The sequence below is a fragment of a genome, unplaced genomic scaffold (assembly GCF_019419815.1).
Source record: "Pyrus x bretschneideri cultivar Hongxiangsu unplaced genomic scaffold, Pyrus_bretschneideri_v1 Contig44, whole genome shotgun sequence".
NCBI classification, from domain to species: Eukaryota; Viridiplantae; Streptophyta; class Magnoliopsida; order Rosales; family Rosaceae; genus Pyrus; species Pyrus x bretschneideri.
The window spans coordinates 1,446,990-1,569,538 of record NW_025999768.1 but is presented as its reverse complement, the minus strand read 5'-3'; the positions used below and the strand labels follow the sequence as shown (position 1 = coordinate 1,569,538).

At 37.2% G+C, this 122,549-nt stretch overlaps 14 protein-coding genes, 2 long non-coding RNA genes, 1 other non-coding gene and 2 pseudogenes across 18 annotated transcripts; 11 read left to right on the top strand and 8 right to left on the bottom strand.

Moving 5' to 3' along the window:
- Nucleotides 1–5,893: 5,893 nt before the first annotated feature.
- On the bottom strand, nt 5,894–9,483 carry LOC103960710 (indole-3-pyruvate monooxygenase YUCCA2-like). Its single transcript, XM_009373192.3, has 4 exons — nt 8,496–9,483; nt 7,216–7,464; nt 6,963–7,085; nt 5,894–6,716 (listed from the first exon to the last, which is right to left on the bottom strand). The coding sequence occupies exons 1-4, from the start codon at nt 9,186–9,188 to the stop codon at nt 6,471–6,473; spliced, it is 1,311 nt and encodes a 436-aa protein (XP_009371467.2). The 5' UTR covers nt 9,189–9,483; the 3' UTR covers nt 5,894–6,470.
- A 4,448-nt stretch (nt 9,484–13,931) lies between these two features.
- Nucleotides 13,932–15,840, top strand: LOC125469708. Its single transcript, XR_007251916.1, has 2 exons — nt 13,932–15,087; nt 15,463–15,840. It is a non-coding gene; the product is annotated as an uncharacterized LOC125469708 (long non-coding RNA).
- Nucleotides 15,841–22,845: 7,005 nt separating this feature from the next.
- Nucleotides 22,846–24,151, bottom strand: LOC103960711 (heat stress transcription factor C-1-like). The gene is made up of 2 exons (XM_009373193.3): nt 23,868–24,151; nt 22,846–23,768 (listed from the first exon to the last, which is right to left on the bottom strand). Exons 1-2 carry the CDS (start codon nt 24,078–24,080, stop codon nt 22,968–22,970), a joined length of 1,014 nt encoding a protein of 337 aa, XP_009371468.3. The 5' UTR covers nt 24,081–24,151; the 3' UTR covers nt 22,846–22,967.
- Nucleotides 24,152–35,476: 11,325 nt separating this feature from the next.
- LOC103960713 (kinesin-like protein KIN-13B) lies at nt 35,477–39,747 on the bottom strand. Its single transcript, XM_048567369.1, has 12 exons — nt 39,404–39,747; nt 39,104–39,307; nt 38,618–38,722; nt 38,414–38,521; nt 38,030–38,107; nt 37,868–37,949; nt 37,611–37,770; nt 37,179–37,481; nt 36,879–37,097; nt 36,293–36,794; nt 36,143–36,208; nt 35,477–36,054 (listed from the first exon to the last, which is right to left on the bottom strand). Exons 1-12 carry the CDS (start codon nt 39,524–39,526, stop codon nt 35,866–35,868), a joined length of 2,139 nt encoding a protein of 712 aa, XP_048423326.1. The 5' UTR covers nt 39,527–39,747; the 3' UTR covers nt 35,477–35,865.
- A 1,957-nt stretch (nt 39,748–41,704) lies between these two features.
- TRNAL-AAG lies at nt 41,705–41,785 on the top strand. Its single transcript has one exon. It is a non-coding gene; the product is annotated as a tRNA-Leu (tRNA).
- Nucleotides 41,786–42,666: 881 nt separating this feature from the next.
- Nucleotides 42,667–43,556, top strand: LOC103960715 (coiled-coil domain-containing protein 9-like). Its single transcript, XM_009373196.3, has 2 exons — nt 42,667–43,119; nt 43,231–43,556. The coding sequence occupies exons 1-2, from the start codon at nt 42,898–42,900 to the stop codon at nt 43,432–43,434; spliced, it is 426 nt and encodes a 141-aa protein (XP_009371471.2). The 5' UTR covers nt 42,667–42,897; the 3' UTR covers nt 43,435–43,556.
- Nucleotides 43,557–43,574: 18 nt separating this feature from the next.
- LOC103960730 (G-type lectin S-receptor-like serine/threonine-protein kinase CES101) lies at nt 43,575–52,281 on the bottom strand. The gene is given in 15 exon segments (XM_048566958.1): nt 43,575–44,097; nt 44,188–44,335; nt 44,445–44,682; nt 44,777–44,987; nt 45,056–45,258; nt 45,350–45,493; nt 45,704–46,919; nt 49,194–49,499; nt 49,590–49,737; nt 49,818–50,055; nt 50,158–50,368; nt 50,440–50,627; nt 50,730–50,894; nt 51,020–51,643; nt 51,646–52,281. Coding segments are annotated over 15 exon segments (4,959 nt in total). The 5' UTR covers nt 52,259–52,281; the 3' UTR covers nt 43,575–43,791.
- Nucleotides 52,282–54,961: 2,680 nt separating this feature from the next.
- On the bottom strand, nt 54,962–58,393 carry LOC108868197 (G-type lectin S-receptor-like serine/threonine-protein kinase At1g67520). The gene is made up of 7 exons (XM_048567368.1): nt 57,110–58,393; nt 56,819–56,983; nt 56,528–56,715; nt 56,246–56,456; nt 55,905–56,142; nt 55,677–55,824; nt 54,962–55,586 (listed from the first exon to the last, which is right to left on the bottom strand). The coding sequence occupies exons 1-7, from the start codon at nt 58,338–58,340 to the stop codon at nt 55,278–55,280; spliced, it is 2,490 nt and encodes an 829-aa protein (XP_048423325.1). The 5' UTR covers nt 58,341–58,393; the 3' UTR covers nt 54,962–55,277.
- A 1,027-nt stretch (nt 58,394–59,420) lies between these two features.
- LOC103960717 lies at nt 59,421–60,050 on the top strand. The gene is made up of 2 exons (XR_669317.2): nt 59,421–59,570; nt 59,662–60,050. It is a non-coding gene; the product is annotated as an uncharacterized LOC103960717 (long non-coding RNA).
- A 3,518-nt stretch (nt 60,051–63,568) lies between these two features.
- LOC125469697 lies at nt 63,569–67,422 on the top strand. Its single transcript, XM_048567392.1, is given in 7 exon segments — nt 63,569–63,819; nt 63,945–64,077; nt 64,400–64,503; nt 65,136–65,280; nt 65,364–65,507; nt 65,583–66,056; nt 66,058–67,422. Coding segments are annotated over 7 exon segments (2,097 nt in total). The 5' UTR covers nt 63,569–63,778; the 3' UTR covers nt 67,114–67,422.
- A 675-nt stretch (nt 67,423–68,097) lies between these two features.
- On the top strand, nt 68,098–69,095 carry LOC125469647 (endochitinase A1-like). The gene has a single exon (XM_048567264.1). The coding sequence runs from the start codon at nt 68,143–68,145 to the stop codon at nt 69,070–69,072; it is 930 nt and encodes a 309-aa protein (XP_048423221.1). The 5' UTR covers nt 68,098–68,142; the 3' UTR covers nt 69,073–69,095.
- A 2,572-nt stretch (nt 69,096–71,667) lies between these two features.
- On the bottom strand, nt 71,668–74,390 carry LOC125469648 (ras-related protein Rab5-like). Of its 2 annotated transcripts, none has more exons than XM_048567266.1 (8): nt 74,019–74,390; nt 73,340–73,417; nt 73,069–73,236; nt 72,764–72,812; nt 72,572–72,645; nt 72,377–72,470; nt 72,045–72,157; nt 71,668–71,935 (listed from the first exon to the last, which is right to left on the bottom strand). In XM_048567266.1, the coding sequence occupies exons 2-7, from the start codon at nt 73,400–73,402 to the stop codon at nt 72,060–72,062; spliced, it is 546 nt and encodes a 181-aa protein (XP_048423223.1). In that variant the 5' UTR covers nt 73,403–73,417; nt 74,019–74,390; the 3' UTR covers nt 71,668–71,935; nt 72,045–72,059. The 2 variants fall into 2 exon arrangements, with proteins under 2 accessions (XP_048423223.1, XP_048423222.1); XM_048567265.1 differs by having other exon boundaries at nt 74,023–74,387.
- A 2,855-nt stretch (nt 74,391–77,245) lies between these two features.
- LOC103929458 (probable serine/threonine-protein kinase At1g54610) lies at nt 77,246–81,175 on the bottom strand. Its single transcript, XM_009338664.3, has one exon. It carries the CDS (start codon nt 80,300–80,302, stop codon nt 78,962–78,964), a length of 1,341 nt encoding a protein of 446 aa, XP_009336939.2. The 5' UTR covers nt 80,303–81,175; the 3' UTR covers nt 77,246–78,961.
- A 135-nt stretch (nt 81,176–81,310) lies between these two features.
- On the bottom strand, nt 81,311–83,964 carry LOC103929448 (transcription factor IIIA). Its single transcript, XM_009338656.3, has 6 exons — nt 83,703–83,964; nt 83,366–83,503; nt 82,354–82,639; nt 82,028–82,266; nt 81,762–81,905; nt 81,311–81,641 (listed from the first exon to the last, which is right to left on the bottom strand). Exons 1-6 carry the CDS (start codon nt 83,880–83,882, stop codon nt 81,450–81,452), a joined length of 1,179 nt encoding a protein of 392 aa, XP_009336931.2. The 5' UTR covers nt 83,883–83,964; the 3' UTR covers nt 81,311–81,449.
- A 584-nt stretch (nt 83,965–84,548) lies between these two features.
- Nucleotides 84,549–86,864, top strand: LOC103929447. Its single transcript, XM_048567463.1, has 3 exons — nt 84,549–85,183; nt 86,195–86,266; nt 86,603–86,864. Exons 1-3 carry the CDS (start codon nt 84,605–84,607, stop codon nt 86,603–86,605), a joined length of 654 nt encoding a protein of 217 aa, XP_048423420.1. The 5' UTR covers nt 84,549–84,604; the 3' UTR covers nt 86,606–86,864.
- A 4,828-nt stretch (nt 86,865–91,692) lies between these two features.
- Nucleotides 91,693–93,403, top strand: LOC125469556 (annotated as a pseudogene).
- An 8,232-nt stretch (nt 93,404–101,635) lies between these two features.
- On the top strand, nt 101,636–107,414 carry LOC103929445 (casein kinase 1-like protein HD16). Its single transcript, XM_009338653.3, has 19 exons — nt 101,636–101,827; nt 102,654–102,835; nt 102,913–103,130; nt 103,230–103,355; nt 103,446–103,519; nt 103,594–103,663; nt 103,772–103,827; nt 103,963–104,034; nt 104,127–104,221; nt 104,354–104,420; nt 104,748–104,877; nt 104,970–105,188; nt 105,271–105,401; nt 105,618–105,792; nt 105,882–105,972; nt 106,176–106,333; nt 106,422–106,610; nt 106,739–106,841; nt 107,001–107,414. Exons 2-18 carry the CDS (start codon nt 102,733–102,735, stop codon nt 106,796–106,798), a joined length of 2,034 nt encoding a protein of 677 aa, XP_009336928.2. The 5' UTR covers nt 101,636–101,827; nt 102,654–102,732; the 3' UTR covers nt 106,799–106,841; nt 107,001–107,414.
- A 2,029-nt stretch (nt 107,415–109,443) lies between these two features.
- Nucleotides 109,444–112,568, top strand: LOC103929444 (FRIGIDA-like protein 4a). The gene is made up of 3 exons (XM_009338652.3): nt 109,444–110,480; nt 111,489–111,664; nt 111,783–112,568. Exons 1-3 carry the CDS (start codon nt 109,592–109,594, stop codon nt 112,380–112,382), a joined length of 1,665 nt encoding a protein of 554 aa, XP_009336927.2. The 5' UTR covers nt 109,444–109,591; the 3' UTR covers nt 112,383–112,568.
- Nucleotides 112,569–112,862: 294 nt separating this feature from the next.
- On the top strand, nt 112,863–118,343 carry LOC103929443 (annotated as a pseudogene).
- Nucleotides 118,344–122,549: the final 4,206 nt, after the last annotated feature.

Sequence of the window (122,549 nt, the reverse complement as noted above, 5' to 3'; positions counted from 1 at the left end):
TGATTATACACATAAACGTCATTTTACATAAATAAGATTCCTAAATTTAGACTAACAAAACATTTTCTTCCACAGTTAACATCTTTCCACATGAAATGTTACTTTTGTACAAAGAAAATTTTCCATATGAAAAAGAAGTGTGAAAATGATTTTGTATTGGAAAGTTTTAAAAATAAAATGACCTTTATGATTTCCCCTTTCCCCAATACCTCACTATGTGTAGGAGCCAAAAAAATAAATTATTATTCATTCCACGTTTGCAGGTGTTTTGTTCCTTTTGGTGACCTTTATAACTAGACATATCTTGTACTAGAAGAATGTGAGTCCAGCACCATGTAATCATGTTGTAGTGGCTTGTAGCAAGTGATTTGATGTCTAGGGTTTTGCATTGTTTCTAATGAAGAAAGGGAAATCTCTATGAACTCTCAATCACTTCATATTTTAACGTCAATTATCGTGTAAACATTATGAAACATTGTGCAAAAACATGATATGAAAAAGAGTCTATGATGAGTCCTACTTAAAGAGAGTCTCTGCCTTAACATTTCTAACGAAGAAAAAAAAAAGTGCTGCAAGTAAAATAAGATGGAAATGGTGCGAACTGATTCAAGAATCTTGGATCTCTCCACTAAAACTTTGGTGGCACCCAACAAATATCACATCAACTATCTCATGAGGCATGAGTACATATAAGTTGGAACCCTAGCAACATGGAATCAAATATGCACGAGAGTTTTGTTCTTTCTTGGTTGAAAAGCAAAGGAAGATTCGCTTGGATCCACTTTAGATTCCAAGAAGATTGAGGGAAAACTATGTGTCACTCGAGTACTAGACTAGAAAAAGTAACCAAGTGGGTTAAAGTACGACTCTCTCCTTTGAGTAAGTGTGCAGCTCTCTTTAATCATCTGCATGCTCTTTTGAAACAAAAAACGCACAGTAATAATAATAAAAAAAGAACCATCTTTTTACTGCTCTCTCTCAAAACCCTAGAGCTAGGGGTCATGAGGAATACAGAATTCAACCTGCAGGCTTGCTGTGATCATCATTTTTAAATTGACCAGTATTTGAGCAATTGGTCGGGGTATCACAAACACGATCTTATTCCACTCAAAATATAACAATGTGTCTTTTCTTTATTTATATCTCCTGAAAGTAAAATATATCGAACATTTTGTCTACTGTTATAGCACGTATATCATATCACAATGCCTATAAAAATTTCTCCCAGTAAACAACTTCATGACACGATTAAAGTGCTATGTCACTTTAACATAGATATTGGGAGGCATTTTAAGTGGGATTATATAGCTTTCATGAGTTGAAAACTTTCACACCCTTCCAGACCTTGATATGGTGTACGTATATAGTGACAAAATTTGAGAGAAATTGACAATGACAATATTGGTTTTACACAAGGCCCGCGGCTATGAAATTAAATGTTATACATTGAAAAAACGTGTTGCTAACTCAAACCAATTTTAGCTAATTGGTGGGGAATGATCTTGTAGTACTGTTATAACACATATATAATTGTGACGGGTGGGCAAACCGTCATTCTCATAGGACTACTAACCCTAATCAATGTATATTGGTCATCTTACTAAATAAGAAGCCTTTGACTCGGTTGCATGCATGTTCATGATGTTATTAATTAGTCAGCTATGATCGTATGAGCTATTACATACTACTCAAAAAACACTGTATTATCTGTTGTATGTAAGAATTTATCGAGAACTAACTCCAATTGTATGATTATCGAGAACTAACTCCAATTGTATGAGAAAATATATGTTGCATGTAGGAATTTTTTAACGGACATTATAAGAGAAGTGTGGAGAGAGATTTCATCAATGGTGAAAGTGGAGGGTCAGTATGGGGATCGATGGATGGGGCGCGATGGAATGATTGAAGAAGACAAGTTGCAAGTGGTGGTCAATAATCGATGCATGTAGCTAGGTAGGTAGTTCAATAGAATAGCTTTAGCTAGCAAAATTTAAGTTGGGTATGTAGAGATGGAAATATTATGCAAACATATATGTAGGATTGGAAACATATATTTGGACATACGTTTTTGTAGCTTTCATTGTATAATGTTTTCACAGATTTGAACTGTTTTATTTCATGTTCACCTAGATCATTCTTATAAAAAATTATACAAATCCATTACCATTAAGAGATTTATTTGTAATTAAGAAAATACATAAATACAGTTCTACAAAGAAAAACTAAATTTAATCTAATGATAATATATCTTCAAATATGGGTAAATTTTGGTAGAGTTATTATTTGAAAAAAGATATAAACATAAACAGTTTAATCGTTGAAATACTATACAAAATGAATTATAAAAAATATTTGTCGCGACCCCAAATTCTAACCTCTGTATATAGTGAACATGTGGTCTGCGAAATTATAAAAGTGACGGTCGATCGAGTACGTGGTAGCAGTCATGTCCATCTCGAAATTCCAACTGCCTCTGACAATTCGTCCTGCTCCTACGCACGCCCTTGCGCCTGCATGTCTTGCCTTTTTCATCTGCTTTATAAAGTGACTCTATTGTATCAAATTTAGATCCGTTTTCATGCCATCTGGTTGCTTGACCAGATTTGCTCGTCGCATCTTTTTTAGGGTTTACTAAGCTTGGTAATATAAGACTTATTCATTCATTTAATCCAACGACTTTGAGAAAAATGGTCCTGCAGAATTTTTTAGGGTTTACTCAATTATCAGAGAGTTACTTGCCCTAACCAATAAATATTTAAGGACCACAAACAATAAAGGCAGTAAATCTATCAAAATTCGACGGTCTAAATCGACCAGCATGTGTTCATACACTGAGGGAAAGCTGTGCCGGGGGTGCCTCACAAGGCTCACATATTATAGGCCTGGCTATCACGTGTAATCTGGACCATTTACGTCGTAATTTGCAAGGCAACTAAAAGGTGGTTGAGGGCCGGTCAGGCAATGTTTAACGCACAGCAACAGATACCCAGAACTTGAAAACCCTAGTTTGCATATAATTAAAACGGATGGAATCTCTGTTTTAGGTAAAACTATGTATTGTATTTGAAAAAATAAGAATTACACAAGAAGAAAACTTAGCTCATACTTTAAAGGGAGCAGACGAGTCAAACTAGATGTAAAATTTCGGATTGTAGCAACTATGGAACTATTCTCAAGGAAAGCAAGTAGAAGAAATTTTAGATGTTTCTTGAACCAGACTTTTTGTAACAAGAAACGTTTGGAATTGAGCCAAACAGTGAGAAACTTCGTTAGCTTGTCGGTTGGATGAAATTAATGTTGTGATTAAATTAAAATTCCAACCAAATTAACGAAGAATATAAAATTGCTATCTATAAAGAAGAGGGATTCACTGGGGACTTATTCAGAAAAAAAGACGAAAGAAACAAAAAAAAGATTCTATATATTGGCATGTCGGTGGGAATTCAAGCATGCATTGCTTGGGATGGATCCAGCTCATGCAAAGAGAGAGAATTGTCACATTATCTCATCATTGAAACTTTCCTTCTCGACTATATGTTGTATAGTATAATTAAGAGGACTTTAATCAAATTAATATTTACAGTTATGGGATCTCATGGGCTTTAGGGCCACCGGGCAATTATTAGTAGGGCACACTTGCTGGTCCTGATTAGGGTTTTAGAAGTTGAAATCCCTCAGTCTCACAGATGTTGATACTCTCTCTCTCTCTCTCTCTCTCTCTCTCTCTCTCTCTCTCTCTCTCTCTCTCTCAATTTACTCTAGTATTGTCTTCATGCTGAACTTGAAGATTCGTTTTGTATCATGCTTCATCAATTCCAATCGGTCGGAATAAAACCCGCCAACGACAAATCTTTAAAACCCTAACACACACCCTCAATTGTAGCAAGTGTATTTGTCAATGTCCGTATCACTGCTTCTATCCCGTTTTTCTGTTTTCATTTTCAATTATATATCTTAGACTAGTTGCACCATTTTTATCACATCACATGGCTATCCTCTCATGTTTACTCAGTAATCATCATATTCAAGTATTTACCATATATATAATTTAATTACTAAAACTTACTATGTTATAATATTTTATTGATCACTACCAAAGTTCAAGGTGTGAATGGTGTTTTTTGAGTTTTTCGTGTTTGTTTTTGGCCGAATATACCTTATGAAAATGGGAACGACGAAACAATTCTAATTGCCACGACTAAAGATGGATTTTGGTGTTTCAATGACGTTTTAGTAGGTCAAAAATAGTGTTTATGTTGTATGGTCTTTTTGGATTTTTTTTAGTTTCCCGTTTTATTGTCCTTCCGTAACTATGATTGTATTTCAATCAAATTATCTATTATTATTATTTTTTTGAGTCAAGTAATAGCGTCAATAAGTTCTATCATTATGGTAAATAGCCACTTGCAAATTATCTATCAATTGAAAATCAAGAGTTTTTCTCAAACGTCCAAAGTTTCAGAGTCCTATCTAAGGATGACTGCTTGTGACTCATTTACCCTATAACTTCCGCTCTGTCATAAATTGATATACTTTTCCTTTGTCTCAATCAAACAAAAAGTAAGAAGTTTGATGTCAACTATCAGAATAATAATTCAGAAGTTAGTCATGATCACCAGCTAAGAAATGATACTGATCCATCCAGCCCCGTTGATTGGTTCACATATATAATTTTCAACATTCAGGCATGAATGTGACTTCATTTATATTCACAGTATATATGTAATTGGCATAAATGTTAGACGATACATAAGTATTGACAAGGTCAAGCAGTTGTGGTGGATATATATTCTAGGAATGCTCATGAGTCTGGAAGCCGCTGGTAATTGTGGTCCGAGAAACTGATAGGATATAAAGACTGACTGAGATAAGGGCCATAAGGCAATAAGGATAACAGTTAATGCAATTCATCATCAAATATTTGCAAAGATTATTATCTGTACAATACAGATTTGAGATGCGGATGATGATCATGATTCATGAGGGCCACTATCATCTTCATGGACACGGCGGGGACCTTTTTATTAATTTGGCGCAAGGAACTTTTCTTTTTTCTCTTTTCAAATCCTTTTTTAATTTTTACCTTCTCATTAGATACTTTATATATATATATATATATATATATATATATATATATATATAGGGATTCCCATTTTTCTAAAGAAATGGGGACACCCTCTTAACCATTGAATTTGACTTTAATGAAATTATATAGGTCTGTGATTTAATCTCAACCACACAATTTCATTAAAACCAATCTAAATGTCAAGAGGGTGTCCCTATTTTTTTAGAAAAATGAGGATCCTTTTGTTATATATATATATATATATGTATGTATGTATGTATGTATGTATGTATACGGGTCCTTAGGTTTAGTTCGTTTGAATGTTCTCTAGGTATTATATACAATTATCAACATATAATGAACAGAAGACCAATAAAAACACAAATTAACCCCTCAAAACTCAATTTCATAGTTCAAACTGCTTTAAGGCTCATTTGGAAGTATTTTTAAAATGAACGGTTTTGAGTTCCAAAAGCACTTCTTCAAGTGTTTTTCTAAGATTCACTTGCATTTTTACTAAAGATTAATTATAAAAATATTTTCACAAAAAACTCTTTCAGTCATTTAAAAGCAATTTCAAACCCCGTCTAATGTTATTTGCACATTTGGTAAGTGAGAATTTGTTTTTTTATCGTTTCATTGTGGAAGTGGTTCTCGGTCACTAAAGTTTGTTAACAGTTTTCAGGATACCTCGATCACACCGCAAATTCTAGTGCCACATTTAAGAACAGTATTAATCTTGAGCTTGAAAGCGTTACATCAAAGAACTACGATAATTATGTACATGAGAAAGTACATACAAAAAATTATAGATAGAATCATATCTTGATGAAATATCATATTTTATATGCACCAATCACAAATACAAACAACAAAATGCACCTTATACTTCACATTTCACACCACCATATCATAAATTCAGTTACTAAAAGATATAAACCCTAGAAAACCAAACCTGAGAAACCCCAACCCTTTCCTGATTAATTAAACATTAATCCTCCTAATATAATCCTATCTCTAGCAAACTAAAGTTAAAAAGTAGTAATTTACAAGATGTGAAGGTACACATTTGATGATGAGAACCACCACATCCATGACAGCTAAAGTTTCTCCTCCCCAATGGCCAAAAGAAACATTAAGCTTTTGTTGCACCGGACAACCTTTAGGGTTTTATTATAATAACTGAATGATTGGAAAATCTCACAAAACCAATTTCTATTTTGTACCCACGCTTCACAACCCTTTTTCTCTTCACTTTTTTCCTCCTCCAAAAGCAGCTGCATGAAGTGATCATTAACTTGTTTTATTTTATTTTTTATTTTAATGATCTGATATTCTTCATCATCATCAGTTGCATAAATTATGCACGCAGGTTGTTTTACTTAGTTAATTGACTAATTAATTAATTGAAAGTTGCAGGTTGTGGTGGCGGTGGCGGTGGCGGTGCACAAGTAGTGAAGGTCATAAAATGCGTGGCCTTAGCTTTCCAGCTATGCTCAATATCCTCTGCAATCCTCGTTGCATCAAGAGATGCACCCAGCAGGCCACGTTGTGTAAACCCCACTGAGTACAACCCACATTCCCCTTTCCACCCGTTTGGGAATGGCTTCCGAGGCAACCCATCTTTTTCAGAAAACATGCTCGTTTCCTGATCACAACACAACAAAATTTCATCAATTATATATTCCATATAGCTACTTTCATGAATAAAATAATATTATTTATTTATTCAGACAAAGTTGTCTCGACATAAGAAAATTGGCGAAATTGATCAATTTTCGAATTCGACTTGGTAAAATGGTTAATATCTTAGAATGTCGTCGATATTTAATTTTAATCTTTTCAACAATTAAAATTTGATTTCTAATCATTTAATCCTCAGAATGGTACGTACCTTCAACCAAGACATTACATTGCTTCTGTACCCCGTTGCATATATGATGGCGTCGAAATTCTCTACTCTTCCATCTATAAACTCCACAGCTTGATGTTTTAGTTGCTTTACTGCCTTGCAAACCTACAGGGTTTTTTTTTTTTAATTTTTTTTTATATATAATAATTAGTCATATTTAGTTTGAATTTATGCATAATGGAGAGCGACGTGATAAGACGGCGTGATTCACTTAACTAACTGTATTATCAAGTACCTTGATGTGGCCAGTTTTGATCTTAGCAAGGGTGCCAATGTCCAAAACAGGAGTCTTGCCAGTCATGCTCTTGAGCTCAAGAGGGCCACGCTCCGGACGGTGGATTCCAAACCGAGCAGTGTCGCCGAGCATGAAGCGTGAGACAAGAAGCAAAAGATGATCCACAAGGCGCATGGGGAACCACTTGAGCAACCACATGGACAATCCAAAAGTTGATATTCCAAGTATCTCTTGCGGCAAGATGTGCACCTGCAAAACAAAACAAATTTAGAATTATATGCAGAAAGAAAATTAATAAATTAAAGGTTTTTTTCTTATACATCCCATAAATAAATTTAGAATGATATGCAAAAAGAATATATTAATAAATTACAGAAACAAGAATTCAAACTTATTGCAAATAAAAAAAAATACACTATGCACTCTAACTAACTTGGTTAATCTCAATACGCAACAAAAGAATTTTCTAAAAGCATTAAAGAAACAAAGGACTGGAAGATGATAGCTTGTGTGTGGGGGGTTTCTTCTTCAATGTATATTCTAGTTGAGAAATGCTAAGGAAACTCGACTCTCTCTATGAACTTTTTACCATCTCATTATTTAACGTTAATTCTCGTACTAATATTATAAAACATTGTGCCATGTGTATACGACTGACTGATTCTCTGTAAAAGAACAGTTCTATATATGGGAAAGCTAGCTAAGCACATAAATTTTTTCATACATATATGGTATTATGGCATAAGATTTTGTGTTTCTGACCAATGTTTGCGCATGCAAACAAATTCCAAGAAAGTAAAGAGAAGAATGAAGGACGTTTTGCTTAGAGTCTTCGTTTACTATAGTGGTTCTAGATCGAGTGCATGGCAAGCTATAGCTAGCCTGGTCAACAGCATCCACCACTAATCTTCCCAGAATTATGCATGTGTGTTTAAAGAAGAAACTTTTAAAGTACTTCCATGTATAGACTGTTTAAAGTAATTCACAACTTATTCTTTTCATCAAAAACATAAGTTCTCAAATTAATTACTTAGTCTAAAAGACAGAGGTACTATGAAATGGACTCTTAACATTACTTCTTAAAGTAATTAGGCAAAAAGTAGAAGCACTGAGATGAAACCATATCAAGCATGGAGGAGAGTTCGAATTAGATTCTCGTAACTTTTGTGTGGGGTAACTGCTCTACCACTAAAGCTGTATTCCTCCACAAATAATGAAATAAATCGATTTATATTCAAGAAAAAGAAACAAAAATTGGGTTATAAGTTGAGTATGCTCACCGAATCCTTTACCACTAGGGAAGGGCGTGCATTGTAGTTGCAAAGATCCAAACAAACCTCCATGCCTGAATTACCACATCCAACTACCAAAACCTTCTTTCCGCGAAACAACTCACCACTCTTGTAAGATCCAGTGTGGACAATAGGCCCACCAAACTCACTCACTCCTTCAAAATTTGGCACAACTTCCTCAGCATTTTCACCAGTGGCAACAATCAGCCATTGACAAACATACTCAGTCTCCTCATTTTTCAATCCCATAGTCTTAACAAACCAAAGCCCATATCTATTATCATACCTTGCACTCACCACCGTCGTGTTGAAAGCCGGCTTCAAATCAAAATTTTCAGCATAAGCATTCAGGTACCCCACGAACTGCTGCTTTGTTGGGTAAGTAGGAAAATCTGAAGGAAATGGCATGAGTATGAGCTCACAGAATTGCTTGGGGAGATGAAGCCGGAGACGGTCGTAGGTCTTGAGCTGCCATAACGAAGCTATGCAGTTAGCTCTTTCAAGTATCAAGCTTGGAATGCCTTTTTCTTTGAGACAAGCAGCAACTGCTAAGCCGGAAGGACCAGCTCCGACGATGACCGGCCCTGGAACCCATATGCACTTTGCTGTAGGTTTAGTTTCCATGTTCGCTTCAAAAGGATCATGAACTCGCTTTCCTTCCAATTCTTTCAAAAAGTCCATATACGATCAGTGATTAGATATAAGCTTCAAGTAATACTACTTCTACTAGTAAAGAAAGAAAACCTAATTAGGGTTACCCATGAATGAATGAGATTAGGATGAGAATTGAGAGGGACAATATTGGGACATAGAGAGAGAGAGAGAGAGAGGGTGTACTTTTCCAATGTGGGAAATGAGGGTTTGGTGGTTTTGTTTTGTGCAAATGGAGGGAGAGGCACAGAGTTGGTGAATTGAGGATTTAAAGAGAACACTTTAGCAAACAAAAGTAGAGAGTGAGTGGGAGGAAGGAAATATGGGATCGAGGGTGTTCACAATGACATTGAATTGGGTTTCAATATATATACACATGGTAGGCATGGCACGGTGGTAAAAGTTGTAATTTGAGTGCGATATCTTTATATGTTAGTAAAACTACCATTAACCAACAACAACCTCCTCATCACCCACCTTATCACAGAGAGAGAGAGAGAGAGAGAGAGAGAGAGAGAGAGAGAGAGAGAGAGAGAACGTTCTAGTTACAAGGACTAGCAAGCTAGTTAGGATATATACCCTACTGATGAGAGTACTTACTAAATCAAACACATAGTAGATAGTGGTGACGACACGATGAATAAGAAAAATTTGTATGAGTATACTGCTAATGTGACATCTTGTATTAATAATAAAATGTCATTTTGTGTAAAATTTATTTAAAACACAGTATTATATAATGGGTAATACTAGGAGATAAAATTTTTAAATCAAATTATGTAAACCAAATGATATAGTTGTTGATTATTGGATTATTAGTTAAGTGTTAATTAACGTGCTTATTTTCTATTGGTTACACATTATTTGATTTGCAAATTTGGTTTAAAATTTGTGTAATGCTAGGAAGACTGAATTTGTAGACCAAAACTTGTAAATTAAATGATATGAAAGTTGGATTATTACTTGAGCCTTGATAAACATGCTCATTTTTCTTTATGACACATTATTTAGTTTGCAAATTTTGTCTACAAATTTAATCTCTCTAGCATTATCCTTAAAATTTTAATCTAACTATCATTATCCTTATACAATTAACATAAAATGCTATAATAATTGTATACTATACCGTGTAAGTTGCTTTCGATGATAAGCATCAATCCCATGGTCAACCAATATATATGTAGGACGGAATGGATATTTTGGAAGGGTTAAGCAAGAATTTGATGGACCCCGACAGTGGAGAATCTCTTTGAGCAAATTAACATTGACGCTACTGATATTTCCATGGAGACTTCCTAGCCGTCTGATATTTCCATTGACGCTACTTAGTTAATGCTTCTTCTTCGGGCAGCTGGGAGGCTTTCCCCATTCTATCTAAAGCTCTGCGTCTAAGGGGTTCCTTTCAGGATTGTCGCTAGTCTTGGGTTCCGAGATCGGCCAACGCGGCGGCGCATCGGTTGGCGTCGAGAAGTAATCCGGAGATGTGCGGTTTAACTTGGGTTAATCACCCTCCATTTTCGCTGGTCCATGTTTTGAACAAGCATAAGTTACCCTGCCCCATTAATTTTTGGTTTGGTAGGGGAGGGGGTGACGTCTTTGCACTTGGTGCTGTGTCGTTTGCTTATTTACCCTCCTCCTCTGCTTGCTGCTTGTTGTTTTCTTTGTTGCTTGCCTTTTGTGGGCTTCTGTGTTCGCATGGCTTCGGCCCTGGTTCAATGATATCCAGTTCTTCCAAAAAAAAAAAAAAAAAAAAAGAAAAAAGAAAAGAGCTCAAAGATTGGGATGGATGGTCATAGAGAATTACAGGATGCCAATCTATGTCGAAAAATATCGGTCGAGAAATTAACCAGCCCCACCTCCTGGAGCACTTAATACATCATAGCATCATCATGATGATCACAAAAATGATTACGTTGGATTCACAGATATATAAATGTGCCATGTACGTTCAATGTATTTTTTTTGTGTGATCCAAAGAAATAAACTTGAAGATTGACACTTTAAATGGTAGATGTGGTTCAGGGTGTGTATCCTCCCTTAGCCACGTGTCAACTTTCTGTGATATGAGGATGTGATTGGAATATTTGTTATTGGACATGCACACGTGGCACTGTGCTGCCTTAACTTAACCGACATATTTTTGCTCATAAATGATGATAATGCTTATTATTCTATTGACTACCGTTGGATAAGTTTGATTTAATTTATTAAATGCACAAATCTCAAAAATTCAAAATTGTAGTCCAACGATATGATGATGCCACCACTTTTGGGTGGTGGGCAAAACTGCACTAAACTTGATCTTAATTCTCCTTCCAAAAATGGGACATCTTCACTTTTACGTATTGGAATATCATTATGTAGTTTGAAGAAAATACCTCTATACTATAGATTGAATATAATTTACAATTTATATTCACTTAAAATCGAGGTCGGAGGGTAAAAGTGGAGTGCTAAAATCACGACTCAATAAGTTTTATGAAGTTAATCAATCCCAACTTAAAATATGAGTCTCATATTTTTGGCACTCCTCTCCTATATAATCATGGATGAACTCGAGCCAGCTAAGTGATTACGTAAAAAGAAACTCGATCTTTCACTAAGAATAACCAAAATATTAATCTAAACAAAGGTGGAAAGATAGATACCAAAACATATTCAATATTTATTTATTTTTATGTAGAATTACCTATTTTATTAGAAGTTGAAATTGTATGATTCTTCACCTTACACGTACAACCGGTCCCCATCGATCACTTACAGTTTCCCCAAGCTTTTGGTTGGAGAATGTCTGGGATGCTAAGTGAGAATCAAAGTAGCCTATTTGAAGTTAAAAACCCGATTGCCTTGTCACAATTTGCAATGGCCACTATGTAGCCCTAATTTGGAGGCAGAAAGCCAAAAATGCCATCTAGGTTCCAAATTCGAATACCCCATCATTTTGGAGAATCTCTTTCCTATTTCTTGTTTGTTTTCTTTGAACAAACCTAAAACCAAACATGTCACCAACAATACTCTCTCTCTCTCTCCTCCAAGATTCTTTCCTTCATTAATCAAACGCTAAGTTATGTTTGCTGCATGCCTTACGTGCACAAAAGCACATTTACAAATCCCACTTCTGAATTCCTCTCTTTTCTTTTGATTGTACTTTCCGCGTTTTCTTTCCATCAAAATATAAGCATCTTAGTGCCATACGTGTGTGCTTTCGGCAGCTCAATCTACTAAAACCAGTAACAATTTACAAGTGAAGATCACCATCACAAGTTACATATTTGAACAGAAATAATAGCAGAATTTTATTGGTGACAGAACAGTTGCAAGGGTGTCAATTTGGGTACATTTACTTTAGTGTTCATCTAAGGTAAGTTCACACACACGAAATAACGAATAATACTTTAGTAATTGAAAAGAAAAGGAACACTACAAATTCGATGACGTACTTATTTCTAATTCAGTTACAAAGCACTATTTTTGAAGAGAATTAACACTAAACCTAATAAGCAATGTATTTAAAACTTAGCGAGCAAGAAATCCTAATATTTGGCCCACAAGAAAAACAAATCTTCATTTTCAACACAAAGATAAAAACTTCTACACGACCATCATAAAAAACAAATGATAATAAACAGATCTATAACTACATTAATATACGCAACAAACTTATATCAAGGCACACAAAATTTGTCCCTAAACAACAAGGGTGTGTAGAGGTTAAGGTCATTGTGGCCTTTTTCTTCTTTTTCTTTTTTTCCAAAGGAAATCTCACTCTTCATATTTGTTGCCAGCAACCTGGCCTTTAAGGACGTCACTGATGAGTCACTTCTTGACCTAATGATTAAATTAATTAATGTCATTGTATATGCGATTGGATGGCTCGACGAGGGAATGTTACTGGGTCAACTATACCAAAGTACATTTGAATTGTCTATTTTTCATTGATAAAAACCACTCATGCAGCAAGTCTATATCACTATGTACCATCTACAAATATTTCTGTCCATCGTTTGTGGCCATCATCATGATTGAATCTGATAGATTTTCGGAGAAGAATCCATGCCTGGAGAATCAATGATGCCATTTTACGCCAGAATTTCGTACTTCTGTCGGATCCTCCCTATCTCATGATCGTGCTTTTGTAGGTAGATGTTGTACACAGTGTAACTGGAATAAGGGCCCTTCTCAATAAACCATATGGATACAGCTGTATAGGCGTGTTCGTATGTATGAAGTTGTCGAGGAGTCCAAACAATGGAAACTAGCTCCGCCATTGTTAATATGATGCTAAGCACTTGCAGGTACACGTTAGATAAGTAATATGAAAAATAACTCAAGTCATTCTATATAAGGTTTTTTCCTTTATCGATGTGAGATTTTTTTTTTTTTTTTTACCTTCACATCCTTACACACCCTCTCACATGTGACGAATTTTCAAGCCAAACACATGGACAACAGGAATTTGGTGACGTAGTCCACGTATGACCATTGGGCTTCACACGTAGGCCAACCTGACTCTGGTACCATGAAAAAGATTGTTCAACCATAAAATTAATTAGCAATATGGGGAATAACCCAACCTCGTACAAGCTCTTGCAAAGCTTTTTTTTCACCGATGTGAAACTCTTTTATCTTTACATCTTCATAAATTAAGGGTGTATAACATGAATTAGGTTAAGTCTGAAAAGCGAGTACAGAGTGATGGATACGATTAGGTAAGGTGTAGGGTTGGAAACCCTCCATACAGCTTGAGCTGACAGTGTCGTAAAGCGAGATAGTGGTATTAGTATATTGACTAATTAAGTTGTACACTGATAATCCCTTTGCAACTGCATGCCTACGAAAATTATACATACTAAAACTAAAACTGGGGTGGGTACTGTGGATGATCAGTGGGCGGACCATTTTGCCCCTCGCTTTTTCCTCCTTTTCCCCTTTGTGTCCTGCTTGGTGCGGTGGAAAGAACGGGTCGTCTGGCATCCTGGGTCTGTATGCTTCCACATTTTTCCTTTTTGTTTAGCCCCTTCTCTGTTTTGCATTTTGTCTAAACTGTGCTTTATCCTCGGTCTTCCTCTCCGGTTCTTCTTCTTCGATATCTCTGGGTTGGAACATATTGGGGCAAAAGTTTGTGACTTTTGTGCTTTAGGGGATCGTATTTGTGGTCTCTGATTTGAGGGGGGTTTCCCATCTTTTTAAACCTGGGGGTCTGGGTGTTTTTTCCACCCTGGTAAAATTGCTTTGCAAAATTTCTGGGGTTGCGATCGACGGTGAATATTTTGCGGTCTTTGCGTTTGTTTCCGTCTGTTGTTGACGGATTTTGGCCGGATCTGTTTCGAGTTTTGTTTTTCGTTTGACAACCGGTCTTTTTGCATGGCTGGGAAACTAATTTTATGCGACTGAGGTATGTTCTCTAAGTGGTGTTTTGGGTTTTGGTTAATTTGGATGAAATTGTAACCATTTTGTTTTGGGTCAGTTCTGATCATGTGCTGCGACTTTCCTGGCTAAGAGGATATTTTGCATTTTGGTTCCTTGATTGATCAATCGCAAATTTGGCAGTGCCTCCATTGAAAGGTGTTAGATTAGAATGTGTTTGTAACTTTTTGGAAGAAATGAGGGGAATGATTGGAGTTTGGGTAAATTTGGTGTTAGGTTAAAATTCGTTTATAATTTTGGTGCACTGTGCATTGCCAATTCGTAAAAAATTTTACATTGCTGTTGATGTCTTGCATGTCCACCTTGCAAAGATTACAAGGTATGTTGCCACTCCTCATGATCTCCATATCTATTGCCTAAATAATTCTTACAAATATTATATAACCCGTGTCAACTAGCAAAGAGCTGGATCATGTATGGGGTCCAGACATTTCAATCTGGAATTATCTTATATATATTTGTATGATGAAAAAAAAAGATACCGCCTCGCGCAACTTACAAGGTATGCTTTGACCTATGCCTTCGTAAATTTCGTTCGAATCAATGCTGGTTGTTGTTGTAAATGCATTTCAACGTATTTAATTTTACACCCGTAGCATCGTGCGAACACAATTGCTAGTTGTATCTAAATTCTAAATTCCTAGTGACCTTTAATACTAGGCATACTCACTTACAATGTCAACAATAAAAATTCCTTAATTACTTTGTATAAAGGCACCATACGCTAAATCTGACTAATCTCATATACGTACCTCTTATCCCCATTAAAATTTAGTGCAGAAACAGAATGTGACCTTCTGGAATAAAAGCAACATCAAGAGGTTTGTTTGTTTTTTTAATTTTATTTTAAGGGGACCTGCTGGTGGCTTCATTACAGGAATTCATTTTTTAAGAAGCCGGAAAAACTCACAGAGGCATTTCAACCTTCCCTTAGCCACCTTCTTATGATTCACCAGCGTCAGGAATCGAACTCGGGACGTGCCGTGTAGAATTCTCAAATGAAAGACTGAAGAGTGAAAAGCATAATCCAATGATCTAAACAAAGAGTAGCACTCCAAGGTTCCAGGAGATAACGTAAGGAAATTAGTAATTATTTTCTTGTACAGTAAATGATTTCCTCATGTGGTAGATAAACTATAACAGACATTCATTAACTGTCGTTAAGCTCATAATTAAAGATTAATTAGTAGGATAAAGTGTGATCTTAGTCGCTACTTTAATTATATTGGTAAATTAGGTTAAAGAGAGTTCGCAATTTGGAAGGGTCAGTTGTGCTTGTATATATGTTCTTTGCTTCTTCAAGAATGAATGTCAACGTGAACTGCCAATTGTATCAATTTTCTGGGAAAAGGAAAGGATCAATACCATTCTCTTTCTTTTCCCTAAAATTGTTTCCAGGAGCTTATCTCTTCATATACAACTCGATCGTTAGAATATATGTTGAAAAAGATACCGTCATGAGAAAATAAAGCATGACTTGACACAAAATAATAAGATGACACCTTTCCCGGCGGTGCTGATCACCAGAAACTATATATAATATTATTTCAAAATGAGATTAGGGACATTAGACAGATAAATTACAAATATATTAGTGAAAAAATATCTTAGTGGACATCAATGATATTGGTGTATGAGGAGACCTAAACCCTTACCCTTGTTGCCGACTTGGAGTTCTCATTGGCTGGAAAAACAACCACCTGTAGTAAAACCAAAGGTGATCTCGACACAAGAGAATCACCTTGAACCTAATCCTAGGAACCTAACCCAGATCCACACCACCGTTTCTTTTTTCAATGGCTGAAAGTCATGCAATATTGGGTTCAACCCTTGGGCTTGCTATGCTAACATCCACAGTAGGTGTTTTTGGGCTTGCTGTGCTAACATCCACAGTGGGTGTTACTTGAGATTACCCATGCCATTTTTATTGGTAGCTATGCACCCAAGACATACTGGGCGGGTGTAGTCACCTATCCAATTTATCTCATGAATTGAATGTCATTGCGTGTTCTCTCTTTTAGAACACCTTTGGGCGTACTTGCCGACCATGTTTTGCTTCCCTCCACCCTTCATCTCAAACCTCAAGTTTTTGGTTGTGTGGCATATATCCATCTTCACAAAAATCAACAAAGCAATCTTGATTCATGTGCAGTGCGGTGTGTGTTCCTTGGCTTTAGTCCTCAACAGAAAGGCTATAGATGTTATCATCCATCACTTAACATACGTACGTCACTATGGATGTAACCTTTTCTAAAGACGAATTATTTTTTCCTCCCAGCCATACTCCTCGGGGGGGAGACAACCTATTGACTTTGCACACAACCCAAGTGTTACGGACCATGCTAACCATACTGCCCGTGATGACCATGATGACCGTCCTCACTGTGAAGACCGTGCTGCTCCAGGTGATGCCCATTTTGGGTTGTGCCCAGAATGTCAACCCAAGTAATGAACCTATCAGTCCAATTGGGCGTAGTGAATGTGACAGCCCATGTAGGCTTAACAAATCCACCGATACTAATTTTAGGATAATTGATGTTGGCCCGAGTGGGCCTACATTAGAGATAATGGTTGCACTGAGTGATGAGATAATTAATGGTGGCCCAAATGTGCCTGGTTTGGTGATTGCAGCTCTAGGATTAAAGGAATAAAATGAGCAACAATAGTGAAGTAGAACATGTCAGCCCATCTCATACTCCTCAAGTACACGTCTATGGTCCAACGGGTATCTCCGAGGTAAGCTCTCGCTCAAATGTTGTTCAATCATCTTATGTGTTACCTCATTGAAAAAATCATGGAATACTACTAGACAGGTACTCTCCATAAGGAAATGTGCAACCAAAATACTGTGCACTTATTCAGCAGATAGAAACTATCAAAATACCCACCAGATTGGAAGAAGCCTTAAAAGATCCGAAATGGACAGAGGCAATGCAAGTTGAAATGGACGCATTACAAAAGAATAATACATGGAATGTGGTTGCACTTTCTAAGGGAAATAAATCAGTGGGATCTAAGTGAGTGTTCAATATCAAACATAAGGCAGATGGAACAATTGATAGGTACAAGGCAAGGTTAGTGGCCAATGGGTTTACCTAGACATTTGGAGTCAATTATCAAGAGAAGTTTGCTCCCGTTGCAAAAATGAATACCATTAGAGTTTTATTGTCTCTTGCAGCTAACCTTGATTGGCCTATAAGACAGTTTGATGTAAAAAATACTTTTCTACATGGAAAGTTAGAGGAAGAGGTGTACATGGATATTCCACTAGGGTATGGCGTTGTGAACTCCAGCGGGAAAGTATGTAGATTTCAAAAAGCAATGTGTGGTCTTAAACAGTCATTCAGAGCATGGTTTGGACAGTTCACCCAGACAATGAAGAAATATGGGTATCGACATGATACTTTTGACCATACTTCGTTCATCAAAGGCAATGATGGTAAGGTAGCCTTGTTTATCATATATGTAGATGATATTGTCACAGGTGATGATACATTAGAAATCGAATGGTTGCAGGCGTATTTGTCTTCTGAGTTTGAGATGAAGGATCTTGGGGGACTTAAATACTTCTGGGGATTGAAGTGTCTAGATCTCAGGAATAAATATACTTATCTCGGCGAAAGTATGTGTTAGACCTTCTGTTTGATACTGTTATGCTAGGGTGTAAACCAGTAGATACACCTATGGTGTAAAATCATCATCTAGAGATCTATTAAGATCAAGTCCCGGCGAATAAGGAAAGGTATCAAAGATTGGTTAGGCTATTGATTTATTTGTCACTTACAAGGCCAGATATTGCTTACGTTGTAAGTGTGGTGAGTCAATCTATGCATGCTCCTGGTGAGGATCACATGGCAGTAATAATGTGGATTCTAAGTTACTTGAAAGGAGCTCCAGGAAGAAGGTTAATGTACAGAAAACATGGACATATCAAGATGAAATGGTATACAGAAGAAGATTAGGCTGGAAATATTATTGATCGACGATCTACATCGGGGTACTTTACGTTTGTAGCTGGTAATCTTGTGACTTGAAGTAAGAAGCAAAATGTAGTGGCAAGATCTTCGGCCAAAGTTGAGTACAGAGGAATGATGCATGGTATTTGTGAGTTTATATGGCTTCGGATTCTACTCACTGAGATAAGGTTTAAACCAAAAGGGTTTATACTGTTGTACTGTGATAATTAGGCAGCGCATGAGATAGCTAACAATCTGATGCATCATGATAGGACCAAGCATGTTGAGGTGGATAGACATTAATAAAAGAAAAGTTGGATGTTAATTTGGTTGACATTCCGTTCGTAAAGATAGAATAACAGTTGGCAGATATTTTAACTCATGCAGTTTCTACTAAAAGATTTCAGGACTCACTCGACAAGTTGGACCTAGGGACTATCTATGATCCAACTTGAGGGGGGGGGGTGGCGTGGGTCAAAGTTCTAGGTGAAACAGGAATGTATTTGTATTTTCTAGTTTGTTTCTAATTCTCTTTAATGTTCCTTATGTCATAATGTGTGTGCGTGTGTATTGCCTCCTAATTTAAGTAGAATACCAAGAAAGATTGAAACCTTAAATTATAATTTTAATTGTTCATACGTATTACGATTTTACGTCTAGTGGATCACATAAGGTGAACCTCTAAGCACAAATCCCTCTTCAGCAGCGAGAGATTTTTCAACGTGCCCGAGCACACTTGTATATATACAAGTGGAGGGACACTTAAAAGAAAAATTCTCTACTGGAATAATAACACATGGCATACTTGTACATATACAAGTGTGAAATTGGTACCAAGTGGATTACCCTACAATAAAACTTAAAAATCAACTATACTGACTAGTCAAACATACTAGTCAACTGAGTACAGATTGTTAGACCCCCACGCATATAAACCAAACAAACTTAAAAGTTTAACACTTATCAATGTGAACTTCAGTTAAGTTTTAGTCTTAGTAATTGAGTTAAGTTCACTTGATTAATTTAAGTGTCAATACTAGCAAGCCCTACAATGTTTAACTTTTTAATAATGGTTATGAATAAAGCTTTGTAAAGTATTGAACACAAGGAAGTTTTTGGCCACCCACCTCTGGGTTAAAAAACCAGGGAGACTCTACTGAGTAAAATCTACTAGTGTAAACAAAGTTCATACAAAGACCACACAAGCTCAATTCCTATATCCCTATCTATGGAATAGCTTTACCTTTGTATAACCTTGTCTTACACGAGATGAACTCTTTTGGTCTTCACGAAGTGGTAGCTCCTCTTGAGCTTTTCACCTTGTGGCACCGAAATCAACACAAACAATGATATGATTTTATGACATGTTTATGAAATTTGGATTCAAATAACTAGTCAAATTCTCCAGTCAAACAGTTGAAAGAAGAATCTAACTTGAATCCAAACGCTTGGTCTATGAAGGATATGAAACTTAAATTTAGACCAAAGCTTAATGCACAACCATTAAAACAATGCAACTCTAATATGCAGTGATTGAGTGTTTGTGCATGAGATGGTTTTGTGGCTAAGGTTTTGGTTTGGAAGCTTCATAGGTAGCTCTAAGCTAAGTGTACTCCTCTTTTTTTTTAAATGTAAAAAAACCTAACCAAGGAACAATTGAATCCTTGAAAACCCTTTTAATGGTAGAGATTAATGTTTTAGACAAGGGGAACAAGGAGACACGTGTCACAAGCCAAAGAGACCTTTGCAGATCAAGGGTGAGAGATCCACTCGTGGGAAAAGGTGTCAGATGGCCCATGTGGGTTGTCTTAATTTACGTGCCTCGACAGCTGGACAACAGACGAAATTTTAGACTAAATAACAACACTAAACAAAAGGAATTTGGAAAAATAAGCTTGACATGCACATGCAAATGTATGATTCAAACCTTTTGTAGTGAAGATGTCAAGTGCTTTGACAAGTTCAATCCCAATAGAAATTCTAGATCAGCATTGTACCCTAACTCTAAAGTATGAGCATGTGTGGTAGCATTTACAAATTTTGACAAGGGAAGCCAAACAAAAACCTAGTACTTAATAAAGTGGAGGGACACTTAAAAGAAAATTTTCTCTACTAGTAAAATAACACATGGCGTATCACCTCGTGTTCCGACCACGTAGAAAAATCTCTCGTCAACATAGCGTAATTAAGCACGAGTCTTTGACTTTGACCTGTATCTTTGGCTCATCATTGACTTTGTTGCTTGACTTTAGACTAATGTTAATCACTTGATTATGTTTATAAAAATTATGATTACATTTTAATAGTCCACTCACGTGCACTGACTACATTGAAAAATCTCTCATCAACATCTGCCCACCCAACATGATGGAAGCGTAATCAAGCACGAGTCTCTAACTTTGATGTGGATCTTTGGCTTTATTGCTCGACTTTAGACTAATCTTAATTACTTGATTATGTTTATAAAAATTATGACTACATTTTAATAGTCCTTTAACTCACGTGCGCTGTGCCCTTAGCATGCCTATGTCAGGTGCCTGGAGTGAAGGAACAAATCCGGTATTGTGTGTTATGTGCAGGATTGTAACTGTATGACATGGGCACTAAAGCGTGCAAGAGTGGCACGTAAGGCAGGGCATGTTTAGAGGTGACGGCCTACCTTACAAATGATGGGAACCCCTTGTGCCTCTTGTAAATTTGCAGTGTCCCTCAGGGGTTCGAAAGGTCGAGAGAAAATCCCAGGTAGAGTTGTCTTATGTGCCAATTTACTTGTAGGAGTACAGATTTTGATGGGACCATTTACGAGTGTGATGCCTTGTGAATCAGCAACACTCTGGATTTTTTTTCCTTAAATTGGATACGCTTTTGGATGTGGACACTTCCTAATAGTAAATAGTGTTGTAGTTTGCCAAACGCGGTAGGGTTTGCCACAGTGTATATTAGTAATTGCGATTAAGACAAGCCAATGTGGCCATTCGTGATTGGTCGAGAGTATAGTTAAAATGTGTTACTTCTTATAAATAGAAAGAGATCATCTTCAAATATCTTCCTTTAAAATTCTGAAATCAAGTGATCTCGACCTTTGAAATTTGATCTAACAGTAAAAAATTATTCTAACTTTTGTAAGTTTTTACTAACTTCTCTATTTTTAACCATTGAATCAAACTTTAAAAATCATAATTACTTGATCCCTGGATTTGAGAGATCTCTCTCCCTCATGAATCATGTGAACTTGGTCACTAAGTAGTGCCTCGGTGAATAGAAATAATAATATATTTGGTTATACTTTTCTTCCTCGTTCCTAAAGCACTTTTTATGGACAAATTGATAAAATTATTCATATTCTTCATGAGGACGTGTAAATTTTTAATATTTTATTTATTTCTTACCAACCTTATTACCTAAAACTAAAAGATGTTTACCATCTGTGTAAATATAAGTGAAACTCATACACAAAAAGCATAATTTTGCAGTTGACAAGTTAGTTAAATTTAGTTTAAATAACACGATGAATTTTCAAGAGTTTACGGAGTCTCTTTGTTTAATTCGAACTCTTTTCGATGACTGCTATAGGGTCGCTAGAACTAGACTAGTCGTTCATTAGTGTTTCTTTTCTCTCTTCCTTCCATGTTATTTAAAATTAAAAAAATAAAAAAGAAAACCTAAGAAAACAACTAATTATTAATAAAACGGGTTTGAGGAAATCCAATAACATCCTCAAAGATCAACACATCCACAAGAGGAGAAGGCTCGTAAAAAAATGAAGACTAATGTCAAACTCATGGCCTAATTCTGTCATACTATCAGCCATTCTATTCTTCTTACAATAAACTAATAAACATGATAAAGCGAGCCAATACTGAGTCGGCTGCATTTTCAATGATATATGATTTAAAATTACAACCTTTCCTCGTGAATGATATAAAATTACAACCTATCCTCGTGAACTTAATAAGTCAAATGTGCAAGAACGTAGTTATGAAGCTATATCAAGCCAGACGAAGAAAAAAAACTTAGCTCATATTCATCTAGTAACAGAATCTTTTGAAACGTAGTCTAGAAAGTTATAAATTTTTTGTTGGTAAAAAAAAAGTTATAATTTTTAAACTGGCGATAATGACGGAGCAATACCATTTCTAACCATTTAATAATGGGATGTGATATTCACACATCCCATTTTACTTCTCACACATTTTTTTAATTTTCGACCGTTAGATCAAATGAATTGAAAATCAACGGACATAAATTATCAAGAGTGTGTGAGAAGTAAAATGAGATGTGTGGATAATAACATAATTAAAGAAAAAAGAAGGCAAAATGTGGAATCCAAGTAAGGTCTTGTTAAATTCGAAAAAAATTAAACATAAATATTGTTTTTTTTTTTTTGGTTAACAAAACATAAATATTGTTAAAGCACTAAAAAAAACTAAAAGCCTCCCTCCAATAGCGAAAATGGATAAGGCGGTGGAGGACTAGCTTCCACCTCCGTAAAGAATCCCACTTCCCCGCCAGGGCCGCCGCCCCTCCCATTCCCATACCCATACGCGGAATTACCACTATTCCAGGTATTCTCCGCCCCATGACCCGACGCCGTCGTATTCATGTTATACGGGTTTTGTACAGCGTGAACCCGATCCACAACCCGCCTCTGCCTTAACCAATCCGACGCCGTCTGGGCCTCCAGTGGCGTGGGATACCGATTAAAACTCTCCATCTCAAAACCAGCTTCGGGAGATGAGGAAATTACCCCAACGGTTCCGTCATCTTCGTCCTCAGTTTTGACGGAAGTAGTGGCCCCCATTGTCGATGACGACGACGACGTCGATGCCATCATCATAACCCGCCGTTTCTTCTCCCCCAACTGGGCCGCCGTCGCGCGGTTCTTCTCGAGCATCATACGTGGCAGAATCTCCGGGTCCTCCGCCACTTTGTTCAGAAACGCCATCATTTGCTGCGGCCGTCGCTCCGTCGCATCCAGCCGCCGGTTCATATCCCTGATTTCTTGCTCCAGCGCCTTCTGCTCCTGCTTCAACCCCGAAATCTCCCTAATTATATCTTCGCCGTCGAACTCCTCGTGCTTCGCCTGTAAGAAGTTTGAATTTGAATTCGAACTCGAACTCTTGCCCATGTGTTTTCTCCTCGCCACGTTTCTCAGCAAATGCGTCTGCCCTCGCAGAAACCACTCGCTCGCGAACTCCCACTTATCTGGATCGACCTTTCGAAATCCCTGCAAAAGTAATCAATATTACGAACTGGGTCTTTCAACTCCCTACTTAATTAACAAAACCCATTAATTAATTAAAAATTTTCACTACTGATTGCTCACATAGGTGTTGAGCTGGCGTACGAAGCTGGAGAAATTGTTGTGCTTGAAGTAAGCGGGTAACAGTCTCTGAGAGAAGACCACAGGGTCGACGACGACGAAGCTGTTGTTGGCTCTTCCCCACGTGATTAAATTGTCCGTCGTCGGATCGTTGACCATCTGGTAAGTCTTCATAACGAACGGTGCGATGACGTTGTTGCCCTCCTCCATCGTCATCCCATATAACTCTCCTTCACAACTCTCTGTTTTCTGTCTGCGTTTTCAGAGCCTAATCTCTCGCTGCTTTTTATCCCGAATAGGTGAAGGAGCACCGTAAATAAATTACAGACGCGTGCACTGTAACACCGAACGTGGCACCTGGCAATAGGCATCTGATATTTCATTGGCGGGAGCGATGTGGGACCCGCCTTCTGGCCTTTTTAGTACACGTCATCGTGAGATATTTTCCAGGAGACAGATGGTTCCACGCGCAATTTAGGAGCGTGGGACTGGGTGCAGGTTTTTTGCTATTTTGTGACGTGGTCCCCGGCGGTGCTTGCAACTGTAGTTAGACTAGACGACAGGGCGGGCACTAATCGAGATTGGATTGGATTAGCACTTTCTCGCAAGATAACTGGAGGAATTAATTAATAATTTCAGGGTGTTAAGGCTAATTACCATAGGCTCAAAGGGCACGATAGATCTTAGCCGTATTAGGCTATGATGGTTTGTGATAAGTTAACTAATGGCCAACAAGAGAAAATTTTAATTGTGACGGGAACATTAATGATACATTACGTGTTTTTATGTAAATGGTGAAAAATTTTAATTTTTAAGTTATTAACCTTTTAATACATATATATCCCACCATTTATATAAAAACACGTGATATACCACCTCATATGATGGTCATATCGAAAAATCTCTCTAGCCGAGAATTCGTTGTCCACATTTATTTGTTTGCGAAATCAGTGAACTGAGGCAGCCGTGGGAGGATTTGAAAGTTGATAATCAGTTGAGAAGATAAGGTGGCATATGGCTTATTTCTTGGACTTAACTCAAAAAGGCAAGGTGGTTATGATTCGTCCATTTCATTTCATGGTGGAGAAACAGATATTTGTCTCGAATTAATAACTCACGATGTTAATTGTTTTAATTTTTACATAATAATTTGTTGTTAGACCAATTTTAACTTTTGGATTCAAATCCGAATAATTAGGTCCACTAAAATATAGAATTTAGAACTGTAGATAGTGAACGTCACCGAATCCTAAAGACCTAAATTTCAAAATCTAAAATGTAATAGTTGTTGTGGAATGGGTTTAACCCTAATTTTTTTTATTTTTGACAGGATAGTGTCATCTACACGCTTATTTTTACTTCTCATACATCACTTTCAATTTTCGACTTAAATGAATTGAAGAAGATCAATTGACAAAAATTAACAAGGGTGTGTAGGAGTTAAAAAATGGTGTATGAGTAGCATTACTCTTTTTGTTAAGGATTTTTTTAAAATGGTATGTGTATAGCATTGCCGTTTTCGGTAAGGATTTTTATTATTATTATTATTATTTTTTTTTTTTTGTAACTTTGAGTTTTTTTTAATTAATAAACGATATTATCTACACTGATGATGAGGGAATGAGTTTAGCCTCACAATGTACTAGCAATAATGTGGTTCAAATTCACCTTTGGCGATAATCAAACTTAAGACATCTCACTTACAAGTGAAGAGGAATACCCTTAGACTGTAGTACTAAGTGGCTGTAACTTTGAGTTATGTTATCTTAGTTTAACTTTACGAATGTTTTGACCATAAAAGAAAATTTTTAATTCCACTAAAATTTTCAAAACTGAACAAATCACACTAACCAACCACTCAACCGACCAAACTTTGATACACACAAAACAAATATGAACTTTTTGATCGAAACCAAAAGATTGCAAAAGAAAAATCGAATTTTAATCTAGACCACTAATCACCAACGGTCTAGAAATTGAACTACCCATAATTGTCCAAATATTATTGTTAGACACTTAGAGTCCCTTCCACTTGGGGCCAAACTGTTGGCCACTCCCCATTTCCATTGCCCGTTTGCTTTTTAAAGAAAGTTGGGGGTCCCAAATTTGGGTTTTAGATCATCTCCAATCGATCCGGATAGAGGACCATAGGGTCGAGAATAGTCCGAAGTGACAAAAATACGTCCCCAACTGAAGATTAGGCCAAAGGGCTCGTGGACCCCACTAGGCCATAATTGCATAATCCGGCCAACCGGTTGGCCCAAACTTGGGCCGGTCCATAAATTTGAAGCCCAACGGCTACTAGTTGACATCATGCTGGCGCTAGCTAGCCGTTGGATTTGAATTTTTTTTTTTTTTTTTTTTTACAAAATTTTTATTAAAAAAAAAATTAAAAAATTCTAATTTTTTTCTTGTAACTACCTAAGCTATTAAACAACATTAAACAACATTAAACAACATTAAACAATATTAAACAACATTAAATAACATTAAACTTAAACAATGTTAAAACTTAAACAACATTAAAAAAAACATGTAACAACATAAAACTTAAATGCCTACTCTAACAAAATCTGCAAATAAGGGTGGGTTTGAAAAACCGAAAATCGAAAAAAAAGGACAAAAAACCGAACCAAAACCCCAAAAAACCGAATTGAAAAAAAAAAACCAAACCAAAGCTGTCAAACTGAACTGAACCGAATTTGGTTGGTTCGGTTTTGGTTTTTAAGGTTTAGAAATCAAACCAAACCGATATATGAAAATCATATATAAATACTCAAAGCATGGTGGCATGAGGATTCGAGCCCCTTCCTTCCAGGTTGGGGATAGTTGTTTCAAGCCATCTTGACTGTGGGCTTTGTCTTGCTATAATTGTACCAGTAAGTTATTTATAGTTATTCTAATCTTTAAGGTTTATAAAATTTCTAAAGTTTACAAACCCTAGCCGTCACTCCCATTTCAATTTCACCTCTTGGTTTTCTCAAACACTCTATCTCTCCCCCTCTGTTGCTTTCTTCCTCTTAGCTTCCTCAATTTCTCTCTCTCATTCATCTTTTCCTCCAAATCACTATCTCTCCAGTCTTCTCATGTCCTCCTTGCAGATTCTTTCTTCCAAACCATGATTTTCCCTCGCTTATTTCGAATCGGAACCACCTCCAAATTGGAAGATTCTCATCCAGGTTTTCTGATCTCTCATAGGTAATTTTTGAATCAAAATGAATATGATTTATATTGTGATTCTGCTTAATTAAAATGGGTTTTTCTTTTAATTATTTCGTTGGGGTTTTGCATATTATAATCTTCCAATTTGGCAGCAAGGAGAGGAAGTTGCCCCCAATCCACCATCTTTATTCGATGCAACTATGGCAGCAAGGAAAGGAAGCTGAGCCAAGTCGTGACTAGTGAATGAGCAGATGCATAGGTGTTGCCATGGCTGACGAGGGGTTTGGGTATGAGTGGGCAGGTTTGGGTTCGATGGAGAAGAGAAATTAATAGAGAAATTTATGTTGGATTTGAGATCTGTGTCATGGTTGGGGATGAGAGGGGAATTTAGGGGAGATTGGTTGTTTGGTTACAAGTTTAAAGGTATTCTCCTTACTAAATGAACTAACAAAAGATTTAAAAAAAAAAAAAAATCGAACCAAATCCGAGACATAAAATTATTGAGATTCCATATCGACAAGAAATCTGCAAAGTTACTCACCTATTGACACATGTCACTCGAAATCCTATCTGAAAAATTATTGAGGTAGTTTAATTTAAGTAACCATATTAATTCAATTAAAATAATAAATTATGTTTGGCATATGGCCCTTTGGCCTCTTTGGTTGGATATGATTTTTTGTCATAGGCTATGATTGGCCTATGGCCTTTTGGCACCTCAGTTGGAGATGGTAAGAAATATGGCCTGACACTATTCATTAAAATATTAATTTCTTAGAGGGCTATATGGCTAAAACGAGCCCTCTGGCCCTCCTTCGGTTGGAGATGGCCTTAGTTTTGGGTTCAAAGTCAAATTTTGTAGGTTTAGGTCTCACTGTTAGATTGCATTTGGACACGCATTAACCCAATGGCATAGCTAGCTGGGAATTATTTGGTGGGTGGGGCTAAGCTAAAATTATTACTACAAAATCAAATTTTTAATCTTATGTTGCCTACTTTAAGTTATGTAATAGTAAGCCTGAAGCAATAATTTGAAGTAAGAAATTTATATTATGTTTTCTAGGATTCTAGCCTTCAAAACTTTCAAGTGAATAAAATAAGAAACTATTTGTCGTATGAAAGTTTTAATTTGTTACCATTGAATTATAATATTGGTTAGAGTGATGAGTTGATTTAACATTTCTTAGCTTTTATTTTCCTCAAAAGCAGCTTATAATGTAAAATTTTCATTTGTTAAGTGTAATATGACAATTAAAAACATAAAATAGCCAAAAAGATTAATACATTTTAAGCTTAAAGAACAACAACTCTTCCCTTGCTATAACCCAAGAGAGCCTTGTACTTGACGTGCCCGACCCTGATATCCAAATAGGCATCAAGATTGGATCTTGCTGGCCAACATCTGTGAAGTGATGCAAGCCAAACATGCAATGATAATATAAAACTTAATTTACAATTAGGATTTACCGAAATTCGTAGAAATATACTCATTTCTCTCTCTATCTCTCTTCCTCTCTCCCACGAGAAGTGAAGTAACTGGTTCTTCTTTATTTTATTTCCTTTAAACTGCCACCTAGCAGCCTAAATAACAAGAGTGCGAATGGTGGTTTATGTTGTTCCTTTTTCCCAATTATCATATTGCCCTGTCGTTAATAAAAAAGTGAACAAGACTTGGCTGCTGCAAGTTTAGCAACAGCAGCTGCTTACATCCAATTCTGACTAGACACGTGTCTAAATTTTATTTAAAATATTCCAAATTTAGACACATGTCCAGCCAAAATTGGATGTAAGCAGCTGTTGTTGAATTGTTCATCATCGAAGTTCAAGTAACTATCACGTTTAAACTTCAAATTCCAATTCACTTCTATGCGTTCGTAATGACAAATACTATCTTAATAAAATAAAATATTGGTCAACACATATCACAACCTCAAAGGTCCAATAAAAGATGAAATCTACCCTTCTATGGACATTTTGGTCGTTTCACATTTCTAAAGGCTATTTTACCATGAAAATTAGGAACGGGTTATAATACAATTTTGGGTTTAAACACATATATTTGAGTTTGAGTCTTGCCCTTGGAGTTGGAAAAAGTTTGAGTTTTACCCTTTTTTTTTTTTTTTTTTTCAAATAAACTATATTATGTACATGGGGTGAGAATGTGTTAAGCCTTAAAATGGGTTAGCAATAATGTAGTTCAAATTTGTCTTTGGCGAGAATCAAACCTAAGACCCCGCATTTACAAGTAAAAATAAATATCAATAAATTGTAATACTAAGTTGCAGTTTGAGTTTTATTTTAAAGAGTAATTTATGTTAAGTAAGAATCCTCAAATTTGTAATGCAAAATTGAACGAAGTCAAATGGCATAAAAACAAGGGTTAATATTAGTTTACTACCCTCAAGTTTCGTGATTTTTAACATTTGGTACATGAAGTTTTTTTCGTCCCAGAACCATACCTAAAGTGTTAATTTTGAAACAATCTCATACATCTGTTAGTCTGGTCGTTAAGTCTTCCGTTAACTGGTGGCGTGGCACCCACATGGATAATGATTGGACGCTAAGTGTCAATATGGGTCCCACATGGATATTTAAAAAATTGAAAAAAAAAAGGGCGTCTTCTTCCTCAACACCCCCCGGACCCTCCCTCTCTTCTTCGTTCATTCTCTTATCTGCACCCACCTAACCTCTGCACATCCATCCTTCCCTTACCCCCACCCCCTGACCCGACTTCGCTTCCAACTTGAGCGTGAACCTGGTCGGCATTACCCCGGCTTCGACCGTCGTCAACCCCGACTGTAAAGGATCAAGTATCCCAAACCCATTACAACAACACTCACAGACCATCTCGTAACGCCAACGATTGCCAAATATCAAAGACGAGGAGAGGAGAGAGGTAAGAGAGAGGCCTCAACTCAGAAGCCAAAGTGCACACACAAAGATCACATTCAAAATCAAACCCTAAAAATTCGAGAAATTCGTAGATGGAGATACAAAATTGCCCTAATTTTTCTCTCAGATTCGTTCCCTTAATTTTTCTGATTCCAATAAAGATTGAGTTGAGGTTAGGGTTCGCTCAGTTTTCAAGCCACGGCGTGCGTAAAGAGAGCCATGACCCTCCATCCATTCTCCCTCCCTTCTCTCCTCTGCACCTATCCAACCTCTGCACATCCAGGTCACCCACCCAAAATGATGGCGTAACAATTCCGTCCCAGCAAACCTGCCCTTTGATATTGATGCTAAAGATGATGCAGTCAACGACGATTAGAGCCGGGGTAATGCCGGTCGAGTTCATGCTCGAGTTGGAAGTGGAGTCGGGTCGTGGGTGGGGTGAGGGAAGGATGAATGTGCAGAGCTTGGGTGGGTGCAGATGAGAGAAGGTTAGGAGAAAGGAGGGAGGGTCCGCGGGTGTTGAGGAAGAAGACGCCTTTTCTTTTTTTTTTTCATTTTTCATTTTTTTAATATCCATGTGAGACCTATATTGACACGTGGCATCCAATCATTGTCCACATGGACTCCACGTCACCAGTTAACGGGAGACTTAATAATCATACTAACCAATGTATGAGACTGTCCCAAAATTAACACTTTAGGTATAACTCTGAGACGAAAAAAATTTTATGTACCAAATGTTGAAAATCACGAAACTTAAAAGTAGTAAACTAAGATTAACCATAAAAACAATTAAAAGAAAAAAAAAATAACGACGGGCCAGCATAAAATCCGGTTTATTTCTCTTATAATCTTGGTGGGCATGTTGTGTTGGCAAAAGTAAACTCCACATGCGAAGTACATCATCATATTTGAATTGAAAATACAAATATGGTATTAGCTTAGCTTTGATAGGAACAAGTGCTCCAATGAAAAAGCATGCTTCACCCAAAAGGGCAAGTTTTGTGTGGTGCTTATTTGTTGTCCATATAACTTAATTTTGACAATGATCCAGATGAGGAGAAAGTCAAAGTGAACTTAAGAATACTCAGACAAAGATTGTTAAAAAACATAAAAATATAAGCACTCGTTTGGTCTAAATCATAGAATATGAGTCATGACTGTAATTTTTTATATTATACGGCTAAAAGTGAACGCTTTTGTAACGTATGAGTACTATTCGTGCTTTTTCACATCTAAACCAAGCTTACCAATTTCAAATCGAATAATAAAGTACATGTATAATACTAATGAGTTGTATCCAATTTCTTATCAAATAATAAAGTATATGTATAATACTATTGAGTTGGATCTTCATGTAAAATAATTTATCATGCAAGCACTAAATCATGTGCACCTTATCACTTATACTTTTACAAGTGATAAGTATATGATGACTTCTTTTGAATGCAACGGCGAAGCTAGGATTTGTCATGGGGAGAGTCGAAATTCAAGAGTGCAAGGTTAATAACTAATTAAAAAGGTTTTAGATTTTTAATCTTGAGGACTCTAAGGATCATGTGATCATGATCGTTTATCGTACATCGTGTGGTCAATTTTTGTTAGACACTATTTATATTTAATTTTAAATTATAAATTTTAAAATGACTTATGATAAAACGATGTACGATGAACAATTACTATCACGGGATCTCTAAGATCCCCAAGAAAATGAGCCGGTGAGGATCCTTTTCCCATAGGGAGCACATTAAATTTACTCCAAATCTGTGCTTGTCTCCATCTTATTGCCACATTGTCGGTTCATTTTAGGGTTTATCAAATGTTAATTTACATGCTTAGCGGTTGGTAAATTACACGATAGTAGTAGGCGAAAGGCTAAAATGTATATTTAAATCTTCTTGACCCCGGAATGACATACTGTTGTGGTACCAGCAGATCCTTTTTTAAGAAAGAATAAAATTTAGTCACGAAGTATAGGGAAAGGAGTTTATATGAGACTTTCTTCATTAATCTGATTGTTAATTGTTTAAGTATTAGATTATTGAATAATAAATTATCAACTGAGAATTATAAAATACATATATTAAAGAAACTTATAAAAAAAAACAACATAAAGTATATGTATAATTGTGGATGTATTAAATTATGATTTGTTTGTAAGGAGCCACGTTTTTGTTTTATTAAAAGTACAAAATACTTATTGTGGATGTATTAAATTATGATTTGTTTGTAAAGAGCCACGTATTTGTTTGATTAAAAGTACAAAATACTTATTTGTTTAATAGAGTAATTTTAAGTTATTGGAAAACATGTCCTCTAATTTCTCCATGATATTGGGAATTATTTTGGAAAAAAAGAAAAATTTGTCGAGCATGCAAGTTGGTGAGTCGGTTAAAATATTTGGTGCCTTATCTTATTAAAGAATGATTGTGAGTTAATAGCTTTCCCTTCCATCATTGGTGGAATACAAAAGGTTTGTTAAATGAGTACATTATTGCACTTACCAAAATATTAAAATAAATAGATTTTTATTTTTATTTTTTATAACAAATAGTTTTTAAACTTGACATACCCTATTTAGATGGTTTTTAAATTTATAATCGATCAGTAGTCCTTAAAATGTTGTCGCAAATAATGTGATTATTTCGTCATAATTCAGTTAAAAGGTTCTTTTATGTGATAATATGGCACATAACAAGATTCTACAATTCTAATCAAATATTGTCACATGGAATAAATATTTAATTAGACTCGTGGAACCTAGTTATATGCCACATTAGCACATAATAAAATTGTGGTTAAAATACCACATTAATTTATGACACCCATTTTAAAGAACTACAATGATCGATTTTTAAATTCAATAATCATCTTAATAGGACAGATCAATTTCTGGTCCATTTGTGATATAAACTCAAATAAATATAAAATCCATTATGGCCTCTATTATGTTGTCCTTATGAAAAATAAAAGATAAAAGTAAAAAACCAATATGCCTGAGATGGGTGCTACACCCTAGGTTTATATCATTTGTCTTTAATTTGATTGATTAAATATGTCCTTAACTAAGAGTGTTGCAATAAGAATCATTGATTCTATTACTTAGTATTACGATTTAGTGATATTTTTCTTTACTTGTAAGTTATTGTTAGACTCAACTCACTCTCTCACTTTTTAGTGTAAAAAATATCATATGTATTAGAAAAAAGCCTAAACCCCATGACAACGTTATGACGTTATCAAAGTAATATGTGTGTGTTTACTTAAGCTTGTGAGCTAATCACATGACTTATTGAAACCTATATAAGAAGTGTTTGGAATAGTCGCCCACTTGTACGATGATGAATTTGAAGTCGTACAAGACTAACACTTGTATTAACTTCTGGAATTCATCTTTACGTGAATGAGCGATTATTTCTAACAAAATTTAAAATTTTAAACCTTTAATTTCATAAAGTGGGTAATGTTTTTTACACTTTGTGAAGAAAATGAAAGCGTAAATACGATTGCATATTAGATTTGAGTAGGGTACATTTTCTGAGGTCTAGAAGTTTGATTAGCAACCCAAAACAACCAAAGAAACTGTTAAAGGAAAAAACAAAAACAGAAAAAACCCTAGAAAGCACTCCAATAATTTCATTTTTGCATGTAATCAATTTGTCTTCCGACCGAGACTCCTTTATTGTGAAAACGGTCGCCTTTTAAAAAAACAGTTTTATGGATGTGATTGATTTTTTCACTGAAAACAACCATCGCCATGGAAATAATTTCATTAAACTATTTTTAGATTAACTAACAACCGACTCGCAAGTCACCTATCATAGAGCGTTAGTCTTACAATCTTGGATTTAAACTCTCTGCCATCTCTTTTGTTTTTTAATAACATAAAAAGGTGGATCCCTATAAAACTAATTCAAAGAGTTATTATAGATAATTCAAGTTTTAAAGACTCTCATCATGTCATGAAATAATCGAATTCCAATTCAAATTGATTCTTAAAATAATTGCATCCAATATATATGTTATAACTCCAAATGATCATATCATCTGCAACTATGTTCTTCTTTCATAACATTCAATAACTCACATTCAGCCATAATAACATTGTTATATAAAACGAACCGACTCGACAATTGCTGTTTTTAACCACTACAATCGGATAAAAGCGATGAAGGAAAGGAAGGTGTCACAGAAGTCTGAAAGAGAAGATTAAGGAAAGGGAAGGAAAAGGGTATAAAAGGTCAAAGACTGACGAAAAATAGATGATAGTGACTAGAGGTAAGACAAGATTTTATCACAAAAGATTGTAATCTCAAGTCAAGCAAATGAAATGAATATGCTGTCCTTTCTGTCTTAAGCCGACTTAGCAGAAGATGCGAGATGTAATATGAAAAGATTTGAATTCGAAATCTCTGATCGATGGCTGTAATTTCGTTAGCCCTACTTTGTTACATGAAACATCGGCTAATTTACAATCTGTAATATTCTAGAAACTTAGCGATGGAAAGGGCGAAGTGAGTTTGAGTTTGTCCTCTCCATCTCGGCCCTCACTCCACAAAAAATATTGATCCACACCACATGCACTGAACAAAATTAGAATTTCACTATAAAATTAATTGACAATACGAAAGAATAGCCCAACTTCTTAGAAACCTTTGCATGGTTTGGTCTCTTACCAATGTGGGACGTTGTCCTCACATTCTCACTCCTCACATTCTCACATGACTCTTTACGTGTGACGAATTTTCAAGCCTAACACATGGGCAACACAAATGTAGTGACATGGAGCATGTGTGACTGCTAGGCTTCACACATGGGCCAACGTGTCCCAATACCATGAAGAACGTTAGAGTTTCACCATAAAACTAATTGGCAATATAAGAAAAGGAGCTGTTATTAGCACTTCAAAAATCTCATTTTACACTCCTCACAAGTGTATTTTTCTTTCTAATTATGGAAACATTAGAGTGCCAAATAAGATTTTTGGAGTGCTACTAACAAAACCCTATAAGAAATAGCACAACCTCTTATAAGCCCTTGTATGGTTTGGTCCCTCACTGATATAAGACCTTGTCATCACATTCTCACATGCACATACCCTCCAGAAGTGATGGATAATAGGTTGGCACAGATATTCAACCATCACCGTCACCACTACAACTAACACTAGCACACATCATCCCAATTAACACATAGCTACCACCTAATCATACCCACTGGTAAACATACTCCCCACAAGTGATCGGGCTCTCTATATGATCGAAATATATCCGGTAGAAAAGACGTTTGAGTTTGGTATAATGTGAGTTGATTTCATATGAATAATAAAAAAAAGGACAAGGAGAAATGTTTATCGTACATAGCCTTATCCTTACTTGACAAAGAGTCTGTTTCTACAACTCAAACCCGTGACCTTTCAAGTCACAAATAAGCAACCTTTCATTGGCGCCAAAGGCTCGATCTTGCACATGAAAAAGGGAATGTAATGAAAATGTCCATGAAGCAGCAACCAAAAGGACCTAAGTCATGGAAATTTGCAGCTTTAAAAGTATAATATATAGAGCAACTCAGAATTCAGGGTTTTCATAATTTAGTTTGATAAATTACACTGCCATAAATCTTTACAAAACATGCATATGATTTCATGTATCTCTCTCATTCCTCAATGATCACAATTTCAAACGATTTTAAATACTGTTAAGACGAAAAGAACCAAGAACCAACCACCTACCCGAAACAAGCTGTTTTCGGGTATCTGGTTTTCATATATTTAGAGAAATTTAAGCAACTCAAGCAAAAGCTTTTTCTGTAATCACACACTGCCGCGGAACTGTTATGAAGAGCCAACAACGCTAGATAGTCGGAACAAATAAATAAATAAACAAGGGCCGAAACCAAACCTCGCACAAGAAGAGAAAGAATCATCATACCCAACTCCCAAATTGTATTAGTTACTTGACGAAGAAGAAGAAGATACTAAAACGCTGTGATCATTCAGATGCCGCTGGAATTGAGCCAACTGAGCCTGCAGTTGAAGAATTCCTGCAGCCTTCTGAGAAAGTATGGCATTCAATTTGCATATATAATCATCAATCGGGTTGCCTGGTTGATCAGCTTGAACCAGCAGATTCATCTCCTGCATCAGTAACCACGGTTAAGCCATGTCCAATAATACACAGCGTAAATAGAACTGTGGTCAAAGTAGATTATACGTTTACACTGACCTCCCTAACAATGTCTATCGTATGCTCTACTTGTCTTCGGTGAGCAGTTACAAGGTCTTCTTCCTCCTAAAAACAAGCATACGAGAGTATGTATGATAACTGAATGATGATAAGAAATATGACAAATAGAAAACCTAAAATGCCTTGTACCTGTAAAACAGCATTAAGATCATCTTCAGAATGAGAGTTCATAGCCTCAATATCAGGTATATCTGTCCATTTCATCTGACTACCAATCTTTCGCTTTTCTTCGAGAGCTGATTGTTGGTAGGTTTCTACCTTCTTACTATTTCCCCGTGATGGTTTTGCTTGTTCATAGGTCTGCTCGGGGTAGTCAAAATCATCTTTGCCTATGCCATTTCTACCACCTATTGGAGCCTTGTAATAATTTGATACAGATGTAGAAAAATTTCCTTCCGCCCTCCCGCTAGGTATACGATCTGCGTTCATTTTTGCAGAGGGTTCTCTCTCAGTAATCTGTTTGGACCAACCAAAGCTGCTCTGTTCAGTAGGGACATAAGTCATGTCATCTTCAAAGGTTGTGTCATTTGGCAAAGACGAAGACAAGGGCATTGTGGTTGAGTCTCTAAGGTTTGACAACGAAGTCAATTGATGCCTTTTGGAGCCGCCCCCTTTTGATAAACTCTTCACCCTGGAAAGTATAAATTTGATGAGAAATGCAAAATCAATAATAATATCCACTTCCCCGCTTTTGTTTTGTATGGAACCAATTTACCTGTCAGCATATCTTAGTGTGTTGAGAGTGTGCTCACATGATCCCGAGCTTGGTGAAATGCATGATATCATAACGGTGCGTGAATCACCGACAAATGAATCTCTAAGAACTTCAGTCAACTTACTCCCTCTGAAAGGAATGTGGCCTTGGTCACTGTCGAGAGCTCTGATGCATTCTTTTAAGGCAAGTAAGCTTTTATTAATTTCAGCACCTTCCATTCTGCAAGAAGAAAGTCAATATGAATCCGAAAGGAATAAGGTTATGCTAATTGCTCATAATCCCATACAACAAAACCCCCACCTTGTCTGTTTATCATTATCTGTAGTATCTGCACCGCGTTCACTTCCAGCCAGGTCTATGAAAGATAGCTTGCCTACAAGCCGGGCGGGCTTTGTTTCAGTTCCATCAGCTGATCTCTTTACACAAAGCTGAAGTATAGCATGTGATCGGGAAGACTCCTCATTCGCACCGGTAGTACCAGTACTTCTTGTGGAATTTCCTTTCTCAATAAACTCCCTGACCGTCTCCACATTTGACACCCTGTACTCTTGCAAACCGACGATGCACACTTGCTGCTTACCATCTTCCCTCATGCAAAGCTTTCTGCAAAAGTGGAATACTTTCAGGAGAATGAGCCTGAATGGAAATCTTTTCTTTCCTAAAGGGTTTAAATAACTTGAGAATGAGCCTGAATGGAAATCTTATCTTTTCTAAAGGGTTTAAATAACTTACTTTCGATCATTTAGGAGATCAAAAAGTTTCCCACCATATATCTCGAAGAAACTAACGAATAACTGAAAACCTTGGTTTCGGTATGTATCAAGCGTTAATCTTAGAATATCTTGGGATGCTTTAAGGGGCAGTGGTTGCATAGTATAAGTCTTCCCACTGCCTGAAACATCCAAGCAAGAACAAATATATGAGAAACGGAACATAAATTCTTACAGATAATGCAGAAGCTAAGTTGTTATTGAGGGTATAATACTTGCCTGTTTGCCCATATGCAAAGCAAGTCGCTTTTGTTCGCTGGAAAATCAATGGAACTATTGGCTCCACCGTTTCAAAGTATACCTAAAACAACAAAATGAAAGATATTCTAACATCAATTGATTGAAAGTGGCAAAGCGAACCAGTTTCAGATAAACTCACACCTCATCATTTGAAACATCTTCGTTCAACACAGCATCAAAAACAAATTCGTGTTTCTCAACATATCCTGTTAAGTCAACCTGCAGCGGACCGAGAATAAGAACATAGTAGATACACAGCTCAATACATAGAAAAGAGAAAACTTTCTAAGAATATCACAAAGTAACCGTGTCATATAATGGTCTACTAATAGTGCACAGCCAAACCAGTCATTTTATACAACCTATGAATTCAGAAACTACATCAGTTTCCAGTTCCTCTTCCTAAAGACAAGTTCAGCTAGAATTATCCATCTCACCCCTTACATGCCTTCACTTCGAAGTGAAGGCATCAGGCATGTGGGAGGTGTCGAGCGCAATGCCATCGGACTCTTGACAATTGCTCACCTTAAGCTTGGTTTCATGAACCGTGAGAGCGTTAGAATGAGGTTCGATTGTGATAATGTCTTCCTCTTTCTTCGCAAATTCCTTTTTATTTAGTGGTCTCTTGCGTACCTGCAGAATCATTTTTCGAAAAACCAAGTTCAACCATTTGCTGCAATGTAAAGAAAAGGGAGAAGAACTTTTAAATGGCTCTCAAATGAGACATACCACAACTTTGATTTTAGCAACATTACTAGTATTGCCCCTTTCTTTATCTGCTGAGAAACTCTTGAGAAGACTATTCTCAGGCAAAATTCGTGATCTGCTCGTAGCCTGCTTGACGGAAATGAAAAATATTATGTAATCAAAAAGTTATTATTTGTCAGTACTACTCGAGCGCTAACCAGTTAAAAAGTTAATACGGTGCTACACACTAGTTTGTGCCGACTCCACAATTTAATCTCATGATCCGAACTATTCCTCCTCTTTTTCTAGTGAATCACTTGTTAATCTCGCAATCTGAACTATTCATTTCTTTAAGCAAACCACTGGTTAATCTCACAATCCGTACTTTACATTTTCTTTAGTAACCAAACTTTTTTAGCGCCGTATTAACTTACTATCTAAATCTTACTGAAGGAATGCAGAGATATGTAAGGTTTAACCAAAGCAAAAGTAAATTTTCTGATCAGTAAAAAAACAAATTCGACAAACCTCAGGTAATAGCTCAGTGTCAAATGAATTAATATCAAGCAAGCCAGGGCTGAGCTCACTCGGCGAAACTCGATCGTCGCCGTTCCTTCTCATGCTCGACGAGCGCAACGGAATCGGCGGCGGCGTCGAAGCGTCCGGTGGCGATCGCTCATTGCCGTTTCTATAACTCTGCCTGCTCATTCTCGTCCCGTACAGCTCGAAGTCCTGCAAAAAAATTCAAAACAGAGATGCTTCGCATTATCAGGGACCGGCATGCAATTTCGAGGTGAATTTGAAAAGATAATCAAGGTAATATAGGACCTGTGAGAGACTGGTGGACTGCAGCCACTTGGACGGCGCGTCCGTGAAATGGTCTGAGTACTGACGACGGTGGTGGTGCATTGACGAACTAGATCGCGACATCTGTCTCCCCACCGCATTCATCTTCGTCGACTCGAGCGCTGCAAATGTATCGACTCCAATGTCCGCACGAAACAGCAATACAGTTATATATTATGAGACAGAAAGCGTCTGAGAGAAGCTGGCTGTTGCAGTCGTGGTGGTTGTTGGAAGATTTTCTTGTCCAACTTTTTTCTCTTCGGTTTTCTCGGGAAACAAACAAGCGTGAGAGAGTGAGAGAGAGGAGAGAGGGAGAGTTTGAAACTTTTTAAAAAGAGAGGGCGGGGGTGGGGCAGCTATCGAAGAGAGGGGGAGGAAGGACGGAAGAAGATGATGAGTAGCGGGGACCACGTGGTCGGTTGTTTCGGGCGGGGATTGGTGGTCTTCACGTCGTTGAGTGCATGGTCTGATCCATTACATCGCGAATCTATGCTTTATGGAGCAGGTAGGACCGTAGGATTAGCTTGATTCAACCCTAGTTTTGGTATTAAAAAATGAATTCACATTGCTTACTTGCATTCCTGATCAAATTTTATTATGTTCTGATGTATTTTATAGATAAAAAAATGGTTAAATATTGTTCATTGAATCCTTTGACAAAAAAAATCTAACGACCCGTGAATTAAACCATAAATACTTAACGTTAGCCCCTTAAATCAAATCATACATCTTAATCTGAAACTAATCCAATCATGATCACCCAATATAACTTGTAGGTTATACTTATACACCATCAATCAAAAATTGGTCTTTCATTTGAAATTTAGGGACATATGAAAGTGGAAACGTACACAGATGTCGGGACGGTGTACTTTTTTTATGAAAAACTCAAATTTCCTTAAGGTAGGGCATGCTTTTGAAATTTAAAGAGTAAGACCATAAGTCACGGTTCATTATTAAACTGATTTTGGGAGGTCCACAAATGGAATAAGGCAAAAATGATGAATCGCATGGAATGTCACCCACCCTTGCGACTAAGGTTATCATAATTGGTTGTCAAAAAAGTTTAAGAGGAGGGAAAAGTTGAATTTGAATTGGTATTTATTTTGTCGGTAAGATGTTTTATATTGATCTAAACATTCCACTTGGAATATCTTGTAATATTAGGGGTCCACGAAGTACATGTTGGCCCAATTCATAAATTCAAAAAATGCAATAAAAAAAGTTAGATATTAGCTTGTAAATATTGGCATAAGGATATTTGATATAACATTAAAGAAAAGAAAGATATGTGATGACTAGTGTTTAAAATATTTGATATCGGTAGAAATATTGATATCTAAATATGTGAAATATATCGATGTTGGTTGCTTTTCGATGAAAATTGTGAAAATTTAAAATAAAACTTTAGAGAATGTAAAAAACTGGTTTAGATGAAATATAAGATTTTCTACGATATTTAATTGATATGTTAAAAATATCGACGAAATCTTTCATATCTTTCTTTGGTTTTTTGAATATTTCCACGAAAATACCGACTGTATTGAAGAAATTTCAACCAATGGTGATGACTCATGATTGTAATTAGGGGAAGATATATTTATTATGTTTAAATTATTGTGTGGGAGGAAAAATTCAAACACGTTAATCTTGGATTTCAATCTTGAATTGTTCAAAACTTAGACAATGTGTTTCCATGTTCATTAGGTTGCAAAAGTGTAGCTCTTTATTGAAACTAAGTGCTAGTCACATAAGTTTTGTGAGACCGATAAATATCAACTCCATACACTCAATTCAAATAGAACTAATCAAAACACAAGTTTCGTAACATTGGATTTGAGTTTGGATGCTATCACACTCAAATTCATGGCCAATATTATACTGAAATATGACACATGTATTTGTACTGTGAGTTCAAAAACACCCGAAATAATTTTCTTGAAATACCTCAGAGTAAAACATTTATTTAATAAGAGAGCACAATTGAATTTTGAATAAATATTATATCGCTGAAATGAAATGAACAAGAAAATAAAAAGGAAGTACAATTTATTTAACAAGAACGGAAAAAACGTTAAATATTTACTTTATTTGATAGTTTTTCCCATCCTCTTGAATCAACTCGTTAACTAAAAAAAAAAAGTGTGACACCATGAATTACACAAACCTATTAAGTACAACAAAACCAGCATTATACAACTACGCGTTAAGGAAAGGTCATAATGTTTGAGACCAATGGTCGAATATCTACAAGTTAAATTTTTTAAAAATTTCTAGCATCAAGTTGAGATGGCCGAGTTGGTCTAAGGCGCCAGATTAAGGTTCTGGTCCGAAAGGGCGTGGGTTCAAATCCCACTCTCAACACTCCTTTCCTTTTTGTTTTTTAACTTCCCTCCTCAGGTGCCGGTACCAGAAAAAGATTTCGTTGGGATGCAGAGGCTCGTCAGAGGCACATGGAAAGGCTAACAAGGAGAATGTGGCGCCAAAGTCGACTGAGTATCTCTTTATATCCATCCAAGGCCCTTCCAAAGCAACAACAGAATCCGAGGTGGGAGGAGAAGCGACAATGCGATCAAGATTACAATTGTGTTTTTTAACTTCCCTCCTCAGGTGCCGGTACCAGAAAGTGGGATGCAGAGGCTCGTCAGAGGCACATGGAAAGGCTAACAAGGAGAATGTAGCGCCAAAGTCGACTGAGTATCTCTTTATATCCATCCAAGGCCCTTCCAAAGCAACAACAGAATCCGAGGTGGGATGAGAAGCAACAATGCGATCAAGATTACAATTGTGGGATTGCTGCAGGGAATAACAAGCAAAAGGAAGCGAAAAAATGGGCAATGTCCGACGCTGAAGCTACTGATGAGGAAGCGGTCATCGAGAGAGAGAGAATTAGACCGGACGTCAATTGACGGCTTAGGTCATGTGAGCGAACTTCTCTCCTGCAACTAGGCTTCTATCAAAAACAAAATAAAGAAAACCCAACCGTAATGGCCCAATAGGTTCTTGGGCCTTGTGTATGAAGCTATTGGGCTGTGGAATTTGTGCTATTCGGCCTAATGAAAAATAGATTTTTTAGTGTGACCGGTACATAGAATGTTACATCACGTGTCATTATATAAATAGTAGGATATATGTACTAAAAAGTTAATAACTTAAAAATCACAATGAAAAAATTTTCATAAAGAAGAACCACAAATAATTGGATAATAAATTGATTAAAAAACGTGAGAAAATCGATGAAAAGCTGTGGGTGGAGGAGTCTTTTACTTGTTACGGAGAATTAAAAGACAGATAGAGGAAGAGGTAGCGGCTGAGATCTGTGGGTAAGGCGGTTGCGCCTCGGCCTGTCCTGTGGTCCGATACTACTGAAATTACTGTTATAGCCTTGTAGCCTGCTGCAACTTGGAAAGTCAGAAGTCCAATCGCAAAGACCGGACGAAGAAGCAGCGGTTGAAAGCAGAAGAGAAGTGATTGCTATGGCTATGGCGTCGAGCTGCCTCTCAGCGCTGAGCTGCGTATCTCCTAGTTGCAGCTGGTCGAATTGGAGACGAAGGCAATCTTCTTTATCCCCAGCAAGGTCGTCGTCTCCTTCCTCCGCCCTGTGGTTCGATTCTCGACGCCATCGGAGGAGTCAGGTGGTGCGTATGGCACCGGATGAGGAGAAGCTCACCCGCCGCAACCCTCTCGATTTCCCGATTGTAAGCGTGCTCCTCAGCCACTCTCGATTTCTGCTGTGTTTTTTTTTTTTTGAATTGCGTTTGGAATTTTGGTTGCTAATTAGATTTTGGTGTTGCGGAATTGTGTTGCAGGAGTGGGAGAGGCCGAAGCCGGGGCGGAGGCCTGACATTTTCCCGCAGTTTAGTCCTATGAAGACGCCTCTGCCGCCTCCTATGCCGTATGACCCGCCGGAAGAAGACGAAGACGAGGAGGAGAAGAAGGAGGAGGAGGAAGAGGAGCAAGAGCAGGAGGAGGAATCTCCGGAGAAGATTGACCCAGATAAGAACAATAATTAATCGGTGCCTATGCATTTCAATTTATGGTCTTTCTGCTTGTAGTGTTGCTTTAGGTTTAAATGCTCTCTCACCCTACTGTATGAGTTTAACGGCTTATGCTTAATCTTTTTTGAGTTGTTTGATATCGAGTTTTGAATGAATTTCGATGAAATGTGTACCCTTTATTTTACTCCAAAGCTCACATCATGTTTCACGAATTTACAAATATTCATTAAGAAGTAACGAAACAGCCTTTTGTGGCAAGAATGAATCCGAAAACTTCCTACACATGACGGGATTTTCCCTGTGTCGCATTACATTTGTAAAATTCATATTTGAATAATGAATACTATCGGATGGAACGTCAAGTTAGTGTCTTTATCTAGGTTCCATGACAGTTATAGATAGACCATTTGATGAACCCATATCCAACCTTCTTTCAGCTTGTGATGATCCGGATTCACTATTTGAGACACAGAATGCGGGTTGTTTTGGATCGGGTAAAAAGATGATATCACTTGTGAGCATGGATAGGACTTCTGACATGGTAGGTCTATCTGCTGCGTATTCTTGTACACATAGCAGACCAACATGAACATATTTTGTAACTTCATCTTCTGGGCACGAGTCCATTGACGGGTCCCTTATCTCTAGACAGTCACCTTGTTTCCATAAACTCCAAGCCTGCAGTCATTAAATTTTGATGCACCGTGTGAGTGTTTCTGCTCTAATTGAAATTGAGGGCTAATTTTTTTCAATCTTTATAACACTTACAAGTTCAATAAGGCTGAGATTAGTAGATGAAACGAAAACAGTGTTCTTTCTGCCACTCACGATCTCCAGCAGTAAAACTCCAAAGCTGTATACATCAGACTTTTCAGAGAAAATGCCATTCATGGCATATTCCGGAGACATATAGCCGCTGCATAAAATCATCATACAAAAGTTAAGAAACCTTTCATATTTCATATAAGCAATTATATAAATTTTAGGTGCCATTACTATGAAATATTAATGCTTTTTAAACTCACTATGTTCCTACAACTCTATTCGTATTTGCTCTGGACTCATTCTGTCCGAAGATTCTGGCCATTCCAAAGTCTGATATCTTGGGTTTCATGCTTTCGTCAAGTAAAATGTTGCTAGCTTTCAGATCTCTGTGTATGACTCTTACTCGAGAGTGCTTATGAAGATAAAGAAGTCCTTGTGCAACCCCTTCAATGATGTTGATGCGCCTCTGCCAATCTAAGAGATACACTCTAGTGGAATCTGCAGTTAATGTGAAATTCATAGTATGCTTAGTAGAGTTACAGATTTCATGGAAGAGGGGAGTCTTTGAATTTGAAGGGAATTATGGACAAACCAAAGAGGAAGGCATCCAAGCTTGTATTTGTCAGGTATTCGTAGATCAGAATTTTCTCTTCTCCTTGAATGCAACAACCCAAAAGCCGAACAAGATTACTATGTTGAAGTTCAGCTATAAGTGTTATTTCATTCATGAATTCTTCCAATCCTTGTCCTGAATGTCTTGCAAGTCTCTTTACTGCTACCTGTTGCCCGTCTGGTAATACACCCTACAAAAACTTTGAATGTCAGGTATCAACTTCCCAGATAGCCATTAGTCGATAAATTTATATTTTACCTTGTAAACTGGTCCAAAACCACCCTCTCCTAGTCTTCGGGCAAATGAGAAGTCATCTGTCGCAGTCACTAATTCAGGAAAACTGAACATCTTAAACTCCAGCCCTCGGCTTTTGCCGAATTTGAGTTTGAAAATGTCACCCAATCCGCTGATTTGGGATCCCAAGTCAAGTAATCCTTGCTCTTGGATTGTTTCCGCCTTGTCTGCAGCCCAGTGATTGCAATAGTATATAAGGTACTTGTACTTGCAATTCATAATTTAACAGCCATAAAATCCTATCTAGTTTCTTCTTACCAGTTTGTTGCACGTGTAGAAGTTTTCTTTTCCTTGTGTAGCAGAAGTACCCCAAAAGTAGCACTGCCACTGCAAGTACAATGCCCACGATACACCATATCCACCATTTTCTCTTTGTACTTTCTTTTTCGGTAGGTGTTCCATCTATACCCAACCACAGAATTAGCATTAACTTAAGTACTTGAAGTGGTTTAGAGCTATAGTAATACATAGATTCGAAAGACATTATCATTACAAGGTTCATATCTGTGTATCAAATAGCATGAACTGAAGATAGAAGAATGACAAGATTCATAGGTGCATTAGATAAACTCAGTATTAGTCATGCTAAACCAGTAATTAGGGCATACATACCTCTGCTATTATTTGCTATAGTAACGACGTAATTAACTTCAAAGTAATCGTTCTTGACATAATGTGCTCCTTCTCTCATATACAGACATCCAGACCCATTGGGATTTAAAGGTCTGTAGCCGACACAGGTGCAATCACTCCAGCAAGTTGCGTGACAATCGCTAAGATCCAAGTTAGTATTACTATCATTATACGTCAACTTAGCATCACCTGAGTAGCCTCTCATCGGTAGAAATAGCTCAGAACCATTCCTGCATTCAGACGTCGTCTGCTTTATGCACACTGCATCTGGATAATCTGGGTTGGACGTACATGGACTTGTAACTGTGGTTTCCCATGTAGTACCGTCTGAGCCTAAAATCGACTGCAGGAGTTGGCCCCAAGTATTGAGTTCCCATCTCGAAAGAGTTGAGCTGTTTTTAACAGCATAAGTGAAGTACTTCTCCTCTGCATTTGAAACAAAATTGAACTCGAACAAATCAGCCCTGCTTGTGAGTTCAGGGGTCCTCTGAAAACTTCCACTTTCCCAGATCCCACTGGTCCAGTATACAACATCTCGCTGCCAGATGATTAACCGGTTGGTGCGATTGGGATCCACACTAAGCCTGAAAGCACCTGCTGTAGGCACTTGATCGCTGAACCATGAAGAAATTGTTCGATTACGCCCTGTCCTAAAGTCCAACCCTAACTTCATTCCAGGTAACAATGTGTTTGATGGATAATCAAAACTTTCCCATAAAATCTTTCCGGGTGTTCCATCCGATGCTACTTCTCTTAACATAAAGTTTCCGGTATCCATCATATAACAAGTCACATTACCGGAAACTGTCTGATTGTAATCCCATACAATAATCTCCCCTCCACCATGTTTGATCTTCATTTTCCCATCACTATCCAACACAAACACTCCAGACGAATCCACGACCGGAGTTTCAGGGTTTCCCACCCACACTGCATCCGGATGATTTGGTAGTTTGCTATACCATATTCCCAAGAACCGATTGCTCGTAGCACCCAGGTTACTCGAAGCACCGGGACTGAAGAACCCTAGCTTGAAGTCACCGTGCTGAGAAATGAGGTGATCGTTTTCCTGGTCCCGTAGCTGCTCCCCTTGCTTGAGCGTGTACAGCACTATTTCTGCATAACAAGGGAGAAGATAATGCATGAAGAAACATGAGAAAAACAGCAGCAGAAAGCTTCTCTGTGCAGCCATCGGCTATAATATTTTGCTGTCTGTCTACCATTTTTTTTTCAGAGAAGCTTTTGTAGCTTGAATTGGCCTGCAAATTGAAGAATTTTCTCCTCTGACTTTTCCTGATTTGTCCATTTTCTTTTGAATTTAGCTACACAAATCTTAAATGTGGGAAGACTTTTGTCATAAAATTGGTTGAAATTTTGGGACGATTTTGTTGATTTGTTCTTCATTTTTTTATGGGTATAAAATTATTACCCAGTCACGATCGAAGGTTCCTCAAATCATGAACATTTTCATTTCGTACTAATTGCAATTAATTAATTTTCGTTGAAATTATTATCGATTGCTTTGAAGTCTCAAGATTTCCAACGCGTTGCAGATTTTTTTGGAATAAAAAAGGGTTGCGAGTCCTCTGTTTCAGCCGTCACGAGGTCAAAGGGTTTAAATTTCTTCTAGTTTGAGCTCACGGCGTTTACTCGCCGTGTTTGGCTAATACGTGATGGAATATAGCAATACCGTCACGCGGTAAAATATGTTTAATGTGGTAGAAATATCGATGTGTAAATTTATAAAAATATTAATGGATATATCATTATTAGTTGTCTTCGACGAAAATTATAAAAATTTGTAATGGGTGGGTATATCAACTCGTTCAGAATTAATTGGAATTAAGAGAAAAATATCCCAAAAAAAAATTCAAAAGTTCAAAATCAGTAATGAGTTCAAGCGATTTTTTTGTAGTAAGTCGGTAAATATTATCGATATTCATTGATTATGGTGAAGTTTGCATTTCATCCTCTTTTTCATATCGATTCTTAATTTTTAAATATTTTTACTAAAATATTGATCATTTCTCGAATATTTTAAATACTAAATACGTGATATGTTTATAACTTTAGAATATAATATTCATATTTTAAATAAAACACATTGTGAACAGGTAGAAAGCTCTACTATGTAGCCATAGTTATACCATGTCACTATAGGAATTGGATCCGCTCTGGACTTTAGCGTCCAGAACTAAGGATTAAATCATCTGGACCGTTGATTGATGTGTAAAAGAAATCAGAGTCGTTAGTTTTGTATGGTAGGGCAGAAAAATGAGTTAATAGGGACCGTTGGATCAAATTTGTGCGGCTCAGATGAATTGATTTCTAGGCTCTGAACACTAAGGTCCGGAACGGATCAATTCCATCACTATATTCGTACATAATTTCTCGTGTTGGACAATTTGTGAACCCATCTTTGGCTAACAGAATTAGAGACGGAGGAGTTTGGTGAAACGTGAAAGTCCAGAAGACTGGTACAAAGTAAAATGCAATAAGTAGCTGACTAGTAAAAGCCCAAAACGCAGTTTGTTTTGGCATAATTCATTTCCCGTCGATTTTTTAAGAAGTTATGCGAGTAATGTTAGGAGTGAGAAATCGAACACGTGACCTAGAATGCAAGGGTAAATTACTAGCGTTCAGTGACATGAAAGCAACTTTTATGATACTGATACACCGTCACAGTAGCGTTTTGTGCTAATAATATAATGACACGTGAAGAGAAACTGACACATAATATTGTATTATTGACACAGAATGTCACCATAACGGTTTACTCGTGCCATACAAGTAACATGGTGGGTGGGGCATACAAGAGAGAAGCTTGAGTGGTTTAGTACATGCAGATGCAGGATAAAACAGTCATATAGTCAAGAAAAAGAAGGTTTATGTGATCAAACGGTTTAACCTCATGAAGTAAGGGTAAGAGTTTTGTGCTTCAGATCATGCATTATTCGTGATGGCCATTGAAAGTTCTCTATATAGTGATATCGAAATCTTGGTAAGTTCTTGTCCATCAAGATTTAAAACAGTAAACTCGTGGCTGAAATCCTAATAAGTTCTCGTTAAGAATCCTTAAGAAAATCATAAATGGCCTGCTATTTTCTTGGTAAATTCTTGTCCATCAAGATTCAAAACAGTAAACTCGTAGCTGAAATCCTAATAAGTTCTCGTTAAGAATCCTTAAGAAAATCATAAATGGCCTGCTATTTTCTCCTTACTCGAGCAATCAACAATGCGAGTTGAGGTGCAGTGAAGAACAAAAGACAAAATCGTCAGACTTTTGCATCTCGTGGTTGGTGCTCCAACAAGTAAAGACCAGATCATTTGTGATTTTACTGAGGAAAATAGCTTGGTTCGCCTTATTTATATCCCGAGAGAGACTACCAAAGTGGTCTATTTCTTAATTGTCAAGTTCGTCAAACTTTATTCTCTCGCCTTATTTGAATTTTGTAACATGAAGTTTTTACCTGGCTTCCATCACAGTTATGGGCACGTAATCTGCTGAACCCATGTCCGGTCGCCTCCCATCAGGCCTCGATGACGCAACTTCACTTCTCGAAATGTGGTATGCAGGTTGCTTCGGATCAGGGAAAAACATGGAATCGCTTGTGAGCATGGATACGACTTCTGCCATGGTAGGTCTATCAGCTGCATACTCTTGCACACATAGCAGACTCAAATGAATAAACTTCAAAACTTCGTCTTCAGGGCACAAGTCTAACGACGCATCCTTTAGCTCTTGAGTGTCACCTTGTTTCCACAAATCCCAAGCCTGCAATCATTTAAATTTCATTGCGGTGAATGAGCTTTTTCTGCTCTAGTTGAAGTTGAATGCAAAATTTGATCTGTTTTAATAGCTTACCAGTTCAACGAGGCTAAGAGAAGTAGATGAAACGAAAACAGTGTTCTTTTGGCCACTCACAATCTCCAGCAATAGAACTCTGAAGCTGTAAACGCCGGACTTGTCAGAGAAAATGCCTTTCATGACATACTCCGGAGACATATAACCGCTGCATAAAATCATCATCTGCAATTAGAAAACATTCACATTTGAAAAAATGCGTATACAGAGATTTTTGAGTATACTTACTATGTTCCTACAACTCTCTTCGTCTTTGATGTGGATTCATTCTGTTCAAAAATTCTGGCCATTCCAAAATCTGATATCTTAGGATTCATGTTTCCGTCAAGTAAAATGTTGCTAGCTTTCAAATCTCTGTGTATGATTCTAACTCTAGAATACTTGTGAAGATAGAGAAGTCCTTGCGCAATCCCTTCGATTATGTTCACGCGTTGTTGCCAATCTAAATGCTTCCCTTTAGTTGAATCTGCGGTATATTGAAATTCAAAATAGCATGGTTAGCAAATTACAGGTGCAGGGGAAGACAGAAAAAGGGAGCCTTTCGATTTGAAAGGAGTTGTGGACAAACCGAAAAGGAAGGCGTCCAAGCTTGCATTCCTTAGGTACTCATAGATCAAAATCTTCTCTTCTCCTTGAATGCAACAACCAAAAATCCGAACAAGATTTCTGTGTTGAAGTTCAGCTATAAGTGTAATCTCGTTCCTGAATTCTTCTAGTCCCTGTCCCGAATTTCTTGCTAGTCTCTTTACTGCTACCTGTTGGCCATCTGGTAACACACCCTGCATTGTTATTAAAAGTCAGGTACCAATTTTCAGATAGCTATTGTTCGATAATTCAACGTAGATTTTACCTTGTAAACTGGTCCAAAACCACCCTCTCCGAGCTTGCTGGCAGATGAGAAATTATTCGTTGCAGCTACTATTCCAGAGAAACTGAACATCTGAAACTCCTGGCCTATACTTTTGCCTAGTTTGAGCCTGTGTACATTGCCGATTCTGGTAATTTGAGATCTCAACTCATTTAATCCTTGCTCTTGGCCTGCACAGTTTTCATGAATGCAATAGTATCTAGAGTTACATGCACACTTAATTCCTAACTATGTTAGCAGTAATGAAATCCTTTACGATTCCTCACACTTACTGGTGTGTTGCATGAATCTACGTTTGATTTTCCTTATGTAGCGCAAGTAACCTAAAAGTAGCACTGTCACAGAAAGTGTAATGCTTATGACAGACCATATCCACCATTTTTTCGCTACACTTCCTGCTGATCCGATCTTTTTTCCTTCTTCAGTAGGTGTTCCATCTAGACCAACCACAAAATTAGCGTTAAGTACTTGAAGAATTTGTTGAGAGCACACGTATGAAACTCAAAACATCAAATAAGAGCACAAATCATAGACTACGAAGGAAGAACGAGAAGATGCATACCTTTGCTACTATTCCTGCCTATAGTAAGAATATAAGTAAAGCCAAAGTAATCACTCTCTTCAAATTTTGCCCCTTCTATCATATACACACATCCAGTCCCATTGTTGGTATACAAACTTTGATATCCGACGCAGGTGCAGTTTCTCCAGCAGGCAGCGTGACAATCGCTAATAGCCAAGCTAGTATCGTCATCAGCGTATAGGAATTTGGTCTCATTAAAATAGCCTCTTATCGGCACAAACAACTCAGAACCATTCCTGCATTTGGAAATCTTCTCCTCTATGCACATTGCATCCGGATAATTTTCGTTGAATTCACATGGACTGGTCACCGTGCTCTCCCAAATAGTCCAATTCGGGTTTAGAACCGAATGCAGGATTTGTCCCTGTAAATTCAGTTCCCACCTCGAAAATGTAGAACTATTTTTTACAGAATACGAAAAATACTTCTCCTCTTTGTTTGAAACAAAAGTAAACTCAAACAAGTCCACCCTTTTTGTCAATTCAGGGGATCCTTGAAAACTATCGTTCACCCACACGCCGCTTTTCCAGTACACGTCCCCTCGCCGCCATATGATCAATTGGTTGGCGCCACCAGGATCCACTCCGAGGCTGAAGGCGCCCGTGCAGGGACTTGATCACTTAGCCATGAAAAAAGTGTCCATTTCTGTCCTGTCTTAAAATTCATTCCTAATTTCATTCCTGGTAATAATGTGTTGGTTGGATGATCAAAACTTTCCCATAAAACGCTTCCAAATGCTCCATTCGAAGCGATTTCTTGTAAAACAAGATTTCCGGTACCTAGTAAAGTAGCAGTCACATTACCTGAATCTGTTTGATTGGTATCTGATATAGATATCTGCCCTCCACTATACATAATCTTCAATTTCCCATCACTATCCAATGTAAAAACACCCGATGAATCGCTGATCAGAGTTTTTGGGTTAGCCACCCACACTGCATCCGGATGACTAGGTAGTTTTGTGTAAAATAGTCCCAGGTAACGATTGCTGGTAGCACCGGAAGCACTTGAAGTTCCAGGACTCAAGAACCCTAGCTTGAAGAAACCGCCATTTTCCGAAACAAGACGATCCTGATTTCGATCAACTAGCTGCTGACCTTGCTTGAGTCGTGCAGGAAAATCTAGGCTTTGTGCAATACAAGAAGAAAAAAAGGATTGCTTGCAGTACAAACATGAGAAAATGCTCAGAATTAGGACAATATCGTATTTGCATCTCATGTTTTGTGTATGAAATATGAACCTTTGTTTTTCAGCATAACATTGACAAATGCTAATAACTTGTTGGTGCGGCAAAAAATTGTATACATTTGGGGACTGCGTGCTAGCGTTTATTCTTGACGTGATTTCATTGAAAAATCTACGTCTTGCCAGTTGTTACTTATTTATTGGTAGAATAAATGGATGGCAATTGAAAACTCTAAGCACTTATGTGTGTGTTTTTTTTAATGAAGAATATTATCTAGGGAGATTATATTCACACATACCAAATTACTTCTCTCATACTCTTTTAATTTTTTAATATTTTTTTTTATCAAGTGTTAGTGGTGTGTAGAAAATATTAAAAAATTAAAAAATGTGTGAGAGAAGTTGTAAGATCCCACATCGTCTAGGGAAGTGATCCTTATATGTATATTCTCATCCCTACTTTGCACGAGGCCTTTTGGGAGCTCACTGGCTTCGGGTTCCATCGCTTCGAAGTTAAGCGAGTAGCGCGCGAGAGCATTCCCATGATGGGTGACCCACTGGGAAGTTCTCGTGTGAGTTCCCAGAAACAAAACCGTGAGGGCGTAGTCAGGGCCCAAAGCGGACAATATAGTGCTACGATGGTGGAGCGGGCCTGGGAAGTGGTCTCTCCCTGGCCGGGATGTGACAGAAGTAATTTAGGGTGTGTGAATATAATCTCTCTATTATCTACACACTTACGTGTTTTTTTTTTTGGTTGCTTGAACTTTTAAATATTTTAATTTCTCAAATATGATAATGTATGATTAGTTTGAAATACGGTTAATGTGATACTTCAAGTGCATGAAGTGCTTCTCTAATCATTATAATTATTATCCAATTTCTTGTTCAATGATCAAATATAGGTTTGTTTGAAAATGTTTTTAAAAGAGCTGAAAGCACTTCTGGTAAAAATATTTTTGGAACCAATATTTAAAAAAAAAAAAAACCTAATGAAAATGATTTGAAAATTTTGAGTTTTAACGATGTGGACAAAATAAAAGTAAAGTAAATAGTACCAGGATTGACTTTTTAGTGTAAAAATGTAGTTTTTCGTTAAAGTAAACAGTACCAGGAGCTTTTTGTTAAAGTTCTCTTGAAAAAAATGTCAGTGAATCCCGTAAAATACTTGAAGTGATTCCTGCAAGAAGCATTAGTCAATTACTTTTGAAACTCAAAAATATTTTCTCTAAAAACGTTTTCATTTCTTTTAAAAACACTTATAAACCAGTTTAAAGACCAATTTAGAGTCCAGTTGTGAGTCCTAGTATCTTATGTAATCAAATTGATTGAAAACTCACAGAGAGCGGTGGGTGCGCACAATTTGTTAAATTCAAGAATTTTAATTAACAAATTTTTCCCTTTGCAGCCAAATCTAAACGAGGGCGAAATTACAAATTCTTAAGTCTAGTCTTAATTCCTAAATGGTGTCGATTAGTTCAAGAACTGCTCAAATTTGTTTGGATTCTCAATTCTCTAAAGATTTTAGTCACAAGATGAATACAAAATAGTTGTTTTTTGTTTGGTCAAAGAGAAAGAGTTGGGTGTTGCATTTTTTTAATGAGCACCACCTGTTCTTCCTGGTGGTTTAAGGCTTTAAGCACTACCCAATTTTTTTTCATATGCCAAATTTTTTTCAGACGAGTAGGTTTGAATGTTTGCCGAAAGATCGACAGATAGAACTAATAAAATAAAATCCTAACAAATTAAACACCCCAAATCAAAACCCTCACTTCTCTTCGAAATCCAGTTCAGAAACTTCATCTCCATCTCGTCCTCCCTCGATCTCCAGAATCCATGGTATGCATGAACAAATTTAATTTAAATATTGTTTCGATTTATTTATTTTTTGTGACGTTTTAGCGGTTTCTGTTTTTTTGGTGGTGCAGTCTCTTACACCATTGATGTTTAGGCCTCTGCTGAGGCTGCTAACATCCTTAGCTACCGATCCTGCTGCCTCAGTTTCCACGTTGCTCTACTACAGCGAGCTTCTTCCTCAGAACATCATCCTCGAAAGATTGGTTCGACACGAACTGCTCGATCGCGAAAATTACCTGTTCCATTTCCTCATCAACTTTTTGAGATGTTTTTGGTAGGAACTATCAAATTGTCGTTCTATATTCTAATATAAGCTGAACCATGAGGCGGGGAAAGTCCAGAAGACTAGTACAAAAACGCAGTTTGGTTTGGCATAATTCATTTCCCGTCGATTTTTTAAGAAGTTATGCGAGTAATGTCAGGAGGGAGAAATCGAACACGTGACCTAGAATGCAAGGGTAAAATACTAGCGTTCAGTGACATGAAAGCAACTTTTATGGTACTGATACACAGTCACAAGTAGCGTTTTGTGCTAATAATATAATGACATGTGAAGAGAAACTGACACATAATATTGTATTATTAACACAGAATGTCACCATAACGGTTTACTCGTGCCATACAAGTAACATGGTGGGTGGGACGTACAAGAGAGAAGCTTGAGTGGTTTAGTAGTACATGCAGATGCAGGATAAAACAGTCATATAGTCATGAAAAAGAAGGTTTATGTGATCAAACGGTTTAACCTCATGAAGTAAGGGTAAAAGTTTTGTGCTTCAGCTCATGCATTATTCCTGATGGCCATTGAAACTTCTCTATATAGTGAGATCGAGATCTTGGTAATTTCTTGTCCATCAAAATCCAAAAAATTAAACTCGCAGCTAAAGTACTAATAAGTTCTTGTGAAGAATCCTTAAGAAAATCGTAAATGGCCTGCTCTTTACTCCTTGCTCGAGCATCAGCACTGTGAGTTGCGGTGCAGTGAAGGAACAAAATACAACATCGTCAAACTTTTGCATCTCATGGTGCTGGTGCTCCAGCAAGTAAAAAGCAGATCATTTGTGATTTTATCAAGGAAAGTAGCATGGTTCGCCTTATTTACATCCCGAGAGACTACCAAAGTGTTCTTTTTCTTAATTCTCAAGTTTCGAATTTAAAGTACTTTACATTCCTTTATATCTGATGTAAAATGAAGGTTTTACCTGGCTTCCATCACAGTTATGGGCACATAATCTGCTGAACCCATGTCCGGTCGCCTCCCATCAGGCCTCGATGACGCAACTTCACTTCTCGAAATGTGGTATGCAGGTTGCTTCGGATCAGGGAAAAACATGGAATCGCTTGTGAGAATGGATACGACTTCTGCCATGGTAGGTCTATCAGCTGCATACTCTTGCACACATAGCAGACTCAAATGAATAAACTTCAAAACTTCGTCTTCAGGGCACGAGTCTAACGACGCATCCTTTAGCTCTTGAGTGTCACCTTGTTTCCACAAATCCCAAGCCTGCAATCGTTTAAATTTCATTGCGGTGATTGAGTTTTTTCTTCTCTGGTTGAAGTTGAATGCAAAATTTGATCTGTTTTAATAACTTACCAGTTCAACGAGGCTAAGAGCAGTAGATGAAACGAAAACAGTGTTCTTTTTGCCACTCACAATCTCCAGCAATAGAACTCCGAAGCTGTAAACGTCGGACTTGTCAGAGAAAATGCCTTTCATGGCATACTCCGGAGACATATAACCGCTGCATAAAATCATCATCTGCAATTAGAAAACATTCACATTTGAAGAAATGCGTATACAGAGATTTTTGAGTATACTTACTATGTTCCTACAACTCTCTTCGTCTTTGATGTGGATTCATTCTGTTCAAAAATTCTGGCCATTCCAAAATCTGATATCTTAGGATTCATGTTTCCGTCAAGTAAAATGTTGCTAGCTTTCAAATCTCTGTGTATGATTCTAACTCTAGAATACTTGTGAAGATAGAGAAGTCCTTGTGTAATCCCTTCGACTATGTTCACGCGTTGTTGCCAATCTAAATGCTTCCCTTTAGTTGAATCTGCGGTTTATTGAAATTCAAAAATAGCATGGTTAGCAAATTACAGGTGCAGGGGAAGACAGAAAAAGGGAGTCTTTGGATTTGAAAGGAGTTGTGGACAAACCGAAAAGGAAGGCGTCCAAGCTTGCATTCCTCAGGTACTCATAGATCAAAATCTTCTCTTCTCCTTGAATGCAACAACCAAGAATCCGAACAAGATTTCTGTGTTGAAGTTCAGCTATAAGTGTAATCTCGTTCCTGAATTCTTCTAGTCCCTGTCCCGAATTTCTTGCTAGTCTCTTTACTGCTAACTGTTGGCCATCTGGTAACACACCCTGCATTGTCATTAAAAGTCAGGTACCAATTTTCAGATAGCTATTGTTCGATAATTCAACGTAGATTTTACCTTGTAAACTGGTCCAAAACCACCCTCTCCAAGCTTGCTGGCAGATGAGAAATTATTCGTTGCAGCTACTATTCCAGAGAAACTGAACATCTGAAACTCCTGGCCTATACTTTTGCCTAGTTTGAGCCTGTGTACATTCCCGATTCTGGTAATTTGGGATCTCAACTCATTTAATCCTTGCTCTTGGCCTGCACAGTTTCGATGAATGCAATAGTATCTAGAGTTACATGCACGCTTAATTCATAACTATGTTCGCAGTAATGAAATCCTTTATGATTCTTAACAACTTACTGGTGTGTTGCATGAATCTACGCTTGATTTTCCTTATGTAGCACAAGTAACCTAAACGTAGCACTGTCACAGAAAGTGTAATGCTTATGATAAACCATATCCACCATTTTTTCACTACCCTTCCTGCTGATCCGATTTTTTTTCCTTCTTCAGTAGGTGTTCCATCTAGACCAACCACAAAATTAGCAATAAGTACTCGAAGAAGTTGTTGAGAGCCGGTGTATGAAACTCAAAACATCAAATTTAGGGCACAAATCATAGAGTAGGAAGGAAGAATGAGAAGATGCATACCTTTGCTACTATTCCTCCCTATAGTAAGGATATAAGTAAAGCCAAAGTAATCATTCTCTTCAAATTTTGCCCCTTCTATCATATACACACATCCAGTCCCATTGTCGGTATACAAACTTTCATATCCGATACAGGTGCAGTTTCTCCAGCAGGCAGTGTGACAATCGCTAATAGCCAAGCTAGTATCGTCATCAGCGTATAGGGATTTGACTGCAGCAAAATAACCTCTTATTGGCACAAACAGCTCAGAACCGTTCCTGCATTCTGTAATCTTCTCCTCTATGCACATTGCATCCGGATAATTCATGTTGAATTTGCATGGACCGGTAACTGTGCTCTCCCAAGTAGTCTTGTTTGGGGCTAAAACGGACTGCGAAATTTGCCCCTGTAAACTCAGTTCCCACCTTGAATATGTAGAAGTATTTTTCACGGAATAAGAAAAGTACTTCTCCTCTTTGCTTGAAACAAAAGTAAACTGAAACAAATCAACCCTTCTTGTCAATTCAGGGGATCCTAGAAAACTACCATTTTTCCATACACCACTAGTCCAGTACACATCCCCTCGCCGCCAAATGACCAGTTGGTCGGCGGCACCAGGATCCACGCCTAGCTTGAAAGCGCCTGGCTCAGGTACTTGATCACTCAACCATGAAAAAAGTGTCCAATTCTGTCCTGTCTTGAAGTTCATGCCTAATTTCATTCCGGGCAACAATGTGTTGGTCGGATGATCAAAACTTTGCCATAAAACGCTTCCGAATGCTCCATTGGAAGCTAATTGTTGCAACACAAGATTTCCTGTGTCTAGTAAAGAGGCAGTCACATTACCTGAAACTGTTTGATTGGAATCTGATACAGATATTTCCCCCCCACCGTACACAATCTTCAACTTTCCATCACTATCCAATGTGAAAACGCCCGATGAATCGCTGATTGGAGTTTTAGGGTTAGCCAACCACACTGCATCTGGATGGCTTGGAAGCCTTGTGTAAAACATGCCCAAGTAACGATCGCTGGTGGCACCGGAAGCACTTGAAGTTCCAGGACTCAAGAACCCTAGCTTGAATAAACCGCCATTTTCCGAAACAAGAAAATTCTTCTCTCGATCGGCTAGCCCTTGCCCTTGCTTGAGCAGTACAGGAAAATCTAGGGTTTGTGCATGAGAGGAAGATAAAAAAGACTGCATACAGAAACATGAAAAAAATTTCAGAATTAGCACAACATTGAGTCTCATGTTTTCTGTATGACTCTGTGGAGTTGAATTTCACTCCTCTCATTGTCTCCGTCTCCATTTTATTTGCAGCCATCTGTATAATTCTACCAGCACGGTTGACAGTTCAACCATTGATTTTTTGTTGACTTTTTTTTCATTTTCTTCAAAATTAGGCGGTTTTCGCTACGTATTTTTTGGACCATTGACTTGAATTCTGCAGTCCCTTCCAAAGGTTGGTGGAAATAATGGGAAAAAATCCTTGGGCCAACCCCATCGTCTTCACCCCGTAGGAGCTACGTGCAATTGGTATTGAAATTATGTCGATTTTTGACTTTCGATTGAATGATCAAAACTTCATTCCCAATTTCATTCCTGGTAATTATTTGTTGGTTGGATGATCAAAACTTTCCCATGAAACCTTCCAAATGCTCCATTCGAAGCGATTGCTTATACAATTACATCTACATCATATACAATTACGTCTCAAATAAGATTAAGAGTGGGCACAAGCCGTTGAGTGCATGCTTGGTTGCGGTACTAAGGATTTGTATAGGTTCTGTTCTGCCTCTTAGACACCCACATCACGAATTTGATTGTACAGGCCACCAACACATGTGAATCACATCTTTATTAGAAATATGATACAAATGTGATGCGTAAATTATGGTAAAAGTATCATCTCAACGGACTATACTCAGATTTGCATGGGTTCTAAAAATGTCTATTAGAAACCTAGTCAAATACACTAGGAAAACCTAGTCTTTCAAAATCTCCTCAAATCGTAGTTTGGCTAAACCCTACTTAATTTACGAATTTTTCCTTTAGCAACCAAATCTAAACGAAATTACCAATTCTTACGTTTAGTCTAAAAATTATCAAATGGTGTCGATTAGTTCAAGAAAACTGCTCAATTTGTTTGAATTCTTAATTATCTAATGATTTTGATCACAAGATCAATACAAAAATACTTGTTTTTTTGTTTGATCAAAGAGACAAAGAGTTCGGTTTTGCATTTTTTTAATGAACTCCACCTAGTCTTCCTGGTGGTTTAAGCACTACCCAATTTTTTTTCATGTCAAATTTGTTTTCAGACGGGTAGGTTTGAATGTCTGCTGAAAAATCGACAGATATGACTAATAAATTAAAATCCTAACAAATTAAACACCCCAAATCAAAACCCTCACTTCTCTTCGAAATCCAGTTCAGAAACTTCATCTCCATCTTGTCCTTCGTCGATCTCCAGAATCCATGGTATGCATGAACAAATTTAATTTAAATATTGTTTCGATTTATTTATTTTTTGTGACATGTGTTAGCGGTTTCTGTTTTTTTGATGGTGCAGTCTCTTACACCATTGATGTTTAGGCCTCTGCTGAGGCTGATAACATCCTTAGCTACCGATCCTGCTGCCTCAGTTTCGACGGTGCTCTACTACAGCGAGCTTCTTCCGCAGAACATCATCCTCGAAAGATTGGTTCGACACGAACTGCTCGATCGCGAAAATTACCTGTTCCATTTCCTCATCAACTTTTTGAGATGTTTTTGGTAGGAACTATCAAATTGTCGTTCTATATTCTAATACAAGCTAAACTATGAGGCGGGGAATACAAACTTGAACGCCATCCGAGTTTTTTTTCTGCATTTTTGAAACCGTTATTTATTGGTGATTCGTGAGCGTTCGAGTTGTAATACGTGAGTTCATATCATATAATGAGATATATTTTACAGTTATTCTCTGTATTTGTTTGGATCTGAGAGTTCAAGAGAATGTCGTAAATGTGCACATGTTATTAGTTAGGTGCACATTTTTTATGAACCAACATAGACAATCCAAATTTGCATCTCAAATTTTGTAAAATTTATATATTAGTTTTTGGGATGCGCAAATTAGATTAATTAAATTCCAAATTAGTTTCGAATCTCCTCGAACCCAAACGTAAAAATCTCTTCGAGTCCTTGTTACGGCCTCTTGCATGTCAACGAGATATTTTCTAGTTTGATTTAGGCACAATTAGTGGGCTGGAAAGGGATCCTTTCCACATCCCTTCCTCCTAATCTACCAAGTTCGGAGATCGAAACTATTAAAATTTGACCCAACGATTATAAATAGAGATCAACTTTAAAAGTTATAATAACTTTAAGAGGAAGCGATCTGAAGAGGATCTCTTTTCCAGTGGGCTTGCCAACTTCAGCCACAGTCATGTGTTTGCACAAGTTTCGCACTCCTATAATCATAGGGATCACTGGGCCAGCACATGATAATAATGTTGTTAGCTTTTGGGCAACTGGCCCATTTTGAAAAGGTTATTTTTGGTAATTGACCTCATTTATCAAACATGAGCTGGCATTTTGAATTGTTATGGGTTGTAGCCTAATTTTAAGGAAAAAAAAAAAACTCAGATGAGAGACATTCCGAAGATGTCATTTTTTTTTTTGGAAACTTTCCGAAGATGTCATTCGTATAGTATTTTTTACAAAATACATGAGATTTTCTATTTTAATTTCATTCGACCTCACATTTATTTTTTCTTTTACGAGAGATGTCCTAGTAGGGTAGTCATACCGAATATTCACTCTACTTTAAGAGTCATTATTTAATGGATCACTTGTAAGTATTTGTATTTAAAACGTTTTCGGTCATTTTAAAAGTACTTTCAAACAAGTCCATAGAAGATTGGAAAAGTGATTAGAATCTTACACATTAAAAAAATAAACCCTCTTTACCAAAACCTAAAATCTTGTATGCCTTGTTTGTGCAGGAATGTTAGCTAGAGAGAGATGAAGGGGTTGGTGGTAGCTTAGATATTGGAGGAAATTGAGAGACAAGTGTCTAAATATTCGATAGTTATGTCCCTTTTAATTAGTGGAAGTAACATGTGGTAGGTTGCTTAATTTGTCCCCAAACACACAACTAACAAGTGGATTAGTTTAATTAATCATTTGACTAATTGGATGGTTTTGGTCGATGCAATGTCGAATCCAAATTCCATACGTAGTGGGGTGGTGATGCAAAACCGTAAAGCCTAATCCATCCACGTTAGCTTCTAACTTCCTGTGAATGGGGCGTGCAGCAGCCTGCACACGTGGAATATGTGACAGCACCGTCTTACTTTGATTTGTATCCTCTTCGAACCTCATAATGCAGAATTAAGATTAAAAAATTCGACTATTTGAGAGAGAATGAGAGATTTAGAACTTTAGTTTGTGTGAGGTAAGTTAACAAAATGAGTTAATTAGAACCGTCATATTTAATTTGAATGGTTCAAATTTTCTTCTCTTTAAGCTCAGATATTAAGATCCAGAAAGAATCTCTATTGGATTTGTTTGAGCCAAAAGTAACCGAAAATCGAATGGTGTTTCTAAGTATCTTATACTTTGCGGTTTTAATTTTTTATTTTTTGTAATTGGATTTTAGTCATTTAAGAATTTGAACAGACAAAAATATTAAAATAAAATACCGCAGAACTTACTAGAAATTAAAAATAATGACATCTCTGTTGAAGAGAGAGAGATATGGAGTTAGTTGAACAAAATAAAATTATACTCTTGCACGTTGTAGCAAAGTGACAAACTACCACTTGAATGTTTGATGTATATCATTTTCATTTTCAATCACATATTATTTGATTTAATATTTTGATTTCCACTCATGCCTTTCCGGTTTGAAAATCTCTTAAATTATTGTAATAATTTAAAATCTTTCGCCCTCTCTTAATAATAATAAAGTTTTACAAAAAATCTAAATAAAAAATTATGCTTGCACTTTCTATTTTAATTATTATGACTGTTTCTCATATTATACAACAATTTCTTACTTTTGATTGTGAATTTTGAAAAAACAAAAACAAAAAAAGACACCCACACAGTGGTGAGATTCATAATTCTATTTCAAACTCAAAAGAAACGTCGTCATCTGTGTGGATCTTGATTAATTACTTTTGCATGTTGAGTTTTTTGTTCGATCTGCCTATCACTCGTATCCAAAGGGAAAGAAGTATTAAAAAATGGTGCAAGAGATTTATATCGCAAGTTAGTCAAGATCATTTATTGTTGCACCGATAATTCTGTGTTCTAATTATCTTGTGAATAATAAATGTAAAATATGTGATCCGCTCATAACAAAAAAGGTGATCCATTAAATATTACAAATTGGTTTTAATAGATGATCCAACCTACAACATAATAAATGAAAATGATTATACAACAAAAAAAAATTAAGGGAAGGTTTAGTAAAAATAAGGAATTTTTTTTTTAAAGGACTAGCTAGTAGTATTGCAACGGTAGTCCACTCTTTTAGGGATTAAAAAAAACTCGCAGAGGCATTTCGGTTTTCCTTGACCACTATTGTGTGATTCACTAGCGGAACATTTTCATATGCCCACCATCGTGTAATTCACTATGGGGATTTTTTTTTTTTCAAGGACTAGCTGGTGGTTTTGCCATGGTAGTCTACTCTTTCAAAAAGACTCAAAGAGATATTTCAATCTCTACTAACCACTATCATGTGATTCACCAGCACGGCATTTTCATTTAACCACCATCATATAAGTCACTAATATAAAAAATTAAACTAAAATGTACCGTATAAAGTACGGACTTAAAATTCATTCTCAAATACTATACCACCATGTGGTAGTTGAACAATTTTAGTTTATTATGCTAATCTGCGTACCACCCAAAAAAGAATTAACGTTTTTTAGACGAAATTCTGATAAATCGGTTAAATGGCCGTTATCAACCGTTCTGGCTCGTATCCGTTTTCTGCTGTCAGGTCAAAAATAATCATTTCATTGTCCCATGAAATGAAAGCAATATATAACAAAATTAAAAAAATTCCATAATTAAAAAAATAATAATAATTACCACAAAAATAATTAGAAAAATGAAGAATGTAACCCAAAGTCCAAACCAAAGCACTTGACGGTCTGGGTCCAGCTCACCAGATTCTATCAACTCCTGGAGGGCTGACTCGTCATTTACCCACCTTGACTTCATCACTCTACCCTCACCCGACACCCTCCCACTGCGCCTACAAGGTACTATTCCCATCCAACGGCCACGATCTCCCCACCCCGCCGGGCCATCCGCCGCACTCACCACAACCGCGCTATTCCCCAAAATACCCTCTTTAACGTCACAAAAACCGGTCGTTACTCGCGTCAACGTCGTCATGATAGGTGAAAGCGCAAGGACCTTATTGTCACAAAAGCTTTCTCTTTCCCATCAGTTTAGTGGCCGGGTGGCGAGAGTTTTAAAAATGTCCTGAAGCGGCTTCAGAAAAGCGAGAGAGAGAGAGAAAGTGAGGAGAGAGAGAGAGAGAGAGACTTTCTTCTTCTTCTTCTCCTTTCTTGCTGTTATTGTTCGAGTTCTTTTGCACTGCAAGCTTCTGTCAATGCGTGCTCTTACAGTCTGAGTCGCCGAGTCGAATCGTTCACCGAGTTGGAGAAAAGAGAGTGAAAATGTTGGACGGGCTGCTCGGCCGTGGATTTGCCTCCAAATGGTTTCCGTTTGCTCTTAGATCTCTCTCCTTATGCACTTTCATGATTTGCATCTACTTCTGTATGTATATACGTATATAGAAACATATATGTGCTTATATATTTTCTGCCTGTTTGGTTTCGGCAGCAAAACGCTGATTAAATTGACGAAAACTCGGATCGATGTGATACGGAGGAAGAGGAACGCGACGCAGAAGTTTCTGAAGAAAGATATCGCTGATCTGCTCTCCAGTGGCCTTGATATCAATGCTTACGGAAGGGTGAGATTGATTGATTGCTCTGTTCTTCGATTTTGCATTCCGGATTTTGATTCTTCGATTTCATCTTCTTAGGTGCAATTTTGAATTTTCTATAATCTGTTTGGCCGCCGAGAAAAATTGTTTTTCCGCCTTTTGTTTTTGTATTTTGCGATATTTGCTCTTCGGATAGGATAAGAATTATTGGATTAAATTAAATAAAATGCACAAGGTCTTTTAATTAATCGGAAATTAGACAAAAAAAATGATGTTGATGTGGACTTAGTTTTGTTTTGCCTACTTGTACACCTAAAATAATTAAGTGTTGTATAATTGGTAAATACAGGCTGATGGACTCACCGCGGAGGTGATCCTTTCGTCGTGTTATGATTTTGTCGAGCGTTGCTGTGATTTGGTCCTCAAGAATCTTTCAGTTATGCAGAAACAAAGGTATGCCGTGTCCTTGAGTTGTCGTGCGAATTTAGAGATTGTTAGATGCCAAAACCGATCACTCAATTTTCTTCATCTATTTAGCGTGCAACCGATATCAGATTGAATACTTTTGCCAATATGATGCTCTTTTGATATGTGCATCTTGTACATGTTATGTTCAACTTTGTGAATTATCGTATTTTATGTTATGCACATTTTGCAATTTGTGGATGATCGTGTTATAAGTCGCAAAGATGGGTGTAGATTTAATTAACATCAAGTGAGGTGAATGTAGTTTGATTACGGGGAATACCTGTAGGGAAAAATATTGATTTGAGTGAAAATAAATGAAGAACTATCCGCGTGTGGACATATTGTCATGTGTTTGCAAACTTTCACAAACGCAACTTGTATAGGATTCTGCCTCGGATATTATCAGCTGATTCTACGTCACTGCTCCATTTTGTTTGTTGACCTAATATGATTTCTTTAACATCATACACATTAAGATATAATCCAAACCAAATTGTTTGGTTTCTTGCTAAAGGAAATGCCGGTCCTGTTCTTAAATTTTTGTTCATGCATTAGTTTAAAAACACTTAATTCGAACTCAAAATAACGTTTCCTTTGCTATATTATTTACTTTGTAGTGAATGCCCAGAGGAATGTAAGGAACCTGTGTCATCGCTGATGATTGCTGCTGCACGGTTCTCTGATTTACCAGAGTTGCGTGACCTTAGGCAACTATTTCAAGAGAGATACGCGAATGCTCTGGATTTATTTGTGAATCAAAAGGTAATTATTTATCGACATGCTCATAAAGAACTTTATGCATTCATAAATGCTTTAAGCTAACCTACTGCATTATTAATTGATAGTTTGTTGAGAACATAGCTTCAAAGCCTCCTACACTGGAGAAGAAGGTGCAGTTAATGAAAGACATAGCAGTAGAGTTCTCAATAAATTGGGACTCCAAGGCCTTTGTACAGAGCATGTCGAAACCTCCTTCTGCAATTCCACAGGTATGTTCTACTCTGCTGTTGGTCAAAAGCGTTGCTTTCTCAAATATAACGTCACTTGCGGATTGGATTTTGCAGGACAAGCCAAAAACTTATGGGCCTTCCCATGTTAGTGATGATAAAGCCAAATTGTCTAGCGGGAAATCTGCTGTTCCAAAAGGAGATAAGCATAATCTTTTTCCAACAGAAAAGAGACTTGATTTTAATGATGCTCAGAAATTACACAAGGAGAAGGATGGTGCTGTCTTGAAAAAGGAGGAGCACGTTCATCAAACTAGGCATAAAGCCTTTGGAATAGAACACAAGTCTCTCAGTGCCAGGGAAGATACTGTGGAAAAAGATGGCCTTGGAATTTTGTTCGGGGAAAGGCAAGAAGTGGCTTCTCACAAATATGAAGCATGGACTAGAAGGAGGACGATCACGTTCATCAGACTAGTCATAGACCCTTTGGAAAAGAGCACAAATCTCTTAGTGCCAGGGAAGATACTGTCATGGAAAGAGATGGCCACAGAAGTTTGTTCCGGAAAGGCAACAAGTTGCTTCTCACAAATATGAAGCTTGGAATAGAAAGGAGGATGCTCCCCCGAAGTCAGTCAGATTGGGCAGTTCATCTCAAGGAAATGGACAGGAGAAGCATCATGAGAGGGAGAACAATGTTCCTAAAAGAGAGCATGAAGCTTTACCTTGTGTACAGCCAATTGTTGCTGGACCTCATGTGAAAAGCAACGGTCAAGGCTTATTTGCTGGTGATAATTATGGTGGCCAACACAGTGACGCAAAATTAGCAATTAAAGAAGAAGAGATGCCGAAGTTGAAGCCCCCCTACAATTATGGGGCCCCTCCTCCGTATGTGAAGCCGAATGCCAAAGCAAAAGATCGAAAACATGAAGCCAAGGATGGTTCTGGCAGTAAGCGCATCACTAAGGATCCTGTAGCATACAACATAGCCTTTGTTGACAATATACTCGGAGGGGTAAACGTAGGATCTGATGATGAGGATGAGATGCCTGGTGCTGCAAAAGCTAATAAGCATAATCATGAGAAGGATCGTGCTCATCGGGATGATGCATCTAGCAACCACATACCAAAACCAAGATCTTCCAGGGCAAGAAGCTCAAGATCACGGTCCTCTCACAATGATGCTGGAAACAGTGAAGATACAGAAGTTGGAATCAGAAAAACAAGAAGCAGGAGAAAGGATGAGTCACGACGAGGTCTGCAACTGTTGTTTGATGACGAGCACTACAAAAAGGATGAGGAAGAGAGGAGAATGGACGAGCTTCTGATTCATTACAGTAAAAAGCCATCTAACGTTGAACCAGAAATGTCAAGAAGAAAGTCGAGGAGTCGTCATGCACATCATCATGCCGGCACTGGTGTTAAAGAATCCCCAGGACAAGCAAGCAGAGATGAGTCGGAAACGGTTCCTACAGCAGTAAGATCAGTTTCCCTTCCTAATGAACATAGTGGTCCATCAGAGGCACCCAAGGTATTTGCTCGTGCAGCGTCCTTTCAACCCGACAGGTCCAATCCAGCTAAGCATGTGCATCCTAAGCTTCCAAACTACGAAGATTTGGCCGCCCAATTTGCAGCCCTAAGAGGAAGGTAAAGGGTAAAAGCAATCAGTATTCAGAATCTTAGTTGTATCAGCTCGATGGCGACCATTGTTTCCGGTAGTTGAGTGGCCCGGTAGCATCCGAGGGTCGGTCTTTTATACCTCACACTGCATCTTATAAACCATATACATACCGAAATTTCAAATCGTTGGACTCATCATTGTATAAGTTGCTATAGTGTCTTCAGCTTCAATTGATAGAGATCTCAGAATCTCACAGGAACTTGAGGATTGAGTTTGAGAATGCTTTCTTCTTTTTGTATCATATCTCCGTCGTCATAAAATGACTTGTTTACGTGGTTATTTACGTTTTCGTTTTGTCCCGATATTACGCGATGACATTTTTTCAATGCCAATAACAGTTACCGGTTGAGAGGTAAATTTGTGATCCTCACAAAGCAAAAATAAAGCTGCATATGATAGATGTTCTCTTTTTCATTCCTCTCAAAACGAAAAATCTTGTTGGCTTGAGGTTGCCGCTTTTGTTTAACAATCCTTCATCTTCTCACTCTTGTCCACACCATTTACCATCCTCGCTCCGGCCCTAGTTGACTCCTTAATCCTCATATCGATCTTAACGCCATAACAGAACTTGGCAACTATCTCAAAGGTCTGAAAGCTGTCGGAGAAAATTCTTGAATTGCGTCGTCGTTTTTGTTAATTTGTTCAACAATCCTCACATGTGTCACGTAATAAGAAGGTGATAGGATTGGAGATAATCCACCTCCTAGGATTTGACCGTAACTGACAGTTGCCCAGATAGTGTAGTAATAATAATGGTGTTTAAACTTTAGTGTTGGTGCAAAATCACCAATATGACCTTGATTGTCAGAAGGAAAAGCCTTTACATTCCCCAGGCCTTTTTGCCCTTTCCAGATTCCCTTCCCTTGTCAAAGGTAAGGTACCGTTTTCCCGCCAAAAATAAAGCTGCTCGGTCTCCAATATAATCAGGACACCCTTTTCCTCCCTCAGTCCACCAGAGTATAGAGAGAGAAAGAGAGAGAGAGAGAGAGAGAGAGAGAGATGAAGGGCACATCGAAGGTGATAATGGGGGCCACACTGGTGATGGTGGTGAGCCTCGCCATAGTCTTAGGCTTAATCCTGGTGCTGCTGGCGGAGCTCTACTGCTCACTCTTCCTCCGCCGCCGCCAGCACAAAACCAACAGCTCCTCCAACACCGCGGCCTCCGCCGCTGACTCTGCAGCCGCCGCCACAGCTGCTTCTGATCAGCCCTCAACACAGCAGCATCAAGAGAGTCAAGACCACCCAACTGGTCCTCCTCTCGGCAGCTTCTTGGGCATTCTTCGCGCTCCGAGAAGCTTCCTTTTCCCACCGGTTACTTCCAAAGAAGAAGACAATGCAGATATAAAGAAGCAGCATTCTCAGCTCCTCCACCAGGTTTTCGACATCCCGGTCCGAAACCAAGATATATTACCAAACGCATCTCCCCGCCATATAGGGGTAATTATGTCAAGCCCCTCCCCGTCAATTTCTTTTGTAACTTCCCCACAGCCAACCCCAGAACACAAAATCACCGCCAGTCCCGGTGCTAATTGTAACGAAAAAGCTGGCGCTGACGCTGGTTGTGGTGGCGGAGCTGCAGAACATTTTGTGTACATTTCCAACCCCATTTACGACAACGAAGCGATGAAAAGGGCGAGCGGAGCAAACACTCCATTCGAAACGCCGGACACGTCGCCGTCGAGGTTGGAAATGGGGGGTTCTTCTTCTTCAAGCTCCGGGGAGGAGGAGGTTGCGCAGCCGACCCCGTCTGGTCCGTCAAGCCCAATTACCACGCCTCCTTTGACTCCGATGAAGAAGCTCCCTGCGGAGGCTTGCTCTGTTTCTCTCAGAGATGCCAGATCTCTAGGCACTTCGGGTAGTGATTCCAATAGCAACAATGGCCTCTCTTCCTCCTCCTCTGGTTCTCCTTGTACTTCTCCTTCATGGTGATTAATTAGAGTTTTTTTGTTTTTTTTTTCTTCTTGTGATATCCACATCTCTTTTTACTTTTTCTCACACATTTTTGGTTTTCAGCTGTTGGATCAAATGAATTAAAAAAAATCAACGTACAAAAATTACGAAAATTAACCAGAGGTGTGTAAAAAATAAAAAATGATGTGGATAGCACATCCCTTTTGCTTTTTAATTATATGGATATTTTATCCTAACAAATGTGTTAGTGAGTATGTTTTATGTCCATCTAGCTTTGTTCATCTGTTCGATTCTTAGTCTAGGATATTATCTGGTAAAAAAAGAGATGGGTCTTTTTTTGTGCAACGAGAGAGATTAACTTTCCTACAACGGGATGCGACTATGACGACAGTAAATTTCTGGTAGAGTTGCCCTAATAAAGTAGTTCTCATATTAGGTAAAATTTAGCGGGATTAGGTGTGATCAAAATACATGGAGGTTTTATTTGTGAGAAAGCCCCACAAATGAAGTGGCCGATACTCCTATCCAAGTTTTCCTCTTGTGGCAAGAGACATTTACATGCACCCCTAAGACGCCACTATTGCGTCCCTAACCAAATAATACAATGCTTTGTAAGAAACTTACAACATATAGCACTATATTATTGTCTATGGACGCCAAAGCGATCACGAGGGCTGTATGTATGTATGTTTCTTTTATCGTGGCGGACTCAAGCTAATCATACAATGCTAAATGTGACAAATAAAACGGATAATTTTTTGTAATTGGTCTAAGATGTTGTTACACAATAATACTGTTGGTAATTCAGTTTATGGTAAATGGGAAGGGTAAAAGTTAGCAGGAAAAACAGAGTACTACAATCAGCTTTTCACTGCATGCGTTGGCCATGGCCCGTCTATCCAAGCCATGCCATGCCAAATTGCCAACCGGGAACTTCTCTCTCTTTTTCTTGTCTTACTTCCCAAACTGCAGAAGCAGTGAGCTAGAAGTGCTTTTTTTTTGTTTTCACCTGCTTTTGTACTAGTTTTTGGAAAGCAGTTTCATCGCATTTTACTACATATTTAACGTTTATTTTCGCTTGGGATTGTGAGAAATTGGATGGGGTGTGCACGTGAAATGTAACAAAAATTAAACAAAGACACAAAAAATTAAAAATAGAAAAAAAAAGTCTCTGTTTTTTAGGGGCCTCGAATTGAGAAAACCATGCATTTGAAGACTTAAATAAACAGAAACTGTCACCTGCTGCAATGGGAGGTCTTTGTCCACTTTGGTAAGGACGAGAGAGAGAGAGAGAGAGAGAGAGAGAGAGAGAGAGAGAGAGTGTGTGTGTGTGAGAGAGAGAGAGAAAGAGTCTTTGGTTTCTATCCATTGATTTGTTTCTTAAATTGTTGTAGCAGTTTCGGCGAGATGTTGTACTTATGCTCCATTACTGGAGATGCACTAATAACAAAAAAAGGAAAAGAAGGACAAAGAAACTTAAATTAGGATGAGGAGGAATCATAAAAAATCTAAATGTTGTGACAATTGATTGAACATTGCAATTGTTTGGTGGAACTGTTGAGTAAAGAATAAACTTTGTGTATGTTTATAATGATTGAGTTATTCTATATATTATTAATTGATTTTTGGGTAATACCACAATTTTTTTCATAATATCAGAGCCAACAACCACACCTACTTTACGTGACTCAATTTGTGTTGTTCACGTGTTTGACTTGAAAATTTACTATACGTGAGGAGGCGTGTGAGAATGTGAAGATAAAAAAGTCTCCACATCGGTGAAGGGACAAACCTTGCAAGGATTTATAAGAAATTGAATTACTCTCTATATTGCCAATTAAATTTTATGATGGAATCTCAATTTTTTTTATAATATCAAAACAGTTGTCTCAATGTAATGTCCAACGACAACCTCAACTTCCTCATAAATTTTGAAGGGTTTTAGGCTTTGGATGCCAATTTGGCCCCAAACTCTGTCAACATGTACTTAAAAAAAACTAACTTCCAAGGGTACCGTGGGATAGGACCACCATGACCAAGGACCAAGGTCCTATAATTTAAGGGGAAAAGGCCAATGGCCAAGGACCAAGGTCCTATAATTTTAGGGAAAAAGGTTTAAAAGCATTGACTAACAGAAGCACAAACAAATTGGTCATAATCATCTAGTAATCTCAGTAAATGAGATAGCTTTGTCGGATATCACGTTTGTGGACAAATCTTTGAGTGTAAACCTTTTAATATCACTATATCTTCATCTTTATTTATCTTATTACGTAACCAATCATTTAACGAAAGATATGTATGAAACGAAATAATAGAACGATTACAATAAACCATATGTTTCCACGGCACTAATGAACAAGCTAACAACAAGAGGAGCTTCGCTGTCCCCCTTGTAGTATACCCCTCTCTCCTCCGCACTCGAGAGAAACATATCTACAATCAAGTTTTTGGACAATGGTTTCTACGCTTCTCGTAATGTGTTGATGAGAGTTGTAGGAACAACTACCCCTTTACTCAGGGTACATGAGTATATCTCGTCGGACGGGGATAAATAGGTAGGTTAGTTTTCAACTTTTGAGCACGAAATTTTATTAATCATACAAGCGACACTAAGAAAGAGTTGATTGTTTTATTGGCTGCCATGGCACGTTTTTACACGTGACATTTTGCTTCTCATTATTATTATGTTCCACAATCACTCTCTAACATCAATTAACAAAATGAAATAATTCTTATAATTTGTACAACATATACTAAGGAAATTCATATTTGTAACCGGTTGGCAAAGCTTGCAGATGGACCTTCATCTCTGGTGGAGCCACAGTTTTCGTTAGTTTCTCCATCTTGTTGAACCACGTCCTTGAATTTGTTCGTAATCCTGTTAAAAGAAGTTTACCAGCTTTCAAATCGTCGAATTTAATGAGAAAATAAAACACAGTGAACAAAATTGAAATCGAGTCAAGACACAGCGAACGAAAAATGCATACCGAAATCATCAAGACTCAAGTGCAACAAAACACTCTCCTGCTGGGTTGCTGTGATCTGATGTGTAATTTTATCCCAGCTTGACGAGAAGGGCTAGCTTTGGCCACTTTTTTTGCTGCAAAAAGACTTGTTCTCATAAGCACATTTCAAAAATATTTGCTAATGACCTGATAGGGTGGGAGACATGGGCATAGCCACATTAGCTAATTAGAGTGGATATGCTCCCTCATTGCGCCCGAGTTTGAATCCTTATCCCATAATTTAGATTAGTTTAAAGTAGAATATCGCTTGTATCGGAAAAGGAAAACATTTTAAAAGGGTGATAAGTTCGTACCTATTTCATAAAAGAGCTCATTGACATTCTGTGCAGTTTTTGCAGATGTTTCAAGAAAAACCAAGCCATGTTCCTTAGCATATTGCTCAGCTTCCTGCAGCCAAAAATAAATTCAAAAATATAAATTTCATGAGAAAAAAATGAAGAATCGATAAATTACATTATATGAAATGTGTCCTGGTGAAGAGTGAATACCTCAGACCCTACTTTTCTCTTCTCTTTCAAGTCAGCCTTGTTACCAGCCAAGAACATTATTAATGTTGGATTTGCTGATATCAAAACAACATTTTCAACAAATTGAAGTTAGTTTGCAGTTTGAACAATATCAAACTTCACTCGAATCCATCCGAGAACTAATCAGAAGTACAAAAACTGTCTTGCATTTACCTTGTCGTTGCAATTCTTGAACCCACTTTTTTGCTCGGACAAATGACTCCTGCAGCCAAAAAACAACAGAGATTGAACAAAAGAGGTCGCTGCCAAAGTGTTATTAAATCTTTCGACAGATGACAATCCAACCCAATCCTAGGCACCGAACGAGCCACAAAAGTATTATCTGACGTTCTACAGGTTATAAATGCCTAATACAAATCTTTCTGTTGCTAATCAGTAAGCACATTAAGTTCATTAGCAGTCATTGTTCAAGGCATAACAAATGCATGAATCGAAAGAATTCCAGATAGTTCCCATACCATGCTTGTGATATCATACACCACGACAGCTGCAGCAGCGCCGCGGTAGTACATAGGAGCCAGGCTGTGGTACCTTTCCTGGCCGGCGGTGTCCCATATATCGAATTTGATAGTAGCTTCATTTAGTGACAGAACCTGAGTGAAGAAAGCTGCTCCAATTGTTGATTCCTGCAATTTTTACAGTAGTTATATTAATCAAAATCCACGAACAAATATTCTAGTATTCTACATTTATGTACAAACAAATTAAATATTTGATCCGAAGTGAAACCTGGTACTCCAAAAATTTTCCAGTCACAAATCTCAGTACCAAACTTGTTTTCCCAGTTCCCATGTCCCCAAGAAGTACCTGGAAATAATCATAAGAACCAAGTTAATCAATTTACCAAAATACACTCTCCTCTTTGCTGATTTTCAATGTGAAATTATATTTACTTAAAAATTGTAACGATCTCAACAATCTAATACTCGAATGCAACATATGCGTCTAAGGAGTTTGATTCCTATAAAGTATGGCTCTTGCAACGATTAAACTGACACCACTTTAGCTAGGAATCAAACTCACGAAACTTAATTTTATATGTAGCTAGGAGTCAAACTCCCGTTAATTAGAATCTACGAGTCTTAGTTTGAGAACTACGAATTACAATCCGCGAGAGTCCTAGTTGAGAACTACGAATGTAATATTCGAATTTAAAGACAAAAATGCAGCTTGAATTATAATTCAGGAACCATCGCTACAATCAAACTCTAAAATCATATATCATCATGGACGGTGCTCATCAAGTTAATCAGAATCAACTAAGCTTAAAAAGTATAATTATATCAAAACTCATTTAATCTCACAAAATTACTACAAAGATAATAGTAATTAGCAATAGCTAATTAGATCATGCACAACTAATTAAGTGAATAAAAAAAAGGAAAAATATATAAAAAGGAAGACATACCCACCAGCTTGGCTTGTATATTCTTACTGCCAGATCTCGCCATGTATCTCGATTAAAAGTACTTCCAGCTTTTTTCTCAAAAATTCAGAGAAACTCAGGAACAAAAGAGATAAAGATTTCCTGGTTTGGAAGCGAGAACTTAGCAAAGGCACTTATGAGGCCCCGAGAGAAAGAAGAAAACCAGAAGATCAGATACACGAGAATTGCTAACTACCAGCACCCGTTTTACTATTTCCAGTTCCAGGGGATGTTTGAAGCACTAGATTGGCCTTTGATCACTAGGTAAAAGTCCTGGAAGGAGGAAGATTTGTAGTGGAAATATCATTTCCAACTGACTGGTAGTTTGTTCGTTGACTGGTAGTTGTTTTCTAGCTGCCTTTTTTTTTGGTATGTTTCTTCCATTTTCTTCACTGCTCTTGTTTTCTTTCTTTTCCATTTTTATTTAGCTTGTTACTTTCAGTGCATGGTACTGGATCCAGCCAGATGAAGAAGGAAAACTCGGGAATCATCAAAGTTTTTGCACTTTTCCAAGTTTTCTTAACCCGTACGACATGCCTTTCAGATATCGATAATCGAATTTCGGGCTGTATTTAAAGTTTTAGTCTGCTAATAACCATTTCATTTTTTATTTTTAATTCGCACTTTTTTGTGTTTGTGATATCCATAAGCAATATTTGCGATAAAAATTAAAAACAAAATAATTATCAAACAGACTTTTAGATTATTGAACTCCCACCTTATCAAACTTGAAATCAAATATTCAATTCTTTTATATCTACATGCAAACAATCTCAAGGAAAAACTCAAGTTTAGAAGTAATTTTCTCTAAACCATTTGAATAACAAGAAAAATTGCATTTTTAAAAGAGACAGAGATATAAAGGGATATTTTTCATTTAGGTAGATACATTTTTATAATCAAACCAAAATACAGTATACTAACTGCCTCTTAAATTAAGTTTATACGAGTAACAAGCCAGCCGACTTGTATTGTTGAATTTCATACGCTATCTTGATAACTTAAAAAGGTTGTCCCTATCATCTAACGAAATGAAACTTGCGGGGATTGGAACTGGAAAGGTGACAGGGCTTGTTTAAAAGTGATTTTGAAATGGTTGAAAAGACTTTTGTTAGTACTTGTCTTTAGTACAAATGTAAGTGAATATTGAAAAAGTACTTTAAGTGTCATCTAAAAAGCACTTGAACTACTTCCTGTAAGAAGCACATAACTAGTGTTTTTTGCAGGAAGAAGCATTTCAAGTACTTTTAAAACTCAAACATATTTTTTAAAAACGTTTTCAGTCATTTTAAAAGCACTTCCAAACGAGCCCTTAGGCACCACCTCAAATTTCAAATATTAATAAAATAAAAACTAAATAAAGGTTTGTAAGGATGTATTTCATACAAAATAATACGAATATATATAACCGTGTGAAATCTAGTTGAAATTGCAGTAGTATGAGACAGCTCATAGCCTAATATGTTTGAGTTTGATTTCAAAGATGTACGCCAAATTAAATATTACATATTTGGAAAATGGTTTTATATTAAGATCATCTCCTTGCATAAGCAAATTATTACTAACAAGCATTCTTGCTTTAATATAAGACTATCCCACATTTTTATTTTAACTCGCAATGTTTAATAACTTGATTGCAATGAATATTTTAATGATTACAGATAGGGTATTTTCGGTTGGATGGCATCGGAAACAAGCATTCCAATGCAAATCTAAAAAAGTATCCGAATCAGATATTAGTTCCAATTTCGTTTGGATTATTGGAGATTCTCTGAAACTTCTTTTCGATTTAGCAAGCATTGAGAACTTGTTTTGGCTTTTTTGCTTTCTCTCAACTAAGAGATGCAGAAAAGTCATACATGATAGAAACTAAACAAGCTTGCAACAAACAAATTGCCAATTTCAATTTCTACACATTGAACATGGATACTGTGGTCCTGTAATTTGTTGCTATGCAGCGTGGGCTAGCTAATTCGAAAACAACAGGAATACATATCAAGTAGTCATGAACAACCCATATCTTCCATATGGGATCATGTCATGCTTGGCTAAGATAATATATACATATAAACACACACATACACATATATATACATATATACACACACACACACACACACATATATATACATATAAATATATGACCAGAAGATGACAATTACCTTTAGGCTTTAGCAACAATGTGAGTGGCCAGATCTTTTTGACTTAGGGTTAGGGAGACCACATGGACCATGCATGATCTGGTGTAAAAATAGCAGACTAATCAAAATCTACTCCGCACGTGGACAATCAGCCACATTGCATATAGTTTATAATTCCTTCCACATGGAAACCTCATCTTCGTGTAACCACTAGCCATAGCCACTCACCTTAGTGATCTCAACATCACCCTTTTTTATCTTCAAGTCTTCTTCGATATCGATATCAACTTTATTTCTACTGACAGAAGTCATGAATCGAGAAGTTAGAAATAGCTAGCTATGAGAGAAAAAGCATTGGGATGAGATCAATTATTCCTCCATGATTGATTAATTTGCCGTGTGTTTCTTGTATTCTGTATGTATTAGTAAACTCGGGAGACAAAATTAAAATAATTCTCCTAACCATGTATTAGAGATCATAAAAAAATATAGAATCAAAATATTTTATTTCTCGTTCCAAGCAAATAAACATTTCATGATTTGCCTTTCACTTTTTCCTTTTAAAACAATATTGCCTTTTACACTGGTTAAAAGTTATTATATGAAGAGTTTGAAAAAGCTTAAAACTCTTAAGTGGGTGGATTATCCTACTCTCTTATCTAATACATAATTAATTTTTTTAGAAGTTCACATAATGACTCCTCATCTGTTTTTAGTCACCCTTTTTCAACCTTTAGACCAGATTAGCATAATAACTAAGACTTTAGAGTTTACTAATTTCGTGAAAAGTACAGATATAGGTTAGCAACAACAAACAAATTAACTTATCCACTTGGATTTTCTGTATTAAACCATTAGTTAATATATGTCATAACCTTATATCCGAATTACATCTAATTTTCTAGTTATTTACTAATAATGTCGGTAAACTTGTTACAGTAATATGTGATGTTAATAATTAAATATTTTTAATTTGGTTACTAGGAGACAAATAAAGGTAGGAATCAAAGGGTACAACTTGATTGCCTTACTTGATCACTTCAGACCTCACACTCTTCGAGGATAAATCTTTTTTTCCCTTATAATTTATCTCCTATATATAAAGCCAGTCTGGCAATAAGTTTCCACATAAACTCTTCCTTAGTTAGTATCACTATTCTCTATCAAAACATGGCTTCCCATGGCAATGGTCTGAAAGTCTCAGTTTCTCCAAAAAATGGTGACAACGCAGAAGCTGCATCATTTACTTCACCAAAAGGCCGATGTCTGTGCTCACCAACGACACATCAAGGCTCTTTCCGGTGCCGTTTTCACCGGTCCCAGTCATCGACTTGGATGAAGCGATCAAAGTCCATGCCTAGCAATAATAACTCAGTGGCTTCTTTCTCTCCCACATCAGTGCATGATCAGTCTACTTAATTAATTAAAGTCTGCAAGAAAGTTTGGTGATACATCCTTCCGATTAGCATCTTAATTAATTAATCCTACTATATAGTAGTTGTATAAACAAATAGGTATAAGGAAATATTGCCTCCGTGTGCTGAATTCAGGTGTACGTGTTTTTTATATGAATAATATGATGGATGCATGTGTTATACTTTTATCTTTATTAATTAGTGTTTCTCTAATTTCTGAACAATCAAAGCACCCATCAAAAATATATATATATATACACGCGCATAAATGTATCCATTTTCATCAAAATAGTACTAAGTACTCATTGGTAAAATTACTTGAGAAATACGTATAGGCAAGATTGATCTTGACAAGTGCAGGTAGTGCCACCTCACAAAGCTCTCAATTTTTATTTTTTATCTTTTATTATGAAGAGTACTGGCTGTTATGTATTGCCTCCTTTCATTCTTCTTCTTTTCTCTAGACGATAATATGGATATCTGAAAGAGATGAGTTTTGTAAGGCTAAGATTTTAGTCAGTTTATATATATCAAGTGCATATCATATGCAATACCTGATATTTCTTTGTTAACGGCTTCAATAACAAGTAGTAGTAGAACGATATCTTATCCCATGGTATTGGATGCTTGCGTGCAGTCGCATTCTTAGTCTTTCATGTCAAACTTTCTTGGATTCATTCGTCGAAACCTTTATCCAAGGTTCCAAAAGATTTTAGTCCAATCCATGCATTTTTCTAATTATTGTAGGAGCAAAAGGAGTGGTAGTGAAAACACTCATTCTATAAATTCAAACTTTCGATCTTTTCGTTATCGTATCCAAGTAAATACAAGATGAGAATAGAATAATCTTTATGACCAACATATTTGAATTTTAAAAATAATATTTTAAATGCGTTAGTGAAAAATCATTTGACAATAATTATAATTACATAACTACTTTGACATATTATATATTATTAATGGTTGATGCCAAATTTTACACCATTTCATGTTAGAAAGGTCGGAAATGTAACGTGAACAATTTTTCATTGCTTTGAAAAGAATCAAATATTTAATTAAATCTATATATTATAATACTAACTCAACTGTGAACCCTTTTTTATGACTAAGAAAGAAAAGCGTTACGTATGGTTCTCCTTCTAAAATACTGTCCACCACTATTATAATTCCTGCAAGCGCAATAGCTTGCCTTCCGGATGTTATCTCACTAAAAATATTGCCTTAAAATGTAGATGCGTTGCAAACATCTGTAATATTGAACATTTACGATTGTTATGTAGCCGTTAATGTTGGAAGTCTACCATCTCTTTTACTTTCAGTTACATTGAAAAATTACTCCTACAACTAGGTCAATCCAGAATTAAATTTTTCACCATTGATCTAGATCCGGCATGCTAGCACTAGCTGGAGTACGTCGAAATGTGCTAGTTTTCTTTGCAGCAGCATTGGCCGGCTCAACTCTACCGTTAAGTCTAAGTAGAGCGGCCTCGTGGTACCGGCGTTCAGCATCGATTTGTTTGGCTGGGGGATACTGTGGGAGGCCACAAGGCTCACAAGCAAAAGGCGCTGTCATGAAAAACTCACTGCTCAATGCAGCCGTGGCGGTCTGCCTTTCCTCTGGATCGAATGCGAGAAGAGTTTCAATAAGTGGCAACGATGACGCCGGAAAATCTTTGAACTCCGTTCTTATGCGTCTTTCGCAGGGCACCGGCCATCTATAATATCGATTCACATACTGCAACTTTGCTGATTTCCAGTATTCATCTGAAGGTGTACCACATAATTTGTATATCTTATGTAGTTGATTCCCCTCTGTCTTGCCAGGCAAGATAGGTTTCCTAGCTAATAACTCCGCTAAGATGCAACCCGCACTCCAAAGGTCCACCCCCTCCCCGTAATTTGTAGCCCCTAGAAGCAGCTCGGGAGGTCGATACCACAGCGTGACCACCATATTCGTCATGGGACGACGCTGTTTTGACCACCGATCAAAAAATGTAGCCATTCCGAAATCAGCAATCTTAAGTACTCCTCTGTTGTCTATCAAAATATTTGCTCCTTTAATGTCGCGGTGAAGCACGCCGCGCCTGTGGCAGTGCTCGAGCGCAGATAGTAGTTGGTGCATGTAACATTTTATTTGAGCTTCAGTAAATTTAATTTCCGGCATTGCGGCAAGTCCGGCTAGATCATGCTCCATGTACTCAAACACCAAGTACAAACTACATGCCGACATCCTCGACATGATCAGACCTTCCAGCTTGATCACATTGGGATGATCCAGCTGCCGCAAAATTACAATTTCCCTAGCCATATATTTAAGGCTCCCGGGCTGCTTAACATCAAACCTAACTTTCTTTAGGGCAACAATTTTTCCCGTCACCGTATCTCTAGCTTTGTACACATTACCATAAGTTCCGCCACCGATCTTCTCAACTTTTTCAAACGTGTCTGCGCTCTGCGGAATCCACCCATTGAGTGCCTCCCCGCATGCCTCCACGAGCCAGTGTGGCCACCCGGCCGCCACCTGCTCACCACGCCATTGCTTCGGTAGAATATTATAAAGCAAACTCGGAGGTCTCTGAGCCTTATCCCCACCAACAAGAACCGCTTCAGTTCCACTGTCCACACTCAGACTGTTGTTCGATTTCTCAGTAATCACCTCAGATTCTACTCGTGAGACTGAGGACACGACTCTGCTACTCGCACAACCCATTCCAGTAATAAGATTACTTGAATCCCAAGTATCTTTCAGAGCAAGAACGATCCCGAATTTCGATTGATGTTAAGCAAAAGTTGATATGAGAATGCAACAATTCTTCACTTAGACTAATATATATACCGAATCCTGATTGTAGTAGGAAATTAATATAAGCGTAAGTACTAATTGACAAGGGAAAAGCTATAAGTTCCTAGTTGACAAAGGAAAAACTAGACCAAATCGACGCTAAATCAAGAAACTGTTTTTCTTTACCCAAAAAAAAAAAAAAAAAAAAAAAAAAAAAAAGAGAAACAAAGTTTTCAATTTTTTTTTTTTTTAAATTTAAAAAAAAAAAACCAATCCATGCCAAATCAGGAAACAGAAACATAGGAGATATTACGTAAATTTTACATATGTTTTAAGAGTGTATGTATATATAATGTAGACTTAGCCTTAGCCAGGTTGGCTCTATACCATTATGCTCTTGCTTTGCACCCAAGTTTGAATTCTCCTCTCTGTAGTTTAGATTATTTATTGTTTGTCAAGAAAAGAAAAAAACATTACATAGCAGCCATCATAGAAACTTGGAAATGGGAGAGAGTAGTATGGTATATGAGAGGCAAACAAAGAGGAAGATGAACAAATGATGAGGACGAGAGCAGCAGCAAATGCTGCTCTCCGAGCTGCTGTCGGAGGAGATGACATGCTGTCGAAATGGAAACTTATGGCCGATGGGCAAGCTCGGCGAAAAACGTCAGGGAAAGGTTGTGTTTACCGCGTGCCTACATCAACAGCCGGAGGAAGTATGAAGGACAATCGAGAAGCGGAGAAAAGGGGCGACAAAAACAACATCGTGCTCAAAACAAGGATGGCATGACGTAGTGCATCTGTAAAGGATATGATTGCTGCCCTGGAGAGGGAACCTCAGATGTGAGGTAAATGGTAATACTCTGATATAACGCTTGTTGGACGAATTCAATCCAACAGTAACAGCACTGGTGAACAATCCAAAAGTGCGAAGCATAGCGAATTTCTCTCCATGATTATTTACCAAGACTTTATTGAATACAAAAATGCTATACATATACATCAAACATCCATATCTATCCACTTCCTAAAGCTCACTCTCATACGTTAGTACTGACGTGTGCGGTAATTTTAACTAGAACGCCATGACTCGATTCCCATCCTCCGTGTCTTGTGCGAGCAACCACGAGAGGTACTCAGGCTCTAGGCCCAACTGATCTGGCAGAGTCACCCGTTTTCGTAAGAGCATTTCCACAGAGGGGCACTTCCTCTTACAGCCACCCCTTGGCGTTGACTGGAATTGCTCATCAGCCTCCACAAAATCCCCCTGCAAATCAAATCAATAATGTTCCACATATGAATCCATAACGTAGCATGTTCCTGGAAAGATGCTTATCCGAAAATCCAACATATGGAGGGTATTGAATTATCCAGGTACGAAACTCACATAGGCATATACATGGCGTCCAGTCTTCTCATGGTTATCTCTTACATGCTTGTATGCAAATCTCATGCCACAACCCGAAAAGCTGCACACAAAAGGTTTATCTTCGAGGTGTACAGCCTTGACATGTTGAGTGAGATTTGATTTCTGCAAATGTACAGCCAAAACCCGAAAAAGCAAATAATTAAAAACTAACCATGGCAACACAGAATGCCGAACAATAATTTTTTGTACCAAAATAATGCAACCATTCAAAGTCCGCAACTTACAGTTGAAAATGTTTGAAGACAACCATTATAGCTGCATTTAATTCTCTCAACTGCAGGCGCTCCCCCTTTATGGGCGAGCAGATGCCTTTTGATATTCCTTTTCAGCTTCTTGGAACCACATATCTCGCACATAACATGTTGGTGGGAGGACAAGATATGGGCCTTAAGGCATTGCTCGTTCGTAAAATATTGCATACAACCTGGTTCGGAGCAGAATGCCTCTACTGAATCCAGATGAACTACAGAAATGAAGGATATCGTTTAGAGTTTGCAAACATACCACAGAAAACATAAAGAAGAATTTAGAATTTAGATATTAAAGCTACCATGAGAATTCTCATGCTTCAGCAGTTTCGAAGCAAATTGGAACACCTTTCCACAACCAATTTCCTGGCACACATGCTGTTTCTGACCTCTTCCTACATAAGTGCCATCATCATTATGAAGTTCTTTAACATGCCTGCTCATGTTACCTTGGCAAACAAATCCACGATTACAGTTCTCAATTGGACACTTAAAGAGTTTCCCTTGGTGCTGAAGAAGATGGCGATTTAAGTGGTCCTTTCTTCTAAAGCTGGAATGGCAATCATCCACTGAACAAACGTATGGCCTCTGTACAGAATAAGCTAACATAAATTCATAAACCATAACCACAATTCCAAAATACACATGACATGAATTCAAATCTTAAATTACGTGATTGAGGCTCGCTTGTTGGAGCTTCACAGGAGGTCTCCCACCTGTTACTGGTCCACTCAAGTCAAAGCTCTCTCGCATTTTGGAGTTCTTTGGGTGGGATCCAATGCTTCACGCTGTCCAACGAATACTTCATTAAAATGTCGATTCCTGCAAAATTTCTAATTTCAATTGATGCAAACATAACAAAAACTTCATACAAAAAGTGAAGAATAAGCTAAAGCAAATTCACAAACAAGCTACACGTGTTCAAGCATTCAAACCTCAAACTGAACGGTACGTGATTGAGGCTCACTTGATGGAGCTTCACAGGAGGTCTCCCACCTGGTACTGGTCCATTCAAGTCCGAAACCTCTTGCATTTTGGAGTTCTTTGTGTGGGATCCAATGCTTCACGCTATCCAAAAGAACGTTCTTAAAGATATTGATTCCTGCAAAACTTCGACCTTAAATTGTTGCAAACATGATGTAAACTTCATCGAAAAAGTACGGAAAGCTACAGACACAATCAGCTGATATGAAACTATCACAAACTAATCCGTATCAGCTGGTTTCAGTGCAAAACTCATAAGCCAATTACATACTTTTCCAATACGAAAACACGTGAAAGCTACCAACTTTGAATTCAACCGAAAACAAATACCTCAAGGGAATGGCTTTGCATATGTTGCTTCAGATGTGCAGGTTTCTTGAAAGTAGCACCACATTCTTCGCAAGTATTGGATTTTATCTTCTCTCCTTCCCCTTCCCCACCAGCCTCTTTTTCCATATCCATCTCACCCTACAACATATAAGAAAAAAGCAAAAACTAAATAAAATTTCACAAAATCAATCCGAATAAAACCCAAAACTTCAAATTACGATTAAAATGCAAACTCAAATCAACCCACAACAGTAAGTCCCTCGAATTCAAAAACCCAATTCGTAAAAATTCATAATTCGATCATAAAAAGCAGAATTTAATAGAAGGGGATGGAAACCTTGTGGTGATCGAGGATGTGAGAAGCGATCAGAGCCTTTTTGGAGCGGCAGATGCCGCAGAATTCACAGTAATATCGCCTTATGTCTATAAAAATTGGCACTTTCTGATCTGCTTCTTCGTTATCCATTGATTTCCCGCACTCTCTCTCGACTCTCTCACTCTCACCCGCCAAATTCATCAGCAGACCGCCGTTTGGTTGTTGCCCTTCTGAAGTCTGATTTTCTAGGGTTTTTGTAGTAGTCGAGGATACGCTATTGCCGCTCCTTTTTACCCCTTCCACTCGACAACAAGTTTTAGAAAAATTGCAAAATAGCACCTCAGTTTTCGCATTTTGTGTATTTACTTCTTAAACAAAGAATAGCTACAACTAATCACCCAGGTCTAATATATTTTTCACAATTCAATTTAGTTTTTTATTTTTCTCTCGATGATATGTTTACACTTGGAATTAACTTTAACTATTCAAAGAACGAAGAGGGTTTACTCCTCAAAATACTTTGTGATTGGTTCACGAAATTTTATGTTTATGATCGAAATCGATTACAAAGTATTTTGAAGAGAAACCCCATTGTATTTTAGTAGCCAAACATTATCTTTACAATTCCATTTAGTTTGATATGTGACTTACATGCATGATGCATCAACTTCTGAAGTCAATTTCGTCAATTCAAACTCATCAAATGGGTCGTAAATTTACAAAGTGAAAATTTTCGGGGTCCTACGTGTAAATTGGCGTAATATTTGCATAATTTCATATGTGATTGGTAAAGGTCCACTTTGACGGCCTAGATCCTGCCACGTAATCCGCCACCAAATCAACAACCTGATATTTTGCGTACGAAAATAAACAGACTATTTGAACACGGCGGAATAAAGCCAAAAAACTCTGTTCCGGCAAACATGGCCTCCTCCAAGAGCGAGTACGCATTCTACTCGCCGATCCCATCCGGTCCCAACAACCCACAGTCTCAGCAAAACGTCATCGTTCTAACTCATTACCGTCCCACCCCCCACTACTACTGCGGACGCTCTCTCCGCCTCTGCATCTCAATCACCGCCTCCATACTCCTCCTCTCCGCCGCAGTCTTCTTCCTCTACCCCTCCGACCCCACCCTCCACCTCGCCCGAATCAAACTCAACCATGTCCGAGTCAACACGTCCCTCAAACCCACTCTCGACCTATCCTTCTCTCTCACCATCAGAGTTCGCAACCGCGACTTCTACTCCTTGAATTACGACTCGCTCAAAGTCACGGTGGGGTACCGCGCGAGGGAGCTAGGTTTTGTGATCTCCGACGGAGGGCACGTCAGGGCCAGAGCGTCGTCGTACGTGAACGCCACGCTCGTGGTCGACGGGCTTGAGGTCCTCCACGACGTGTTTTACTTGCTTGAGGATTTGGCGAAAGGGGTAATTCCCTTTGATACCGATACGGCGGTGGATGGAACTTTGGGGGTTTTGTTCTTCAAGATTCCGATCAAGGTAAATTTGTTCTTGATTCAATGTAGAAGCTTTTATTTGGAATTGGTTCTTGCTGATAATTGTTTGAACATTGAGAGAAAAAAGATTAATTTGGGAAATTTGTACACAAAGCTGCAAACTTTGATTACTGAAAAAGTCTTCGATTATTCACATAATGTGCTTGTGTCCAATTTTCAATTGGTTTTCGCGTTTGTTGTTCTGTTGTTAGTAGAGTTTTCGACTTTCGCTTAGTAGCAGTTTCCGTCGTAAAACCAATTAGCAATATGAGAAGTAGCCCAAGCTCTTATAAGCTTATGCAAGGCTTCTTCTCCCATCAACGTAGGACTCACTCTCAGCAAGCTCTATGTGTGGTCAATTTTCAAGCCTAACACGTAGACAACACAACTCGGGTGATGTAGAGCACGTGTGGCCCTTGACCTTCACATGTGGGACAACGTGCCCTAATACCATGAAAAAATTTGAAGTTCCACCGTAAAATCAATTGGCAATATGAGAAGTAACCCAACTTCTTATAAAACCATGCAAGACCCCAACCTCCCATCAATGTAGAACTCATTCTCAGCAGAAATTCGAGTTTACTTTCGATTTGATCAATCATTTTAGGTAGTGAGTTAAAAGGAAAGGTACTGCTAAGTTTCGTAAGGAAAGGTGTCACTAAGTTTTCGTGTATGCATTCATGATCGATGCAGATGGCTACTTTTTTACGCCCAAAATTATTTCTGTTCCAAAATGTAGAGTTTCAGGAAGCCCAGATTTGGTAGGAGAAAGATCGGTGCAAAGAATAAGCGCAGAATGGATAGAGTAACTATTGCTATCTGCTAATAGATTTATCACTTTCGAAAAGATACGTGCGAAATGGTGCAATTGAATGAGGGTGGGATGGCTGAAGTGGCCATTGATTGTGTTGTGTTTCAACCTCACAGATTAGATGCTAAATCACTTTATCGTGCATGCTAGATTAGATGCTGAGTTTTGCGATTTGTTCTAATTGTGATCTTTAATGTTGATCAGGCAAGAGCATCGTGTGAAGTGTATGTAGATACAAACAATCAGACAGTTCTTCGTGAAGACTGCTACTCTGAGGTGAGGGGATGTTCTTTTCTTTCATCTCCTGTTCACACGTCGATTGCATGCATTCAAAAGCTCCGTCGTCCTCTGCTATAGTTAGTCATAGAGTACTTAGAGCTAATGGAAGAATTAACCAGCGCACCGGCGATCTTCTTGTTGTTGTCGTTATACTATTCTACGAAAGAAGTTTTCACATACTAGTGTTATGTCTGTACATGAGAATCATCACCACCCAAGAATTTTAAGTTTTCACATACTAGTGTTATGTCTGTACATGAGAATCATCACCTCCCAAGAATTTTCTTCCTCAATGTCCTTGAGCTACTAACCAAGTTCTTTTGAATCTTGCAGTGATATCAATGGAGTTCTGCTGTTTAATCTCGAATTTCGGTGCTGAAGGCGAAGATGACAGTTCCGGTTTCTGACAACTTCCATTCCCTGTGCATAATTATCGACTTCAGGCCGATCGCAATCAGCATGTAGAATGTGAACAGAGTGCTTGATTGAATAGCAAAAGAAAATCATTCGAAGGAATTCGTTTAGCTTGTGTTTTACAATTCAAATTACAGAGAATGTAAATGAAATCCCGTGGGGAAGGCTTTTAATTGCTTCACTATGTTGTCAATTATTTGGTTCCTGAGTCAACTTTGCAATTGAAACATGTCAACTGTCGCGAATGATCCAACGGCCACAAAATTCTCGCACACTATGGACCGCAATGCAATAATGTAAAATGTCAACATTGGAATAGAAATTGGTTTGGGGACAGGGACTTATTCTTTTCCAACACGTAAATGCTAACTCAGTGATCATTCCGTGTTACAGTGTGGTGGTATTCGTTTCTCTTCACTTGAAAGTGAAATATTTTAAGTTCGAATCTCGTGGAAGGCGAATTCAGTAACAAATTATATTGTCTATTATATGACTTTGCCGAACTTCTTCTTCCCTTAGTGTAAAAATATCGATATACTAAAAAGAAACCCCAAAAAAAAATAAAAAAAACCTAAGTGATTAGTGTTTATATTCTAATAGCATTATTCCACTCAATGCGACTAAATCCTGAACTTTCTACTGCGAATTCAAACTCGAACTCATTACTCTATCCAACTTGATTAAACCCCAGATTTACTAAAAAACCTTGATAAAATGCTAATAATAGCATAAATGAACGTAATTAGAATAACAGCCAAAGCGAGTGTGTTTTCCTTATGCATCAGAGTTTGAATTTCCGATATATGAATTTGTTTATCATCGGATATCGAATGCAATAAAAAATAGGGAACCGTTGGAAGGGGAAAACAAAATTACATTATTATTATTATGCATAATAAAAACTTGGACTAATTAATTACTGGACATATCTTTTCTCAAATTCCGGCCACCACCCCAAACATACTCAGCATGGTGTTGCCTACACCGGAACGAACCCGGATGCTGCGTCGGCGAGCACAAGCACCACCGAGTATCGCCGCCACCGTTGCCACCTCCATCTGCAGCCTCTCCAACCCTTCTGGCCGCAGCTGCAGCCGCATGCAGGTTCGCTGTCGTCTCAACCGCCACAGGCGCCTGCAAAAGAAGCCATCTGCGATGCTGCTGCTGCAGCACCGCCAAGTCTCTCACTCTCAACCTCACCAAATTAGGCACGCCTGAAGGGTGACACATAATTTCTAGTCTTCAAAACCAGAAATCTGATCTCTTTTAAAATATGGTTTTTTTTAAATTTGAGAGGTGATTGAGAATTTGAGAGCAAAGGAATCTGGGAAGGGAGGTAGCTACGGCATCATATGGAAGGAATAAGAATATATTTATAAGAAAGTGAAAGGTGGCTAATAAAACAAGGTAGATTTTAGATTGATTCCCACGAAAGAAAAAGCTACAATTTTTACTTTTAAACGATGCTTTAATTCGTTGAGGAGGAGTTTATGATGGTTACCGTGAGAGGTTGTGTCAGAGTGCAAACAAACCACCGCTCTAACGCTAATTGTTTTTAATGTCGAAAAATATTAAAGATAGTAACATAATTTTATAAAATAAAATTTTTTTTTTTTAAATCTTATGTACATGTAAATTTAACATTTCTAATAAAAAAACAATCTCTCTTCTTCTTTCTCTCTTCTTATATCCACATTCTCTCTCACTCTAATCCTTTCTCCTTCAATTTTAACAATCAAAGTAAAAAAATTCACACACTTTATATATAGGTATATACTATTGTGATATATATCTATGCTTATTGATGTTTAAAAACCTAACGAAGCATCAGTTTTATTGATAAGTTCCAAGTGGGCCCACCAATGAGTGGCACAATTTTCAAGATGGATTAGATGCTACTTGTGATTTGCCACGTCCCCTTGGAATTCTGCCACCTGTGACACACATGTCCCTTCCTAAGTGGCAATATTAGAACCCAAGTTTTCTTTCCCTTGTACGATCAATATAGAACTTAGGCAACTTTGCTATCAGATCCATTTGGCCACTGGTTTTCAATTTCGTAGGCCTCTTGTTTTAAATTTCTTTCATTTTCTAGTTCCATCTACAATGTTAGGTTTTATCTTTCTTTTGAAAAATAAAAAATAAAAAATCAGCTGGTGATTTCGTTACAGCAATTCACCATTTCAGAGGATATAGACTTACAGAAGTATTTCAGCTTCTTCCTAGTCAGCATCAGGCGGTACACCAACGACAGGAATCGAATCCATAACGTACATATTTGGAATTCGCCTCCAACCACTAGGACCACCCGTGATGATTACAAAATTTAATGGTTGTAAACAATCAATTCTTGTATGTAAAATATAACCGTTGGTTTAAACCATTAGAACTAATGTCAACTACGTATCCTTGTATATGGCCACACACATTCCTCTTGTGGGGGGTTGCATGGCTTATTTGGGAGAGACCAAGAGGAAGGACCTAGATTTAAGATTAACAACTAATTATGGTAATTTTTGTCTATTTGGTTGGGGGAGAAACCTTCAAGATGAAGGAAGAGATCTTGGTTTGATTAGGAATTTAGGCTTTGGCTCTTGGAGTTGTGTGGAGTTCCCAGTCAGATCAGATCATACACCTGATTAGATTAGTGTCTGCTTTTTCTTGGATTATAGCAAACAGCTTGTGTGGTGCACAGTCATATCCATGCACATATGTACAACTTATAACAAATTAATGTATTTTATGTTGTAACACATCACGTATGTGTTGTTGACGTTGTCGATAATGGAAAGGAATCGTCTTCAGATTCCTTTCTCCTAATCCATCAAGTTCGGAAATTCGGATCGTTGAAATTTGATCAAACGGTTAAAGTTATTATAACTTTTAAAGTGAGCCCCTATTTGTAGCTGTTGAATCAACTTTTAAAGGCCAAAATTCTCATACTTAGTAGATTAGGAGGAAGGGATCCGAAGATGAACATTTTCTGTCGATAATGTATGAATAATACAATTAATAAGATTCGTTAGTTACAATAATATCGAAATACTATTGATATTATCTTGAGAATTCATTCTTGAACATAGGACAAATGGTGGTTCAATTGTTGTACTAATGTTCTTTTTTTGTTTAAAAAAAAAAAAAGAATAGTTGGTGATTGCATCACCATAGCTTTTTCGGGAACAAAGAAGACTCGTAGAGGTAGCTTTCATTGGTCATTATTGTGTAATTCACCAATATCAGGAATCAAATTCAAGACGTGAATTTTATGTTTCATATTTGTATTTTATTTTCTAATACTTACACAAAGCCGTTGGACATAATATCTACTTGGAATAATTACTAAAAAAAAATAACACAATAATACCAGTTACAAAATTTTAATATAAAATAAAATCTACAATTATTAAGACGTTGATAAAGGAGTACAAAATCGTGACTCATACCGCGTATTATCAGTTTAGTGTTCATCTTATTCATGTGTATTTTCATTTTCATCATCTTATATCTTACCAATTCATCATTTGCCTTTTTTGAAAATATTACAAATAGACGATTGAATTGAAAATTGGAGTCGCAAAAAGGTTTATGTTAAAAGGGAACATAAAATTAATAAATCTGAATGCTTTATTCTTTTTACATTGGGCAAAATAATTAAAATACAACAAGAAAGGATGAGAGTTGAAAATAATCCAAAGCAATTCAATAAATTAAACATGAGCAGAAGGTCATATGTTATGTCTTGATCCGAAAATGCTGAAATTCCTCTATAAGCGCCAGCTCCCTATAAGGTGGATTAGCGAGCTGGTATTTTTTTTTTTTTTTTTTAAAGTAAAACCTTCAAAGAGAAGCTTTCCACAATAGTGCTTCAGAAAATATATTGAAGAATATTTTCACTTTATGTTTTTTTTTTTAAGTTTTGTCGTACTTTGGTTTCTCCAAAAGTAGAGGAAAATAATACAACACTAGCAAAAAATTATATTGTTTTCTTGCATATTATCACAGACTCACATGTCAGGCATCTCACAATTTTCAAATAAAAGAAAAAGGAAAGGAATCATCGCATAAAGAATCGTCCATCGACTGTTTAATTACTATTTGCGTTTTTAAGTAAATTATTTGAGTTGTTGTTTTTCTTTGCTTAGCGTTCTGGTAAGGTGTTTCATTTTGTTTCTGTATGTATTTTTAGTGTCAAATTGGTGAATATGATTCGAATTTTCAAATAATATGCAAAGGCATAAGAAAGAGTAGATTTTTTTTTTTCTTTCAAATATTTGGTATTAAGTGATACTCCACATGTCATAATACAAATAGACAAAACTTATAGTTTTCCGTACGGTTTATGGGGATATGAGAGATGCAAAAAGGGCATTTGGTGAATCCGCGAAAGAGAGTTGTCTCATGGAATACAGTTGGAAGAATTTGCAATTAGTTGGATTTTTTTTTTTTTTTTTTTAAGTTTTCAACTAATTGTATTATTGTATTTGGTATTACCATATCGTATTTACGGCATACTGAAAAATCTCCCTTGTTATTGGGTGCTTTTGGTCAATGAGTGCTACGTGGAGGCACTTGATTAGTATAGACTATATTCAGAGAGATGAGTTTGGCAATTGTGCGTAAGCCAAATGTTGTTGCTGTTATCAGTGTGTTCTTGGTTTACTCAAAGATGAGTTCATGGCAATCCAGATTCATGGCCATGTTGTGAAGGTTGGTTTGGATCTTTTAGTGACTACTGGATGCGTTGGTTTATGTGTACGGGAAATGTAGGAATGTGACGGCTTCAAAAAGAGTTTTCGATGAGATAATTCAGAAGAATGAGGTTTCCTGGAATGCACCTATGACTAGTCTTTCATACACGGGGCATAATTTGCAAGCCTCGGATACAATTTAGGTTGATGATTGATGCAGGAGTCAAACAAATCCCTGTCACCATTTCTAGCATGCTACCATTGTTAGTTGAACTAGAATTCTTTGGAGTTGGCATAAAACTCCATGGTTTCAGTGTAAGAATGGGTATTGAAACAGCTATCTCCATTGCCAACTGATTGAAACAGATAAGATGATGCGAGAAAACCGGTTAAAGTGGTTCAACAGAAGACTTGGCGCAAAACCGGACGCAGTGGTGTTCTAATATTCATACATATGGCTCTACTTAGTGGGATAAGGCTTTAGTGTTTTTGTTGTTTATATGTAAAATCAGGCCATCCAAATGAAGCATCTAATTTTTTTCCCAAGATGGATATAAGGAATATTGTTTCTTTGAATGCCATGATATATTGCTAATTTTGCTCAAAACAGTATTGAGTTGGAGGCCATTGGACTTGTGAGACAAATGCAACCTCATGATGAAATTCCCAACTCTGTAACCTTCACAAATCTTCGTCCAGTTTCTGCTCGTTTGGGTTCCCGTCGTCTTGGAAAAGAAACTCACGCAGTGACAGTTCGCATGGGATCTGCCTCTGATTTGTTTGTCTATAATGCTTTGACAGACATGTACGCAAAGCGGGGCTGTCTAGATCTTGCCCAAAATGTGTTTAACATCTCCGTCAGAGAGTAGGCTTTTCTCAAACTACTGACTGCTTAGAATCTCTGAGTTTGTTTTCTGAAATGAAGCTTGAGGAATGATGCATGACGTTGTTTCCTTTATGGGAGTTATATCGGCTTGCGCAAATCTAACTGCATGCCAAGCAAGGATGTAGCTTCATGGAACACAATGAGCACAAGTATGCAGAATCCATGGGAATTTAGAGTTGGCGAGTTGGGCAGCAGGGCATCCGTTTGACTTGAAGCCTGATCATGCATGCAGAAGCTGGGTTCAGATTCTTGCGTGCCTTCGCATGCTTAAAAAGTACTTATGAGCACAAGTACTTTCGAAAAAAGCATTTCCAAATGGGTCTGGAACTTTGACGGAGTATGATCTTATCTGTGCATTCTAGAAGTGTAGATATATATAATGCCAAATTTTGTATGATTTTCCTTTCACTCCAAGAATTCTTGGGGTCTCGCCCAATGGACTCTTCCTAAAGCCACAGATGGCATGTCTCGGTCAAATGATACAGCTGGCGTGAATGGGAGCCGCGCTTTCAACGCAAAGAAGGAACTTTTCCTTGACACATAATCGTATTGTATTAGAAGAAAAATTGTAATTAACTTAACCTGTGACTAGTAGCTGACATCTGTTTTAAGACTCATTTTAATTCATAGAATCCTTCTGTTCCTTGACCTTCCAATTTGATCACTTTGACTTGTATGCCTGCTATGCATTCACATTTGTTCATATGGAAGTTCAAAGTGAAAGTTCACTTTTGGGAACAACAAAGTAAACTTGTACGATTCGATCACTTGGAAATAGGGGTTGAAATGTAAATTTTACCTTATATTGGCGAGATATAGAAAAATAATGAATATTGAACCAATTCACTACATAAATTTTGTTGAACCATTGCAGACTTTGAACTTTGGAGTTTAGCTTTTTTTTTTTTTGAGAATTTTGAGAATTTTTTTTATAATTTTGACTAAATCAAAATGAGTTGATATATTCACTTTATTTCAAATTTTCATAATTCCCGTCAAAAGCAATCGATATCTCTATACTCATTGATATTCTCATATTGATTTTTCCACCTATATTGATATGTTCAACGGTGAATATACACTACAGCTCTCTAGTAAACTCAAGTATGTTATGCTCGAGCAAGTATTTTAAGCTCGACATAAATGGTAAATCTAAAACATCATAATTTATAGCTTGTTTCATACTCTTTTGTTTATTATTCCAAATTGCATGGGCTTGTTGTGCCATAAAATATTATCCCTAAAAAATGACAGGAAATATATGCTTCATGATCAAGAGAATCATCCTAACTGTAAACATACTCAAAACTATATAAACTATAACTGTGGTACAGTTGCAAGCAATTATTTAAAAAAGTCGTCATCAATAATTTATTTATTTACAAACTGAAATAATAATTTTAAAACAGAAAAAATTTGGAACCCTATACGTGGGGCAAGTTGGTAATAAGCCTTGTGTGGCGGGCTACTGACCAAAACGCAAATCCATCCGCCTTGAAACCTAACTTTTGAAGTGGGGAGGATCCGAGTCAACACGCCGCCGACTCGGAGTCAAAATATTCACGTCGTTTAAGCCCGCGTATACTTTTCCTCGGTTGTCCCCCTTCCAAACCAAAACAAAACCCCACCAACAAGAGAGATACTTACGCTTTGGCACTGGGGCTCACCACCGTGATATTACAGATTAATAATACAATTACATAAATGAATATTGACGTCAAATTATGAGATGTTATAGCATATTGAATGATAATAACATGTATCAATGACATTGTGCATAAATGTTTGAAACTGCCTCTAAAAGCATTAAAAGTGTATTTGAATAACAACCAAATGCTCACAAACATTTAAAAGTGTTTACAGCTGCAAAAGCTTTCGGTACACCATGTTCCCATATTCCTATTCGGACTCGAAATGAAAATTTTCGGTCCGAATCGGAATTTCCAAGCCCTTTTGCCCCACAATTTACACTAATTTTCTCTTTCATCCACCTTCCAAGAAACCGCACATGTTGTCCAGCCCACCATGGCACCATGTTCCAGAAACCCCACTCTCCCATGTATAAATACACCACCACTATTTATCTCCGCAGCCTCCATCCCCTCTCAAGATCTCACAACCTCCTAACAGATCTTGGTCTAATCCCTCTTAGTTTCCTTAATTTTCCCCTACTTTCTTCTTAATTCATATTTCTCCGGTCGAAAAATGAACTCAATCAGATCCTGCGCCCTCCCAATCATCGGGTTCATGTTCATGGCCCTCCTCAGCCTCGGCTACGCTCAGGAGGCCCCAACTCCTTCTCCTACCAGCGACGGTAAGTTCATCAGTTTCCTTGCAAAAGACTCAAAATTTCATTTTTAAATTTGTTGGGTCGGTCTAAAAATTTGAAAAGTTGCGGACTTTATGGTTTTTTGTGATAATTTTGTCTAATTTTTCTGGGTTCGAATTCTTGCAGGCATGGCGATCGATCAGGGAATCGCTTACACGCTTATGATGGTGGCTCTTGCAATTACATACCTCCTGCACTGAGAGATGGATTGATTTTCTCAAATTTTTGGAGGAGAAAAACCAAATCAGGAATCACTATGAGCATTATTGTTGTATACATTTATTGATCTGGTGATATTATAAAAATTCAAATTCTTTTTTTTTTCTTTAGTTTTTGTATGTATTTTTCTCCATATAGTTAGATGGAGAAATCTGCAGTTTGGTAGAAATATTTATATAATTTATTGTTAGCTCATAAATTTCTATGAATTATGGATCTCATTTTTTTTTGGGTGGGGATTGGGCACTTGGAAACGAAAACTGAAACCAAAACACGAATCAAATCGGACCGTACTAAACGGTTTGATTTGACAATTTGAAATGGTTTCGGTTTTGAAATCGAACTAAATTGTAGAGAATAGTTTGGTTTTGGTTTTTGTTTTGGCTTTTGGCTTTTGGTTTTTGGCTTTTGAAAATCACACCGACACCGAACCACACCACAAATACTAATAAACATTTAATTAGATGTTCTTATGAGATGTCATGTTTTAATTGGTTGTTTGTTAGAGTTTTATACATTTGGTATCTACTAAACCACACTAGAATATCATCATTCATCATTTGCTGCATGTTCGCTTGTTGCAATATGGTTGCTGTTGGGGGTGGGCACAATTTGGTTTGGTATAGTTTTGAGTAAAATCGAAACTAAAATTTTTTGCAGTTTGGTTTGGTACGGTTTTGAAGCCAAAACCTAAATGAAACCAAATGGTTTGGTTCGTTTTGATTTTAAGAAAAAAGTGTACATTTTAAAATATGCATCTATGTCTAAGATGCTCTTATTTTCTACGTCATACATTAATTAATGAACACATATAAACAATGAGTACATTGAGTGAGGATGTTTTGATAATCTATTTCCGTCTAAAATTAGGACAATATATGCACAAACAAACCTGCAGCAACCATATATGCAGCAAGCAAACTTGATGCAAACAAACATGCAACGCAAATGATGAATGATGATACTCTAGTGTGGTTGAGTAGATACTAAATGTATGGAATTCTAACAAACAAACAAACAATTAAAACATGACATCTCATATGGACATCTAATTAATTGTTTATTAGTATTTACGTGCGATTCGGTTTTGGTGCGGTTTTCAAAAGCCAAAACCGAAATCAAACCGATCCCTACAATGCAATTCGGTTTCAAAATCGAAATTGTTTCAAAACCACAAAACCAAACTGTTCGGTGCAGTCTGATTTGGTTCGTGTTTCGGTTTCAGTTTTCGATTCCAAGTGCCCACCCCTAGTTGCTGCAGGTTTGTTTGTGCATATATTGTCCTAATTTTAGATGGAAATAGATTATCAAAACATCCTTACTCAATGTACTCATTGTTAATATGCATTCATTAATTAATGTATTGTGTAGAAAATGAGACCGTCTTATGCATAGATAGGTGTATATTTTAAAAACCGAGCTGAACTGAACCAAACCAAACGGTTTGGTTTTATTTCGGTTTTAGCTTCAAAATCGCATCGAACCAAATCGTAAAAAGTTTCGGTTTTGGTTTTACTCAAAACCGTACCGAACCAAACCATATCCACCCCTATCTTAGTCTACTGCGGCTTGCAAATTTTCTTATTTTTTATTTTGGCCACGTTGTTGGTGAACCCAAAATTAGTTTTAAATGATTGAAAGTGCTTTTAAAATAAAGGCTTTTTGAATTTCAAAAATAGTTGAAGAGGCTGTTTTTTTTAAAAAGCGTTTTTAGGTTGCTTTTTTTTTTTTTAAGAAAAACTAATGAAAATAGTTTGAAAATTTTAAATTTTAATGATAAGGACAAAATAAAGGGTAAAGTGAATAATACCAAGATTGATTTTTTAGAATAAACAATACCAGAAATTTTTCGTTAAAATTTTCTTTTTTTTAAAAACGTTTTTAGTTGTTTAAAAATATTTTTTAAGTTGACCGAGTTGGCTGACCACAAAAAATAGGCCTCAATGTTCATACAATCAACCTCTTCGCAGTTCTCGATAATTGCTTTCGGCCTTGCTGGCCCATATCTCTACCCTTGTTAACTTGCAAACTATTAATTTCAGCCTATGTTTTTCTTTTGGCAAAATTGGCTAAAATCATGAAAATACAAATCTCAATTGTTGAAATAATCACGTCTTAAAATTTAGGGATAGGTTGTCAATATTTAATAACTAAATTTGTTAATATTAGATTAATTCATCGGCAATAATTTATTTTTGACAAGTTATACGAGATAAGTAATTTGCAATAACTAACTCATAATCGAACTCATCACGTATACGTACGATACAACCTTTGCATTATTGGAAGTCAGAGACTCAGAGATAAGACCTCCTCCATTAGTGGCAATTTTTACTAATCCGTAATTTAGTGAGAGGAATTGAAGTCAGATCACATGCTTCCTTTCACAATTGGCATTCTTTACTAATCCGTTGCAATGTGATAAGGGAGAGTTGATTTGAGAAGGAGTTAAAATTTGATACATTCCCAAATGGTTACGGATAATTACACGTGTCATAAGTGGATAAAAAACACCATCATGTTGATTATTATTTTTTTTTTTTGAACAAATAACATTATTTACACTAAGAGATGGGGTAGTCTAAGGCCATCTTTAACCGACTCGGTCAAAGGATCATAGCGATAAAAATAGCTCAAAATGACACGAAAACCGTATCCAATCGAGGGCTAGGCCAAAGGGCTTGTGGGCCCCATCAACCCAAAACCCCTAAATCAAGCCAACGGGCTGACCATTTCCAGCCAGCCAGCCTTCCAGCCCAGGCTTAAAGTGCATTTTGCCAACCCTCCAATGCCACAATGTCAAGCTTGATATTTTGCCAACCCTCCAGCTCAGCCTATTTGAATGTCAATCGTTACCTGACGTCAGCATGACGTTAGCTAGCGACACGTGTCACTCGAAATCTCATTCGAAAAATTATTGAGATTACATAAAAATAAGAAATCTGGAAAGTTACTTACGTTAGAGACATGTGTTACTCGAAATCCTATCCAAAGAATTATTGAGATTATATAAAGATAAGAAATCCGGATTCTTATTCATTTGGCGACAAGTGACACTCAAAATATGTCCGAAAACCTTATTTTAATGTGGTAGTTTAATTTAATTAACCACATTAAAATAATAAATTATGTTTGCCCTATGCCTCTTTGGCCCCCTCGGTTGGAGATGGTTTTTTTGTCAAAGGGCTATGTTTGGCCTATGACCCTTTAGTCCCCTTGATAATGGTCTAACACTGTTCATTAAAATGTAATTTATTGGGGATTATAGGGCTAAAAGGAGCCCTTTGGCCTTCATTTGGTTGGAGATGACCTAAGCCTCACAATGGTTTATCAATAATGTGGTTCAAATTCGCTTTTGATGAGAATCAAACATAAGACAACAAATGAAACGTCATGTCAATTGTTGGTTGAACAAAATGGTAAACTGAACAAACATTCGCACAATCCTAAACCACATACAACCAAACTTATCACAAAACTGTGCAACTTATTTCATTAACTATAATTGAAAAGTTGGAAGCGCACTATCTATTATATTAAAAAATTGTATTTGAATTTTCTCTAGTCTAAAATTTATCATCCCGATTTAATAATTGTTGGAGGTTTGCTTCGTAGGACTGAATGGGAATAGATAGAAGACTTTGTTGCTAACGTCGGCAGAGGAACCATCATGGAAGCTGAATTTTAGGGTGTTTACATGGGTCTCTCTATGGCTTAAGATGAGGAATGCAAGGATCTAATTCTTCAATGTGACTCTTGTGCTGCTGTCACTTGGATTTAACAAACTATTTTAGTTTGCACCCACTCTACAACCTTATAAAAGATTGTAAGTGCAAGTCTAGCGTGTTCTTTAGCCCGATGGACCGGTGATTCCAATTATCCAATTGCCCTAGCAATTGGCTCTAGCCCATGTGGGAAATGGGGCTCGGGGAAAGCTCGGTGGACAGGCCAGGCTGGAATCCATCGCCTAAGAGCCTGAGGCTCAAGTGATGAATGGCTGACGTCATCCTGACGTTAGCCACAATATAAAATTAATAAAAATAAAAGATATTAATAAAAAATGTAAAAAATTAATTAAAAAATGTAAAAAATTAAAATAAAAAATCAGAAAAAAAAATTAAAAAAAAATGATTTAATTTTTCTATAAATATGTTATCATTATCTTCCAACTTACACCATAATTTTATATTTTCTCAAATACTTTGGGTTGTAATTTCTTATTTAAAGACACGTGGTACAACGAGACCGGTTAAAAATCATATCCCAAATTACAAATAAAATTATTTTTTTATTATTTTATAAAATAAAAAATACTAATATTTTATTGCCTATTGCCATGGCTATTCAGTTTAGGAGTGGAGATGCAAAAGGCAGTTACTGTTCACTAGAGGCTATTCAATAGTGATTTGCCCTAGGGGGCTTTGTAACGCTGGAGTTGCGCTAAAGAAGCTATCAAAATAAATTGGAGATGTGAAGTCATTCATACTTATAGGGTGCGTTTGTTGCACCGGACTATCTCGAACTGGACTAGCTTCAGAGACTAAGTTGGATTGACTTAGACTATACTAAGTTGGATTGTCTTAGTGAAGTGTTTGGTGTAATATCGGACTAAAAAACAGGATAATTAACAAACTATAATATTATATTATTTAACACATTTCCAATAATATTTTATTATTAATTCAACATTTTTTTTTTTCTAAAAATCTCTACCCCTCTTTGGAAATTTCTTTCCTCTTCTCTCTCTTTATCTCCGTCCCATCTTTCCTTTTCTTTATCTTTTTCTTGCAAAACCCAAGTCCTTCCCATCTTTCCTTTGAACTCTATAATCTATTCAACCAATCAATCATCATCTCTATCAATTATCTGACTGACTCCGTTGATTTTTCCAATTTCTTGATTTTCTTTTTTCGGCGAGTTGGTCAAAGTGTCGATTGAGAAAGAAAGAAGCTTTGAGCATTATTTGAAACAGAGAAAAGGAGTTTTTAGAGATGGGTAGACGAAGAAAGCAAAGCCCATGGGTTTTTTGGAATTTTTTTGTTCATCCCCAAAGCTAGCCATCTGGGATTTTTTTTGGGAAAAAAGAAGAACAAGCACCGTCAATTGCTGGCCACAGTGACGACGTCGTAGAAGAAAAAGGAAGCCCAAGGATTGGATGTCATTGTTTAGCAAGCAAAAGCTGCGGTTTGAATCTCGGTCTCAATTTTCTTTTAGTCCCGCTTAATACTAAGCGAAAGTATGAGGCTAGATAATGGGGTTTAGTGAAGTGAGGAGGGTCTCGTAGTTGAGGCGAGTCCCATTTATTGTAGCCCAAGACTTTATCAAACGTAAGATAATAATCCTGATAAAGACAGTCAAAGTCAATCCCTCCTAAGGAGAAACAAACACACCCATAAAAAAAAAAAAAAAACCTCAGCTAACCACATAGATGACTCATGACTTGGTCTTCGCGTTTTTTGTTTCTCCTCCGGTCCTACCATTGTTACTAATTTTTTGGGGTGTGCTATCCACACACATCCCAAATTACTTCTCAAACATCTCTTGTTCATTTATGTTTGTCAATCTTCTTCAAATCATTTGATTTGACGACTGAAAATTAGAAGGATGTATGAGAAGTAACATGGGATGTGTGGATATCACATCCCAATTTTTTTAGTTTCTGATATTATTGGGGGGAACCTTCCGATAGCTGTCCCTGCCTAGTTTTTTATTTTTTATTGGGCTTTGCCTTCCTCCGTACCAAAAAAATAAAAATAAACAATATGTATGCAATTTTATGAATGACGTTGCATTCAACAAATGTAAATAATGAATTTACCGATCATAATTGAGATTGGGACAATTAAATTTTATGAAAATGATACGTCTTTAAAACGATTGTAGGATCATAAATAATAAATTTCCAAAATTTTCTATTTTTCACTTTTTAATTTTTCAAAAACTTTCTAAACTTAAAAGAAAAACTTAAGAAATAAATGGGTCAATCATGGAGAGGAAGGTAAATGGGAAGACTCCACATCTTTTTTATGGTCGTTTCGGAACTCTAATGCTTAAGTATAAAATTATGTGGTTCAAACTTTTTCGTTCTATCTTACATTATAATTTTTCTTTTTTCGATAATGTTGTTTTGATAATTATCATTCAGTATTATGATCTGGTGGTATTTTTCTTCATTTATAATTGAACGGTTTTAAGTTCAAATCTCGTACATGGTAAATTCGATACCAAATTAGGTTGCGCATCATGTAGCTTAGCCGAACTCATTCCCTTTCTTAATGTAAAATATATCATCGTACTAAAAAAAAAAAATTGTTTGATAATATTCAATATAAATCCTATAGACTTAATTCTAAACTTTATATGCATAAGAAAATGCATATGCCTCTATAACGCAATGTCAAAAAATAATAATGTCTATATTTACTATGCGAGTTTAATTCTTACCCATTTTTTGCCCCCAAACAACCAACAAAATCGACACGATTAAAGCATCAATAAAGACGCACGTGATTTTTTTTGGTTTGGTAAAATACACGAGTTAAAACTTGGTATTATAAAAATCTTTTTGGATATTTTTTAAATAAAATACTTTTTTCAAAAAATCTTTTGTAACCGGTCCAAATTGAATTAACCCACTACTAATATTTGCTGACCTCAGCACCTGCCCGGCTGCCCCACCTGAAACAAAAATCTAAAAAGTTACAGTACTTCAAGGCAGCCACGATTCAATACTCACGTACACGATAGGGCCTCTGCTCCACCAATACATTCGCTCCACGTCTTCCCTTGTGGTATCGCACGCACCAGCTCGCTTACACCGTCTTTCCCATGCGGATACACCTCTCTCTCTCTACGCTCTCTCTCTACACATTCAGACCCACCTAAGTCACCCACCGTCAAATTCTTTGATAGCCTCTCTTCCATGAAACAAACCCCATTTTGTTAAATCCTCCATTTTTTTCTTCATTTTTCATCGGAAGAATCCTATTGGGTTCTCGAATTCATGAGCTTTTTATCAAAAGGTACGTGTTTGTTCGATAAAGTTCGATACTTTCCTGTGTATTGCCATTTGGGTATGCTGTAAATTTGCCTTTGATTCTGATTGTTTTGATGTTTTTGCGATTGCAGTGCATCGGTTTGTGTGAATCTGTATGTGGGTGTTCTTGTTTTTGTATTTTGATTTTCTGGGAATTTTGTGCTTGCTGTGTTTGCATGGCTTTTTGGATTCATCTAACTGGTGGGTGGAAAATTTGAGATGGGTTTGATTGATTTGAGCTGAAAGCTTTCCGAATAGGCAGGTTTTCGGGTTAAAAGTTTGCGCTTTTGTGTGATGTTTGTGGTTTATGGATTAGATGTTTAGGATTTCAGTGATGATTTTACTTTTTGGTGATAGATTTATATGTCGTTCTGTTTGAATGAATGATTGGGATATAAGACTGTTCGGTTGAACTTTGAACTTGTGGGTAATCGGGATTTTGGCCAGATGAAGATCAATGATGTTGTAGCTTTTGGAAATTAATGTAATTGTGCTTGGGTGCTAATGTAGCTGTAGTTGTGTTGAGTAAAGTTTTGAATGTCTATTATGTTTGTGATGGACATCAACTTGCAATGCCAGGACTTTTAAACCAAATTTTGTTTCTGCGATATATAATGGTTCAGTTAAAACGTGTCGCTGCTATGAAAATTCACGTGTCATTGGAATCATTATGCATTTATGAGTTATAGATCTTGTTTTCACTTGTATGTCGTTGAATGACGTTACTAATATGAATATGTGTCAATTTAAATTTTGTACGGTGAGTATCTGAAGTAAAGAGAAAATCTGATTTATCGTCTTTTGTTTGTTAGGTTGAATCTAAGGCTTTAATTTTTCAACATTCTTTTGGGGCTGGAGAAGGAAAGTAGAGATTATTTGCATGAATATAGAATGCCAGATTTAAGAAGTGGAGTTCGACGTTCAAAGAGGATCAATTATGTCCAGGAAGATCCTGCTGTTCTAGTTCCAGCTGTGCGGCCTGGTGCTGGAAAAGGTAATAGCTTCAACATTCTATTCTTGATATCTTCTGAAAAATTCATTTAACCCCGTGCTTTCTTTGTTCAAGTGCAGTTCTGACTGGTAAAGGTAGGGGTAGAGGGTCTAGAGCCCTGAATCAAGGTAAGAATTCCAAGCTTTTTGGTGCTGGAGTTGGTGGCCAAGGGCATACAGGTTTGGGTTTTCCAGAAAGAGAATTAGCGCCGGTTCACGACGAGTTGGTAGATCAGAAAGGTGCACAGAAATTGGTTGCTATGGAGGATGAAGGAAGCACTAGTCCACTTCCGGACAGAGTAATTTTATGACCTTTCTGATTAGCTTTATGTATATTACTATAGAAGCGTTGTCCATTTAATATAGTATATAATTCCTATAAATTTTGTATTTTTCAGGTACAGGTTGGCAAATCTCCCATGTACAAGCTAGACAGAAAGTTGGGGAAGGGGGGTTTTGGACAAGTTTATGTGGGAAGAAGGATGACTGGCGGCTTAGGGTGCTCTGGGGCTGATGCCTATGAGGTTTCATAGTTGCAGTGCATCTCTAGTATACCTGTGTAAATTCTCTGAGGAAGTTGTGTGATACTAATGGTCATTTCCTGTTCATTGTAGGTTGCTCTGAAGCTTGAAAGTAAAAATGGTAAAGGTTGCAGCCACGGCCCTCCTTATGAGTGGCAAGTATACAGGTAGTGCAATATTTCATCCCTATTTTAGTTAAACTCTAATCTGTGTATCCTGACCATTGTTTTTACGATAACAGTACTCTTAATGGATGCTATGGGCTTCCCCTCGTCCATTACAAAGGTCAACAGGGAGAGTACTATATCCTAGTGAGTATCTTGTCTATCCATATTTGTTTCCTTGAAAGGTTTTCCAAATGTTGGAAATATTGTGAATACTTTCCATTCATGAATAATTATTCCTCAATATGAATACAGGTCATGGATATGCTAGGGCCAAGTTTATGGGATGTTTGGAATTCTCGCAATCAGTTGTAAGAAATCATATTGTTCTCTTCTGTTTTTATGCTCCAAGTTTCAGAGTCAGTATTCTGAAAATTATGCACCTTCAGTTTATGGGCTATATTTAACACTTTGGTCTTGCGTTTCTGTTTTTGTTTTCTCCAAAGGCTGCCTGAAGAGATGGTTGCTTGTATAGCGGTGGAGGCAATCTCTATTCTGCAGCAGCTTCACACTAGAGGGTACCTTGATATTAATTAGTTTCTCCGTCTTTCTTTTTCTTTTAATTTTTTCTGTCGCATACGTTGTTCATGGTTAATGATTTTCGCTGCAGTTTTGTGCATGGAGATGTTAAGCCCGAAAACTTTTTACTTGGTCTACCTGGAACACCTAATGAGAAGAAGTTATATCTTGTTGATCTTGGTTTGGGTATGTGTTCTTTGTTAGACAAGTATTGGGAAAAGAAAAACTCTTAGACCACAGTTGAATGTGCTTCTGTGTATTCATGTCATGGGAATTTTGAACAACTTGTGACTATTCTTGTATGTTTTTCTTCCTCAGCTTCCAGATGGAGAGATGGGTCTTCTGGACGTCATGTTGATTATGACCAAAAACCTGATGTTTTCAGGTAACTACAACCTTGACCATGGTGTGTGCGTTGGATGGTCAGTTACAAGATGGTTAGGAGGGATTGAGGGGAGAAATAAAAATTGTTATCTTTTAAGTATCATGACAAAAACAATTGCTTTAAAGGGGTTTTATTAGATTTGGAAGTGAATATAATCTAAGAAGCATTTCAGAAAATAGGACAATTGACTGATTGCACATGTCACTTAATTGTAGTAACGAGCATTATTTCAGTTTGATATGGATTACAAGTCCTTTAGAAGAATTTTCCTTATCTGAAATTCACTCATGATCTGAAATGGCCTAATGTATCTGATATCTTTAAAAGGGGAACTGTACGTTATGCAAGTGTACACGCTCATTTAGGAAGGACAGGGAGCCGAAGGGATGACCTTGAATCGTTAGCTTATACCCTAATATTTCTCCTTAGAGGAAAGCTTCCCTGGCAAGGCTACAATGTAAGTTCATTTGTTATTTCACTATGCATTACCATTCCAGCTGGATGGCCTATTTCTGTTTACAAATGCTAACCTGGAGTTTGGGGCTGCAGGGAGAGAACAAAGGTTTTCTTGTTTGCAAGAAGAAGATGGCAACTTCTGCTGAGACGCTATGCAGCTTATGCCCTCCCCCTTTTCAACAGTTTCTTGAGATGGTTACCAATATGAAATTCGATGAAGAACCAAATTACTTAAAGCTGATTTCCCTTTTTGATAACAGCATTGGCACAATTGCCTCTCTGCGACCTATCAGAACTGATGGAGCTGCAAAGGTGGTTGCTCATGTTATAATCTGTTGATAAATTTTAAGTTTCTGGCCAGTTCAATTATTTATTGAAATTTTATGCAATGTAGGCGGGTCAAAAAAGAGGAAGATTGCCTGTTGACTCGGTAGATGATGAGCAACCTAAGAAAAAAGTTCGCCAAGGTAGTCCAGCTACTCAGTGGATCTCGGTCTATAATACCAGATCATCAATGAAACAAAGGTAGTTTCTGTGAAGGGAACATAAATCCCTTTCAGGTTTTCTTACTTTATTTATCATCGGCAAGGTAGAGAAGCCTTGACAATGTCTCGCCAATCACCCATCCTAAATCCCTGTTTCCCGGTTTACCTTTAATCTAAATTCTTTTTGTTGTTACTTTATTCTTGGCTTTACATTCTTGTTCCTGTATCAGCGAGTAACAAGAAGGCTTCTCTGCAGGTATCACTACAATGTTTTGGATCAAAGACTGGACCAGCACATTGATAAAGGAAAGGAAGATGGTTTGTATATTAGTTGTGTCGCTTCATCTACAAATATGTGGGCTGTCGTCATGGATGCTGGGACTGGCTTCACATCCCAAGTTTATGAACGATCATCTATTTTCTTGCACAAGGTAGCTATTAAGTACTTCCCATCAAGTTTCACTTTGACATTTAATTATTTTCTGTTCCAGAAAGTTGATGATTTCTTATTGTCCACCAGGAATGGATAATGGAACAATGGGACAAGAACTACTATATTACTTCACTTGCTGGCGCATTAAATGGCAGTGCTCTGGTGGTAATGTCCCAAGGTAAGTGAAACTAGTTTACCAAGCTTCTTATTGTCTTTGGCAATGTGGCTGGGGCTTGGTTTCTGCAGTGCAGTCACTTATCTTTGCCCCTACCTTCAGCATTGATCTGCAGGATATATCTCATCGAATTGTCATTCTGACTTGGTTGAGCTGTTCTTTTCTAATAGCTAATTCCTAATTTTTTCGCTGTCTTCCCATTGCAGGTGTGCCTTATACTCAACAATCCTACAAAGTCAGTGATGTGTTCCCTTTCAAATGGATTAATAAGAAGTGGAAAGAAGGTTTCTCTGTTACCTCCATGACTACTGCAGGTAGCAGATGGGGTATAGTCATGTCCCGAAATGCAGGTTATTCTAGTCAGGTATACCAATTTAAAACTCCGGTTGTAATGTTCTGTTTCAGGTGAAACAGTGCAGAAGCTAACTGCGTCCTATGCACTATCTTGCTAGGTTGTCGAACTTGATTTCCTGTATCCCAGTGAAGGAATCCATAGAAGATGGGAGAACGGATATCGGATTACCTCCACTGCGGCTACGGAGGATCAAGCTGCATTCATACTTAGTTTACCCAAGAAGAAATCACCAGATGTGGCTCAAGAAACTCTACGGACATCGATTTTTCCAACTTACCAAGTGAAGGTACATTTTAATTGCTGAGATATATCCAATTTGGGGAGAGTGGGTGTTGCCCGCCTAATAGAATTAAATTACCTTAGATGTATGATTTTTTTCTGTGGTGGATTTACTGTTTATTTTCGCTGTGGCAGGAAAAATGGTTAAAGAATCTCTACATTGCATCTATCTGCTACGGGAGAACGGTGTCTTGAGGATCAGGTTCGGTGAAAAGCTGCATGATGATGTTAAATGCAGGTATAATATGATGCTTTTAGATCCCGTGTTAGTTCAGTAAACTTCTTCTAAGTTGTGGGCTCGAACCTCGGACTCAAATCACCTCCATCCAGTTTTTTAAGTATTATTTCGATAAGCAATAAGCTGTTAACATTTTCTTGGTAAACTGGGATTTTACAGCGACACCAAGGCGGCATTATGTACTTCTCGGCGGATGGCTGATTGCACCTTTTGTCTAGCCTTCCTGACGATACAGAAAGTTCTGTACCATGTGGAGGAGGCAAAAATGCTTTCATGGAGAACGTATGAGTAGAGGCACTAAAATGTACCGGCATTCGTGCTTATCGGAGGTAGTTCAAAGACGTAGAAGTTTGTACTCTTGGTATGTTGTATTTTGGTTGTAGAAGGGATGCAATTCTCCAAGTTGAAGGGAAAAAAACATAACCTCTTGGGGGAGAGTTCAAGTTTAAGAAAAAAAGAAACTCTTGGAAGGCATTTGGGACACAAGTGTGTCACCCTCCCAAAAGTATGTGTGTAAAGGAATTGTAATATTTATTATAAAACAAAAGTAATGAAAATTGAAAAATTGACTCATCCATCGATTGAGATTTTGCTTTTCCAGTTTCCAATGGGGTTCCTCATGTGCAACTTAGGGCAGTGCTATACATACTTATTTTATTTTTCACTCTTTTAATTTTTACTGTCGGATTGAATGAATTGAAGAAAATTAACGGTAAAAAATTTAATAAGAATGTGTAGGAAATAAAATAGGTGTGTGAATAACACTTTCTTATTTACTAATACTTACTTTTGGGTGGTGCATGTTTCATTGATTCCTTACGTTGACGATTTTGCAAAGGGAGGTTTTCCCTTTCCTTTTTTTTTTTTTTTTGGTAAAAGGATACTAATATGGGGATGTCTTTTGTGATCTTTAAGCTAATTACGTACTGTCATATCTAAATTTTAATTAAATAATTAAAATCTGCATAATTCGAATTACGTGACGCTTTTGTCCTAAATGTCTAGTCCCTAATGCCGCCATTAGAGTGGTATGCGGTATGCTGATGTAGATAATTTTGTCTCTTGATACAAGCTGAGACAACTCTCTGAACCCCCTTATGGGCTTAGTCTAGTGGTGAGAGTGGATATAGAAATGGATAGGAGTATGCTAGGTTCAGGTTTCGAAACCTCCAATGTTTAAAAAAAAAACCTTGTCTATGTTATGATCCACCCACATGATAATTGCATGATCCTTACGATGAGATGATTAGGATCCACCTCATCCGGATTACAGTTTAATAAACGCATGTTAATTACTTTATTCTTCTAGATGAAGCATTTGTTTGGTCCTGAAATCTTCAGCAAACTGAGCTATGAGCTTTTCTATTAGCCATCCAGGGTGGACTATATGAGTCACAAATCGCATTTTGTTGAAGATAAACGATTCTTCTCACTTCATTTTTCTATTGAGTGCTTTGTAAATCAAAATGAGACAAGTTTGATACATTCCAGTTCAATCTTACAAAATGAGACAAGTTTATATAGGCAAAAGTCATAGACAAACAGCTACAATCTTACGAAATCATAAAGCAAAGGATGTCGTAGCAAATAGTGAAAACTATTTACCCTATACAAAAGTCTTCAACGAATAGTGAAAGCTTAGCCAACCCACATGAGGTAGAGGTATCCATACTTACAACAAAACAGCTATATATATGTATGTATGATATGCACTCTTATCAATTAGGGCAACTTTCAAAACACAGTAACTTGTACTGCAGGTTGCTGCAGTGGATGTGAGAAAATATTTGTGCAGCTCAGGCCGCATAACCATCCGATTGGGCGGGCGAATGTACTACGATGAGATTGATCGCCCGAGATTCACACTGAGAGCAGATCAAACGGCAATAAGTTGAGGTGGAAAGTCTTGTGCTGCGGGTGAAGTTGAAGAAAGAAAAGAGGAAGATTTTTGACTCTCCATCACCTGTGCAAGTCTCATGTGATCCTTGCACTTACTCTCAGCATTTTGATCAATTATATGTGTTGGACGAACCCGAAGAATACGATCACCTATCTCGCTCGTTCTCCATGCGTTTCGGGGATCATTCGAAGATCTTTCGGAAGAATGAATCGATGGTTTAGGAGTAGAAATGAAATTGTTTGTTTAATCCTTTGTTGCTATGTGTGTGTATCTATGTGTGTGTGTGTGTGTGTGTATGCATATATAGTAATGTTCATCAGTTCATGGGATAAGAAGGGTGTCTTTCTAAAGTTTTGTATGGGAAAATCCCTATTGTCTATAGACTCTATACTCACTTCATATGTTCTTACGTAGCGAGTAATTTTTAGTGTATTCGGAACACAGTCACGTAGTGTTATTATTTCACTCAAATTATAACACGTGAAAAAGCGCATCACATAACTTGTGTTACATGTACTCATAATTAAGATGATAAACTATAATTAGTGTTATGAATTGGCTAAGTGTATGTAAAGTTAATTTGCCATTTATGGTAAGTCATTTGGCAACTCAAATATAGGTATTGGACCAAAAGAGGGAAAAAAAAAAAAAAAAACCAAAGGCAAGGAGGGTTCTGCAACTAAAACGGTACCGTTTCATCGTAACGTGAAAACCGAAGGGAATGAAAGAAAATTCAGATTCACCGCGCAGAGGCTGATCTTCTGCTTCTTCTTCGTCTTCAGAAAATAGGGTTTAGGGTTTTCGTTTCCGAAAAATCCCCAATTCAGTGACTTCAGAACAGCGTCGTTTCATGATTTCATCACCATATCCGCCAATGGGGACCGAAGTGGTGGTCACGACGGACCGAGTCCAGAAGTTCTTCGAGGACCTGGAGGCGCAGAAGGCGATTCTCTCCACCTCTACCAAGCTTTTCACAACCCTCTCCGACCACTTCGATTCCCTCCAGAAATCCATTTCCGAGAAATCCCATTCTCTCGAATCCAAAATCCAATCCCTGGAATCCCGTTCCCGCGAAACCTTACAATCCCTCGACCACCGCGAGGCCTCCATCCCGGAGCGCGAGTCCTCCACCGCTGCTCGAATCGAGGAGCAGAAAGCCGCGGCCTTGGCCGAGGTGGAGAAGAATGCTTTTGGGGATTTGGATTTGGCGGAGACCCTGAAATCGTTTTGCAGGAAAATGGACTCCCAGGGTTTGGTGAAGTTCATCGTGTCGAAGCGGAAGGAATCGATATCGCTCCGGGCGGAGATTGTACAGGCGATTTCGGAGGCGGTGGACCCGCTAAGATTGGTGCTTGATGCATTGGAAGATTTTTTGGATTCTAAAGCCAAGAAATTCGGGGTTACCGATAAGAGGTGGGCGTGCGGGCTGTTAGTTCAGGCTCTGTTTCCGGAGGGTAAGCCCAATGCTGGCACGAAAGGGCCGGAGTTTTCTAGGAGCATGGTGGAGAGAGCGGCGGGGATTGCAGATATGTGGAAGGCGCAGATGGATGGAGATTCAAACGGTGGTGGCGGGACATTGGGGGCTGCGGAGGCGGTGATGTTTGTGCAAATGCTCGTTGGGTTTCGATTGAAGGAGAAGTTCGGTGAGGAGTTCTTTAGGAAGTTGGTAATGGAGCACGCAGCGAGGAGGGATATGGCAAAGCTAGCAAGGGCTCTAGAATTCGGAGAGAAAATGGGAGGTAAGTGTTCACAGTGTTTGTTTAATCAATTCCAATTTTGTTGCAACAGTTTGTTTGCAAAAAAACTTATGCTGCCACTTGTTGAGAAACTTGTATTGCGAATGGTCTTTCTGCTTGCATATTGAGGCATAACCTATCAAACTTGAACCTACATTGTTGCTGCAAGTTTGATTCCATTACCGGTTTAAGCTTAGCTAGCACGTGATTCGGATTAAAAGTCTTTGTGAGCCTAGCAAACCTAAGATTAAGTTAATGTTGACACTTACTAAGCCAGTAGGACAGATTTCAGTCTCATGTTGCTTCATTATCAAATGAAATCTAAATTAGAAATTATGATTTAGAAAAGCAGCACTTCTATGGCCAAGGTTTTGAGTTGATTTTGATAGTCTGCAGACACTCGGAGTGTAATATCAGGGAATCATTTAGTGTGTGAAAAAGTGAAAAGCTTTACCTCTTGTATGTTATTTTGCTTAGAATTTGAGCTGTAGGATAGCTGACGTAGTAAATTTTGATGATGAAGAATTTACAGCTCTTCAGAAATTTCCGCTCAGAGAGACATTGATATGTTTAGGAGCTAAGTTTCCCAATGATAATTTGATAACCTCCATACTTTGCGTAAATAGTAAATGCTAGAAATAAGTACGGTGTGTACCTTAGTTTTGCCTCCCCCTCTTCAAAACTGATAATAACAGATAGTAAACTTAATCTTATGTGAGAGGCCGAGAAACGTATGTTTGTAGTTTGTACCTCCCACTTGTACATAGAATAGAATGAGTTTACAATTGAGGGATGAAAGTGTTAATGCTTACGAACATCTGCCCAATTTATGAAACGAAACTTGGGTATGACTTGATTAAGTGTTTGTTCCACTGATTTGATTCTTCTGAGAGAATCTTTTTTTGTTCTTCTTCCCTCTTATTTGGTTCAGCATCATTAGTTGATTGCCTAGATTTTCATTTTGTAAGCATTGCCCGTTGTGCATACTTGATGAATTTCTGATTTGTACAGATGTCATTGATGAGTTAGTGAAGAATGGCAAGGAAATAGAGGCTGTATATTTTGCTTCTGAGTCTGATTTGACCGAGAGATTTCCTCCTGTTTCTCTGCTCAAGTCGTATCTCAAGAACTCCAGAAAGAATGCTGCGACCATATTGAAGAATGGCAATAATAGTGTGGCTGCTACTGTATGTGTAACTTTCCTTTTGTCTTTAGTTTCCCCAACAGAGTTTTGTTTTTCACTCTGTAATCAGAAGAGTTTCTGCACACTTTTGGGAGATTTATTAATCGAAGTCCATCTTACAGGAGGAATCGAGCACATTTGAGTTGAATTCCATCAAAGCAATCATCAAATGTGTAGAAGACCACAAGCTTGAATCAGAGTTTTCTCTTGAGAACTTAAGAAAGCGGGCCACTCATTTGGAGAAAGCCAGGACAGAAAGGAAGAAGAGATCAGCATCTTCCAGCAGGCCTCATAATAATAAGCGAGCCTACGGTGGCAGTGGAGGTGGTGGCAGCGGCAGTGGTGGGGGTGGTGGCCAAGGGGTTGGACAGTCTTCTTCCCGCCCTGCCAAAGCCGCCAAGTTTTCCAATGCATACCCCTCCTTCACCCGCAGGAACCCAAATCCTCTTCCACAGCATAGCCCTGCAACAAGATACTCTGGTCCTTATAATTACCCGAGCCAAAGTGTGTACGATGGTCCAACAGTAGCATCATACGGATCCACATACGGAGCTCCCCCTGCTCAAAGCCCCGCTGCTCTTCCGTCGCAACACTACTCCCTTTCTGGGGACAGCTTGGGTGCTGCCGGCTTCCGAAGTAGTGGCGCTTATGGTGGCCAGACCAACTACGGGTACGCAAGTGCTGCTCCACCAGCGTACCAGCCTCCTTCGTATCCGCAATAGTTAGAAGCAAAACATATAGCTTAGATGATGGAAGTTTCTTTTTTAATTTTTTTTTAAGAGTCCCTCCAATTGTATAATGACATGTGGCGTACCGAACCTTGTTCCGGTCACACTGAAAAATCTCTTCATGGATGTATACCTACACATTCATAATGTCAAGATTTTGATTCTCTCCGTTGGATGCAATATCGTTGTGTGTACCTTGAAAGTTGGATGTGCTTGTTAAGAGTTTGGATTCATAATGTCAAATGATTTGGTTGAAACATCATATTGGAAGTCTCGATTTATGTTCATATCAACTTTTAGTATATATCATATGGCGGTTAGTTTCTGAACTAAACACGAAAAATATCATATTTAACCGTTATATGATAAATATATTAAATAAGTGCATGTACATGAATAATTTAACAAATTATTCAAAATTTAGTATTCATTAACATTATACTAATGCTGGCTTCAAAAAATAGAAAAACATTTTAAGTTTTATTACCGCATAATGCGCTCTGTGTATATATAACAGAAACAAGAGTTTCATTTTCTACACAAGCAAAACAGAGCACATCACGGTGAGGAAGAGGACCGCCATGGCTAGTGATTCCAACGGCATCTTAGCTTCCGAGTCTTCCGTCAAAATTCCGACAATAAAGTACACCAAGCTCTTCATCAATGGAGAATTCGTTGATTCCGTTTCAGGTTCTCATCATTTTTTTTTCTTCCCAACAAAGTTATTAGCTTTCACGTACATAAGACTGACCCCAAGCTGACAAAGCTCCCTGCTTTGTGAGGGTCGGGGAAAAAGTCTATAGTATACAGTCTTACTCTTGTTTTGCAAAGCGATTGTTTTCCTCAACTCAAATCCGTGATATTTCGATCACAAAAGAGCAACTTCTCTGTTGTATCAAGGCTCGCCCTCTAGCTTTCACATACATAAATTGTTAAATGCATGTTGTGTTTTTTAATAGGGAAAACATTTGAGACGATGGATCCAAGAACAGGGGAGGTGATAGCTAGAGTTGCAGAAGCAGATAAGGAAGATGTTGATTTGGCTGTCGAGGCTGCACGTGCTGCCTTCGAAATGGCCCTTGGCCTCGCTTGCCCGGCAGTGTATGCACTCTAAATCGTACTCTCGAAAAAGAATTTACCGTGTAAAATTAGAATACCGTCATATGATATAAATTATATATATTGTCATTGCAATTACATTTACTTATGGAAAGGATTTTCTCTGCATCCCTTCCACCTACTCCTTTACATCAAACAATTTGAACTTTTGAAATTTGATCAAACGACTAAAATTATTATAACTTTAAAATGGGTCCGTATTTTTAACCGTTGAATCAAATTTCAAGGATCCGAATTATTTGATGAGAATGATTAAGTGGAAAGGGTCCGGAGAGGATTCATTTCCTTTAATTATTCAAGTAGCAAACAACAAAATCTCGTCGAACTAATTAAGAGAATTTTATTTTTTTAAATGTCATATAATTTTTTTTTTAGTTGTTAAATGAACTAAAATTTTTGCAATTTGTCATAATAATTTTTCGAAATCATTAATTTATCATCTTGTTCTAACTTCCTTTCAATTTTCATACAAAATAAATCATGTGCTTTGCACGACTTGTGTTCATGGTTAATTCGAACATTTCAACATAAAGATTGTCATCCGCTTTACCCTTTTCGAAACACAAAGAAGACAGTGCGGGTCTTTCCTCTTTTTCCAAACGGCAAACCCTCATATCCTCATATACCACATTAACCCCCTTTTTGTATTTTCGAAAAAACTCAAGAATTAGTTTTGTTAAAGACAACTTATTAAAAGGGGAGTAAGATATTAAAATATCTGAAATATCTTTCCGAACTTTATACGCATTATTGTTCTCTTTCAGCTTTTTTATGTTTGTTGGGATTCCATGTTTTCTAAAAATTATTAGAGCATCTCCCATCCGTGTCAGATAATTATATGATTTGGGTTGAGTTGGGTTAGGTACGATTATTATTGACCACGCCTGCACGCCATAAGCACTTATTAGTTATTACAACATTTGAAAAATCTCTCAAATAATGCATGTTTTGCATGTATTATTATTCTTTTCCAAAACTACTATTATTCTATTTGTGTTGAGTATCTGCAAAGATCTCCTCACGTGGAAATGGAACAACGAATAATCATTTTTATTATGTATAGGCTTTTTAGTCAAAATGATTCGAGATTTGCATAACTCTTGATTTTGGTTTTTGAGATTTGAAATCGATAGGAATGGTCCCTAAGTTTGTAGGTATTTTTGTCATTTTATTCTTATTTAATAGAGATTTTTTACGGAATGACTAAAATGATTGATGGTGGACAAACTCATAGATCATTTCTATCAATTTCAAATTTCAGATACCAAAGTGAAGATTTATACCAATTTAAGGAATCATTTTGGCTTAATGCCTTATGTGCATTCTTTTTATTAATATAAGTAGAAATGGTCATTTAATATTCCATTTGAAATGGTACTTATATTTTCTTTGTAAGTTCATTCCTCCACTTGTAATAAATGTATCTTTAGCATATAAATTTTATAATTGAAACCGTCTTAATCTTCATTTCAAGATCATTTTCACAAAAAAAATAATTTGAATCAAAGATCATTTAGTTATTCAAATTGTATCAAATAAATCAATGGTGTTTGTATCAAAGAATATATTAATAATGAATCATCCATTATTTGAAACATATGGAGAATAAACGATTTCCATTTCGACTGATTCTTTATAGGGTTGATCTTCAAATGAAGATAAAGACATTGAATGATTTTAATTATAAAATAAAACATGTTGTTTGTAAGTGAGGGAATGAACTCATCCCCAAAGAAGGAATGCAAGTATTATTCATATTTAATAAGTTTAAAATTCATATTTTGTTCAGAAAAAAAAAATGTAAGTGCATCAATTTTGATCTACTTCTCATATTCAAACCAACTAGCTCTTAGTTTAGCAGCATCTTCTTGTCCATATTGATAGCGTTGCCCCGAGTTTTAGTCGGTTCCCATTTCAACCAATATTGCAAAACTCACAAATATCTCCTACTCCGACTTTGATATTGTAGAACTGATATACACAAAACTAACATACTTGTTGATAATTTGAAATTGATATACAATGATAGAGGCCACCTCTTTTAGTATGTACCATCGAGAATATATTAACTTTATGTGTCCAACCCCCGATTAATAAACGGGTCAACAACACTCAAATTTGCTTATTGCATGACATAATGTTCAGGAGAGAGGAAGAATAATGCTGAAATTTGCGGACTTAATTGACCAACATGTAGAAGAACTAGCCAGCCTGGATACCGTCAATGCCGGAAATTTGTTCGGCAATGGCAAGATCGCAGGCATACCTTCTGTGGCGAACTCTCTCCGTTATTATGCCGGCGCAGCCGACAAAATCCACGGGGAGGTGCTCAAAATGTCGCGTGATTTTCACGGGTATACGTTGCTCGAACCCATCGGTGTTGTAGGACACATCATTCCCTGGAATTTCCCGAGCACCCTGTTTTTCACGAAGGTCAGCCCTTGCTTAGCCGCCGGGTGCACCATGGTCATCAAACCGGCCGAGCAGACACCTCTATCGGCGATTTACTACGCTCATCTAGCTAAGCTGGTATAAGCTCAGTTAGTCATGCTGTAGCTCTATGTTTAGCTAACTCTTGTGGACCTTAAACTCGTAAAAATCTGTCAGTTACCCTCCTACCTTTAGACTCGAAACCATTCCATCCAGTCTTCCGTCAATTTAAGTCGTGTGACATAGTTAGAGGATAATATTGGTATGCCCATGAAATCCCTATAGCAGTGAAATTATATTTGATTAAGCTTACAAGTTACAACATTACAGGCATGATCAAACCTATGATAATTTCATTGCTACAAGGGTTCATGGACGAGTAATGACAATATTATACTTTAAGTGTGTCAAGTGACTTAAATTGACGTAAGATTGGATGGAATGGCTTTGAATATGATGATAGGGGGAAATTGACAATGATTACCGAGTTTAGGGAAAAAAAATTGTATAGAGAATTATTTTTCACGAAGGTAATAATTTAGAGATCAAATCGGTAGCTTACTTGAACTATATCGGTAAGATTTCCAATGTGGCTCACTAGTGGTGATTTTGGCTTGTAAATTCTTATGAAGGCTGGTGTTCCTGATGGAGTGCTCAATGTGATAACTGGATTTGGACAGACTGCTGGTGCTGCCATCAGCCATCATATGGACATAGACAAGGTAAACTCCCGTTTTTCTATTCCTTCAAAACTTGTGTCACTTCTGGGGAAAATGTTTACGAAATTTTGAGGACAGTACGTGAATGTCTTGCCGGAATCTGTAATATTTCAGGTCACTTTTACTGGTTCGACGGAGGTAGGGCGTGAAGTTATGCAGGCAGCAGCAAAAAGCAATCTAAAACAAGTTTCACTCGAACTAGGAGGCAAGTCTCCCCTTGTGATCTTTGATGATGCTGATATAAATATGGCTGTTGAGCTGGCTCTCTTGGGAATCTTTTACAACAAGGTCATGTTCATAACTTTGCTCATTGTTAAACTGACTTATGAAGATTACAACAAATCATCGTTTGATAACCTTTTCAGTTTTTGTTTCTAATTTTTAAACATAAAACCAAAATCAAGCCAAATTTTCAAAACGTAACATTCAATTTTTTTTTTAAGTAAGAACAAAAACTGAAAATTTGAAAAACGAAATAGTTATTAAACGGAGCCTCAATTTGTCTCACTAAAATTCATATTTTAGGGAGAAATTTGCGTGGCAAGTTCGCGTGTTTACGTTCAAGACGGAATTTATGATGAATTTGTGAAGAAGTTAGAAGACAAGGTGAAAACTTGGGTAGTTGGGGATCCTTTTGATCCTAATGTTCGTCAAGGACCCCAGGTAATTAATCATTACCGTCTAAACTCATGTTCCAATATTTCTAATTCAAGTACTACATATGCTTGAAAATTCCTCAGCTTTTCAAAAAATACAACCTCGAAACTTCGTGTTTCGTTTCATTCGTTTCATTCCCTGAAAATCGCAGGTATCAAAGCAGCAGTTTGATAAAGTTTTAACCTACATTGAGCATGGGAAGAGAGAAGGTGCCACATTGTTAACTGGGGGTAAACCTTTGGGGAATAAGGGATACTACATAGAGCCAACAGTATTCACTGATGTCAAGGTACATTAACTTCGTGTTCCTTTTGATGTCGAATTCAACGTTCTATCCTTTTTCGGAGAAAAAAAAATGGATGGAACGTTAAATCCGACACGAATAATTTTTTTTCTTTCTCATTGATTTTATAACAATTTGATCAGGAGGACATGCTTATAGCCAAAGACGAAATTTTCGGACCTGTAATGGCGCTGATGAAGTTCAAGTACGCAGAGTCTCAAGAAACTTTGTTTTTTAAGCCCTTGCAATGTTACTTAATTTTCGAACCTGGGATTCACATTCTCAACAATTTTACTGATGGTACGTATGACGGTATGAGCTAATGTTGCAGGACGACCGAGGAGGCAATAAAGAAAGCTAACAGCAGCAAATATGGACTAGCAGCTGGGATTATAACCAAGGACCTGAATGTGGCCAACACCGTCTCCAGGTCGATTCGTGCGGGCATTATTTGGATCAACTGCTACTTGGCATTCGATCGAGACTGCCCTTACGGAGGATATAAGATGAGTGGGTTCGGAAGAGAGCTTGGTTTGCAAGGCCTCCACAAATATCTCCATACCAAATCTGTTGTCACTCCCATTTACAACTCTCCCTGGCTCTAAATTCCCAGACTCTTCAAGGCCAGGCAGATTGTGAAGTTGCTTCTAGATTATCATGTGTTTGAACTAACCCGTTTGTACAGTAAGTGTGTCAATAAGTGCAACTTCGATTGTCATGTTTGAGCGAACTTGGACGATAAGTGTGGCTTAGATTGTCATGTGTTTGAATTAGCCCGTTAAAAATAAATAAAAATACCGAGTTTGAGTTTGAAATATAGTAATAGCCTAAATGTCATGATTAAATATGGGTTGAAAAGAATTTTCCTTCTGCTCTTACTCGATGGCTACTTGTTTATAAGAAGTATAGCACTCGTCACGTCACCCGATGTATACATCCTTGCCGATTAGGGCGAAGCTCAGACGAGCACGGGGTATTTTCCAGTGACAACCAAGTACTTCTCCTAATATGTACCGCACACTCAACCAAGTGTTTCTTGTGATTACTAGGATCCAGCACAGCTTATACTAGATGTTATTCAGCATTAAGATGGCCAAGTTTGAACACCAATAGAAGAGATCTTTGCATCTCACCGGAAGTACATCTAAGGGCGGAGGGAGGGAGTGGCTGCCCTAGGCTCTAGGTCTTTCCACCTTTAAAAAGTGAACAAACTTGGTGTTAAAAGAGAATAAACTCCATGGTGTTTGTGTGCACTTTTATTGACTCCATGTGAACCTTGAGTGAATTCACTCGAAATCTTAGAGAAGAGATTGAATTTGTTAAAAAATAAAATGCTCTGTGAAATACTTTCAAATCACCAAAATCCTTCACTTTTTACATTTTAGAGAGTTTATATCACAAATGATCCCTGAAATAGACACATCCTATCAAGATATCTCCTGCAATTGAAAATCGATCAATGTAGTTCTTGAAAATGGATGTCGCATATCAATGTGGTCATTTTGTTAAAAATTTGACAAAAATTCTGTTATGTACTGACGTGATACATAACTAGGTACCACAAGTCTAATCAAATATTGTTATAAGAATTAAAAAGATTTAATTGATAAAAAAAATTGTATAATTAAAAACTAAAAGAAAAAGCAAAAAAATAAAAAGGGTTAATCTCAGTTTACAACCCTGAAGTTTCTTGGTTTTCAACATTTCATACATCAAATTTTTTTCATCTCAGAGTGGTACTATAATTATGGGACAACTTCATATTTCCGTTAAACTGTTTATTAAAACAAGTGTTAACCTATGACGTGGTGCCCAAGTGGACAATGATTGAACGCCATGTGTCAGTATGGCCCCAAGTGAAAATTAAAAAACTAAAAAAAAAATCAGAATTTTGAAAGAGTTCATAAAAAGTTTAATTAAATACCCCTGAATTTTCTTAAACTCGTTTAAAACCCAATAAACTAAAAACCCCAAAGTTGAAATTTAGCCTACCCTACACTTGGATTTTACTACATAATAGAAGGAAAAAATGTAGCCATCCTTGGATCATCTCTAACTGAATGAGTTATAACCCAGACATCGATTGGAGATAAATTTTTAAACAAATTAGATAGTTTTTAAATTTTGAACCTTTAACCCTCTCCATGCAAAGACCAAATCTTAGTCTCCATAAACGAGGGGAGCCCCAACTGACCCAGACAGACCACGAAGTTTTATGCATCTTTAATTTCATCCATAATTTCTCACGTATCTTTGAAAAAATAAAATAAAATAATTTCTCACGTATAAAAAAAAATATTTGAATGTGAGTATTCCAACCAACAAGGGTATGTTTAGTGTCACTTCCCAGTTAATTGAGTTCATGACTTTTTTCTTTTTATAAAAAAAACATTAAATTTTATTCATAGTTTAGGAAGGAGCGCCAGTTAACCGACATATCCAATATAAGGTCTTCCTCCAGTCACTAATCAATCGCAAAAGACTCGCTTCTCATACGTTATTGATTCATGGTCAACAATGTGCAACATTGCACGCATTTTGAGCAAATCCACCTCACTAAAGCAATAATTGCCACGTCAATTGGGCAAAGACAATTATTGCCTTAATGAATAGTAATTGTTTAAGTGTGTCTCCACCTCGTAAATGAATTGCTCGAGCAATTGACATTTAAAAGTTAATTTTTTTAATAAATATTGTGTTTAACTTCGAATATGACTTTTAACCAATCTCAACATGTCATATGTCATTATCCGAAATTACAATCTCATCATGTCACGATTCATATTCTCTTAATTTTAAATTTTTCTTGCACTTTTATGTATTTTTTTTTATAATTTTAAAATTTTTTCTAACAAAATTAATATGGACCGTTATATATATATATATATATATATTTTTTTTTTTTTTTTTTGCAATCTAACAACCTAGATTATGTCAAGTTGTCACAAAAACTTTTTCAAATATTTTCCTTTTTTTTTCTTTTTTTTTTTTTGAAAAAAAAAATGCCGAATTAACATGGACCATCAGGTTTGGGTAACTAACGGCCCACGTGCGTAGATGGCTGCAGGCGCGACTGACTTGTCGGCTTACTCGCCCAGCTTTGCGCGTGTGATCCACACACCTGACATAAACATAAAAAAATAAAAAAAGCACATAGCTGAAGTTAGATCCACTGAGGCGCTGGGCTGGGATACTCCTCCCCGATTGAGCAGTCGGGCTCTGCTTCCTTCCACTGTAGCTTGACTAATTGGGCTTGGAGAGAAGAGGATTTTGTAGATTTTGAGGGATTCAAGCACCCAATTGCTTGGGCAATTAGGAAGGATGGACTTGCTCTTATGTGCCAGAGGTTTTTTTATTTTTCTTCAAATCTTTGCCAATCTTTTTCAATTTAATGATTTATATCCCACAATATTTCATCAATCCCCTTTTGGGACGCAAAAAAATCAGTCTTGTTAGTTAGGATATTCTTCATGAATCCCTCCATGGCAATTTTCCATGGGTCTTTGTCTCTTCCCTTTATTAGATAGAGGTGGTTGACAAATGTAGATAGAGGTGGTTGTAAAATTAAATTAAAACAAACTACTACCAAAAGTTCACAACGCCCATTTACTTTGATGTTTTTGTTGATTGATCTTTGATGTTACTATAACTTTTAATGGTGAGGGATTGGATTCTGATTCAAATCCATGCAAAAAAAAATGACATCCGCTGTAACAAGGCACGAGGACCGACTTCAAACAGCTGTGATAAATTCTACTTAGATTGACTCATTTATTTTCTTGTCAATAACAAGCTAGTCGGCGCGTAAACTGAAATAAAATATAATACTAGATCAACACAATAACACGTACTATTGATCAGAAAAATGTCAAATTGTATTCTAATTGTGTACGCATTGAATCCTGTATTTATATAGTGCTTGGATTTGATCATTCCAATGTGTAGAGTCACATGTTTCCATCTCAGATGTTAGGTAGAAAAAAAATAAAAAGGAAAGTTATGTGTTCCCTTTTGTACATTGTTGTAGTTGAGCTATTTTTACTTATGACACACGCTTCTTAATTTTTCCATCTCATGCTAGACCAAGTTGCCGTTTTCGTTAGTTTTGTGTGGTGTTAAAGGAAACTCGAACTGACGTTTCTATCCACCACATAATAATGTTGAATAGTGACATGAGCAATGAGAAAGGAACGGCAGATGGGATTCTAGATTTCGGATGCTCCACGGGACCACGAGGAATGAACTTTTTCTTCGTAATATGTCAAAACCCAAATTGCCTTCTTTTGTCGAAAAAGCTATGATTCACCTTAAAATGAACTGAAATTCAACATGCAATATCTGAATTGTTTTTTATGGGAATGAGAGGAGTCGTTTTCAGGTAGGGAAGGTCTAAGTACTAGTTTGATACTGAGGTGATTTTATAAAAAATGGATATAAAAAAAAAACTGAGTTAAAAAATGTGTTTGGTAAACACTTAAAAATAGCTTATTTTCATAGTTTTAGATGAAAAAAAAGTAGAAAACGTGAATCAGCAAAAATGAGCTTATTCTCACACCACAACAGAAACAGTTTTTTTTTTCAAAGCACATCAATACCAAATCAGCTCTAATTCGCCGATTATCTGCCGGAATTGCCTCGTCAAGGGTGCGTAGGCAATCGGAGTCGGTGGGGGAGGAAATTGAATTCGAGGTTGAGTTTTTTCATTCGAATCGAAGTCGGAGGAAGAGGTGGAGGAGGAAACTGGTTAGTGAGATCCCACATGTTAAGAGGGTCGTTTTAGTTTTTTTAACGATACCGGCTTAAAAGGAAGGAGAATAGCAGTAAAAGAAGGGCATTTTTGTCCTTTTACTGTGCTTACGAACAGTAAGGTGGTAGACATGAAATAATAGAAACCAAACGGAAACAAAATTAGAACTACATTGTGCTTATGAAAAGTAAGCTAGTTCATTATGA

What these genes read in the sequence shown, in the direction of transcription:
- LOC103960710 (XM_009373192.3), bottom strand. Translation starts at nt 9,188, where the DNA reads ATGGACTTTTTGAAAGAATTGGAAGGAAAGCGAGTTCATGATCCTTTT. An exon ending in CCCTAGTGGTAAAGGATTCG is followed by an intron (nt 7,465 to 8,495) that starts GTGAGCATACTC and finishes TTTGTTTTGCAG; the next exon opens with GTGCACATCTTGCCGCAAGA. An exon ending in TCAAAACTGGCCACATCAAG is followed by an intron (nt 7,086 to 7,215) that starts GTACTTGATAAT and finishes AAAACCCTGTAG; the next exon opens with GTTTGCAAGGCAGTAAAGCA.
- LOC103960711 (XM_009373193.3), bottom strand. Translation starts at nt 24,080, where the DNA reads ATGACGATGGAGGAGGGCAACAACGTCATCGCACCGTTCGTTATGAAG. An exon ending in TACGCCAGCTCAACACCTAT is followed by an intron (nt 23,769 to 23,867) that starts GTGAGCAATCAG and finishes TTACTTTTGCAG; the next exon opens with GGATTTCGAAAGGTCGATCC.
- LOC103960713 (XM_048567369.1), bottom strand. Translation starts at nt 39,526, where the DNA reads ATGAATGCGGTGGGGAGACAGATGTCGCGATCTAGTTCGTCAATGCAC. An exon ending in TTCATGAAACCAAGCTTAAG is followed by an intron (nt 38,108 to 38,413) that starts GTGAGCAATTGT and finishes GGTCCGCTGCAG; the next exon opens with GTTGACTTAACAGGATATGT. An exon ending in ATCTTAATGCTGTTTTACAG is followed by an intron (nt 36,209 to 36,292) that starts GTACAAGGCATT and finishes GCTTGTTTTTAG; the next exon opens with GAGGAAGAAGACCTTGTAAC.
- LOC103960715 (XM_009373196.3), top strand. Translation starts at nt 42,898, where the DNA reads ATGGCTATGGCGTCGAGCTGCCTCTCAGCGCTGAGCTGCGTATCTCCT. An exon ending in ACCCTCTCGATTTCCCGATT is followed by an intron (nt 43,120 to 43,230) that starts GTAAGCGTGCTC and finishes ATTGTGTTGCAG; the next exon opens with GAGTGGGAGAGGCCGAAGCC.
- LOC108868197 (XM_048567368.1), bottom strand. Translation starts at nt 58,340, where the DNA reads ATGAGACTCAATGTTGTGCTAATTCTGAAATTTTTTTCATGTTTCTGT. An exon ending in CTTGGACGCCTTCCTTTTCG is followed by an intron (nt 56,143 to 56,245) that starts GTTTGTCCACAA and finishes AATAAACCGCAG; the next exon opens with ATTCAACTAAAGGGAAGCAT. An exon ending in CTCTTAGCCTCGTTGAACTG is followed by an intron (nt 55,587 to 55,676) that starts GTAAGTTATTAA and finishes AAACGATTGCAG; the next exon opens with GCTTGGGATTTGTGGAAACA.
- LOC125469647 (XM_048567264.1), top strand. Translation starts at nt 68,143, where the DNA reads ATGAAGGGCACATCGAAGGTGATAATGGGGGCCACACTGGTGATGGTG.
- LOC125469648 (XM_048567265.1), bottom strand. Translation starts at nt 74,061, where the DNA reads ATGGCGAGATCTGGCAGTAAGAATATACAAGCCAAGCTG. An exon ending in TGTATGATATCACAAGCATG is followed by an intron (nt 72,813 to 73,068) that starts GTATGGGAACTA and finishes TTTTGGCTGCAG; the next exon opens with GAGTCATTTGTCCGAGCAAA. An exon ending in AGAGAAAAGTAGGGTCTGAG is followed by an intron (nt 72,471 to 72,571) that starts GTATTCACTCTT and finishes TTTTGGCTGCAG; the next exon opens with GAAGCTGAGCAATATGCTAA.
- LOC103929458 (XM_009338664.3), bottom strand. Translation starts at nt 80,302, where the DNA reads ATGGGTTGTGCGAGTAGCAGAGTCGTGTCCTCAGTCTCACGAGTAGAA.
- LOC103929448 (XM_009338656.3), bottom strand. Translation starts at nt 83,882, where the DNA reads ATGAATTTGGCGGGTGAGAGTGAGAGAGTCGAGAGAGAGTGCGGGAAA. An exon ending in TGCAAAGCCATTCCCTTGAG is followed by an intron (nt 82,640 to 83,365) that starts GTATTTGTTTTC and finishes TATTCTGTACAG; the next exon opens with AGGCCATACGTTTGTTCAGT. An exon ending in GAAGCATGAGAATTCTCATG is followed by an intron (nt 82,267 to 82,353) that starts GTAGCTTTAATA and finishes TCATTTCTGTAG; the next exon opens with TTCATCTGGATTCAGTAGAG.
- LOC103929447 (XM_048567463.1), top strand. Translation starts at nt 84,605, where the DNA reads ATGGCCTCCTCCAAGAGCGAGTACGCATTCTACTCGCCGATCCCATCC. An exon ending in TCTTCAAGATTCCGATCAAG is followed by an intron (nt 85,184 to 86,194) that starts GTAAATTTGTTC and finishes AATGTTGATCAG; the next exon opens with GCAAGAGCATCGTGTGAAGT.
- LOC103929445 (XM_009338653.3), top strand. Translation starts at nt 102,733, where the DNA reads ATGCCAGATTTAAGAAGTGGAGTTCGACGTTCAAAGAGGATCAATTAT. An exon ending in GCGGCCTGGTGCTGGAAAAG is followed by an intron (nt 102,836 to 102,912) that starts GTAATAGCTTCA and finishes GTTCAAGTGCAG; the next exon opens with TTCTGACTGGTAAAGGTAGG. An exon ending in TATGAGTGGCAAGTATACAG is followed by an intron (nt 103,520 to 103,593) that starts GTAGTGCAATAT and finishes TTACGATAACAG; the next exon opens with TACTCTTAATGGATGCTATG.
- LOC103929444 (XM_009338652.3), top strand. Translation starts at nt 109,592, where the DNA reads ATGATTTCATCACCATATCCGCCAATGGGGACCGAAGTGGTGGTCACG. An exon ending in ATTCGGAGAGAAAATGGGAG is followed by an intron (nt 110,481 to 111,488) that starts GTAAGTGTTCAC and finishes TGATTTGTACAG; the next exon opens with ATGTCATTGATGAGTTAGTG. An exon ending in ATAATAGTGTGGCTGCTACT is followed by an intron (nt 111,665 to 111,782) that starts GTATGTGTAACT and finishes TCCATCTTACAG; the next exon opens with GAGGAATCGAGCACATTTGA.